The following is a 135,592-nucleotide window of genomic DNA, read 5'->3' on the forward strand; positions in this document are numbered from 1 at the left end:
AGAAAAAAACACTTGTTTGCATTCTTTTATTGGATTTGACGGTAAGAGAGGTCAGAAAATGGAATATAAAATGTAGTTTTTAACTTATTTGCTACATAGGATGAATTTATCTGCTTTAATTTCATTTTTTCATGAATGGAGCTTTTTGTTTTGCATTTTTATATTGTAATAGGATGCAACTGCATTTTTCTTTTGTATTTTGTAATTGTGCATTGAGATAATAAGGAGTAGTATTATAAATACGTTACATATGACCGTGTTGAAATTGTAAGTATACTTTGTGTCCACAGGAGGGCAGCATTGAGTAACTTTCATAATCCAGCCAATTTAGTTTGAAAATACGTATCTGAAATGTAGATTTTCTTAGGAGCAATTCTGTCAGACTTGTAATGTTTTCCTACATATTCTTTGAGTCAAAAACAGTCATAATTTGGACATTATTTTACGTGCAAACATGGATATAGAAGGAAGCTTTTACTTTCAACACAAAGTCAAGAATTGGACATGACGACAGAAATTGTTACATGGTCAATCTTTTGGTAGTTTCCCCTTTTTTGGCTATTTTTCAGATCAGGTTTCACTTCGGATGCATCTTTTTATGGGTTCATTTTCATCTTCTTTAATCCAATCCTTAAACTTTATGTCTTCTTAAAAATGCCATTTGAATGAGCACAATGAATTTGTGTATTTGTTTTTTAATGAATTGTATAACTTGTTCAATAATGACTTTTGAAAAGGAATAAAAGTTCATGTACAGCTCAAAATAGTCATTTTCCCTTATTTTTATTTCAAGAGTATATAATCTGAACGACTTAAAAAATACAAAATGAAGGTTTTCCAGACACCTAGTAAAAATACAAAGTCTAAAATAATTTAACATTTAAAAAAAAGCCTAATTATTTAATTACTGTTTAGGTGGCCCAACCTGTTGTGAGCATTTTCCACACAAGGAAAACTATCTTTGAATAATTCAAATCAGCATACTTGACCGCAGGGGGTGCTGGAGCCTATCCCAGCTGACACCCTACATTGAACATGTAAAAACTGTTTTATAAACAATAACAACTTACTTCCTGGTTCGCAAGGCGGATGGAGGCCGGTCCTCATCGGCCACGCCCCCTTTCCTCCCTGAGTCGGTCGACGCCTCATCGCTGGTCCGGTGGACTTGCTGAGTGGCTCGCATGCCTCCCGAGGATCGGACGTTTTGCGCCGTCTAGGAACTGCCGCTTCTTGTACTTTACGTGTCACTTTTTTTTTTTACGACAAGAGAGTCTAGTGAGGACGCCCCCTTTACAAAAAAACTACAAAAAACAACAACAGCAACAGAGAAGTCATTGTGTTGACATCAAAAATTGTTTTTTGGGTGTTTTTTTCTCTCAAGTGGCTGAAATAAAAGAGACTTTGAGACATCGCTTGAAAGGTAAAACGCTTTGACTGAGTTATTATGGAATGTTTATTTCAAAAATATGTATAAATACCAACAACATGTTATAAGCATTCTTCAATGCATTCTTATTTATGCCCAATTGCGACATTTATAAACGTTTCTAACTCCATAAACACTTTTAAATGTGCTATTTAATGCTCAATTTTTATAAACAATAACGCCATTGAGATATGTTCCTCAAAAAGTGGACTGATAATACCACACTGCATAGTTTAAAAATACCAAAATACTGCAAAATGTGCTCCAATTTTTTTTGTGTAAATAAAAAATGCTCGAATTTTGCATTTAATTTTTAATATCTGCCTAATCCCAATTTGAACAGCAGTCTTTATTATATATTGCTGTATAAAATAGTCAACAGATAAAAAAATATATAATAATACGAATCAATATTTGGACATCTAATTGAAAAAAAAGGTAAAATATTGATTTCCTGACAAATAACAAACCAGCATGAAAAATAATCCACTCCCTTCTGTGTTATTCAATTTCCATCCTCAACAATCATAGCCACAACTCACTTCCCCGGCGACCAATCCTGCAAGATATTCCCCCAAAATGGAGGGAGAAAAACCAGGTGTTTGTTCTCCCATCCCAGCGGAAGAACATCCCCAGACACTTTTTTTTTTGGCCGCGCATGACGAGAATGCCTGCAGGATTTAAATGAGGCTTTTCAAAAGCCTCTTCACATTTGTTCCCTAAAACGCCCAAATACTAACAAAAAGTCCTCTTTTGATAACAATTTTCAGAATAAATCTGCATGTAAATGTCACATTTGGATCTAAAAGAGCGTAGCAAACATCTTGGTTTCCTGGTCTTGTTATTTTTCCTTCCCGCCGCTAAGAACAATGCTATCTTTTATTTTCGGGCCGGAGACTCCGGGAATAATCTGGCCGCGTGACGCACTTGCCGTCGGACGGAAAGTCTTGACGTCGAGACGAAACGTTTTTCTTTTCCGCTGAATTGTTTGTCATTTTTTGTTAGCAGACCCGATTTCTACTTCTGAGACCTCCAGGAGTTTTAAGGGGATCTAGTCCCATGTCGACCCATCCTTTGGGGCCTCTGGCCCGGCTGCGGGGATGGCGGCATCTGCCCTGAAGTGGAACTCCCTCGACGTCATGAACGGGTAAATGCTAACATGCTAGTCATAAATAGACGCTAAAAAAAATGTTGTCATAAAGATATAAAACTCTCCTTTCAGTCCCGCCAGTCCTCAGGTACCGGCCCAGATGAGGCCCGCCAGAAGCACAAGTCCCCGGTTCATCCTCCCCCCTTCGCCCCTGGCACGCTCTCCGTCGCCCCGGAGGCGGGAGCTCCTCGGGGTCGACGTCGGCCGGAGGGTCCGGCGTCTCAGTTCGCCCGGCGAGGGAGAAGAGGAGGAGTCGCGGAAGGGTGGGGAGAAGGTAGAAGAGCGGAGACGACAAGCGCAGCTGATGCAGATTCACAAAGAGCTGCAGAACGTCGAGGTGAGCATTTCAGGGAAAATTGGAAATTGGAGCCCTTTGGTGACCTTTGACCTTTGACCATTGATTGTCATGCTATCGCCTACTAGCAAATTCAAATTCAATATGCTAATCTGTTGTCGAGCTAATGTGAAATTCTTCTTCTTGGCTGACCTCTGTGACCTTTGACCCCATGTGGCCTGTGTTTTCAGGTGAAGGGGAAAGTGGGCATTTTTGAGGCGCACATTTCGCAAAACGGCGAGCTCCGGCAAAGCCCCCGCTCTCCGAGACTGGCACGGGGCCAAGTCCCGCCCCCTCCCGGCCACGGCCCGGCGACCCTCCAATGCTCGATGACCCGGGCCCGTCAGAGTCAAGTTCCTCCCGTTGTCCAAAACGGGAGAAAAGAAGGCGGCGAGGATCCGACAAAGACTCCGTCCGTCCAAAACGGCCGGCACTCGGAAAGCGCGGGGGCCGGGCTCCCCGTCGGGGGTCCCTCGCAAGACGGGGGGACGGAAAGGGGCGGCGAGGTGAAGGAAAACAAACAAACGGCGGCGGGCGACAACGACTCAAGGGAGGGAGAGCAGAGCGCCGGGCGCCAGTCGTCCCTGCGTTCGTCGGACGGCGACATGTCGCGAGCTCCGTGTAACGGCCCCGCCGCCACAGCGCCGGCCATCCCCGCCGTGGTCATCACCGAGCACGGACTGGAGGAGCCCGCCGGGACCCCTAGCCCCGCCTCCAGCCCCAACGTGGCGGCGCGCGCCCTGAGGAAGCTGTCTTCGTCCTCCGCCTCGTCCGCCGGTTTCTCGTCGTCGTGGGAAGAGTCGGAAGAGGATATATCCGACACGGAGAGAGGGGGGCAACTTCTTACGCCGGCGCAGCTCAGCTCCAGGCAGAAAGCGGTGAGCGCCGAAAAAAAAATAAACGGAAAAAAATGTGGAAAAAAATGGTTGAAAATAAGATGACTTTATTTGTTGGACTATAAGGCGCATCATTTAAAGATTTTTTGGGGAGGGCAATTTTTCATTTGGAAAACCAAGAACATTTTTTACAGTATTTTTTGGGAGGGTAATTTTTTAATTCTTAAAACAAGAACATTTTTTACAGTACAAAATAATCCATTGGAGAACTAGTAAAATAGGATTTATACGCCGCAAAATATGGTACTTTTAAAGCCAATTAAGGATTTTTTTGTGATATATTTGTGTAAATAGTGATTTTTTTGGGGGCTGAAATAGAAATGAAAACCCATTTTTTTATAGTGATTCATTTCAAACTTTTCAGCCCTTTGTGTGTGTGTGTGTGTGTATCATGTGAGGCGCTCTCACGTTGGCAAGAACAAAGCTCGCTCTGTGCCCCCCGATGAACTCTACGTGTATGTTTAGCAGGCGGATTTTTCCACAAAATCCAAACCTAGGTTCGCGGGGGTGCTGGAGCCTATCCCAACATTTTGTGGAGACGGCTCATGTTCCTCAACAGATGTCCCGACAGGTGTCTTGGGTGGAATTTGTTTATTTGGGCGCATTTGAATGTCAGTGTTTGCATATTTCCACCGTCAGGCCGAGAAACGTTCCAGGAAAAGCATCCCAGAATTCATTTCTGCGGCCGCATTCCAACACGCTCGTGCTCACCTGTCACTTCTCGGCCCGACGTATTAGGCGTGCTCGATTGTGCGAGTGGAATGCGGCAAGAAAAAAAAATCCCCAAAAAAGCGCTTTTTAGCAGCTTCTCATGTTAGCCCGCTAATGCTAATTTGGCTTTTGGGATGACGCCGTCTTTTCCAAGCTGGAATTTGGAGCCCGGCCTTATTTAGACACATTCTGACTCCTCCGGGCTCGCTTCCAAGACGGAAAGAAAAAAAAAAAGTGCACGTGGGCTCGCCGTCGGAATCGCCTCACCTGAACGGCTTCATCCCCCAGCTTAGGTTTTTTCGCGGGGGCGTCGGAGCTATGCCTGAAGGCGCCGTGGAGTGTTTACACGAGTAAAAGAATGAACAAGTTTCCATTCACACGACAAAAATGGTGGTCACACACACATACCTGTGCGTCGCCATTTGTATGTTCTTAAATCAATGCCAGTTGATTTTTTTCCAGGCCAAGCCCCAAACAATTATATTCAATGATCAAAACAATTCATCCTTTTAATTGTTGATGACTTTGAACCAGTGGTGAAGTGGTTAGCGTGTTCGGTTCGCAGTGCTAGGGCCGAGGGTTCAATCCCAAATTTGGATTTTGCATGGTCTTTGGTGGTAAAGTGATTAGCACATTGGTCTCGCAGTACCAGGGCCGAAGGTTTGATCCCAAGTTGGGAGTTTGCATGCTCTCCCTGGATTTGTGTGGGTTTTCTCTGGGTACTCCCAAAATGAAGCAAGCTAGGCTATTCAGATGCTAACTTGCCCCTAGCGAGTGATTGGTTGTGCTTTGTCTCTTCGTGCCTTGTGATTGGCTGACCACCAATTTTGGGTTTTGGTGTCTGTACTTAGCTGGCATATGCTCCAGCACCCTCGTAGCAACAATTTAGTTCATGCTAAGTGTTGTAATTCTCATTTTCTAACCCGCTTACTACTATTGGTATGCAATCTTGCAAAGAGGGCCAAAGTAGAAGACACAAACACAACAAACGGTGCGCCGCAGTGGAAAATATTCACTACCACAGCGCCCCGTCGCTAGGCGACCGTATGACGTCAAAGCGAGTTTCCCTCTCGCGGCTACAACCGCCGCCGTGAGGGAAACACCGGCCACAAGACGCCAACCACTCGTAAATAAGACTATTTTCAATTTACCACCACTTGTTTGTTTTGACAAAAAAGGCCACAAAGTCACAAAATGCTGTAGTTTTGCCGACTGTACTCTTGCAGACATTGTTTGTCTCCTCTGTGTTTGTGCTAGCGCTCTTTCTGTGTGTGTTGTTTACACAGGGCAAGGCCTCTCTTGCTATTTTTTTTTTTTTGTAGTCATCGGCGGATGTGGAAAATACTGTCGCTGAGGCAAGTGGCATCCCCCTCTCCTCCTCCCTCCACTTCCTGTCTGCAAGAAGTTCCTCTCTCTCTAATGCTAATGCTAATCTTGGTGTTTTCTTGCCCGCCCCACATCGAGCAATAATCCATCTCTCTTTATAATAGCCACGTTGAAATATTCTTGGGAATTGTGCAATCCATCTTCTGAAGTTTTCTGTTTTATAATATTTAGCAAAATGTCCTCGTTAGTCAAAATAATGACATACTAGTTACAAATTTTAAAATACAAAGCGTCTCAGAGCAATGGCAAAGAGCCGGGATACCCTAATTTGACATTTTTAAGGACATAACTTGTGGTTAAAAGACACGCAAGAAAAGCCTGGCAGCCCACTAGGCTTATGAAAAACCCTGTTTTAGCTTTCAAATGACTTTAAAGTGAAGAAAATGAAAGCACTGTACGTATAGAATTGAAAGGCCGACCTCGTAAATTTTCATGGGCTTTTCCTTGTTGGGTCCTGCCGTCCTCGAATGGGTCTCTCAATCATTTGTTTAGGCACAAGTGTTTTGGCCGTCGCCAAGGGAAACCCGGGACACCCCGGCCAGGGTCGACGAGTCCTGGAAAGATAAAGTGGCCTTGCGAGAGAAGCGACTAGTTGGCTTTCCTCGGCCATTCCACAAAGATTAAAGTACTAATCCACTTTTCTTCTCTCATGTGTAGCACAAATCATGGAAGAAGATCAAGAATATGGTCCACTGGTCGCCATTCGTCATGTCATTCAAGAAAAAGTACCCGTGGATCCAACTGGCGGGACATGCAGGTATATGGGCCAACCAGGGCGACCAATCTTAAAAAAGATTCATTTGCAAGAAATGATCCGTTTTAAAGAATGACTCTTTTTTGTCCTTTGGACTCGATTCAAACTCGTTCGAACACGATTGGTCTAATTTTATTTAATGCACCGACGCTAAAGTCGTGTCAGAAACACGACCTTTTATAGCGTTTGTCCCGGAGGCCGGTTCCGCTCCCTAAAAGGGACAGACGGATGGCGACCTAGCTTGACCGCTAACGTCTCTCTCTCTTGACAGGGAGCTTCAAGGCTGGAGCCAACGGGCGCATCCTGAAAGTAAGTCACCCCGAACACGCCGCCGTTTGGCTCGGAGAGACGCCAACCGCGGGAAGGGGCGGGGCTTGTCGTCAATAGAAACACTGCGACTGCGAGCAGAGGTGCCTGTCGCTCCTGATGCGAGACGTACTGTGCCCCTACGTGCCCGGTTACCACGGTGACGTGGAGAAGGATGGACAGAAGTACAATCAGATGGAGGATCTGCTGGCTGAGTTTGACTGTCCATGTGTGATGGATTGCAAGATGGGAGTCAGGTGAGGAGACAAAAAAACACAAAAAAACTTTATTTAATTGACATTTGACATTGGAAAATCCAAGGGAATGAAGGGGCGTGGTTAAAATTTGCGTTCAAAAACTACTACTTCAAATACAGTCTTACTTCTACTTATGACCTCCACTAGGGGCCCACGTTTAAGGTTAAAAAAAAATGTAAAAACATTTTTTTATACATTTTTTTCATGCATTTGTATTTACAATGGGTCAAAATAACTTTATCAAAAAATGCAGTTTTCTGGCAAACTACCATCAATGGCAGCCAATGAGTTAACTTCAAAAATCAAAACAACATCATTTGACCTTCAAAAAACAACCCCCACTTTTCAACACAATTCCAAAGAATTTCCCAGAACAACCTCATGAGCAAAATTCTCCAAATTTGACCTTCACGCTTCACGGCCGATCCTCCCGACCGCCTCGTGATATCCACAACATTTTTTTTCCACCAGGACCTATCTGGAGGAGGAGCTAGCCAAGGCCCGCAAGAAGCCCACCCCACGACCGGACATGTACCAGAAGATGGTGGAGGTGGACCCCCAGGCGGCGTCGGCCGAGGAGAAGCGACAGGGGGCCGTCACCAAGCCCCGCTACATGCAGTGGCGGGAGACCATCAGCTCCACCGCCACGCTGGGCTTCCGCATCGAAGGAGTCAAGGTCAAAGGCAGTCCTCCCCGTTTCCTGTTTTCCCGCCCCCGCCGTACTTTGTCTGTCGGCGAGCCTGTCGGTGGCAGCTCGCTCGGATTTTACCATCTGGCCCTGACACGCGTGTGCGATTCTGGCTATATATGGACATGGGTGGCCTCCGGGTGGTCTGTTGCCATGACGTCCAGGGTCACCCCTAGAAACCTTGTGGAAAATAAGAAATGCGTTCTCGTTTGTTTCTTGGGCTGCCTCCCTTTCCTTCCTGACGCCGGCCGGTCTTCCTCGGCAAAATAGACTGGGGAAGTCGGGCTCCTCGTGTGGCGAACAATGCAAAGTGGTCGGAGGTTCGGGGGTTCCGCAGGGAAGGGTCTTAGAGCCTTTTGTTTCTATTGTTTTATGCTTTCCGGTGACGTCATGAATAAGCTTTTCAATTCAGTTTAGTTTTTTTTAAGAGTAAAAGATATTTTTTTTTCGACATAGGCAATTGTGAGCTTGTAGAATTTGGGTTTTTAAACTGACAGTTCCTTTCTGATTCAGTCTTCTGTCCCTTGCAGAAAGAAGACGGCACTGTTAACAGAGATTTTAAGAGGACAAAGACGCGAGAGCAAGTCGTGGCGGCCTTTGATGATTTTGTCAAAGGCGATAAAGACATTTTGGTGGGTTGTCTTTATACTTGTAATCTATTTTCGTCTCTATTTTCATTGGCTGTCTACCAATTGAGTCCCCCTTCGTCTATATTGTTATAAAAAGGCATTTTCCAATTTATTCTTTGCCAGACGGGCTACTTAAGCCGATTGAAGGAAATCCGAAGCACGCTGGAAACGTCACCATTCTTCAAAACTCACGAGGTACTTAAAAAAAAACCTGACAAATATTCTTTTCTCCAACTAATGGCTGCATTTGGGCGCTTTGTAGGTGATTGGCAGCTCCCTGCTGTTTGTCCACGACAGCAAAGGCAGGGCCAAAGTGTGGATGATCGACTTTGGCAAGACCACAGCGCTCCCGGAGGGCAAAGAGTTGGACCACAGGGCGACCTGGCAGGAGGGCAACAGGGAGGACGGCTACCTCTTTGGGCTAGACCGCCTGGTGGACATCCTTTCTGACGTTTTGGGCGCAGAGACATGAGCGCTTTTACTCCTTTGCTTATTTAATCCCGTTTGGAAACACACATGTGTACTCCACCTGTAGATTTTGGGACAGAAACACATTTTTAGGCTTTTCTGTGTGTAAAGCGGCCAGGAAAAGGAAAAAATATTATAAAAGAGTAAATACTACATTTTTTTAAGATCACATTGCTATTTTTTCTTCGTATGCCAGACTGTGTCTTGTAAAAAAATCTCCAGGCTTACCTTAAAATGTATGACTATCAGTTTAGAATGTGCAGTTTTAATGCCCTCCTGTGGACACAAATGGTATCACAAGTAATTCAGGTTAACTTGAAAAACAAAAGTCCCAATTTCCAAACCTTTTGCTACTATAGGTTAAGAATATTTTAATGAACATTATGAATCCACTACCTTATGCTGTAAAAACTATATTCCCACTTTTTGAAACATTGTTATGTGCAGTTGGTCTATTGTCTAAAACTTTGGGTTTGAAAAAAATGATAGTGCCTGCTGACCACTTTGGTGCCTTTTTTTGTCCAATCTGACTAGATTTGTACACGTTTTATTTCCCTCTCTAGTCGTGCATGTCAATTCGTTTTTCAAAGCTTCTTTGTCTTTATTTATAAAACAGTATATTTTGTTTTAGATGATGGCTTTGTGCCTTTTATGCCTCGATTTGTTTTTCCTTTGAATCGGATGGCTGCAATTACACAAATCTGCAGTTTTCCACAAAAGATGATGTCTAAACACATTTTTTATTTAAATGATCTCCATGTTAAAAAAAAGGGAGAACAATCGATCATCCAGAGCACCTAAAGATATGTATATTTATTATTTATGATTGTTGTTGCTATTATTTGGATGGATTCATTAACAAAATGTGTTTCCGTGCCTTTCCCCTTCAAAATGTATTGTATTTCCTTGAAAAATATATATTATCAGACAATATTTTACTACTGATAGAATACAATATATTAAGGAAACATTACGTACTGCTTTATTATCTTATTGACGTGAACAATGAATTTTAATTGCAACAAAGATGAGGAAAAAGGCAATTTTATTAAAAAGTAGGCCACGTGAAAAAAGTAAACAAACAACTTCCGTGTTTTGCTTCAGAACGGACCAATGAGAAACCTCATTAGGCCCTCCGCCTACTGAAGACAGCCAATAGCAAACGAATACAGGCGGCCCTAGGGTGGCCATAGGCGAGAAACTCCCCCAAAACAGCGCACTCTCCGAAAGAAATCTCTCCAACGGACGGGATCGCCCACCCACCAGGGTGCCACAGGGGGGCGTGCGTGGCCGTGGGTCGAGTTTGGACGTCAAAATGCGGGTTGCGGGGGTGCTGCAGGAGTTTTGACCTCATGGCGTTGACTGGATCGCAACTCCAAGCCACACAGCCTGCAAACGTCGCTCAACATGCACGCTTAGTATCCTTGATCTTCATAATTTAGCACTTCAAATCGTTCGGATCGTGTTTGACCTCGTGGGAGTCGAAAAAGAAGTGCGATCGCTGGTGAGTAAATGCAGATCATCACACAGATTATCGTAATCGGACGCGTTTAATCCTGCAGATTTGCAAATCTTCGTTTTAAAGTGCACGTGTTCGTTTCAAAGTGAATATTTTGCACCATTGGAATGTGCTAGGAAGCTAACATCAACGTGGCGCAGTTTGCTTCAATTGATCACATTGGACTCAGTTGCAAGGCCATAGATGTTTAATTACATATCATTTCATTAACTGTGTATACGTGAAGCGACTTGTTATTGTAGTTGAATGAAAGTGACGTCATCAAGTTCGCGTCCTCGCTAACCTTGTACTTGGACTTGATGTCAATAAAGTTTAAAGTTTTATACTTTTGTTTATTTTGTTAACTTTACTACTTTATAGTATAATATACAAATATAGTACACAGTATACATTTAAGAAACTGTTTTAAATTCGTAAAATTAATTCTCTTGCAACACAAGAGGTTTAAAGTTGAATACGTATTAATAATTGAATTCTTCTATTATTGAAAATATTTTTAGTTTGAAGCTAATATCCAATCTCAACAAGTCGTAATGTCATTAAAGTTAAATTCCTTGCCTTTTACCATGCCCCAACGCTCATTACTAGAAAACAAACAAAACAAACTCTTGCCTTCATTTTGTTGATGACCTACTTTTTTATTGATAAGACCGTTAACTTATCACTTCTGCGCTAATGTTTGATTTACCTTATCATATTGTATTGTTACATTCTACATAAACAACATACCACATCTATGGTAAATAATGACATAACCACATATTTTTAAAACAAGAAATGATACACACGAAAAAGGAATAATGCTATACTTGTTTCTTGTTTACAACAATAACACTTCCCATCCAAGCAGTTCACACACAAACATGGATTCTACGTCCTATTTTTATTGTGATGACTGAACCAATTGCATGTGTTTGTGTGTGAGTGGAAATTACGAAGCGCCCCGACCAGACAACAGCTGAGGCTTACCCGTGTGCCCGTGTGTTTTTGTTTGAAACACACACATACACGTGTAGTACAGTTAATCCAGTTTGGTCACTCGCCATAACTTGTTTTCCATTTTCTTCCCCTATCATTTGTTTAAAACGGGAAATTGGTTCACATTTTGCAAGAGTAGTTCCTCAATTGTGGTGTTTTTTTAGTTGTTCGGGTGGAAAACTGCCTTTAAATAGGTTTCTTAACTTTAAAAAAGTAAAAAAAGTGGACATAAAATGGCAAAAAAAGAACATTTTTAGCCCCAGAAATCTAATATGCATGCCAGGCCTGTAGGTGGCGATGTTTTAGAAAACTGCGAAAGAAAAACGATAATGCGGTCAAGCCGTCCTTCATTTCTGTTTTGATGTTGAGATGTGAACGTGTGTCAACACTTACTTGACACTCTTGCCCTCCATTTTGACAGTCCGGCATTGTATTTAGCGCGTAGCGTTTACTTACACGCCCATTTGTTGCCGTTGACTTAATTTCGCAATCTCAGCTGTTGCGCAATCACAACTCTCATGATTTGTAATCATAACACAACCTTGTACAAGCACGTTGTCATACTAGAAGCACAAAAAAATCAACAAAACACTGTGTTGTGGAGGAATGTGGGTGTGGAAAAAAAATCACCAAAACCAAAAAAATCGAGATACATGTTCTGGAAGCTATACAGAAAATTAAACATGGACAAAGTGGACGAGCTATTAAAAATATAAGGACACATATTTGCCGGTCAGTCCTTATCGGAAAGTTAATTTAGAACGTGTCGGGGGGAAGCGAGCGCTAAGTTTAGCGCTCCAACCTCAACGGCGACAACAATGTGGCCGTCCGACTTTCAACAGAATTCCTCCCGCCTCTTGTCCAAAGCGCGTGCGGGTATTTTAAGGCGTCCGGCGGTACTCCGGCCAGAACGCACGTGTCTTCGCGAAGCGCTTGGCCGTTGCTTTCCAACGCCGAAGCCGTGTCTGTTGTTTTTGCAGCGGATCATCCGTCATGGCGGGCGACCTGACCAAGTTGATGCGAGGCTTGACCAAGCTGGGCCAGGCCGTGGTGGAGACGCAAAGCCAAGTCCTACGTGGCGCCACAGGTGGGTGGACTCCTTTTACGGCAACAGTAATTAATCGTATTGGAACGTTGTTGTGTTTTGATGTCTAATTCATTTTAGATTGGGAAATAATGCATGTTAAAATGTTTAATAGGTCTTCCCGTTGTGGGTGACGTCGTGAAAAATTTGCAATCGGTCGCTGAGCAAGGCGTGGCGGCGCTGGCGGCGAAAGCTGAGGTAAGAATCTTGCTTAAAATAAATAAAAACGGACAAAATTTAATTTTTTTTCCTCATAAAAGGAGCTGAGTCAGCAACGAGTCACCCCAGAATCGGACTTCCCCCCCGATTCGTCCGCGTCAGAGTTCAAAGAATACGACGACTTTGTCGCCGATCGCCGGGCGGACGGCGAGGGCGCCAAGGCCTCGCCGTTCGCCGGCTACAGAGATCCCTCGCGAGAATTCGGCAAGCGCTGGTACCACAGTGACACCCGCCAGCGGCCCACTCTGACCTCCGGCTGGATCGGGGTGTCCGGTCGACGGTGCTACCACCAGGATTCGTCGTCATCCGTGGGCGGCTTGACGGCTCAAGATCTGGAGAAGGCCCGGCAGAGCAAGCGCGCCGACGTCAAGCCGCATAAGCAGACGGTGACCTTTCAACGCTATAAAAAGTTTCCCTTTTTTTCTTTTTTAATCTCATTTTTTAGTCATTTTTTACAGCGTACATATTGTTGACGGACTGTTCCATATTTTTGGATGTGTTGCAGCTGAGCGAGAGCGCCCGTGAGAGGAAAGTGCCCGTCACCCGCCTGAGCAGATTGGCCAACTTTGGAGGTAACATTTTCCAAAAAAAAAAAAAAAAAACATCAAAATTAACCTCCTTTCATTATTATTTTATTTTTTTACTGTGCTGTGCTAGCATGAAATTGTGCACTTTTCTCATTGAGCACATCTGAAATTAAAAAAAAAAAATGCCAATTGACACATGCAATACCTTTGTCCTCCACCAGGTTTGGCTGTGGGTTTGGGTCTGGGCGCCCTGGCTGAAGTGGCCAAGAAGACTATGCGACATAACGACACCACAGGTAACACATACTATTTTATTTTGTAATAGCCGACATTCCTTTGTTCTTGGTCTTGTTTAGCGACAAGCTAGCACACGCGGCAGGCGGCGCACACCAAATAAACAGACGCTCCCTCTTTACAGTGATCCGCTTAATCACACTCATACACACACACACATATACAAACTCCTGTTTTTTGTTTGTAATCCGGTCAGGCTACTTATGTCTGTCGCCTTTTGACCTACTGACACGTTAATAAGTTAACATTGAATGCTTTTATTGTCATTACAATACAAGTAGAGTACAATTTAATGCATCACCACCAAGTGCACAAATAACAACAACAAACTTTGTGTGTGTGTGTTGTAGGAGAAAACAAAAAAGCAGTGCTGAGCTCGAGTCCCTTTTTGTCCGAAGCCAACGCTGAACGCATCGTGAGGACTTTGTGCAAAGTGCGGGGTGCCGCACTCAAGCTTGGACAAATGCTCAGTATTCAAGGTCAGTCTTCATTTTTTATGCGCAATACTTAAGAATCCGATTTTCTGGCAGTGAAAGGGTTAAATGGCCATTTTACCCCATGTGGTCGTTTTGCACGTGCGCGGCGTCACATTACGCAACAGGTGTAGGCAGTTCACCCGCGCTGTAAACATGCCGTCAGTGAGATTGGATTCCGTCCTTGGTTTTATTTCCGTGGCGACCTCGGCCCGCTCGTCCTTTTCCTGTCGTCACGGAAACCGTGTCCAAGTTCATCGGATAAGATTTCAGCCTGTCTTAAATCAAAACCCAAACGTTCAAAGTTCGCCGTGAGCGCTCAACACGTTTAAATGTCAGGAGAAAAAAAACCTAAAGGGCGCCGGCCTATTTTCAAAGTGACAATAAGGTGTGCCTTCTGACCTACTTTTCAGCTTTTATTGATGTCCTACACCTGCCATGTTGTTTTTTTACAGTCTTAAATTTAGTTTGACAGATTTCCTATCATACATATTTTGTTTTCATCATTTAGACGACGCGTTCATCAACCCGCAGCTGGCCAAGATCTTCGAGCGCGTGCGTCAGAGCGCCGACTTCATGCCCATCAAACAAATGACGGTAAATCGGGCTTTCTAATTGGCCGATCCGAGTTTGAGAGATGAACCCGTTGACGCGTCTTCTCATACTCAGAAAGCGTTAAATAACGATTTGGGTCCAAACTGGAGAAACCAACTGGAGAGTTTCGAAGAACGTCCCTTTGCCGCCGCGTCCATCGGGCAAGTCCACTTGGCCAAACTCAAAGATGGCAGAGAGGTGGCCATGAAAATACAGGTGAGGACGGACGTCCCCGATCTGGGAGAGGCTGGAAATAGCCAATAAATGAGCCATTTTTTCCTCATTAGTATCCTGGTGTGGCGCAAAGCATCAACAGTGACGTCAACAATTTGATGACCGTGCTAAGTATGAGCAATGCGCTACCGGAAGGTATGATAACGTACAAAAACACTCCTATTTTTAATTACAGAAACTCATTTTCTGACCTCTGTGACCTTTTGACCTCTATACATTTTTCCTTGTTTTACTTATTCAATATTATTTTTTCCTCCTTTTTTTCAGGCTTGTTTCCCGAGCACTTGATCGACGTGATGAGAAGAGAACTGGCGCTGGAGTGCGACTACATCAGGGAGGCCCAATGTGCCAGAAAATTTCGGTAAAAAAATGGCACATAAGCATCCAAACGGACAATACAGAACAAACAAATGTTAATTTCTCCACCCAAGGGAGTTGCTGAAAGACCACCCATTCTTCTACGTGCCAGAGGTCATCGATGAGCTGAGCAGTGCTCACGTTTTGACCACCGAGCTGGTCCCAGGCTTCCCCTTGGACCAGGCCGAAGGTCTTCCCCAGGAGCTCAAGAACACGGTAGGTGGAAAACGATGCCCTCCTGTGGGAAAAAACGGAACTGACGGTGCCTCTTTTTTTTTTTTTTTTTTAGATCTGCGAGAACATCCTAAAACTGTGCCTTCGGGAGCTCTTCGAGTTCCGCTTCATGCAGACGGACCCCAACTGGTCCAACTTTTTGTACGACCCGCAGACACACAAGGTGAGCTCCGTTGGTGAGAAATATGAAGGAGAAAAGGTAAATACTAATGTGGGTCGGCAGGTTGCGCTGCTGGATTTTGGAGCTACCAGAGGATTTGATCAAAGTTTTACAGATGTGTACATCGAGGTAAGATTAATGCCAGTTGGATGTTCGTGGGTGGTGGTTTAGGAGTGGAAAAAATGATGTCTTTTGACGTCAGGTGATCCGCTCGGCTGCCGAGGGTGATAGAGAAGGAGTTCTGAAGAAGTCCATTGAGATGAAGTTCCTCACCGGTTACGAGTCCAAGGTATACTACGTGATTTTTAGGGTCTAAGCGTAGTATGAATGTATTTTATCGTGCCGTAAATCCGTATCATAACATAAGATACTTTCTCAGGCAATGGAAAACGCCCACGTGGACGCGGTGATGATCCTCGGCGAGGCCTTTGCCTCCCCCGACACTTTTGACTTTGGCGCCCAGTCAACCACAGAGCGCATCCACAACCTGATCCCGGTTATGCTTCGCCACCGTCTGACGCCGCCGCCCGAGGAGACGTACTCGCTTCACCGGAAAATGGGTGGATCCTTCCTCATCTGCTCGCGTCTCAACGCCAAACTGCGATGCAAGGACATGTTCAATGAAGGCTATCAACTATACTGGCGGGGCCGCACGCCGCCCGTTTGAAACCCGGGACCAATCGGAGAAGTTTCGGGATGAAAAACCAATGTGCCCGGGTTGCCATTTTTGTCTCTTTGGACTTTTCTACTAGATGATGGCCATGTACTTGTTTAAAGTCAGTTTGTGTGGACCAGGACCGCAAGTGTCTTTCCATGTCCTCCATCTTTATGCTTTTTGTTTGGAAATATAAAATGGAGGGTAAAAGAAGAGGCAATAGAATAATGCTGGAGAATATTATTATGATGTATTTTTTTCCAGTTTTTTTTCTCCTCGCTGCTGTTCAGTTGGGAGACTTGTTTTTGTTTTGGTGGTCAGTTTTAATGAAGCTCAGGGTGATTTTGCTGCATAACTGTTGACAAGAATTGACAAAATTATCTTTCCTTTTTTTGTGTATTGCTTGATTTTTGTCCATAAAAGTGGACTTGACTCTATAAAAAAAGAATAAGAATTTTGTTGTGAGGCTGTATTTCTTTTTGCTTGTTTGGCTTTAATACTAGGCCTACAGAATTAATAATACTACTTAAAATAAGGGAGAAAATACTCAAATATAAAACAATAATAGCAAAAACGTTAGCTATAGCTGATAAACTGGGAGGAGCCAATGGGCATGTTTAACAGTTAACTGGTCAAAATGAATTAATTTGACCAATTTAGAATTCCTATCTTATAATATTGACCGTGAGTAATTTTTTAATGGTTTCAATGATAACGTTGTCTTTTTAACGTCTTTTTAATTTTAAAATTATCACTAATTATTTGTTTCCCCTAATTTGTTTTACTTCCGTCTTTACTGAAAAAAATCCATACTTCCGGGTTAAACTACTAAAGGCGCGAATTGCAGGTAGGTATGTTTAAAACCTCGTCCTTTTAAAATGTTTATATATTTTAAAATGATATTTTAATGTATTTAGAATCATTTATGAAACCACCGGGTTGTTGCGTACTTACCAAGTAGTTAGTTTTGTCAATTACAAGACTTTAAAACGGGCTCTGAACGTCGAATAACGGACTTTGAACGTCGAATAATTCGTTGTTTTGTCGAAGGCAAAAGTCCTAGGTATTTCGATTAAACGTCTCAATTTCTCATATTAAACGCTTCCTTCATTTTCATAAATCATTCATTGTATTATATTACGCGCTTTTAAACTGGCGTGGCAGCACAAAAATACATTTAAATTGCTAACAAGTAATTTGTGATGGATACTGTTGATGGACACTGTTGACCCGCAGGGGGCAGTGTTGTCCTAGCCCATTTTGACTCCGTTTAAAAATTATTATTATTAAACCATTTTGGGTATAAAAATATACATTGGAAGCCATACAAATAATAATCACATTATAATAATAAAAATATCTGAATCGTTTAATCCTACTCCCTGCTTTTTTTTCTTCAAATTATGAATTTGTAATCTATAAAAAGAGAATAAAATGTGGGAATTTCCAGGGTGAGCTGCCCCATATGTTATGTTTTGACATTTCAGCCCTAACTCTCTCGTGTTTACTTTTGTGTTTCATGCAGCAAGTTGACGACGGTGTCCTTATTTGGTCACGAGAGGAAAGTCGGCAGTGTCTAATCGGGACCACCTTGTTTTGTTGCCTCTTCTTGGTTATCTGCTTTTTCTTCTACAAGTAAAGACAAATCTTTCATGTGTAATGTTTTAATGTCAATATTAAGTGCCACACAAGTCACATATACTCTTTTTTTTGCAGTACAAAAAAAAATAAAAACAACCAAAGTACATGCTAGAACATTATGGGATGTCTGTTCTCTAACCAGCAAAACAACAGCAACAGTAAGTACAACAGAATATTCTTTTTTTGGGTGTTAAAGTTAAACTTTGTCAAGTATTGTCCTGTGCCATGCTCAGCCTACGCGCCATGGCAACAACTCAAATTCTTCATAACTTAGCGTCAACCATCTGTGTAGTATTTTGTGGCATTTGGACCAGTTGGAGTATGTTTTTTTTTAAGGACTCGTGGGAAAAAAAATAAAAATGACACCCAAAGGAAAGTTTCAAGCTAAACTGGAAGACTTCAAGCCACTTATCATTGCTTTTTTGACACTTTTTGTCTGTTCTGCCATTGACTAACATGCTTAATTTAAAATGTCCGTCAAACCTAAAATGGCTGCTTGGAAACCAACTGTAAACAAATGACACAAAATGGCGGTCTTGCTGCTACCAATGTTCATGCTTCTAATTTGTATAATACTACACAGCTATTACTGTCAAACAATATTACAAAAACAATTCTTGAAATAAAAACACAAAAGAGCACATAAGTGAAGCAAAAACATGTGTAACACTGATGTAGTAGATATAATTTAACATCAAAAGAAACCCCGCCTTTCTTTGTCTCCTCTTTTTAGCCTGCTTTGCTAGCATGACACAGCAAGTTTGCTAACGTTTTAGCATACCATTCCTGTCTTTTCTTTTACTCCCTTTTTGGTAGAAGTTGTTTATTATCTTCTGTATAAAGGAAAAAAAGGTTGCCATCTTGTTGTATAATGTAGTATAATGACAATAAATGTCAATAACTTGACTTTTAGGATCAAAGTGCCTCCGTAATTCACCGCCTGGACTTCTTTCAAACGTCTTGTGGAATGTTCTGATCTCTGTATCCTGAATGTGGAAGGAAAATAGGTTGGAGGTATGAAATGTTTACTTTTTTGTGCTCATGATAATTCTTTTTAAAGTTATACAGAATATTTTTTTAGTTTTTTTCCTATATGGATCCTGTAATACTATTGCTAGCATCTGTTATTACCAGTTATCCTGTAGACATGTTCTTAAACAATAATATCATCTTTTTTTGTTTACATTGTTCTAAGTTTGCTCTGTATACTGCCAAATATTTTTAATTGTTGTACCTGTGTAATAAAACTGTTAACAGTTCCACCTCCATTTTATCCGAATAAAATACACGTTTAAAAATAAAATAAAATGGTTACATCGCTAACATGGCCTCGTGTTGCTTCAGCACACACAAAAAAAGCTACATTTGTTTCCGAAAGGCAGTTAGAGCACCAAATTAGACGTGAACTGTGATTTGTTTGCCATCCATCTCTTCAGGAAGTTTCCTTTGCAAATGACTGGAACCAGAAGGGAAGAAAAAAATCAACCTACCGTCAGAAACTTGGAGTCGGCAAGAAGATGTGGGAGAGAGAAAAGACACCGTTAGTACTTCAACATTTTCACAGTGACGCGCTGAAACATCACCTGAATGACACGAGCATTGGTCGGATCACCCCCGAAATAAAAAATAAAAAGCTGGATGAAAAGGGAACGTGGGTGGAATTAATGCGAAGGGGGGGGGGGGGTGGGGGGGGGAGAAATACGGTAAAAAGATGCGGGAGAGACGGCGTGTGGGAGGAGAAGGCTGCTCATTAGGCGGGTGGGAGTCAGAAAAAGAAGAATGGATTGATCACATGCCACGCCGAGGATCATTAAGGAAGGAAAAGAGGGAGGGAGATAAACTTGTTATCCCAGCGACATGAGAGTTTTAAAACAAATGTTTTCCCATATATTTCATTGTGTTGCTTTGAATAAAGCTAATCTTTTTACGTTTTTTTTTTTTACCAGATTGAATACTGACTTGCCAGGATGACCATATCCATCCCCCAGAAGATGCTCATGATCCATCCCACCATGATGACGGCCGTGGCGATCTGGATGAAGGCGGCCGCTACGTTGAGCCAGAAGACGCAGCAGGCGCCACGCTCGGCCAGCAGCTCGCTGCGGGCGCCGCACAGCACAGTGAAGGCCGAAATGAAGGTACCTGTGGGATGGGAGAACAAAGAAGCCATTCATTGTTTAGACCCCTCGTCGCCCAAAAATTGTCCAATTCCTCCTTTTTCACCTTCTCCATATTCCCCCCCCAATAAAACTTCAAAATAAAATCACCTTTTCACTTTCCCCTTACAAACACCCTACCATTTTTTTTATAGTTACCCCTTTATTCAATGCATAGATCATTCCCTTTGTGACCTCATTGCCCCAAAAGTTATTGCAAAATTTCTTTTTTGACCTTAGACCTCCCAAATTCAAAATATAATACCTGTTAGATATTTCAAACCCATGCCTCACATTTGATATCCCGTTGCCAATAAATTGTGGCTGATAAATCGTGGCTAATAAATCGTGGCTAATAAATCATAGCTATTAAATCGTAGCTAATAAATCGTACCTAATAATCCAATTAACCGAATAAAAAATCATAATAGAGAATAAAAACACCCTAACATAAAACAACTCGTTAAAAAAAAGCTTTTATTTCCAAAACGCTCCTTCCAGAAAGGAATCAAATAAAAAAAATCCACAGTCGTCCTTTAAATGCGAACATCGGCGCCAGCTCGTGGCTAACGCTACGAATAAATCTCAAATTGTAATAACGATCTTTTACGTGCCAGATACCAGTCCCACTAATGACTATAATTAAACAAAGAAGACTCCCAAGCACCAGCGCTCGTGTAGGAGGCTAATCATAGTGTTAAAAAAAATTCTACAAAAGAAACAGTAGTAAAAAGCACACAATAGAAAGTAATTTTTATTTTTTTTTTTTTATTTTGGCCTTCTAGTCTGACGACAGAACTAAAGTCAGCGCACGCTTGGGACCAAACAGCGTCGAGGCGCGCACGAGACCGAATTGTGTTCATTTTCAGGCAGTGTTGTCATGACAACTAGTGGCAGCCGTTCAATGAAATGTCAAGGCATTCAAGAAAACGCAGCGTGCAGGTGCCCCAGACAATTTAGTCAAGTCAACCTGGCCGTCTGGGACACTCTTCAATTTAAAAAAAATAAAAATAAAAATTTAAGCCGGGCATCTGTCGTTGGCATTTTCCACCAGGTGCCAAGATCATTGATTGAAGGAAATGGAAATTTAGAAGAAATAACACACGTGACTTATTCGTTCGATGACGTCAATGTTAACCAATTCAAACATAGTATTCACCATTACTATAATTTTTTTTAAAACACATGACATCATACTACAAAGTTAATAACATCCAAACAAATCAACATCAACTCAAAAGTAGTCATTTTTTACATTTAAAAGTACTCAACCTAATTCATGATTAAAAAATGACAATTTTTACCATTTACCAAAGCACTTAACATTTTAAACTACACAAAATAGTAGCCTGTAATATATAATTAATTTCAGCATAATAAAGTTATTTTACTCATCCCGCAAACCCCGCATTGAATCAATTGCGTCAAACACTCACCTAATCCCGGTATAAATGTGTTGAGAAAAAGGCATATAACCGCCATAGGGAAAGGCATGGTGGGTATAGCGGCCCTCAGGGGTCCCTTTTTCTCCCGAACCTGCACCACCACGCCACCACCCCCTGGCACCGGACCCCCGGACACTCCTTTGGCCCCCAAATTCTCCCCTCCAACACTCCCCTCCTTCTCTGCCATCTTATCTCCACTTCCAAATTCAAATTCCTAAAATCTTGCTATCCCACAAGTTTCTCATGAGTGATGCCTCTCATCCAGATACCCTTAAAAATATGAATAATATTAATAAAAAAAATCCTGAAAAGACCAGTATAGTTTGCTCAAATGTGTTCACAGACTGAGAGAAGGCGCTTACAAGGACCCCCCTTTTTTCCCAACTCCCCCCTTCCCAGCACGCTGACACCATTTAAAGCGACAGCGCGCTTTTTTTAAAGCGCTCATTGTCATCTGAGACAAGCGCACTAATAACCATTTTTTAACGCCACCATCTCATGACACATTCAATTCATATTTCCGTCCCACCCACGTCAAAACGCACGTCAACCTTCCCAGTTCAAACGGATTAGACGTCTATGGTCCCCTCTTTTTGAGTAATTAGTAGCTCAAGTCAATAAATTCAACTGTGGCATGCCAGCTTGTTCATTCCGTGTAATCGATTTAAAGCAGATCATAACAAACGTAAAGTGCGCTATAAATATTCCCGGCTAACAATTTAATGGTCTCGACTAACCCGCCTTGGGTTTTATCTCCTAGCAACCCGAGAAGCCTCGGGTAATTACTCGGGCCCGATATTGATCTCCCGCCTTTTTGGCTCCGTCTCCAATTTTAATTTCCTCGCGTAAAGAGACGTCTTTTTTTGGCACGTAAAATCAACCAGGGGCGAGTCGCGTTTTTGTCTTGGAGGTGGAACCCGGAACTATATCGCCATAGCAACGGGATGGGGTTGTCAGGGCAGGGAGGAGGTCAATATAAAGATTTTTATATTTTCTCTAATTATGGAAACTTGTTTGAAATGAGCAGCATTAGCCCGATGATAATCATATTTAGCGAATGCGAGCGTTAGCAAGATTTAATAATGTTCATTAAAATGCAACGTCCCCAAAGACCGTTTTATCTTAAACAATGCCTGAAAAGGTTGTCAAAAAAGTTGTTTTGTATTATGAATTTTATTATGCTCTTAAAATTCAGCCCCCAAACCAACAATTAATCAATTTGAAAGTTCTGAAGTCTTAAATTTCATCTATCTTAATTTTCCGTCCCAACAAAATATCTAATCAAAAGAAAGATAAAATAAAATATAAAAAATCAAACTTGAAAAAACTAGACATCAACATCTGACAAAGTGGAGAAGTAGCACCGCCTGCTGGCCATACACAAAACACATTGACGCTACAAACAAATAATTTTCTCTTTGCATGATCCAATTAGAACGGTGCTAAGATAATGAAATAACCTCTCCCAAAAATTTGTATCAAATGACTCAAAAATAATAACAGTAGTACTTCTACGTTTCTCTACTAGGTGGCAGCAAAGCTTTGTAAACACACTAAAAAACAGCACTCCGTAATAATTCGGCTTTACTGCATGCGTGCAAAAATATGATCCAAGTTCATCCTGTTTTCCTTCCCTCAAAAGAACAAAAAAAAATCCTAATATACTCATTAATCACTGCGATATGAACACCGACCCTCCCCTGACAATAAAAACAAAAAATCTCTACTAATTCCAAACTAAATACTTCCCAGTACTAACAAAAATAGACCACTAGCGATTACATATTTTATAAATCTCCCCCATCACTCAACATTCCTTTTTCTGTATTATACAAAAAAAACACAATGTACAGGATGACTTCACGACATATTTGTACATTAAATTCTACAATTAAAGTGCGGAACAGTTAATAATTGAACCTTCCAAAACATTTGTCACAGTTTTCCGGGTGACGGCTGCCGTTAATTAACATCTTTGTGTCGGCACTCCCTTTTTGGAACTTGTGACACCGCACCCTTGCGCACACACACACACACTAAGTGTAGTTTCCCCTTAGAGAATTAAACTAAGATATCTAAAAAATCCCAAGAATGGACTTTTTGTATTACAATACATTTTTGTAAAATTCAGCCCACAAGGTCAGTTTTAAATCACATTCTAAAATTCATTATGTATGTCAATCATGGGCAGAGTACCAAAAAAAAATGCATTTCAACACAGTGATGTATAGCTTCCTTACACACAAACATGTTCATTCATCATGTTTTCATGCGTCATTTTACAGATAGGAAGAAAAATATACATTTGGCTATTTTTTCTCATGGAACAGATACGCTATCATCTTGTCCAATCCGGGTTGTGCGTCTCCCTTTTCCGGGAAATTTTGGCGTCCTCAAAATAACCTGCTGCTTTCATTTGTCTGCTTGCTCATGGCTCCGCTGGGATGGCGTCGAATTGGACGGTGTCGGAGGTCAAGGTCAGACGGGAAGTGGCGAACAAGAGGAGGACTTCCCATGTTAAGTGTTGCCGTCTATTTTTTCTCAATTTGTATTTATGTGGGAAAAGATGACCATTTTAGACATAGCTCATGTCATAATGCAGTTTATTGTGCCAGAAAGCTTTATTGAAAGACTTTACATTCACATGAAATTAAATGCTAAAAAGACATTTGAAGTACTTTGAGTCAAGTGGAGTTATATATACTGGCATTTTGCAACAGTAATGTGACATTGACCATAAAGTCTACAGCTTGAATACATGTTGTGATGGTTAGCGTTAGCGAGTTAGCATGTTAGATAACAAACATAATGATTTCATACAATTTCATACACGCAATAAGTCACATTAGGGACATGGTAACATTTAAGACAACAATTTCCCTGCCATTATCTTTCTTTTTATATTCCAGTCGCGTTTTCTTATTTTTATGCACCACTCCCCCTCAAAAATTGTCCAAGATTGTTCACATTATCGACCATTCAAAATGTCTTCCAGTGTTTAATTTTTCTGGTGGCTTTAAACATGTCATTACTGTAACAGAGGTTCAACTAAATAATATTTGGGTCTGAGGATTTCCAACAGGAACCAGGCTTTCTCCGACCGCATTTAGTTCTGAACCTGGGCGCCATTTTGTCATCTAGTCGGCCATTTTCCTCTTGGAGGGAGGCAGCAGATGCGCCGGCAGATCGGCGGGCAGCTCGTGTCCCTCCAGCTTGACTTTAATGAGATGATTGGCCAGCGCAAACTCCTCGTCGTCCAGCATTCCGTCCTTGTCGATGTCGGCCAATTTCCAGATCTTCCCCAGCACCGTGTTGGGCAGCTTGGACTTGACCATCTCGCGCTTGGCGTTGGCGCCCGTCACCTTGCCGTTAACGGGCGACAGCGTGTAGAAGATCTCGTCGTAGGCCGGCTTGTCTCGGGACACCACCCACTCGGCCTCGTCGATGCCCTCGCCGGCGCCCTCGCCGTAGCCGTGGCCAAAAGGCCCGTCCAGGGTTCCGTCGAAGGCGCCGCCCTTGACCGTGGGCTTGGGCCGCTGCGTCTCCTCTTGGCGGACCAGCACCATCAGGCCGGCAATGTCGTGAGCTAGCATGTCGTCCACCGCCTCCAGGAGTTTGGATTTCAAGGGCTGGAACTTGGTCAGGTCTTGAGATTGGAGCTGGTCCTGCAATGGAAGCGTGTTAGCGAAAGACTTGGTCAAAAGTTTTTGTTTTGCTTACCTGCATCCTCTTTAGGTTGGGGAAATCTCCGGGTGATATCTGATGCTCCCTCTCTATGCGTTTATAGATGTCTCCCAGGCTGGCGATGAGCTCCTTCTTCTTGTTCTCCCTGCCGAACACCGCCGGCATCTCCTTCTTCAGCGAGCTGATGATGTACGCGTGGACCTGCAACGAGACGCCATCAGGAGATGCTAAGCCATCGCAAGTAAAGCGCAAGTTACCTGTTTCACTACTATTGACGACAATGTGAATGAGTGGGTTACCGTATTTTCTGGCATATACTCTCATATATCTGAAATACTGTATAAATCAGGGAAACGTGCGTCCAAATGCTTCCGACAAGTTGTTGAGCGCCAGTCCCTGAGACGGGAAAGGGGAAATTGTTGAAATGAAAAAAAACAATCTCTACTCACCTTGGCCAATCTGGCCCGCTTGATGAGATCATTGAGCTTCCTCAGGGCGGCGTTCCGAGGCAACGACTGGATGTCCTTGAACAAATCTTGCTCCTCTGCCTCAAACAGCTTCCTGTTGTCGGGGATCAGCAGCGGGTGCGACCAAAACGACCCGATGTAGACGCGGATGACCTGGCGGCGACCCGGCAAAGATTGGTCTCAAAGCTCGGCGGACAAACAGAACGAGGAATGGACGCTCACCTCTGGCGTGTTGACGATTTTGCCCAACGACCACATGAGCGCTCCGTACACTCGCATCAGTTGCTGAGTCTCTATCTGGTCGGCCTTGTTCAACACCACCCTGACGGACAAAGCAAATGTGGTATTTTTCGAAGGCGGGGGGTCTCCATATATTTGCCTTACCTGATCTTGTCCTCGTGGTTTTTCAGGGCCTTTATCACCTCGGAGAACTCGTCGGAAATGTCCAGCTTGTGAGCATCGAAGAGCAAGATGATCCGGTCCACGCGCTCGGCAAACCACTCCAGAACGGCCGCAAAATCGTAACCTGGTAAGAAATGAAAATTACAATTAAGATCTGGGAGGAAACATTTTGATGCCATTGGCTCAAATAAGAGTATTTGTAAACAAATCTAAAGATAGATAGTTATTTATTAATCACAATAGCCTGAATAATACCCATGCAAAATCCATTAGCGTGTTTAATACCCAAAAACTGCAACCAAAAGTTAGCTTATAGCGTTTTTATCCATTAGTAGCCTTGCGTTTCTTGCGAAAACACCCAAAAGCTACTCTGAGTTTTTACGCAAGCACCCGAATTTGGGGTAAATAAATATTACCCTTTTTATACAACTGAATTTTGACAACAAGATTCAGTCAAAAAGAGCAAGGAGCGAATGCTCAATTTCTTAACATGGGACAAAAAATACCTCCATAAGGACACCTATGAATGCTGCTATAGCCCGATACTGCCTCTTCTGGACACATATGGTATAAACATGCAGATCGGTGCATAGAGATAGAAAAGACAGGAGTGTAAATGTAAAAAAAATAAAATAGTGGACAGACTAGCATATGTTTGAAATAGTTGGGATGTTTGACTTTTATTGTGGCGTCAAACTGAAAGGGATTGTGGGTATTTTGGTTTGTGTTTGCGCATAAATTGGCCTTGAACATTGAGGATGCCAACAGCGTGCGCTGGCCCTTTTTTTTGGCTCCTCTTCCTGTTCTTTCAAAGCAAAAGGGACGTAATCCCTCCAAAACGCTGACACGGGACGATTGAATGGAAGCGGACAACGCTGCGTTTTACCTCGACTGATTCTCTGTTTCTCTCCTGACAGGATCCCCGGGGTGTCAATCACGCTGATGCTCTCCAAAACTGGGTTAGTCAGCTGGGCGCACACAAATCTACACAAACACACACAAAAATACACTTTGGCTTTAACAGGAAAATGTCAGATTTGATGGACAATGGAGGATAAGAGCAGTAAGAGGATCTTGTGTAAACAAAAGATCTGTAAGGAAAATAGTGACCTCTGTTCTCCACACTCACACAAATTTTGGCATCCCAGTGGGATACGCTTTCTTGGGAGGAGATGCTAACGGAGGGGTTTAAATTACCATTTGGCTCTGCGCTACTTTTGTGGAACGATTTTTTTCTAGCATTCTGGGCCCCAAAATGGCCGCTTGAGGGATGCAGTAGCTCTGCTTGATATGCAAAATTAAGATAGCTTTGGCGCAGGATTTAAATTTTTTAACTTGCACTTTTTCCATGTTTTTTTTTTTCAAATTATTTACTAGATAAATAATTGACTGACAATAGATTAGTCAATCAAATTCCTCCATTTAATTAAAACCATAACTGGAATGTCAGAATTGGCCCAAACCGTTTCCAAGCACGTTTCACATCCCAACACCAGAATTTCTCCAGTTTTTTTTTTTCGCCCTTAGTGTCATGACACACAGCAGCGACCCGACCCGCACGGGACGCCTGACTGTGGAGTGCGAGGAAACTCAATCTCAAAGGAATGTGACGCTTCCTTGCCGGTTTTCATTTTGTTTCTCTTTTCTCTCGTAGGCGTCCCGACCTGTTGAGGAAGGCGTTGCCGAAGGCGTTCAACTTCCTGAAGGGCTTCTTGGGGTCCACCACCAGGGCGTTGCCGGGGATCTGCCCCTCGCTGTCGCCGTGCATCACCGCGATGAAGGAATCCGTGGTGGGCTCGGGCCCGATGCGCATCCCGGGGAAGTCTTGCTCCAACAGGTAACTGTGGGACAAGTCAAGATGTTTAGTGATAACGAAAGTGCAATTTGTTGTCCCGGTTACCCAGTTAACAGATGGCGCCACATGGTTTTAGCACCAACATCCGATTAAACTCCGACAGATCCCCCCTCTAGCGTGAGCTAATGCTATTAATATACTTAGGAAAGCCTTCAAGTGGAAGCTAATAAACTAGTTTGGGGCTAAAATAGTTAAGTTTGATGCACAGTTGAAATAAGTGGTTGATTTTTGTTAGGGATTTAGCCTATGATGACTGTTTACAAGTGAATATCGGGTTAGAAATCAGTTATGGTTGCGTGTTGATGCATGAAGTGATCGTTTCAGGTGATAATCTCAATCTCGTTAACTCATCTGGAGGTGATAGACGTTTGAACTTGTCTGTCCATGCAGAGGATAAAGAATACGGGCCTCAACACCAATACATTTGTTAGCTACGCGGGTTGCGGCGCCATAATTTTTTATGGTATATTTTTGTAAATACAATTACATAGATGTTAAAAACTCCAAAAGATTTTTCCAGGTTGCGCGATTGATCTACAACCCCTGAAGGGCCCACAAATTTTGCTGACAATGTTTAAAGTGTTAACAGATGTAAAGATGACTCTCCTCACCCTTTCTTTTTAAAAAAGTAAATAAATTAACACACATGGATGTGTAAGCAGTGCCTGGTGGTGCCGTCTCTGCTGACAGGTTGTATAAAAACCCAACAGTCACTTGACGTAAACATGCGTCCTCCTTTTTTTGCAAAACGTATAGTGGTCGTTGATCTAGTTTGAACATTAAAAGTAATCATTCATCAAGCGTGCCTGCCGTTGCGCCCCGACCGAAGGTTGCCAAGCTTTTTGGACATTCCTCGCGGCCCTGTTAAAATGGTCATCGCCAGGGCGGGGGGAGGGCTTGGCGTGGTCGTTAGTGAAAGTTTAACGCAAGGGGAAAAGAGGAAGGGGATGGATGGGATGTATGTGTGGAAATAGCTGGAAAGGGAGTATTTTAGGAAAAATAACTGGAACATCTACAATGTTTTTAAAATCAATGTTTCTTGTGGTCAATTAATTATTCATAGTTTTTAATCTATTTTTTAATACAATCTTTACAACCAATGACTCTAAAAACTGTCCATAAATTCATGTATGCTATAATATAGTAAGTGTCAATTAAAACTCTTTTACAATGCCAGTTAACATGATTGTCCTTTGTCGTTTTTACCGGATGAAGCTGGTCTTCCCCGTGGAGTACTGTCCCACCAGCAACACCATGGGTTTGTTGTCAAAGTCGGCATCCTCCAGCGCCGGTGAGTGGAACTCGTGGAACTTGTACGTCTCCTCCAGGGGCAGCAATTTAGTTTTGTACAGTTTCTTTAGGCCGTCACTGACCGTCTGGAAGACCTCTGGTTCCTTCCTGCGGTCGTCCACTCCCAGCCAGCTGAACATGGCGACGGATGGCGGTCTTCTGAGGTAAGTCGTAAATCTTAAAGGGTGATCACAAGGTGAATGGCTTTAAAAAAATGTCACTTAACAAGCTCTACATTGTTCAACTCTGGCTAAAAAAAAATCCAATTCAATGTTGTTTAAATTACTAATATTGTGTTGATTAAAATGTCTATGTGGAAATGTTTTGAGTATTGGCTGTGGTTTTAGCATGCTAATTTAATTATACTGCAAGAGAGGAAAAAAAGGTAATATACCCGAGCTGTCAAAATGTTGTTGTCCCAATTACATACGATGCTCTAATTGCATTCTCTTCATCCGGGTTCTTCCGACGTCTTCCAAGCCCCTGACGTTCCAAAAAAAGAAAAATACAGCTTTGCCTGTCGATCCGATTCAATATATTGAAAAGATTTTAAAAAAAATATTAAAATAATAATAATACAGTTGTATGACTATTATACCGCTACGGGGCCGTGGGCGAGCAAAGGAATCCCATCAATGATGCGCTGTGATGCCGTTATCCTGTCAACCGTCGTTATCCTCCCATCTGACAAAAATACGGTCTTCTAAATTGGAATCTGCCCAGTTCAGAATTAGAAAAAAATGTCGGGGTGGGTTTAGCTGTTTTAGGAGCGATATGAGCGACTGCCGGTGTCTTTTTCCTCTCTCTCGCCTCCTCCTGGAGCACGTATTTAAATGCCGACTCGCAGGGAAACCCGAGCTAACCGGATGTGGGGCGCAAGCGGCCGAGTGCCCCGTCTATGGTGGCCCCGCCCAGCAAGGATGCGCCCTCCAGTGGCGAAAAGATATATTACATATTATAGTACATTTGCCTATACTATATTTGTTATATATAGATGAAATATATTCAGTGGGCTGCCAGTTTTAAGTGAATGTCATAAAATATATTTTTTTAAAAAAGATATCATACATGAATATAAGGTCAGTTTTAATAAAGAAAAAAACACTTTTAGACTTTAGACCAGTGTTTGTGTATATACTTTACATATAGGCATTTGACAATGGTAGTGGGTCAAAATGGTGACACATTTCATTTGAAATTTTGACCAATTTGACTGGGAATGGCAGCCAAGGAATTAATACTTAAAAAATAATCATAACCTGATCCTTTAATTTTTCTGGAAAGGTCCTTAAAAGAAAAAAAAGTTTACAGGCCCCTGTTTTAAACTTGGAAGTAACTCATATTAATGTTGGCTCTTTTCAAGTACAAAACCATTGATTGTTGCGTGGAATTTCAATCGCTTTACTAATCAAACGACTTGCTCCTCCCCAGACGGCATCCCGAAACAGACCATATCCAGCCTCAAATGTCCCTCCGTCTCTGGCACCCTCATCTGGGAGCCCCATTCCGCCAATAAAAGTCCCACCTGGTCTTGGTCCCCTTCACTCGACCTCACCACGGCATAGCTATCAGGTAAGGGCGCCACACACCTGACATCATCATCATGCTTCTTGTACGGGTTCCACGCCAAGTCCATTGTGGGCGATTTTAGGGGATTTGGAACTATGTTTGGCAAATATGATGTCATGCTCCCTGGGGGACGTTGACATTGCTTCTGGGGCATGGAGTCTCTGACTTCTTGGTGAACATCCTCCGCAGCCGCCACGCTGCTGTAATCGCAACGTTCTTCTGGCATGGAAGCTTCTGGCTTGGGTTCTTCCGGCTTGGGTGCTTCTGGTGGACGCTGCAAGACGTAGGAAAGTGCCATGAATGGCGCGCCGTTATCCTTGTCTACGTCATCTGTGGTGCTCTCCTTTCTCAAGGGAGCGATGAGATGGTGCAGGGGTACAGCCAAGGGTTGGATTTGGAGAACGGTGACGTTCTTGTGGGCAAAAGGGGTGAAATATTTGACTAGTTAGAACATAACTTTTTTTTGGAATCATTTTACATGCAAAATCCCATTAGAATTGATGTCATTTCATATAAAGGTCTTCCACTTACTAAGGATTTTGGTGTTTTCCAGCCGTCTCCAGTGAGGTAGTGGTACAGAATGTAGCCGACTACCAGAAAAACACAGACGGACACCAAGGGGACCAAGAAACCCAAGACTATCGCCTGCACCTGACCCGTGATGGGATCTAGACCAACCAATACCGTAAGCAAATACCATAGTTAGACACAGATTTTTCAAAACATGAAAACAACAACCAACGAAGCCCGTACCTTTGTCCGTAGTTATGCAGTGCTTTTCCGACTGTTTGCATTGGAACTGCGTGTCGAGGAATCGGACCTTTGCCGAGAAGCAGTAGTTGCTGTCAAAATTCCTCAGTTTGTATTTGTAATTATTTTTAGTGACCGCAAAATGATGCTGCAAACAGAAAAAAACTTTGATTAGGACTTTTTGGGTGACATCCTTTAAACGCTGCTCACCCCTTGGTCTTGGCATGCTTCCTGAACAGTCAGGTTGTAGGTCATCCGCGGATAGAGCTCCACCATGCTAACGGCCGGGGCGCGCTCATTGCTTTGATACCGGATGGGGCCGCTTAGGTTGATGATTGCGTCGTTTCCCTTCACCTCCACCGTCATCTCGGGAGGCCCGAAAACAACTGACGGAAAATTGACATTTTATAAGACCTGCCGTTTCAACTTTGGTAGTTTGACTTACCATCGTTTTTGGGATGAAACCGCTTGGTCTTGACCCACTCGGAATAACCAGAGGGTCTTACGGCTCGCACCCGCGCATAGTAGCCTTTGTATAAATCCTCAGTCTGGCTGCTTAGATCGCACCATGTCCATTCTATTTGATTGCACTCCCCCACTGGTCTCCAATTTAGGAGTTGGGTGTCCGGTACAGTATCTCCGTAGCTGAAAGTACACCAGCAGGTTATAGGGGGCTTTTTTTACAGGGAGTTTACCGCTAGTATAGACGTGGCTTGTTGCTTACATGGCAAATTCCACCGTGTAGCTCGTACCCTCCGGCGTTCCATCGCCAGGTAGCCAGTGAAGTCCATTTCTCAAATTCAAGGAGGTGAAATGGACATTTACAGGTTTCGGTGGACTAGATGAGCCTGTTATTGTGGAGGGGAAAAAATCAATGGCAATTAGGACGTAATTGGTCAACATCCGCATTACATTATGTCATTGCCAAGATTAGGTTGAGAGGTTGATTCCCATTATGTTTTGTTTTTTTGTATTTTCCAAGTTTTTGCTGAATTCTTTGCAGATATCGGAGGGAATAAAGGTCAAAATGTTGGCTAATTACAGCTCGCTTCCAATGCACCTAATTAGAGCCCGGCACACCTTGCTTTTACATTCCATACAAAATGTTTTGTGACACACGTGTCATAAGCCGTTGACAAATGTTGAATTATGGAAAAAAAATCTCTTTTGAATTTACTCTTTTGGCGTTTACATTTTTGGGAATTAATTTCAGACATAACCATTTAAATCAAAGTGTGTTGGAATTAAGGATCAGACTCGGTTAGGTTTTTAAAATGTAAATCTGACAAGAACCCACTTTAAAATATTCAACCTATGATAATTCTTGTATCCAATTTATAACAACTTCAGCAGACACATATTTGTTTAGTTTGTAGTCTTGTTGGTTGAAAAAACAAACAGCAAATGCTATAAATATATTTTTTTTTCAAGCAGGGAAAGCAGTCAGGACCAAACAAAACATCACCCATACCTGTGTAGGGCCACCGACTCCAAATAATGGTAATCAAAAGCACGTTCTTCATTATTGACAAAAGCTCTCATCTTGTACCTTCCGCAAGTACAGCGAAAGGAATATTGACAAAAAAATTGGAACATCACCAAACAGAAGGAGAATGTAACGTAACTTGTTACACTTGATTAAGTGTGCACATGCCCAAAACAAAAAGGCCCGCCCCTTTATCATTTTTAATTAAAAAAACTTTATTATTGTTATTTATTAATTATGTTTGTTGTTGTTGTTGTTATTTGTGCACTTTGCAGTGAAGCTTTAACTCTTATTGTATATTACTAGCATTAGATTATTTGTCCTTGTTACAATGACAAATAAAGTTATATTCAATGTAATTATTGTAGCAAAATTTCCGTACGTGAATTGACAAATGTGTCACTCAAGTCACACACACATTATTAGAATTATAAATTATGCTGTCAAATGGTGTAAAAATACACATTTTTTGTACAAGGTTAAAATGCGCGGAACCATTTACAGCTTCTACGTCATCCAACTGCGTGCGCTTTTGCTAGTTGCGCACGCCGGTTTTTGTTAGCATTCAAGCTAAGCGGAGGAGAAACAAAACATTGCTAATTTATGTGACTTTTAAACAACAAAGGCGGGCGCTTTGTGCTGCAAACATGGCCCTAGCAATGGAAACGCAGCTCCAGAGCATCTTTGAGGATCTTGTGGTAAAATGATTCATTTAGCATCTTTACATGGACTTGCACGACAGCCGTGTTGACTGTATACCATAAATATTCAATAAATAATGTTCCGTTTCATCAATAAGTTCCTTTATCATAAAATGCATTGATGACGGACGGTTATAATAAAATGGACTCTTGCTAATAATCGGATTTAATTTCTTCACTATAATAGCGATGCTTTATTATTTATCAATATTGTTGCCTGTGATTAGTGTAGTAGTACTGCATAACACATTGAATTGCGTTGTTTGCTAAACATGAGTGCTATAAGTCAAATATTATAAAAATGTCAATAGGTTCATATTTTGTTGTGATATTTGGCTCTTTCTCCCATTTGTTTACTCAGTCCTGTCAGAAAAGTGAGATGGTGGAAGAGGCTTTTGCTGGGTAAGTTTCAAATCAACCATAACACATTCAAATCATAAAAAAAATCATAGTATTTGTTTCAAAACATGACTCCGTTTGTGAACCTCTTTGATTCCAGGATGTGCATGGATAGTCCAGAGGATGAAAGGACAAAATTGGTCAGCTGTCTGGACGCCTTTCAGCAGTATTGGGGAACCCTGCCTCAAGTTTGTAAACACACAAAAACACACATATTCAGAGTAGACATAATGTGACAGAACCCATCTTTTCTCATAGGAGTCTCATGAGCAGTGCGTGCAGTGGATTGTGCGGTTCACACACAGCCAGCACAGTCCAAAAAGGATCGCCTTTCTCTACGAGTGTCTGGCCATGGGTGTCGAGACTAGTCTTTTGCCACCCAGGTACTGTGAATGCTAAAAGAACACCAGATTAATAAAATAGATCATATTTTGTGTTATCGTGAATAAGTGAACTGTAAAGGGATAAAGTGTGATTTTTTTTGTCAGGATGGTTTGCGCTGCTCTAATCAGTTCAGACAACTTGGAGTGGGAAAGGACGCAGTTGTGGGCGTTGACCTTCAAACTCATCCACAAGATCATCGGAGGAGTGGACTACAAGGTTATTCTAGACGGCCATAGACGTCCTATCCATTTCAATGGATTCCCTGCCACTTATTGTAATTTTTGTCTTCTTATCAGGGTGTTCGCGACCTGCTGAAAGCTGTGCTGGATAAAATCCAAACCATTCCCATCACAGTTAGCTCGGCCATTGTGCGGCAGCTCCTGACAGCCAGAGAGGTTTGCTCTTTACACTCCATCATTATTATTATTGTTATTAGTAGTAATAATGCCTCTTCTTACAAGTGAACACACATGATTGACACATTCCAGGTGGTGGAGTACATCTTGGACAGAAACGCTTGTCTCCTGCCTGCCTACTTTGCCGTCACCGAAATCCGAAAATTGTACCCCGAGGGACAACTTTCTCACTGGGTAAAGATCGAATGGCACCCATTTTGGCTTAGCTTGCATTATTTATGCTTAAATCAGTGCATTTTTTTCCTTTCTAAATCCGCAGCTCCTCGGCAGCTTAATATCCGACTTTGTGGACAGTTTTCGACCCACCGCTAGAATCAACTCCATTTGTGGTAAGAATGTTAACGACATATGTGCTAGTAGCGCCACCAAGCTAATGGGTTAGCTCCCCTGCAGGACGCTGTAGCCTTTTGCCAGTGGTGAACAACAGCGGCGCCATTTGCAACTCTTGGAAGTTGGACCCGACCACGCTGCGTTTTCCACTCAAAGGCATGCTGCCCTTTGATAAGGTAAGTACAAGTATGCATCAATATGGAATTGTACTCATTAATGTTTTTTTTTTGGGCATACGCAGGACCTGTTTGAGCCACAGACGGGCTTGCTGCGCTACGTTTTGGAGCAACCTTATTCCAGAGAAATGGTCTGCAACATGTTAGGACTCAGCAAACAGGTATTGTGGATGAAAAGCACAATTAGCCTCGTCTAAATCTTTCTGCCCAAAAGCTTTGGTCTGTTTTAGTGTCCTGTTTGAAGGCTAAAAAAAAAAAAAAAAGTGCATGTGCTCATTCTTAACAAGTCATCTTGGGCTGTCAATATAGAACATAGATCCCCAACCACACACAAACCTCCCCCCCCTGAGCCGCCTGCATGCCGTTTTATTGGCGACAAACGACCCCCTCGCTCGTGAGTCACCACTTTTCTCTTTCTCTGTGTCTCCCTCTTTTCTTTTGTTTCCTCCCTCTTTCTCTTTCTCTCCTGCGCTGGTCTGGGTAAGACTCTGAACATTGCCCAGGTATGTCGTCCGACTCCTTCCATCCACTCACTCCAAATGGGATGTCATGGCGTTTTTCCCCCGTTTTAAAATGAAACCTATTTAGTATAATGCTAAGATTTCCAAATTTAGCATAATTACACTGTACATTTTCCCACGACTTATCAGCCAAAAAATACGGTCATAATATGGCTTTCTCTTTCTCCGACAGCAAAAGCAGCGCTGTCCCGTGTTGGAAGAGCAGCTGGTGGACTTGGTGGTGTACGCCATGGAGCGCTCGGAGACCGAAGAGCACTTTGACGCCGACGTGGGCGGCACCAGCCAGCTCTTGTGGCAGCACCTGTCATCGCAGCTCATCTTTTTCGTCCTCTTCCAATTTGCCAGCTTCCCGCACATGGTGCTGTCTTTACATCAGAAGGTGGGGGCCCCTGACACAGCCAGAAATGGATCCATTAGAATATCCCAAATTTACCTTATTAGTTGAATGGTGGACTCGCATCAACATTTTTGTTGTCTTCCAGCTAGCAGGAATGGGTCTTATCAAAGGAAGGGACCACCTCATGTGGGTCCTCCTGCAATTCATATCAGGAAGCATCCAAAAGAACGCCTTGGCCGACTTCCTGCCCGTCATGAAGCTCTTTGACCTGCTGTATCCTGAGAAAGAGGTCCGTCGGTCACGTAACAGACACCATCAATCAATCGATTCCCAGGAAAAAAATGTTGTCTCCCCCTTGCGTTTCCTAGTGCATCCCCGTTCCGGACATTACCAAGCCGCAGTCCACCCATGCCTTCGCCATGACCTGCATCTGGATCCACCTCAACCGAAAGGCTCAAAGCAACAACTCCAATCTGCAGATTCCCATCCCTCATTCTCTCAAACTGCACCACGAGTAAGGCCCAAATTTGTATTTCTAAGGAAAAATAGCACCACTCACATCATTTTGTTTCAGGTTCTTGCAGCAGTCTTTGCGCAACAAGTCTCTGGGCATGTCCGACTACAAGATCGCCCTTCTGTGCAACGCCTACAGCACCAACCCGGACTGTTTCGGGCTGCCCATGGGCGTCCTGGTGGAGACCATCTACGGGACTCAGTCCATGAGGATCAATCTGCCGGGCACCAACTGCATGGCGCTGGGCTCCTTCACGCCGCTACCCATGAACCTGTTGGACTCGGTCACTGTCCACGCCAAGATGAGGTAGTTCCCTTGAAGGTACCAAAAATGAAGTCCAATGACGAAGGGGGAATCATCCGCCATGTGTCTGGACAGTCTCATCCACAGCATCGCCACCCGGGTTATCAAGTTGGCCCACGCCAACTCCAGCGTGGCCTTGGCGCCCGCACTGGTGGAGACGTACTGCAGGTTGTTGGTCTACATGGAGATCGAGTCCTTGGGCATCAAAGGCTTCATTGGTGAGTCTCAGAATTTTCAAATGGACCACCATTATCTACTAATATGAGATATTTATGAACAATACTGACTAGAAAAGCTACATTCTTGTAATGTTATTCAAATACTATTTTTTTTTGGTCCAGCATGGTTTGTACAGTTGATGTCAGTTTGAGTTGTTTGTGCATACAGGCCAGCTGCTGCCCAGCGTCTTCAAGTCTCACGCTTGGGGAATCCTTCACACTTTGTTGGAGATGTTCAGCTACCGCATGCATCACATCCAGCCGCACTACCGCATCCAATTGCTCAGCCACCTGCACAGCTTGGCGGCCGTGCCCCAGACCAACCAGAACCAGCTGCACCTCTGGTAAGCATCACCATACACGGACGCCAGAATCTCTGACTCATCCTCTTTTCCACCTAGTATGGAAAGCACAGCTCTGCGCGTGATCACGGCGCTGGGCAGCTCGGAGGTCCAGCCGCAGTTCACCCGCTTCCTCAACGACCCCAAGACCACGGTCCTCTCGGTGGAGTCGGAGGAGCTGAATCGAGCGCTTATCCTCACCCTGGCCAGAGCCACGCATGTCACAGGTACCCCCGCGCACGCCATAGCATCTAAAAGCTCCTCCCCTATTTTTATTGATTGTTTTTTTCCACACAGATTTTTTCACTGGCTCCGAGTCCATCCACGGCACCTGGTGCAAAGACATTTTGCAGACCATCATGAACTTCACGCCTCACAATTGGGCGGCGCACACGCTGTCATGCTTCCCGGCGCCACTGCAGGTGACCACTTCAAACAGCACGTCGCTGTGTCCCACGGCCGGCGCTAACGCTAATGACGCTAACGGCGCTAACGCTAACGGCGCTAACGCTAACGGCGCTAACGCTAACGCCACTGTCTCTCTCGCCCGCTAGGCCTTCTTCAAGCAGAACAACGTTCCTCAAGAGCCACGCTTCAACCTGAAGAGGAACGTGGAGGAAGAATACCGCAAGTGGAAGTCTATGACCAATAAGGAGGACATCATCACGCACTTCTCCATGCAAGGCTCTCCACCATTCTTCCTCTGTCTGCTTTGGAAAATGCTGCTGGAGACCGACTACATTAACCAGATTGGCTACAAGTCAGTATTTTTTTAAACTTTTTTTCTTTCATTTCTTGATGCTATTTAAATCTAATCTAATTTTCAGCGTCCTGGAGCGAATCGGAGCCCGCGCTCTGGTGGCCCACATGCGCACATTCGCCGATTTCCTGGTCTACGAGTTCTCCACGTCGCCCGGCGGTCCTCAACTCAACAAATGCATTGAGATCCTCAACGACATGGTGTGGAAATACAACATCGTCACGCTGGACCGAGTCATCCTCTGCCTGGTGAGTCGAATCGGTGGCTTTTATCGACGGCGCTCTACTTTCGCTAACACGCTCTCCCTCCGCCCCCTCCAGGCCATGCGTAGCCACGAGCGCAACGAAGCTCAGGTGTGCTACTTCATCATCCAGCTCCTACTGCTCAAATCCGACGACTTCCGCAACCGAGTCAATGACTTTGTCAAGGAAAATGCGCCAGAGCACTGGCTTCAGAGCGACTGGCATAACAAGCACATGAGCTACCACAAGGTACGCTGCCCTCTGGTGGCAAGGAGTAATATTACATGAGTCTCATGTACTACCGTGGCCACATATTGAATGATGGCAAAAAAAATGTCCTCCCTTACCAGAAATACCCTGAGAAGCTGTACTTTGAGGGCGTGGCCGAGCAGCTGAACCCACCCATGCAAGTCCAGCACCAATACATGCCCATTTACTTTGGCAATGTGTGCCTGCGCTTCTTGCCCGTCTTTGACATTGTTATCCATCGCTTCCTGGAGCTTACCCCCGTCTCCAAGTCCCTGGAGACCCTGCTGGACCACCTAGGCGGCCTCTACAAGTTCCACGGTGGGTAATGTGCTCCAAAGTGATGAATATCAGCCCAAAACAGGGCTTTGGAGTGAATTTTGGAACACATTTGTTGACAGACCGACCCGTGACGTACCTTTACAACACACTGCATTACTATGAACGACACCTGAGGGATAGAACCAGCCTTAAGAGGAAGTTGGTGCACGCCATTATGTTGTCACTTAAGGTATAAATTCACTACTTTGTGATTTTTTTTAATCATATATTTTTTTAAAGATCATAAAAATGTGAAAATACACACTGAAACTTATCCTACTAGGACACAGCACTGAAAGAATATATATAATAGTGTCCTTACTTTTCCAGGCCTTACTGTATGTTGATGTAAAAATGCCACCTAGTGGTGGCTTGGTGTATTTTTCCCCAATAAAAAGTCCAACTTTTTTTGATGTAACAGGACAACCGGACACCTGGTTGGTGCCTGAGCGAAACCTACCTGAAGTTTGGCATGAACCAAAGGGATGACAACGTTTGGGCGCCGGATGACACTTACTACTGCAAGCTGATTGGACGCCTGGTGGACAATATCCTTTTTTCCCCCTCACTTTGATTCCCTTATAAAGAATGGTTGTTGGTCATTAATGACGGCTCACCAATGGCGGGCAAGTCGCCGGGCCCGTTCCCCAACTGCGACTGGAGGTTCAACGAGTTCCCCAACCCGGCGGCTCACGCCCTGCACGTCACCTGCGTGGAGTTGATGGCGCTCGCCGTCCCTGGGAAGGATGTGGGGAACGCTCTGCTCAATGTGGTTCTCAAAAGGTGAGGGTGCCCTTCTTTTTCTTTAAAAAAAAAAAATAATAATAATTCATTGTTTGTTTTCAGCCAACCTCTGGTCCCTCGAGAGAACATCACCGCCTGGATGAACGCCATCGGTCTCGTCATCACCGCCTTGCCGGTAACGCCCATATTTATTTTGATGTAGGACAATGATACCAAAATAGTAGTGATAAATAGCGACAATATTTCAAGTTTTTCCCTTAAAGAATGTTTTGAACAAATCCACTTTGAGTTTTGTGTCTATGCGCCCGCCAGGAGCCGTACTGGATCGTTCTGCACGACCGCATCGTGACGGTGATGGGCTCGGCGGCGCTGACGTCCGAAACGGGTTGGTCACGTGACCCCTTCGCCCTGCTGGACTTCACGGCGTGCCACCAGAGCTACAGCGAGATCGGCTGCAGCTACGTGCTAGCACTAGCGCACGCCGTCTGGCACCACTCGTCCATCGGACAGCTGTCACTCATCCCCAAGTAGGCCTGACCGTCAGTGCGCCCCGTTTGGGCCATCCTTAACCCTCACCCTCCATTTTCAGGTTCCTCTCCGAGACTCTGAAGCCAGTGGTGGTGACAGAGTTCCAACTTTTGTACGTTTACCATCTGGTGGGACCCTTTTTGCAACGCTTCCAGCAGGAGAGGACACGGTGCATGCTGGAGGTAAAGTGCCCTTTGATTGGTCGCCTGAACCCGACATGGGATATAACCGACTGGTCTTGTTTCAGATCGGCGTGGCTTTTTACAAGATGCTGCAAGTGGTGGACCAACATTGCCAGCATCTCAACTACATGGATCCCATTTGCGACTTTCTCTATCACATCAAGTACATGTACACGGGAGACAGCGTCAAGGAACAGGTAGGAACTGCTTTTTTATGTCCCTAACGTCTAGTGTAGTCGTCGTGTAGTTTAAGCGGGGGAGAAAAATAATAGTAATAACAACAATAATAGTAGTGTTGCGTTGGCAGAAATTCATTCTCAGGTTATCTTTAACAAAGGCATTTCTGAGCCTCAATTTAGATCACTTCTTTCAAATAATGCTATGATTGAGTTATTTTAAACTCATGGTGACCTTTGACCGCATGACCCTGAACTTCTTCCCCTTGACAAAAATCCCATCTGACTTTTAACCTCACGACCCAAAAATCATCTCTGCCGTCTTATTCGTCAAATCTAGCAAATTTCTTAATAATCTCCTTATTCAATCTCACGTTATCTCAAAGCCAGACATTCTAAATTTAATAAGCTCTGCCTCCTATAGGTTTAGCCTATAGACAGATGGACCAAAAATTTCAAAAATTAAATAAAAACGAAAGAAGCTCGACAATCCATGGCGCAAATCGGTCACGCTCCTACGTGCTTTCACGCAGGTGGAGGAAATCATCATGACGCTCCGCCCCGCCATGAAGCTCCGCCTCCGCTTCATCACGCACAGCAGCAAAACCGACAGCGCGTCGGCGTCCACGTTGCCGCCCACCACCGTCGCCGCCGCCGCCACCCTCCCCGTTCCCACGCCGGCCGCGACCTCTGCACCCCAACCCGTACCTTCCTCCTCTTCGTCTTCCTCCATGGCGGTGAGCACCGCTGCTGCGGTCGCCTCTGTCTCCTCCCCTTCTTCGTCTTCCGCCATGTAGACTTATTATTATTATTCTTTTTTAAATATGACGAAAAATGTAATCATGGACTCTGGCTCACAAGCCAAACGCTGTTTATTTTTTATGAATCGTGATAATGTTAGTCAGTATTTTTCAATAAAATAAGGAGCACCAAGCATGAAATCGTCGCTCACTTTGACATCCGACGACACTGAAATACACGCACGCTGTCGCTATGGCAACCGATGAGGGAACGGCGTGTTTTATGGCGTTCTCAATGATAGGTTAACCCTTTCCCTAGTGCACTTTGGCGACATATGTAAATGAGGTAGACGTGAGGTCGTGATTGCGGTAAAAGGGGCGTGTCTTTGCTATCGACAAGGGAAGGTTGATGGCGGGTGAATATTAATCAAGCAAGGACGCAAAAGGTCCGCCAGGAACGCTAATTAAGGACGAAAGCGCTTTAATTTGATTGATTAGGCTTTGGGGAGGGATGGCAAGACACAAGGAGACATTTCCCATTGGTTTTTAAAGAGGAAGAAAATAACCCCAAAAAATGTTTATTTTTGTTTTTTGGATAGGAAATCTAATTTTCTAACAACCCAATGCGTTCAAATGAAAAGTTCTCCTTCTTTTTTAATCACAATTCCAAAGGCGGAAGGCCACAAAAACAACATTGACGACTTTTGGCAAAAAACTCGGTGACTGGACTCAAATTTTTAGGAAAAAATAAATGGACATTGACAGTTATAAACGTCCAATCCATTGGAACTGGATTACAATGACAAAAAAAGTAAATCGTACAATTTTTTTTAAAGATAGTCGTCAACAAAAAATCGAATTTTCCTTAATTAATAATATTAGGAAGAGAAACTGGGTTTTCCTGGAAGCCATTTTGGAGGAAGCACTTTAGTGCGGGTATGTTTATATTGTTAGAAAAATGATGCTAGTCTTGTAATATTAAAAAGAAAAATTGTGTCACAATAGTATGGAAAGACAAAAAAATGTCATATCGCTACGCCTTTTTTTCGTTTAATCGTTTTCTAATATTTTCCAAAAATGAGAGAAAATGGCTTCTCTTAGAAAAATAAAGCCTTGTACAGTTAAGCTTCTTTATTTTTTATAGCGAAAATGTATTTTTAGCAAAAGAAATTACCAAAAATTCTAAACCCTGACTTTGTCCTTAACTGCAGTATTTTTCAAGCAATATTTCCAAATTTCTTTAAATTATTGGCGTGAATCGGATCAGATCCCGCAATATAAACTTTCTTCATAATTAAAAAAGAAAAGTCATCTGTGCTAGTGTTTTAAGACTTGGGATTGTCGTCTCAGCGCTGCCCCCACAGGCCAAAGGCGGAATGTGTTAAACACCAGTCCAAATGGGAGCGCCACGACGACCACGTAACGCATCGCGCTGGAGATACCCGTCAAGTTTTTGGCCAGTCCGCGTCCAGATTGACGGCTAGCTTCGCCCATACGGCGGTGTCACTTAGCGGCGTCCCCGGGCGGTTGCCCGGCACCCCCGTTTTGCAGCGTTTCTTGTTTGTATTGCTGCACGGCGCGGTAGATGGCATCCTCCACCAACCGCTTGCTGACCTTCTTAAGCTCCGCCTCGTCGGGTTCGGACCCCCGGCGACCGCCTGAAAACACAGAAAAAAATTTAATGTAAAATAACCTAAACACAATAATTGCTATTATTTTTAACATGCGATAAATAGTGCCATAGTTACAGTCAAGCCGTCACAGGGTTGTCTTATGGAACTTTATCACGTCTTAAGAAACAAAAGGGTTATTTGTTAAAGGAAATTTTTAGATAAACTGTGATACGCCAATGGTAGGGTGTTAAAAGAGTCTCGTGGTTAGCCGTGATGAATCGCTTCTTTGTTGTTTTTGTTTATTTTTATGCTTGTCGTCGTTACAACTAAATTTCCCAGCTTTACATGGAACGATTTAAAATTGGTTAAAACCGATTAAACGGGGATTTAGTTTGATATGTGGAAAATATTAGTAGCTTAGTCAAGAACATTTGATATAAAATACACTTTATAGATCAAAATGTGCATTTTAGCAGGATTAAAATGGGATTACAATCATGGTAACTTCAAGTATCTCGAGGTACCACTGTATTCCACAAAATGTAAGTTTTCCTAAAGAGGAAATCTTTCCGCAATACTAATGTCGCACGCGCGCAATCAGTGGATCGCCATCAGGTGCTTCTTGGAGACCAACCCCCGCTGGTTCAAGTTTGTCAGTCAGCTCGGTCAGTACCTGCCGGATAGCTTGGGGGAAAAAGCTCCCCTCCCCTCCCCTCTCCCATCCTCCTCACACACAGCAGCCCAACCCAACTTGATTCAACATTGTCACCAATGTCACCTATGTCTGTCTTGACTGTATGGATTACAATATGTAAACTAACAAAGCCAGTTCAATCTTTTTTTTTTTCTTATTTCAAAAGTGGGCCATCGCAGTGTAGACCATTGTTTAACCATTTAGACTCATTTAAGAGCACCTTTTTTGAATGATATTTCACCTATTTTGTTACACACAGCTGTGTATGATGACAATATAGTCTTTTGATTTGATATAAAGGCATAGCATCCCATAAAACTAGGCTTTCATTTCAAACTATGTAGGCTTTCATGAAGAGGAATCTTTCCTGCAATACTAATGTCCTACGCGTGCAATCAGTGGATCGCCATCAGCTGCCTCTTGCAGCCCAACCCCCGTTGGTTCAAGTTTGTAAGTCAGCTCGGTCAGGACCGGCCGGATAGTTTGTCCAAAAAGCTCCCCCCTCCCCACCCACAGTGGCCCAACCCCCGTCCATTCAACTTTTTCACCTATGTCTCTCTTTGCTGTATGACCTGCAAAACCAAAGGCTGCCTGATGTAAACAGTCAAGGCCAGTTCAATACTTTTTTGGACCTATTTCAAACGTAGCCCATCAAAGTGCAGACTTTTGACCATTGATGAGCAAATGAGTGCCTCAGAGAAATTGAAGTATTGGACATATGAAGGAAAACATAGCATCTTGTAAGACTAGGCATTTTTTTAACAGGGCTGGGCAAACTAAAATAAGGGTAAAAGTAAGTGTGGGGGTGCTTTGGTTTCAACCTTGCAAATCTTTCCACAATACTAATGTCCTACGTATGCAATTAGTGGATCGCCATCAGGTGCTTCTTGCAGCACAACCCCCGCTGGTTCAACTTTGCCAGTCAGCTCGGTCTTTGCTTGCAAAACCGAAAGCTGCCCCACACCCTCCACCCCCACCGAACCCAACCCCCGTTGATTCAACATTGTCACCTTTGCAAAATGAAAAGCTGCCTGGTGTAAACTGTCTAAGTCAGTTCAAGACTTTCTTTGGACCTATTTCAAAAGTGGGCCATCAAAGTGCATAATGTTTAACCATTTGGACTCATTTAAGAGCACCTTTGTTAAATAATATTTCACCTATTTTGTTATACTCAGCTGTGTATGATGACAATATAGGCTTTTTATTTGATATAAGGCATAGCATCCCTTAAAAATAGCCTTTTGTTTCAAACTATTCCACAAAATGTAGGTTTTCCTTAAGAGGAATCTTATCTGCAATACTAGTGTGCCACAAATGCAATCAGTGGATGGACATCAGCTGCTTCTTGCAGCCCAACCCCCGTTGGCTCAAGTTTGGAAGTCAGCTCGGTCAAGACCGGCCGGATAGTTTGAGCGATAGCCTCCCTCCTCTCCTCCCCTCCTCTCCCCTCTCCTCTCCTCCTCACCCACAGCAGCCCAACCCCACTTGATTCAACATTGTCACCTATGTCTGTACTCTATAAGTTAAAAAATGTAAACTAACAGAGCCAGTTCAATACATTTTTTCTGACCTATTTCAAAAGTGGGCCATCAAAGTGCAGACTTTTGAACATTTTGACTCATTTAAGAACACCTTTTTTAAATAATATTTCACCTATTTTGTTATATGCAGCTGTGTATGATGACAATATAGGCTTTTATTTGATATTTTGCATAGCATCCCTTCAAACTAGGCTTTTGTTTCAAACTATTCCACAAAATGTAAGTTTTCCTTGAGAGGAAAGCTTGTCTCAATACTAGTGTGACACAAGTGCAATCAGTGGATTGCCATCAGGTGGTTCTCTATCCCAACCCCCGCTGGTTCAAGTCTATCAGTCAGCTCGGTCAAGACCGGCCGGATAGTTTGAGCAAAATCCTCCCCCCACCCCTCCACTACCATCACCCCCACCCCACCCACTGCAGCCCAACCCCACTTGATTCAACATTGTCACCTATGTCTGTACTCTATAAGTTAAATCATGTAAACTAACAGAGCCAGTTCAATACTTTTTTTATGGACCTATTTCAAAAGTGGGCCATCAAAGTGCAGATTTTTGAACATTTTGACTCATTTAAGAGCACCTTTTTTAAATAGTATTTCACCTATTTTGTTATATGCAGCTGTGTATGATGACAATATAGGCTTTTGATTTGATATAAAGGCCTAGCATCCCTTCAAACTAGGCTTTTGTTTCAAACTATTCCACAAAATGCAGGTTTTCATAGAGGGCAAAGCTTTCCTCAATACTAGTGTGCTCCGTGTGCAATCAGTGCATTGCCATCAGCTGCTTCTTGCATCCCAACCCCCACTGGTTCAAGTTTGTAAGTCAGCTCGGTCACTGCTGGATGACTTGAGCAAAAAGCTTCCCCCTACCCCACCCCACCCACAGTGCCCCAACCCCCATCCATTCACCTGAGTCCAAGTCTGTCAGTTCTGCCTGTCTTAGCATAGCATCCCATAAGACTTAGATGAAAATAATCCAAATTAATTCCAATGTCTTTTTGTTATATAGTGTTTTTTTTTTCGACATCCCTTCAGGCTCAGCGCCACATTATCCGCTCGCGTGCAAACATCTGCGCGTCACGTCGCGCTGGCCAGGTCGCTTGTCATCACATCATAGACCCCCCAGCATTACTTGGCTTCTTTCCCCCCTTTTTTCCCCCTGCCTCTCTCGGAAGTAGGCCACAGTGGCTCGACTGTTTATAGCCATGCAGCTGCGAGGAGCGCGGCGAGGTCGTCGGGAAGAAAAAGCGGGGGTTGTTGCGTTGTTTTAGCCCAAGAGCACTTCACGCTGCAAAGTCCGCCTTTATGGCTTACGACGAGGCTTTAAACCGCTTTAAATTGCAGTTCAATCATCAACCGGGCAGTAGCGATAACGCTAGCGCTAACAACGCGGATTTGCAGTATCAGGGCTTAGGGTGGATCCATGTCCGATTTGTTTGAACAGGGAGGTGCGGTCACTGGTTGACAGTAGAGGGTATTTTTTTTTACATTTAGGGTTGTAGTTCGTTTGTACTTTGAGATTTTGGCTTGATGGTTAGAAAAATGTTGGCTAATTTGGATAAGCAAGATATTTGGATAAGAGATGCGATTTGTTTTATTTTGGAGGAACTTTATTGGTGGATTTGATCCACTTTTTATTCGTTTCCAGACTATTTAGGGGAATTTAACAGTGTACTTGAAAGCGGTCCAACATTTCAAAAGAATCTCAATAAATCTAGGCGGATTATCTTTGCTATTCATCAAAATAAACGACTTGCTAATGTCTGGTTCGAAAAATATTTGAATAGAGTTACATAGTAATTAATCATTTGGAGTTTTTGGTTCCAATGCAAATTTAGAGCTAAAACATTAGTGATCATAATTCATCACAAAAAAATATTTATTCAATTTATTTAAAGACTCCTCACGTATATATTCTGCTACTCCCTCATTTTGTATTAACTCTCATTGGCTGCCATGGACAGCAACAGACGTCCAATCCAGTTTGGACAGAGATAGGCCCCGCCTTCCATGGTCAATGGCGACTAAAGTCACCCAAACTACCATTCTTAAAAAATAATAATAATTCAAATAAGTTGAATCTCATGCTCACTGATCTTCCATCCATTTTTTGGGGGGGCGTGGCACTAGCCTACTATCAGACCAATCGGGGATGCTAACAACAAGCATGACAGTATCACTTTTCCCATTAAAACAATTCCATTTACAAGCCGACCATTGTGATGCTCGCTCACGTGCCCGCGCAGGCGATCCGGCCGACCTCCGGCACCCCCCATCCCCTGGCCAACGCTCCCCTAAATCCGCCATATGTACCCGCTCGCCACACTTACTGATTTTGCTGTCTGTATTTGAGAAAGAGAAGCAGCAGAGTTGACCCATGGCGCCTCCTCCCGACACCCCCCCACCCAAAAAAAGAATATAAAAAAAGACAGATTTAAACCCGAGCGTTGCGTCCGACTCCTTTTGGGTCATCCATACGCCGGTCGGCGAAGGGGGTGGGCTTTAAAAAGAGAAAAAAATCCGACAGGCAGACGACCCAAAAAAAAAAAAATGACTGAGCCGATCCTGGCTCGCACTGACACACACTGAGGAGGAGGAGGAAGATGGGAGGAGAGAGGGAGGGCGGTAGATAGCTAGTGCGCATGCAGGAGACATGACTGTCATTTAAATTTCATTTTAGTGTATGTAAAGGGCACTTTTGTGTATAAGACCATGGCTAATGTTTGTTATTGTGTATGAGAAGTGGTTAGAAGGAGTGTATGTGTGTGTGTGTGGGTGGGTGGGGGGATTTTGGTGGGGGTGGGATGTCCAGAAGGATGGCGGACCAAGAGGATGAGGGGGTCAGAAGAGTGTTGTTAGGCCCCGCCCCCCGTCTCCTCATCCTAGCTTGAATAATGCTGTTTTGAATGGCTGGCAGCTGCAATGTGGAATATTTTGCCAATGGGAGAATGTGTGTGTGTGCTTATGTCCTTGTGTGTGTGTGTGAGTGAGGTGTTCAGGAAAAAAAGGAAAAGAATGATTTAGAGGGGAGAGGACACAATTTTGCAGGATAAGCAGATTTTGCCTTTGGAAAATCTATTAGGGTGCCGTGACTTGGGCGTTTAACCCCTTAATGTCAGATTTTGTATTTCCCTACAGTTGTTTTAAAATACTATACTTATTTTTTATATATAATAGAAATACATTTACAAACCAATGTCCCTCTACGCATTTCTATTTGAGTAGTTTGTCTTTTAAAGAGTTACAAAACCCCCTAAAAGGCATTACCTTAGGCCCATCCATAAATAGCACTGTGACTACTAGCCAAATATTTATCAAAAGCCACCTCATAAACATGCTGTCAATGATGACAACAATGGCTAACGCTAGCTCTTTGCACTTAAGTAATAGGGCGCACCTTAGCTAAAACCCCTCGGCTCTGCGGGATTAATTGAGCTTTACAGACAAGGCGTAAAGTGATGGATGGAGTACTCACACACACGTATACTAAATACACACACACACACACACACACACATACAAAAGGGAATGCTATTTGCAAAGCTTAAATGTTTTATTGACTCAAGCATGAGTGAAGCTACAGAATCCTCCTCCACATGCTAACCTCCATTTAGCCGCAAAGTGCTTGCATGAACAATTGGCCGCTGTGTGTGTGTGTGTGTGTGTGTGTGTGTGTGTGTGTGTGTGTGTCTGTGTGTGTGTGCACGCCACTTTAGGCTTTAGATAATACCCATCGTCACAAGCTATGCGTATCATAGTCCAACAATAATTAACCTGAGTTGACTACCGCTAGCTAATGTAAACATACTTGTCATTGCGTAGCTAATTGTCTTATGAAAAGCATTAAAAATGTTTGTTAGTGTTTTAGAGTCCCTCATAAAATTCTGTCATAGTCAGTCAGTGGAAGCCAATCAGTTAATATAACGTGAATGGAATTATTGGTATTATTTAATTAATTTAGCTAATAAAATAATTTTCACCACTGCCACCTACTGTAATGAACATGCAATTACATTTTTTCTAATGCCATGTTTTAGCCTATCTATGGTATTTGCGTTAACTGTTAGCGTTATGGCCGTTTATCCCACTTTGGTATTGTTGAAACAAAAACTTTAGTATTTTTTACATATATTGAGCGTGCATTTGTCTACTAACCAAGTTGCAGCGACGCCTCGGTGTGGTAGTAGCCGTCCCGCTGCTTCTTTTTCAGCATGGAGCAAAGATCCAGGCGCTCCACCACTTGCTCGCCGAAAAACCTGCACGACCAATCATTTAGTTAACTGGCGTAACGTGAAAAACTTGATTTTAAATAGTTTGCGGAAGTATTTCAGGGGAGGGAACCCAGATGAGGTTAGCCACCTATTTATTTCCACTAAAAAGTGTACAAATCGATTGACATGAGTTTTAAATTTATCAAGAGTGTAATATAAAGACATCTTTATTATAAAGATACACATTTTGTACCTGCTAGCGTAATTGGAGTAAAGTGAAGAGTCCACGCGCTTGATTCCCTTTTAAAGACAGACAAATACAAAATTAATATTCATAAATAACTTCCATTAGACATTTTTTCCCCAAAACTACCTGCGAACGTAGCTTTGGCGCTCTGGACAGCTTCATAATTGTGAGGTGAGGTTCGAAGCCACGAGCGTGGCCATCCAAAAGTCCTCGTTCTTCAAAACAGGCGTGCACGGAATCTGGAAAATAAAAGAGTGGATGCTCAAATGTGAAAATTCGGAATTCCAGGATGTCTGATAAGGAGACAACAGAATCCCGCGCTGTTATTTTAAGAAAAGTCTTCCGTGGGGGAACGAAAGGTTAGAATGTAATCAATAGGAACCATGGAGGAGGCGGCAGACAAGGACGGACGCTTTGACTTCCTGGCGTGTCAGGTTTAAAAACAACATGCCGCCTTTCTCTTTCTTGCCAATGAGTTGATAAGAAGGAGAAAAAAATTGGACATTACAATTTGTACTTGTGGGTGGGTGTGTGCCCAGAAACGGGGGACGAATCCTCTTAAAAAAAATTAATTCCGGATTAATAACGTGGGCCAAAAAAGGCACGAATGCGGAAAACAGATTGAAATAATCTAATCCTAATAACGATGACGTATGTGGTAAGCAATTTCATCAAGTGTAGGAAACTGAAAATATTTAAAATTAAAGAAAAAAAATTAATTATATTGAGGCAGAACATTTTTATCTGATAAAATGTGGATCCAAATTTGTGCAATTTCCACCTTATTCCTCAATAAACACTAAAATATGCCCAAAAATCTTGCTTTGCCCTTATTAATTGAATTTCTGCAATCCAAAAATAGCCAATAGTAAACAACTGACCTGCCAGTTTTCGTAGCACCCCCGCGTGCGCTCCTTCCCGCAGGGCGACGAACACCACCTCGTTTCTGAAGTGAGCGATGCCCGATAGGGGAAGCACTAGCTCCGCCCCTTCCAGCAGTCGGGCCAAAGACGGCCCCACCTGGGCCAGCGCCGCCGCCGCCCTGAGCCGGAAAAAATGGCACAAAAAGCGCCAAAGCGCCCGCTAATCCACTGGCTCGTGTTACATCATGACAGAATGTAGTGATTACCACTCGTGTCACCATATTCGACTTAGCGCGCACTTACAGGTCCACTTGTTCTTGGTCGGCTAAATATGCGACGAGAAGCGTGAGGTGTAGCGTGGGGATGGGGATCATGGCCTTGGACAGGCGGGGTTCTCGTTCCAATACCGATTCTTGGACCTCGGCCACCACTGAACTGATCTGTAACAGAAAAAGTGTCATGGGGCCAAAATCATTTAGGTAATTAATCACTCCATCATAAAGATATTTAAGAGATATGTCGAAATTTTACGCTACAAGATTTTCGTATCGATTAATAATCCATCCTAAACGATAGTTATGTTTGTTTTTGATGGAGATGAACTACAGGTAGTTGCGTTTCCTCTCCAGTCCACTAGTCGGCAGCCCTCACACCGTGTTCAATCAAAAAATCACAAAATTGTCTTAAAATATAGTATCGGGATTAAATTAAATCTTGTTACAAATCCTATCGCCACATATGAGGTAATATATGACCGTAATATCTCATGTATCTAACTGACAAACCTGTCAAGGCTTTGTCATTAGTATTTTTTTTAATTTAGATATTGCTAACCAATGATGAACATTTTTAAATAAATAAATAAACGTGACTAAATTAAAACCTCTTGGATTCCGTTATGTATTTTATTTTTTGTTTGTTTATTATTTAGTTTAGTTTTTTTTCTCCTCCCACAACCGGAACCAGAAGTTCGAAATCAAACTAACCAATGACGCATTTCCGGAAGCGCCATTCTTCGAATTTCAGTCTAGGGCTGACATGTCAACACGGTCCCGGTATAACTTAATTTTGTGTTTTAATGATGAAAATAAGGCAAAATAAGGCAGCGTAGTGGACACGCACCCCCACAAACGCATGTTTTGATGAAAAACTGACAGAGCGGACGATGGACGACGCCAGGTAGACGGCACCAAACAATTTGGAACATCGGCGTGTCAGGCCAGACTTAACTTTTGAAACTTTTTGCCCAAAACGTAGCACTTAGAAGCCGATTAGGACGTTTACTTTTCAGTTATTGAGTTTAGTTGCAGTTAAAATGTGAATAGAACGTTTTCGAGCACCATGAAAACCACCGGCGTTGAGGCCGTCGTGCTAGCAAATTGTAGCCGACCGAAGCGCACCATATTCGGGCTCAAGAATACCCAATGGTAGCCCCGTTTCAGCCATCCTGGCATGGATGAACCCCATAAAGAACCCTTTTCATCGTTTTGGTGAGTACAATTATTTCATCTCATTTTTCACCTTAAATGTTTTTTCATTGTCACTCATTTGATTGCCAGCTAATCGTAATGTAATTGCATTTTAGAAATGTTTCACCAATGATACCAAATGATATATTTGCTCTATACATATGTGCAACACGACGTGGAAAGGTAAGTACAATTTTATTTTTCGGTAATTTAATGTAAAAATGTATTGAGCCATTACATGCACTCCTTAAAGGGCCCTTAGATATTATTATTGCTTGACTATCAAAACAGTTATCTTTTAAGTTGAAAATCGTTTAGTTATGAATTAGATAGAGATAAAATACGGTAACTACCTGTGCGTTGGTGATGGGAATGGAAACAAAGTAGTTGGGTCTTTGAACCTGCTTCTTCTTTTTGGACTTGTCTCCATCTTGATCTGCATCCACTCGACGTCCCCTCTTCCTGTTCTTTTTGCCTGACTCTTGCTTAGGGACTAAATAAAAACAAAATAGTTTGAGCATTTAAAGGCTGTCAGGTCTTCATTCAGAAATAAACTCACCTGTCTTATCAGAGGCTCCAATTTTCTGGCCTTGAAGCTCCTTCATTTTCTCCTGTTCCACAACTTGTTCAAGATTAACCATCACTTGAGAAGGTCCTTTATCTTTTTCTTCATGAGTCACCTGATCAAAACTATCGCCAGGATAAGCGGCGTCGCCTGCGGTAATGTTGTCGAGCTCCATATTGACCTGATGCGGAGCCGATGCCTGGAAAAAAAGCTGAAGAAAACATCAGGAATGAACTTTCTCTAAAAATAGATCCCCCCCTTGCTATGTGCCAACTATCTGCTTCTTATTATTCCCACTCAAGAGCTTACCTGCTGTTTTTATCCTTGTTTGCTCATTAAAAAGCAATTTTTTGGTGGTTCTTGAGTAAGTGGAAGTCAACCTCAACATTAAACGACTCAGGTGCATGTTATAAAATAAAACTACACGGTAAACTTGCGCTTAAATTATGCCAGTTAGCTCATGTTTAACAAGGATTTTTTTTAAACTAACTGAGTCGGGCATCATTATTGGTGACGTCATATATGTTGGCCGATATATCGCTCAGCTGTCTGAATGAATCAAGTCCGCCATCTTGGCTCAACTCGTGTCTAGCTGGCAGGCGACGCTGCAATTTTAATCGAGCCAAATGCTAAAGTCACTCACTTCGCGACGCGCGTTGATTGATCGAGATTTTTATATCGTGTTGCGATCGGGTATTGTTTACGAAAAAGAACTTAAAAAAGACTCAGAAAAAGGAGTTCCGACAGCGTTACTACGCTGGACGGAAGCAAAATGTTTGTAAACAAACCCTCCTTTCCGGTCGAGAGTAAGCTTCAGAATAAGAGCTGGTTTTGGGGTTGCGATTTTTGCTTAATTATATATTGATATTCGAAGCCTTTATGAAATTTGAAAAAGTATAAATCCTTGCGTCTATAAATAGTTATTCAATAAATATACACACTACGGTAAATGCAGCAATGTATAATGTAATATATATTTTCATTCAATTTAGCTTTTGAGTGCGATTTCACTTTTTGACCAGCAGGTGGGAATGTGGCATTAAAATTTAAAAATCTGAAAAAGCACAATTATTGTTTGAGGATTCATCTCACGAAATGCAATAATGACATAATTATTTTAAAAAAACGCTTTTATTTATAAAATATCAATTAAAATAAAAATATTGCATGTTGGTAAAAAGTTTTCCTCAATAATTTATGATCCAAGTGTTTTGAGGTAAGGGCATAAGGCAGAGACTGACGTCCACACATCTCAAAGCACCACGAGCTCCAATTATTCAAATTGAATACAGATTGTTATCTCTTTGAAACAATAGCATTACTGTGAAAGCAACATTTACACAATAACAAGCATACAAACACAGCAGCGTTGGCCTGACTAGTAACAAGGACGCCTTCAAGCATTCTGTATTGCACCTGATAACAAATGGCTGCGCCCCCACCCTCCTTTTCCCCCTAAGAGAAGATTTGAAACTTCAGGCTTGTGTGCATCTTAAAGGTCAGAAAAATAAAACGCAAGCAGACCACGATGAAGATCAGTGACATTCCAAAGCATGGCCGCCGAGCAAGTGCAGACGAGGAGAACGGCGGAGTTGACTTGACTACGAATGAACAAGGTCGCCACCATTTTTGAAATGTATGCAAGCCATTTAGTCCAAATCAGCCCTGATCGGAATGAAGCCGTATCCCAAAGTCAAATAATAATAAAGATGAACTCATTGATGATGGATGTCCAGGCCAGTTCAACTGCGAGGGATGTCAGCGACCATTCCACAGAAGAGTATTTCATCAGGAAAGTGCCGTTATTTTGTTTTACAGCCACCTGGAACTCAATTCCGACTCCCCAAAGAAATATTACTGCGCAAATATTTGTCACCTGCTCTTTGTTATCTCTTGCGCAAACACGCCGCTACTGTATGTACACAAAAGCTCACAACGAGACCTCCGGAGATGTTTGCAAACACCGCCGCCGCCGTCGGTTGGAATCTCGACTCAACTCTACCCATAATCCTCTTCAGACATCATCTTCATCATCTTCGTCATATCATTTTTGATTTTATGGTTCATTGCAAATAGCGCGCCTAGCTTCATAGAATGCTAATAGTTGTGCATTTTTTTAAAAATATTGGGGAAAAAATAAATGAAATTTAAGAAAATAATGTGTTGCTTATTCTTCTAGGCAATTTTTGAGACATGTAAAAACTCAAACACAGGGAGCAGATAAACAAAATGAATGAATGAAAAGGGCTGTTGAAAAATCTGTCTTTCCTGCTTATGTAAAATAGGAGTGTGTTATTCAACCTTTTAGAGAGGAGGAGTAGGAGAGATAAGCAGTCTGCCACAGGGAGGGTGGGAAATAAGTAGCTCGTAACGAGAGAATGCAGATGACGACGTACGGGAGGGCCGCCCGAGCCAATATGCACGCCGGTGAATAATGTTAATTCTCGAGCCCGGGTTCAAACGATCGTACGTCGAAAAAAAAAAAAAATAAAAGTGGAAGAAATGGGAATCAAAAGGGACTTTGCGGCGCAGATCTTGCGCCATGCAATTCAAATGCGGCATCCCATGTGTCAAAGCGCTAATCTTCAATGATGTCGCCGCTTTGCGTACGCGTGTTTGTTTCTGCGCGTACATTGGTCGACTCGGCAGCCCGGCAGGAGGCAAGCCTCTTAAAGGGAAAGGCCAGCCGCTACGTTTGCTTTGTGGATCACTCGCCATGTGTCGGCTCAACATTTGCATACCCCAAGCTGGGTTTTATACTCTGCCAATATCCTGTTATTCTGGTCACCACGTGTCATGCTATCCTGCGCTTTTCGATTTAGGAGTGCACCACTGCATTCTTGTCTCTTTCCAATTTTCTCTTTCATAGCCATGCTGTTTTCCTGCCTTACTTTTACAATAAAGTTTCAAAAATTCAAAAAGTACTCTATTTTGTTGCCTTAAAATTGCTATGAAACAGTTGAATTTTACAATTGATCTCTTATAAGACGACCCCCTGGTTCACAATTTAGGTACTTCTGAAATATTGTATAAATTGATTGCTGGATTGCCTGCACAAAGGTAAGCGCAGGTAAGTTTTTGTTCTTGAATTTCATTCATAGTCAAAATAAAAGTTCATTAGGGTTTTCAGTCATCATTCTTTAGCATGAAATCCTCCTTATATGCGAGAAAATATGGTATGACATGGAGACATCCCTAGTTTGACAAAACTATAACCTGCCACTGTCAATCCTTAAGAAAATTCTCACTGCCGCAATTAACACACGGTCCCAGCTAGTAGCAAATTAGCCGCTCTGCAAAATGTCAAACCGCGCCGCTAATGACTGCAACAGATGGCGCTACCTTTGAATAAACCCACGACCTTTCACTCGCCCGTCGCCAATTAGCCGTCGTCGCTCATCAAAGCACAGATGACCAACACGCCAAGTCACGGGCGTTTTCCACTGGGAATATAACCATTGTTTTATACTTTGCCGTTTGACCCCCCCAACGCACCTCGCCCGGAGGCGGCTTTGGCCCGGTTGTGTAAATAAATGAAAGTAACAAATTACGGTGAAAAGCCGGCCCCTCGGGCCATGGGGGAGCTCCTTTCCATTATTCATGGTGTTTAGCTTTCGGGAGCCCAGAGGTTAGCGGCCGCCGTTGCGCGGGGGGCGCCTTAGCACCTCCATTCCCGCCCGCGAGAATCCGTTTAGAATTGTGATTGAAGAATAAATAGGCCTTATGACAGCGGACCTCTACTCAAAGTCATGCAGTTTTTGCTTGTAATATGTACTTTTGATGTATTTTGATGGGGATTTTGAATAGGAATGAATAAACTCGCACTCCAGATACTTTCACTCAAAGGTTCACAAGCTAAACATGTGTTTGTTTTGTTAAATGCATTTTAAAGGCAATAACTGTTTTGTTAAAATGTGAAAATATTGCTACTAGCAATGCTAATGCTTCCGCCATGAATACATTGTAGGTCGTATAGAGAAGAGAACATTTCCTTAAAGTATGGATGAGGTGAGTCATGGTTGAAATTACATCCCGTTTATTAAAAACACCATTTAGAAGTTTGAAGCTCTTTTACCCATTTATGAATTATTAATTCTTCCCCGCTGCATAATTTCAGGACCATTTGGGCCTATTGCGCGCAGTCCCCTTAGCCATGATGTCATATCATTTCCCATAATAACGTTATGCCGCTGCTAACAAATTCCCAGAAGCGCCTGACGTTCATTTTAATTAAACCATAGCTAATTCTTTATCTTTTTTTTATTTTTTAAACAGCACAACAATCTGGGGAAATATGGAAACACGGGATCCCGGCTAATGATGTCATCCATTGCAGCTAATAGGTATTTGGTTATTATTTTTAATATTCCCCAGACACTATGCATAATTATGTGCTATTAAATTACTAAAAACTACCCCAAGACAAAAGCAACATTTTTGAAGACCTAAAAATAATTTGAAAACAAATATGCTAACAAAAATAATAGTTTGGTACGCTTCAATTTTATTCTGTCATTTTTCTGAAAACAGACAAAATTAAATATGGCGTCCATCCTTATGTTGACATCCTTCAAGGTACAATTTTTCCAGTTTTAAAACTCCTCCGATTGCAAAGCTGAAAGGCCCCAAAAAAATGAAGCTCAATTCCAGTAAGTGTTAAACACGCCATGTTAGCCAATGTCAAATGAGGGTTTTAAAATGGTTAATAGTGGAGATTGGCTCTTACATGTGAAAGTTTGGGTTATCTGATGAATACCTTCCGATTCCTCTTCTTCTTCGTCAGGCGCCACCAGGCTTGCGGCCAACGTCCACATCAGTTCTAGCCAGTCGGTGCTTTCTTGCGATGGCGGCGGTGGGAGGGACGACTTGATTGGACGGACGCCACCTGAAAAGCCAAGGTAAGATGCATACTTTATTATTTTTCTGATTAAATCAATGCTATGTTAGCCCTGTTTCATTACAACATTTTCAAGTCATTTGACTGGGGACCGCCCATTCTGGTTGTGACATCACAAGTAGGCTCAGCGAGTTGGATAGCATGCTACTAGACTGCTAATAATAATATAATATGTAGCTAGACTAATTCTCATTCATTATTTAGACTTTTCTGGTAGTATGGAAGTATTTGTGTCCAAAATATGACCCGCTATTACTCGAGCTAGCTTTTCTAAGCTAAGCAAGAGTGCTTTAACTTCTATTGATTTCAACTGGAAGGCACTGACAGCGATTGTTCTTCTTTTGTTTCCTCAAGGAGTGTCTAGATGTAACAAAACCACAGATAAAAGAAACCTTGTTTTTGTCTACTTGCCTCTGCCGGCCCGAAAACCTCGCTTGGCGATGGCGGCGGGAGGCGGAAGACCTGAGGGCCAGAAGGGAAATAAGAACAAAGAAGAAGAAGAAAAAGGTAGGCCTCCCTTCACACAACGTATTCAGGATGAAAGCGCAATCACTGGAGGAGAGCCCAGAGACGCTTTTATTCCACCACGCGTCAAAACCTTTTAGTAGACGGTTTAGTGAGGTGAAATATCAATAGGATGCAAAATTCATGCGTTCACAGGGAGGAGGAAAAGTAGAAGTTGATGACTTGGACGTGCTAGCAAGCAAAGGTAGTCAAAATGAGGGTGTCTTTATTTACCAGGTGATAAACACACGGGATCGTCACAGTATGATGTGTACTCTTTGCAGGTGGATGGCGGGCGATGGATGGATGGATGGATGGCGAAGGGTGGCAAGGAAGAGGAGGAGAGGACATGTGAGTTTAGGGAGTGGACAATGGCAAGTGATGGAAATGTTCTGATGAAATATCATTATCAAAATGACATGAAAACAAACAAAATGGGATTGACGCATTCTAAACCTTTTTCAGAAGCACAAAGAAGGATTTCCATACCCGCCAGCGTCTTGTAGTCCAGCAGATCGAAGAGGACGACTGCCACCGCCGTCCAGGTGATGACCAACGCCGCCACCAGAAGCCACGCCATGGGCGAACTGAAGGTCAGTATCACGTCATCCCAAATTGTTTTGCCGCTGAGCCTCGGAGGGGAAGGCGGCTGAGATACGAGTTGAGTCGGCTTTAACAGAATGACAAAATGGCGCCTTGATTTGGTCAAAAGTAATCTTAATATTGAGATTTTTGTATTTTATAAATGGATTAAAAGCCCTGAATATTCCGTTTTTTATAGATCTAAAACAATGTTTGTTTAAGCTTTTTAATGTATTTTTAGATTTTACATAAATATTTTTGAACTAAAAACACAAAAAATGGCTTTAAAAAAAGGACAATTATTGATTTAAAAGGAGGAAAATCAGGAAATTTAATATAGATCTATACTCTTCATTTTAATTTTATCCTAAAACAGAAAGTCAGCACTCCTGATTTACTTTGCCGGGCCGCACAAAATGATACTGCGGGCCACATTTGGCCCCCGGACCGCCACTTTGACATCTGTGCCCCAAAGTTCCGCACACAAAAAAAAATAGCTTGAGGTTGAGCATCAAAAAAAGGAGTATTTAGCCATCAAGTTGACCTTTCATGTTGCTGCATTGATACCAAACCTCCACATCAATTTAACATGTTTGCACAGCGATGTGGCTTGTCTATGCGTAGGAGTGTGTTTGCTATAAAAGCAGCACATTGATTTAACGGCACTGCGACAGGCCAACCTTATCGAGCGGCCGCAGGTGAGGGAGTCGCGGCGTCATGACGGATTGGAACCAAAAAGGCTATCCGCCGTGCTAACGTTGCTGTCAAACTACATTTAACCCTCTTTTTGTATTGCAAATGACGCTAACCAATCAGCTGCTCTGTTGGATGAGCTATTTCTAACCATTAGCATGTGTTTGCTATGTCTGAAATTAGCATTTATTTTTGTTGATGGTGTTTATTGTCAATGTCAATTAACTCTGATTAATTCATGTTTATTTCTTTCTGTGTTTAACAGGCTTAAATTCCGTCAAGTTGGCGTTCAAAACTTCAGAAGCACGACCCAAGATAGCCAAGGTCAGTTCACCATCAAATTTCCTGGTCATTATTTAAGCTTACCTTAGATTTGGAGCTCACTTGGCGTTCGGCGATAACCATCGCTGGCTTGAAAGGCTCCGTCGGCGCGCGCTGTTACTATAGAAACCAGCATGTAAGTCAAGTCATTAAATCCGGAAGGAAAGAAAAGACTGCGGCAGATAAAAACCCCGAGAAAAGCCGCTTTCAAGCTCCAACACCGTCGCCACCGTGGTTTTTTACAAAAACTTTTTCCAGGCCCAGAAAGTTGCCAGTCCGAAGTAGTTAGCTCCACTTTGCAGCGGGACACCGAGCAAGTCAAAAAGAAGGGTCACCCTTTCAGTCAACTCACCCCCTCCCTCCCCTTTTGACTCCCCCTTCTCTGAGGTCCAAAATAGAGATTAAAAAGAAGACGGCAGCCAAGCAAAAAGAGGGCAAAGATAAAGTTGGGAAGGACAAAGATAAGAAAAGTGCTTTAAAAAAAGGGACATTTTTTTAAACATTTTTGACTATCTACCTGCGCCAATTCATATGGACTGAATCAAGCTCCTCCTTCATCAATCAAGCTCCTCCCCATTGACACAGATCTCTACTATCACCATCAAGAGTTTTATGCAAGAAAGTTTATGGCCCTTTTTGCACTTCAAGTCCATAACCTGACCTCCATTTTTTTTTTTTTGCCCCGAGAGGCCTAGAACCCTATTGGCTATATTTAGCAGGTCCGGACAGCTGCCAGAGTTAGCGCCGCCGGACTGGGCTCGGAATGTAGGGTGCTCCGAAAGAGGCGGGGCTACGAGTATAGAGATTTTCAAGTGCGTATTTAGTTGGTCAGAAAAGTTTCAGGAGTCTTTGTGTTTTTGCTTTTTCAAATATGCTTCAAAAATCAACAAAAATGCCCCAAAAATGTTTAGGTTCGCTTGTCATAACATTGTTGACCACTAGACTACTAGTCCTCCATGCTGACAAATCTATTCAAACTCACTATGTCTATCTCTTCCCTCCTATTGGTCCATTCCTTATTAGCGTAGCGGCCATTAATGGTGAAGGTTTGAAGGATGATCTCATTCAGCAATGTAGAAATCAATGGCATTCTACAGCATTGTGTCTCTTTTCTTTGCTAGCATATTGAACGCTGTAAAAAATATCAAGATTCCTTCAAAAAATAACAATTCAACCTTGTAAAAAATATGCCAGTGGAATTTTTATCTCAGTATTTTCTTTAGTCAATACCCCAAACTACCTGTTAAGTGACTAGTGATCACCCAGTGCAGTAATCAAGGTCAGCACAAGTCCACTCCCACGCTATTTCGGAGTGTTCTCGCCGGTCTATTTCATTCCCAGCGACCAATCCGAAGAAGAAGAAGAAAAAAAACGATTTGACCTATCATCCCCCACAAAGTGCAAACGCTTGAGGACACGTTTGCCTCAATCAAACGGCTCCAACGTTTTTTTGATGATTGTCTCGGCGCAAAATAGAGGCGCGCTCGGGGGTGGCGTCTCCGGATGAAATTCAGCTGATGAAATCAAGAGCAATCAACGCGCCCGCTGGCGAATGGAGGTTTTCATCTGTGGGACGCCTACAAAAAAGTACTTGGGATAAAGGGAGTTAATAGTAGTTCGTTAGTAGTTAATACACAGATGTCAAGTGATGGCATATCATGTATTAAGGGGAATTATTGTTCATAAAAGAGCAGTTTAACTTGGATTTTAGGGAATAATGGTTCAAAAATGGAAGTAGTTTTTCAGGTGGGTAAAAAATAGTGCTCTACATATCATAATTTGACTAAATATATGAATGTCTTGTAATAAAATTTCAAATCAATTTCAAAAAACTGAATGTAACTCTAATTTTCCTCCATTTAAACACAACTGACCCAACATTGGACAGTTTATTGATTTTATTTTTTGCAACATTTACTTGGGTGACTACATTTTTGACCAAATTATTGACAGCCACATTATAGTGTTCACCTTATATTTATTTTTATCACTTTTTCCACAGGCAAGGCTCAATAATGTTCTCCATCCGAGTGGATTGGCGGCTGGCTAAAGGTCGCCTCCCACACTGGAGGATGCTGGGAAACTCTGGCTTTTGAAGATGATCTCCTCATTGAGTGCACTGGCTTCAAGGACAACCTACCTACGTCCAGTCGGTCGGGTAAGTCATTCAAAGGGTAGATTGTGTTTGGGTTTTTTTTTGCAGGTCATCTAGACCTTAAAAGAGTCAATCCCTCAAATTCAATACATTTCTCAATGAGATTAAATTCGATTAATATGTAAATCTAACCAACCAAAAGCCCTAACCCAAAAACACTGACTTTATTTGGCATTATTTCCGATCAGTGCAGTATTTAACGCCCACTTTTTTTTTAGCTTGACTCGACTGTCAATATGACTTGACTTAATCCCCCTCCTTACTTATTCATATTTTAACGACTGACACCAAAAAATAAAAATAAATAAACCGTCGCAAAAGCCTTCTCTTGAAGACAGTCCAATAAGCAAGAAATCTGAGGTTTGGCTGTCTCTAATCCTTATTTAGTTGGAAGGTTGGCCATTTTATGGGAGCCAGAAAATGACGGTTTGCCAAAACATGCTGCGTGTTGATGCAAGCTAGTACAAGACACACACACACACACAAAATCTTGGCATAGGCAAACTAGGACAGATGGAAGGACAGCATGTGATTGGAAATTAACCTGACGAACTGGTTAGCCTTAACGATGACCCGTAGCGCTTTTGTGGGAGCCTTCTCTGATTGATGATCATTTTGGGGAACATTTTTACACCACAAGGTTGACCTCATTAATGAAAGATCTTTATCTTGATAGGACTGGAAAATAGGCATATTAGGGCTTTAGTTTTAGCCTGTTTACTCATTGTGATAAACGGGTGTGGATAGATGAGGAAAATAAACTGTAAATTGTTATATTTGTTGACTTGTAGTTGCAGAAAAATGCAGTTTTGTAGTTTTGGGGTCAAAAATGACATTTGTATTGGCAGTTGTGAACATATTTAATATGTATTAGTAACAAAAAATTTAGTTTTCTGTCCTTTGCACAATTAGACAGGAAGACCTACCTGCTTGAAGCCAATGGCGCCTGGTGAAATTGCCTCTTGATTTGAATTCCATTTTGACTGGCCTCTTGATAAAAATGACAAATGGAGTGAACGCCACCAAGCCGCCCGCCGTGAGCGACTGCGCCAATATCCCGCTCTAATGGCACTCGTGACTCCGCCTCCGGGCACCATCACGCACAGGCGCTCGCTGGCAAGCCATTTATTACCATAAAAGGCTTTTGTCAAACCAAAGACCATTAATAAAAGTGAATTAGGTTTGAAAGGGATAATTGTTTTAGCCAAAGAAAGCATGTTGAAACGGTTACTCTGACTTTTCATGCTGTTGTTGTCTGTGTTTTGTGACATTAGGAAATGGCAGAAAATGGCAGAAAATGACTTTATGCCCATCCATCATCACATTTCCCTCCGGAACAAAGCTTTACGCCAAAGGCGGCTTCATTCTTCTCTGATTGGTAAGTACAAAGTTTCATTTATTTTTTGACGCGAAAGATAAATCTTACCTGTCAATTAGAGACTAGCAGGATAAAAATATTGTCGTCAATGGAAGATAAAATCTTAAAGTTAGCTTAAGTCAAACTTGCAGTTCATTACTAAACAAGGCACCCGAAAAAACATCCCGTTTTTTGACATTGACGGCGAAGGAAAGTGACAAAGAAGCACCGTTCGGTTTAAATCTCCCAGATAGCGGGCGCTACTTTACGACTTTATCAGCCTAGAGCAGATGTCAGCCCTCGGCAGCCCACCACCACCACGCGTTTTCAGACCCTCTGCTGCCACTCTGACGGGTTTCACGACACTTTGTTGTCCTATCTTGACAGCGATCCAGCCTAGGAAATAGCCTGCCGTGAATTTGCAATATGCGCGCGAGGTGCTCAAGTGGAAGATCTAGTGTTTACACCTGCTGAAATTGAGGACGGAATTTAGATAAGGCGCCCAGAGAGCCATGGGAAGATGCCAAAGCACGTCTTGTTCGCTTCTTGAATACAAAAAAAAGGGCCGTAATTGAAAGACATGACTCCACTGATCAATGTTGTGCTTAAAATGTGGTGAGTCGACACAAAATGTATTTGTAGATTTATTTTGGATCTTTTTTTTGGAGAATGGCCAATTTTGGGGCCTTTTAAGGGGGATAGGCGTCTAATCCATTTAGAATATTACAGAGTAGAAGTAGTTTTTGGGGGGGACAGAAATGGCAATATGTCTATAAATAGCTTAGTTTGGGAAGGCGGTCTCTTTGACACATAGCCTGTGGGAATCCGCCTTTATGTACGCCGCTGTCAATCAAGATTAGCGGCATAATTAAACTCCCCTTGCACCCTGTGCGGCGAGTGTGTCTCTTTGTGCGTGAGCGCGAGGGGTGGACGCCGACAAAGATTGATGGCGGCGGGGGGGAAAGCGCCGATAGCCTCGTCGACGACGACGACATTTATTAACCGTGCCAGTTAGTAAGGCTAAATACGGACACCATTACAAAGCTAAATGATGCTTAATAAGACAAAAATACAAGTGTAATGAGCGAAAACCTCCAGGGTTAGCATCACATTTGCGTTATTTACCGTTAAATGTTGTTTTTGAGTTTCGATTGACCGCCATCCAGAAATTTGAACGCGGCAGAAGCGAGATAATCTCTCTCTCTCACTTTCCAGAGTGGCATAATTGATGGCTGTTGAGCAATTTGAGTATAGGATATGAAATTCATTAAGCACCCTCCATTAAGGATTCAACATCAATAGCTAGTTAGCAGAAAAGCCACGTTAATGAAGCAAATGAGAAATTAGGGCCAATTGATGATGGGCGAGGGTTCCCGCTGATAGGGAGGGGGGCCAGGGGGGGGACGTGGGGTGGTTCAGCGAATGGTGGAAGGCCAATTTCAGCAGCAGCTGCGCACCCAACATGGCCAAAAATCCAATCCCGGCCAATGAAAAGAGTCCCGCTGAGGAGAATCAGCCACTTCAAGCAGGGAAGGAATCAAGTGCCCTTGCCTTCAAAATAAGACTAAATGATGAAATAATATAGCACTTGAAAGGTAAAAAAAAAATGAACGTTTCTCAATTATGCTTCTCAAAATGGTAGTTGTCACTTCAAATAGATTCATAATTTTATGACATTTAAGCATTATTAATCTATCAAATCTTAAATTGTAAGTATTGTTAATAATAGCACACTTCCATTAAAATGCATTGCGTTTTTGAATTGCCATATTTGAAACACATTTATCATTATTGTTAAAACACCCCTTTTATAATAGACCCATTAACATCACACATTATCATTTTAATATCCAAACATCCCTTTTTTAATCAATTTTTATAATAACCCCACCATAGTAACCAATGTAAAGGGACTAATCATAGTGATGACTTCTCTGTCTTTTACTTTGAAAGCTCCAGCTGGAAGTGTCCTGCCACACAGGCGCCAACTTGACAACGAGCAGGCGAGCGACTCTCCTCGCGGTGCTCTTCCCGCTCGGCTGGTCCATCTTGGTCCTCATTGTCTGCAAGGTCCGTCCGTGGAGGGCCGCTCGCTCACATCAAGACGTCTTTTTTTTTTGTCCGGGGACTGAAACATCACCTTTGTGGACATTTTGTAAAACACTGTGTCTTTTTCTATTAAGCACTCTGGACCCATCGTCACTGCCGAGGAGCACCTGTGCGGCGGCGACAACGCGCGGAGGCGGCGGCGAATCCCAGGCGAAATGATCCCCCCGAAGAGGCGAGGCTGCCAGGGGAGGAGGACGAGGACGTCAAGCGGACGCTGACTCGGGTTTGGAAACAACATCGCCTTTGGGAAGGATCCCCACTTCCCAGTGAGCGGACACTTTTATAACCATATTTTACACTAGTGTGGGATTATTAACCAGATTATTGGAGCACATTTTACAAACTTTTTTGAAATTTTTCCTCCAAGATGACCCCCTACATTGTCAACTCTGGAACATAACGTTTGACTTCTTAAAAAACCCCAAAAAATGAATCAATGATGAAAATGGCACGTTCTTAATCTTCTTTCTCGGACTAGATTCGCACCCGAGACCTGGACTCCCCCGGCCATACCCGAAGAACACCCGCATTCAACCCGACGACCCCAAAAGAGGCGGACTTTCGAATGAGAGGCTGACAATCCGGGAACGCCATGGGGTGCTGCAGCGGCAGGTGTACCTTGGCCTTCGTCTGTGGAATGCAGCTGGTAAGTCTTATGATTACTATTGATTTCTCAAAAAGGGCCCCTTAGATGACTCGGATCAATACGGAGACCTAAAAAAGGCTTTTTTGTCAAAAGGCGAACAGGCAGTCATTTGTCACTGGGCGTGGACGGTCATGTGACCAAGGGGGTCGCGTCCCCGAGGTTAATAGGTGTGTAAACAAGCGGGAAATAAGGGGAAGATACGCTTTAAGGGTCGCTGCGTGCGGACGGGGGTGACGGATGGCCGCCATTTGAGAGACGATAGAGACGCGGATCGGTGGACGGGGAAGATGGGACGCCACGTTTGGTCACGGGAGACCACTCCCGCCGCCGCCTTCTGTTTTGCGTCTGAGTTTCGTCGCCATCTGTGGCGGCGGCGGTGGGCGGGAAGCCATGCCAGGCGAGACGGTGGGAGGGAGGAGGGGGAGACGAGGGGGGCGATGGAAGGATGGAGGTGAGTTTGTGTGCAAACACGAGGGGATGTTTGAGAACACCAGTCATTCTCGTTGGGTTATTGGAATGGAGAAAACGTTAGAAGAAATGTCAACAAGGGATTTAGTTTAAAGATGCTGCCTATGCGCTTAAAAAAAAAAAATAGTAGTATTTTGTGGACAGTGCTAAATCAATTGCTTCAAAGCTAGATGTCGGATTTATTAGTGTTACCTTTTAAAATTGGTCTCATTATGGACATTTTAGGGGCTTTTATCTATTGATGTTGAATTGTATCTTCTTTAAGCGATTATCAGCCGCGTTTTTTCATTTTTGTCGTTAAACCTGGTGTGGGCTCGCAATGCAATCTATCCAAATTCTTTTAGTTCAGCGAACTTGACCATTAAACCCGGCCTTTTACCTTTTTAAAATCCGTCTTGAATCTGACTTAATTCACCGTAACGTAGTATTCTCCCAACGCCATACCTGATGTTTTGAAGTAGTACATCAGAAGAAGCCGTAAAACCTTTGAGCTTTTGCTTCGGGCTAGTCTGCGGGAAAGAAAAATTTAGAATAAAATAAAAAAGCTGCAGCTCCAGGCAAATCCTAAGCTTGCAATCCCATATTCCCCGTTATAAAACGGAATAAACCCCAGTGTGGGAACTTGGGCGACGACATTGTCTACCATTTTAAACGCATGGGGATCACGTGTGGGCGTCTTAGCATGATTAGCACAAATACTACTCAAATGTCAAATGGAGACTTAACAGAAATCCCATTGTCTCGTCAGTCACTATGAAAATGTGTTGTATTCATTTTTTTCAGCGTTAAACAGTAGCACGCTAGCCGACTGCGTACGCAAATGTGGGCGGAGACTGCAGCAGCGAGAGAAACGCAACGCTTATTTGCGTCTAATGCGCCGGAACTAATGCGCCGGCGCCGTCAACAACATGTTTTGCTCTGTTAACCGTGGTAATAGCCAAGCCCGCTGATAAGTCCATTAGCGTCGCCGCCAGTTTAGAAACACTTAAGCACCGCGGGCGCCGCAGTTAGCCGTTAGCTCGCTTCACTTGCGAGCGTTTAAGACCACGCAATCCCGCCGGCTTTTTAAAAAAAAAAAATCTGGGCCCCCTGAAATACTCAAGTGGTAAAATCCCACCCGCTGTTTGACATCCTCTTAACGTAATTGAGCGGAAATATGGATTTGTATAGGTTCTGGCTTTGAGAACGTCTTGAGGGAGTTTAGTAAAGTAGCTAAGAGTTATACGAGTAGCTTTCATTAGGTTGTCTAGCTAATGCTAATGCTAATTGAGACGTGTCACAGTGGAAGTGGATGGAGAAATTCTAGTGACATTTTCAATGCGTAGGGAGCAAATGAATTATTTAACAGTTGTAGGCATTGGAGGGAATACGCGTATGGAAAATGGCAGGCACATTTGGATTTATGAGAAATAGTCCTTTTGCAGATTTTCTTTGTCAACTAAAATGTATTGTCACTGTTGTCATATTTTTAATAACTAGGTGTAGAAGGTGAAGATGAGCATTTTGATGACTATTGGATGGAAATCGGTAAATGTATTTTTCTAAAATTACTTCATTTAGCTGAAGGGAATTGAATTTGATTAATTAATGACAGATCATAATATTTCTTTCCCTTGACAGCACTACCACCGTCATATATATTAAATTAACAGACGCCATTGACCTCCAATCCATGACGTTTAAGGGCCTTTTTTAAGGTAAGATAACTTAAGATGAATTCATTCCAGGTTACAATTATTAGCATTTTTTTGCTTTCTTTAACAGCGCTACCATCCTATCTATATATATTTATAAAATAATCAGCTTGTCCCAGTCAAAACCAGTTTAATGTCATGTCAAACAGACCCAAGAACAAAAAAATGTAACAAACGTCATCTTCAAAAAGGGATTTTTTAAAAAAAGACTTAGCTTTATCTTTTATGTCCAAATTCCAATGCCTATTTCCAATCTTCCTTTCCAATGGGAACTAATGCAAAAGTAAAAATGTCGACTAAACGTCACCTGTCCAAGCAATCCCGCTCTATCTGCCGTCCAAACGGCCCGTAATTCCTTCTTTACTACTTCCAGTCAATACATTAAGATCTGGAAGGCGGCCAATGGGGGGAAATGGAAAACGTGTTGCCAACAGTTGGAACGCGTCCAAAGGGGCCTAGCGGAAAAAGCCTTTAGCGCTGACTGATGATGCTTCCCCGTCACGCGGGCGAGGCTCGCTCAATCGGCCTAGATGGCGTCCGCCTAGGATGAACCTTCACGTATTGATCTCGGGACTACTTAGAAAGCCTAACGTAGATTGCGCAATAGGCGGAATAGTACTAGCTAGTCTTTGGGTTTTGTTAAATGGATAGGTGGGTTTGCTATTGCCAGATTTGGACACTTTTAGTGCCTTGCTTAAGAAATTATTAAAGTAAATAAATAGATTTATGATGGTAGTGCTGTCAAGGAACAAAAAAAATAGTTTTTTTTAGCTGGTTAATCAAAATTTTTGTCTAATATGGTTTAAATGGGCCCTAAATTTGTGGATTGGATAGATTAACTTGTAAATGTCGTAACAATTATGAGCGCTAGTTAACACATCCAAGTCGTTAATGTGTTCATCTCAAGTAAAATTGCTTAAAATTGTCCTAACCACACTCCATTTTCTCCGACCAATCATCATCGAGAGTCAAATCTAGCTCTTCCTACCAGTCTTTGGTGTCACATTAGCGCCGCCTTGATGTTTCTTAACCCGCTGGGCGTCCATCTGTGATCTTGTCTGGTGTCGTTTACACTCTAAATAACCCATACTCTTACTTTTCAGAATCCTACCCAAATAATACGCCACGCCATTACATCGTTTCTGTATCGTAGAGCCCCCGGGTACGCCGCTAGTATCTCCTAATACCCGCTATTCATCACAAAGTAGTTAACCCTCCTCTTCCGAGTATGACACACACAAACAATTCCCTCATAAAAGCAACCGCGGCTTAGATTGTCCATTAAGATACATAAGAGTCAATGAAGGGAGAGAAAAAAAAAAAAGAAGCTATGATTCATTTACGGGGCCCGGCTTGTTTGCGTAGATACGCATTTTTTATTTATTTATTTTTTTGCCGGGCGGGCGATGCCGCATAGTGCCGCGTAAACCGATTAGGAGGAGAGAAGCGAGGAGGGAGAGATAATGGCGGCCAGGAGAGAGAAAGAGAGAGAGAGGGAATAAAAAAAGATATAAATAGAAAGTGGAAGAGACAAAATGATGGAAGGCGAATGGAAAATCAAAGAAAAGGGAAAAGATGGCAGAGAAAATGAAGAGAGATGCTCGGTGGTGATAAAAGGGAGGCTGGAGGGGGGGGGGGGGGAGAAATCTCTGTTGGATACGCACGGCCATGAAATATTCGCAGGTTTGATCGTGTAAGCCGCGGGGTGCCGGAGATAAATGGTTAGGCGACGTAGTCCGAAACTCGGGTGGGTTGGCTTACTTGTGAGCTCATTGACTGTCTTTGAAAGGGATGTTTTAATAGGAATTGACAAAATTCCTAGTGTACTTGAACGCACCACTCGGAAATGTTTAGATCTTGTGGCCTTCTTGTTGAAAAATTGAAGTATTTTATTGTAAATATAGAGTAGGAATGAATAGGAAGTTTTTCTCTTTGATTATTAGTCAAATTTTAAGTTTTGGTTGCCATCAATTGATAGTTGTTGTTTTTTAAAGCAGAAATCATTCAACCGGAACCTTGACTGACATCTCGCCATTCGCCGTGTCAAGGATGTATGCCGGGGCGCCGATGCTTGTCCCGCGGCTGACATCCGTTGACACTAATACTCCCCGCAAAATGGACATTTTTAATAACCTCGGCTTTGTTCGGAAATACTTCAAACTCTTCCGACTGGTACTTTTTGCCTTTCTACTTTTAATTATTAGCGGAATGTCCAGAATACCTTTTTTTTTTTTTTATAACAAGCCCATTTTCATCGTCTCTCGACGCAAACTCCACTTAAAAAAATAAATAAATGACAGCAGCCTCGTCTGTAAAAATTAAAAGCGAAATACCCAAAAAATATTAAATAAAGACAGCAGTGGACAACGGTCACAGTCTGAAAAAAAGTCGCGTTGAAATACCAAGCTGATTATCCCAGGCCATTCTGACATTTAAATGTCACGTTTACATAAAGAAATGTTTCGGGCGGAATATTAATCACTTGTTAATTCGTGGGAAGATATTAAATTGATCCTTAGTCAGTTGATGAGAAAGCGAGAAGGGATTACTTAACCACTTATATTGGTTACAAATATGTATATTTTTTAACCAGAATAGATTTTTTTGGTGATAATGGATCAATAAATGGGTTTATTGTTGACTAGATCATTGTAGAAATGCTGATTTTTAAATAGTAAATAATCTTGTGAATAGTTTGAGTGGAATATTAATTATTCATGGTCTGGTCTGGCCAATGTCAGACCAAAACATTCCATTTGGAATTTGTTTTGATCAACTTTGTAGAAAGACGTCAACAGCTAGCAGATCTCCAGAGCTTCTCTGATTCAAGATTTGGAACTTGCTTTGCCTTTTCAAGCCTTAACTTTAAAAAAAAAAAAGCCTCTTTTGATTGCTTTCCAGATTTGTGGACATTTTTAAAACATCCCTCCAGACCTATCTTCCTAAAATGTGGACCAAATTTGACATTATTTTTTTCCAAGGTACCCATATTGAACTGAAGTAACTGACAGTTGGATGTCGAGTCTTTAAACTGCTGCTTATTCTTATTCAATGGCATTTTTTTCCTAGGACTTCTTCACGTGTTGTTTCCTCTCCACCTTAACTAGCCACAAATGCTTCCTAATAGCTAGCAATAGAGATGAATTGATTGTTGCGCTAAGCCCAATCGATAGGAAGATGGTCTTTGCCGCATGCAGCCAGGCACCGCGGGCAAAATGGCAGGCGGCCGCCCTTAATTAACTTAACAGTAAGCCGCCTGTGTTTTATGAAGCCACTAAACTTTACCACCATCGAACGGACGGGCCAACGACGTTTTGGACACGAAAAATGTCCATTTTTTTTTGCTTATTGTCCTCTTCACCACCATTTTTTATGCTTTTACTTGCAACTTGATTGGCATTTTTTTTGAAAGGTCGCAGAAACCAGTGTTTTTGTTGTTGTGCAGCACAAAGTAAATTTTTTAATCTTTTTTACATTAAGAATTTTTTTTCACTGTCCATGGTGCTGAAAGTGTCATTATTCCATGTTAACCTTCCCAATTGTCACAGATTTGTAGTCAGTAACCAAGTTACTTTTGCGACCAGTCTTAGGAGTAAGATGCACGCAGGAGGGTGCCGTGACAGCAGCTGATAGTTAAGAACAAAGGGAAATGGGTGCGTATTAAATATGCAGTAGTGATAGTTGGAAAAAAATGACAGACGTGAAAGAGCAAGTGTTCACACTCCTCTCTTTTTGTACATCGTCTTCTTCTAATAGTCGCGTCAAAATGCGCAGATGCTTTGCCGGATGAGCTGATATGAATTTTTCTTTGATATTTTGCTGTGTTTGGCCGTGAAAGGTACGGAAATGGCGTTTTGGGAGCCGCGTTTTGGTTCTTCTTGTTTCCTCTCTTAACTGCCCCTTTCATCAGATGCTTCTTTTGTGCTGTCAATCTCTCAGCACGCTCTTCTCCAAAGTGGGTTTTTTTCCACATAAAAACACACATTTCTGCACAAGGAGGAATGGAGAGGGAAAAAAAATCATGTTCCATGGAGTACACTGCCTTCAATTGTATGTACTGTTCATTGGGATTTAACTACTATAGTAGCATTGGCTAGCAATAGCCATTTTAGATCTAATATTTATATTGTTTTTGTGCTCTAAGCTAATGTAGGCTAAAAATGAACACTCATTGCTAGCATACAAGCTAACTCACTATTATCACACAGCATTGTTTCCATTTAACAACCTATTTTTTTCCTCCATCTCAAGTAAAGCAAGATTTTCCACTAGAACTGATTGATTACGTCTGAATTGCGTATTAGTTGCGCTTTCGCTTCACAGCTGGCCCCTTTTATTATTGCTGGGATACATCCCCCGTCTCTGGGGGGGTCCTGACTTCATGTTTGTGAGGGAAACTGAACCATTGCACCACTAAATAACTGTCAATGGGAAGACTGACTTTTTTTGTCTCTCTTTTGCATAATGATATGGAGCTGATGCACAAAGAAAGCCAGCTGAGCCCAGTGTGTATATGTGTGTAATTGTGTGTGTGTGACTAGAGGAGGCGCCGTCAAGCGCAAGTAACGCCAAGCGATTCTGACGTACACACACACACCAAATGTTATGTTGTGCATTAAAGTCATTAGTGCGCCTCTCTGCATTTGTTCATGTGGTGTGAGTGTTAGTTAGGCCGCCATGATTTTGGATTCTGGCGCCGCCAGAAAATGAAAATGCAAGCAGACCGTAAAATGACGATTCAATTTTGTAATTCAATGGCACTAATAATGTTTTTTCTCATTTGTTTTTTTTTTTTGTTAGGTGAGCGTTTTAGAGCGGCAGATCGTCGATTTCCTGGGCTACCAATGGGCGCCAATTCTGACCAACTTCTTGCACATTATTGTGGTCATTTTGGGATTGTTTGGAACTGTTCAATTTAGACCACGCTATGTTACCGGGGTAGGTTTTTGTAACATTTGTACACAACCAGTTCAATTTGAGTCTAACACTATTCTTCTTGTTTACAGTATGCAGCTTGGTTGGTCATCTGGATGACTTGGAATGTTTTCATCATCTGTTTTTATCTGGAGGTCGGCGAGCTGTCCAAGGTAAGCTTTCATGTCCTTTTTTTAATGTAAAAATACGGTATTGCGATATAGTCGATGGAGATTAATTTACTTTATTTTAACTGGGATAGAGAGGCCTCAATAAGAGATGGTTTAGTACAATTGCGGGTCCTTTTCAGAAGGTAAGTGAGATTAAAATAGATTAATTAGACCGTATTAATTCTTAATAAGATATATATATTATTTTTTCAATTCATATCAACTGGATTGGACATCTATCGCTATTAAAAGCCGGCAATGAGTTCATTGAAAACATGTTATTTAGCCATTTTAGGTGGGGTTTAAAAATTAGAGATTAAAAATTTGGTTAATTAGACAATCATAACTCTTTTTTTTTTTAATTCATGTCAAATGGATTGGACGTCCATCGCCATTAATAGCCGCCAATGAGTTCATTAGAAATGTGTTATTCCGTCATTTTAGGTGGGGTTAAAAAAAATAATGAGGGAATTTGTTTTGAAAGCAGACAATAAGACCGGTTATGGGATGGCGGCGCTTGACTCTGACTTTCCGGCCTTTGTGAGCGTTGACAATATTTACAATTCATCTGCGGTAAAATGAGCCGATTGGAATCAAAGATGATCTACTGGGGCAATTAATTAGGCCCAATCAGCGCTTGCGTAAACACAAGAAATCAGCCTTGATTGAACTTGATTGCAGGAATGAATAGACGCCATCTTTCAATGGAAATGATTGTTATTGAGCCGAGAGGGCCACAACCTGCTTTTGCAATCAAGTAGCATCGGATTGATATTCCACTTGGAATAGCTTCAGGAATACAAATGTCTCCCATTTTTTTTGTAAAATATATTTATTTACAATCTATTTTGAAGCAGGCAAAAATAACACTAGCATTTTTGTGGCCCTCTTTGAAAATTCTCCAGCTAAAACCAGTCAATCAATATCTTCTAACTACCACTATTTTATACAACGTCTATTTTTTTTCTACTTGTAAAAATAGCCGCCTGTGATTGGCCATTTTTCTTCGGCACCCCCGAGGCACATTTGGAGAGGAGCCTGTGGAGCAAGTAGCATATGCACATTATCACACACACACACACACACACATATACACACACTCACAAAGTGTCACTCGTCCGTGGCGGGGTGATATAATAGATGCGGCCACCTCCTGGGTGACACATGCTGTACTCAGCTGTCACTCATTTTCTGGGCTGTGTCGGAGGGTTGCTTTTTCTCGCATATAAGACAAATTTGTAACTAAAAAAATATTTTTATTCTGTTTTGCAGTAAGAAAATAACCATTATGACCCTTAAAGTACACTAAAATGATAGTAGGGGGGCAAAAAAAGAACTCATTGCTAGCTAATGATAACAATAGCCGTCCAATTCATTTGATATGCTAGTTTTTCCGAGCTAACTTTTTCAGCTTTAAAAATAAAATAACCCATCCCACACGAGTCGGAGTTGACATTAATTTGGCCCGCCAACCGACGCGAGTTTGACACCCGTGCTAGCCGGCAAGCGTGAAAACGTGCGTGGGCGTAGGTGGCGCCGATGAGTCTTCAGTCGTGAGTCACAAAAGGAAAAAAAAATAAAACGAGAGGAGCTTGAGATGTGGTGAGAAGACAAAGGCAAGAAAGAGAAGGTTGGAAGAAAATGGGCCTTCGCTATTGGTTGTGTAACGTTTATATCGCCGCCGCTCGCATTATGCAAGCGGCTGATTTAATTAAGCGGGTAAAACGTAAATAAAGGCGTCGGTGGAAAAGCGCAGAATCCCACGGCGTTTTTACGCTGTCAACTCGTTCTGGTGGCAGCCGAGCCATTTAAGATATTATGCATGCTTACTGTACAATTTCAGGCGCCGCCGTGAATTAGCGTTTTTCATGTTGACGTGCCGGTACTGATTGACTGGGGGCATTTTTTATAGTGGAAAATCGTTTAGAATGGCTTTTTGTGTAAGGGGTGGTGGGGAACACTGTAAAAAGTAGACGATTTAACCTCTGATTTTTTCAAAAATTTAATATGAGCTTAATGTTTGGGCTTTTTTAAATGTTAGATTTATAAAGTTAGAAGATAGGACTTTTATATGATTAAATAGTGGGATTTTTATGTTAATTGTTTTGTAGTGTTTAAGGAATTCACATTTTTTAGGTTGTTTTTAGCATGTTATCATTTCTTATTCTAGTTATGTTTGGGAATGTTAAATATTTCTGTTTACATTTTATAGTGTTTAAGATAATTGTGGATCTTGTAATACTATAATATACAATATAGTCTGGGATATATTTTTTGAATTTTATTAAGACACTTAAACCAGTTAATAAGAAATTCAAGTTATTTTGTCATAACCTATTTTTTCATGCTGTTTAATAGCTCCCTCCATCTTTCAGTCTATTTAACAAAGTATTTCCATCTGCGCTTGTGCTATTTTGCGGCAAATATCATCAGTCACGCCGCATCTCCCTACGTTGTTTGGGCTCTGATTTCCCCGGGGAGCGTCGCCCGGATGAGACCTTAACCCGTGATGCCTCCAGCACCTCTCTTCCATCAAATTGCGAGAGAGGAGGGGGCGGGGCTTTTCTTTTGTTTGTGTGTGAGTGGGCGTCCAAGCGGAGATGAAGTCAATAAGGTGACCGTGACCGTCACGTGGCAAATTGCGGCCCCTTTTCAAACATCCCAGGTGGGCTGGCGACGGACAAGGCGTCAAACTAATTGAGTCTGCGGGAAGTCGGTGTATAGCTCACCAAAAAAAAATGTCAGTTTTTCAATTTTTGTTAAAAAAAATATCACTTAAAACTCATAGTTAAATAAATAAATAAATTTTAGTATTTATTTTTTAGTAAATAGACATTCTGGAATTCCCCAATATTGAATTGGATGCTTTTAAATAATAAAATATAATCGATTAATAATAGTAAATGATGGAGTTAGAGATCTCCATGTTGCGTTTAGGGACGCTGGGAAATAGGCGGAATTTCACGGAGATTTTTTTTTACAAAGACGAACACAACAAGGGGCGACACTATTAATCAGAGCTTGCCGCTAATGAGGCATTAACTCATTACACCAGAATAGAAAGAGACCCAAAAAGGAGCCAAAGAAAGCGCCGTATAAATTAATTAGGTTTGAACATTAGCGGTGTAAATCAGCATTTTGGCAAGGATGGGGCGCCACCCTCCACTCAAACTCCTCACTTGTGTCATCTCAGGTTTTAATCAAGGAATCCCAGCCACCTTCCAGTAGACTCTTTCAAATCTACTATTTGTATGCCATCCGTTTTGCTTTAAAAAAGCATCATTATTGCATTTGTGTATATTCTGGTTGTAGATTTTGAAGCCAGCTGTTGTCTTATCTCAACATCCCACGCGTGTACTCCCACTGGAATTCTCCATCTTGCCATTTATTCCTTTATTTTTACCCACAGCCTCACTTTCTTTGGATTTTTTTCGTTCTACTTTAACAGAAACGCATCAAAACCTTACTTTCTTTTTTTTCTGTGTCTTTTCCCAGGACTCGGACCTGGTCCTCACCTTCAACCTCTCCATGCATCGCTCCTGGTGGATGGAGAACGGACCCGGGTGTAGGGTGACCCCCGTTAGTCCTCCTCCGTCTTGGGCCCCCGAGGACCACCGATACATTTCCATAGCTGGATGCCTGATGGATTTTCAGTTTGTGGAAGTGGCTCACTCTTCACTCCAGATACTTTTGGCTGTAAGCAACACACACACACACACACACACATACACAAAATGTCTGTTAATAGTATGTAAAGTTGTTAGGCTAAATAAAATTACACAGTGGCTAGGATTTGTCAATTAAAATATTCAAAGTTTATCATGTAGGAACTATAATACAATCATGAAGTGAGAGGAAAAAGGTAAGTCACAATTGGGGATGTTTTTGTTTTGTTTTAGGAGAACTGAAACTAGCTTAATGTATTATATAGCAATGGAATGACTGGCTATAGTTAGCGGTGCTAAATGTCCCATTCATTTGAACTGGGAGAGTTTAGTCTTTTATTTAATTGTATTCACTTTCAGCCAAGGTCAAAAGAGCAGATTTTTGTCTTGTTATTCCGAGATCAAGGAAGGCGAAAGAACAGTGTCACTCCGCCGCCGCTCTGCTCTACTGCGCTAATCCTAGATTTGATGAATAAGTAATAACCTGTTTCTCTTTTGTTAGCTTTGTCTAGGAACAAAAAAAAACTGTCAGAATTTATTAAAAGACATTTTCCATTTTTGCTATGTCGAAGAACATTAACAAGAAGACGTTAGAGTGTAACAATCCATCTCACTTGGGTCTCCTTCAATATAAACAAAGCGGCCATTTGTTGTTTTTTTCAACCACAGGATATTGTGTTTACATGCGGCAACATCCGAATGGAATACTTGAGTGGTCAGAATATTAACAGGATATTAATGTGCTTGTTTTTTTCTTGGTTTTTCCGTCCCTGGACGCTTCAACGTGCAGTTGGCGGGCTTCATTTATGCCTGCTATGTGGTCAAACTCATCTCGGAGGAGGAGGACAGCTGTGAGTACCCGCTAATATACACACTAACACATTTTAAAGTGATTTTGTAGAATGAAAAAAATACATTAAGATGGGCTAGTTTTTGGGGATGCTTCTGTTTTAGGATCAAATTAATATGAAGAGTATAGATGTATATTACATGTAATGATTTTCCCCCCTTTTAATCAAAAATTGTAATTTTTTTATCAATTTTTTCTGTTTTTAGTTCAAAAATCATTTAGTAAAATCTAAAAATAGATTTAAAAAAAGTTAAAATAAACATTGTTTTAGATCTATAAAAAACTGAATATTCAGGGATTTTAATCCAGTTCTTTTAATCCATTTATTAAAATAAAAATCTAAATATTAGATCTAAAATGTGAAATCAAGTTGACATTAAAGCGGCCTCCCAACCAATCCAAGTCTGACACCCCTGTTATAGATACTTTATTTACTTTTTTAAACCTCCCTTCATAAAATATGAAAAGTCTAATGTCAACATAAATAAAAAAATAACATTAAGAAAGCTGGTCTAATGTTTGGGGTTGCTTTGCTCCTACTGGGCTTTTTTCATATTGAACAAAACTCCAAATTCCTATTTTAATTTCAATGTAATACTATTTAAAACAATGAAATTTTGTACAGGCGTTATTAACTGCCCTAAAGTTTCTGTGGGTTATAAACAAACTTTGCCAAACTTTACAAACCCAAAGAAAAAGCACTTCATTCCACGCGTGTGAATAATTGATGTCCTGCGGTGTTGCCCTTTACTTGAATGGGAGATTTTTTGTGGCCCCCGGCGAAGGGAAAGTAAAGAGATAGCCCAAACTAGCGCGACGGATTAGCAAAACAAGCTTCCTTATCTGGCCTCGTAGCGCCGCGGCAGCTCAAGTTAAAATCTTTAGCAATTAATTTTGTGTTCACGGGCCATGAAATTCATCCGCAGTCCCAACATGGAAAGTTACAAGAAAGTCGTCAAAGCGCTTTATACGCGACGACATCCCCGCTTGGCTACGTTGTTCTGGTGAAACAAAAAAAAAAGGAATTTAAAGTGATTTCTGTCAAGGAATTGGAGTGTTAAAAGTCCTTTTTCACCATGTTACAGTAATTTGCTCTGTGATAAGCCTTCAAGCTAATAGATGTGTCAATCAAACTTGCTCGGGGGGATTACGTTGTGTGCGACTGACTCGCTTGTGCCTCAAACAAAATGGATTCACTCATTTGGATTTTATTTGGAGGAGAAAGGGTGTCAAACTGTTGGTTTGCGGGCCGCAATAATATCAACTTGATTTCATGTGGGCCGGACCATTTTAGATATAATATTTAGATTTTTTTTATAAATGGATTAAAAGAACTGGATTAAAAGCCTTAAATATTCATCTTTTAATAGATAAAAACTGTTTATTTGAATCTTTTTAGTAAGGGAACACATCTAATATTTGTTTTTTTTTTATTTCAAAAGGAAACATTTTTTTAGATTATGTTCAATATTTAGTAGAGAACCAAAAATCTTTTTATATGTATGATAAGCTTTTACAAAATTATTTTTGACCTTAAAAATTGATTAAAAAATGACTATTTATTTAAAAAGGGAAAAATCAGGGAATGTAATATACATCTATACTCTTCCTTTTAATTTGATCCTAAAACAAAAATATTTTACTTTTTCGGGCCGCATAAAATGATGCGGCGGGCCAGATTTGGCCCCCCAACCGCCACTTTAACACCAGTTGTCTATCACACCAAATTGAGATTATTTACATAAAGATCATAATTATTTAGATGCGTTTCCCCCTTCTTTGCACTACCACAGTTTATATTAATGTGACCAATCCGAGTGAATAATAAAGAAGAATTATAATTCCTCAGATCACAAATCCCGCCCCCTCCCGGATCGTTATTCCCGCTGACTCACGCCCCAGTCAAGCGCTCCCCAACGGCGCTCCCGTGGCGGACTTGATTAGAAAGTGTCGGAGCAAAGCCAAGGCGAGCGCCCAATCATCATCATCATCGGGCTAATTAGCTTTCTCAGCAACTGCCAATGTTAGCCAAGGCCCCGGGCGAGCATTAGCTCCCCTCGCCCGGGGGCCCCTTTCCGGCGAATTGCCCGCCATTACCGTCGGCCCGCGCGTTATCGAGCCGACGCGTCGGGAGATTAGCATCGATCCGGATCATTTGGGGCGGGGAGAAAAAAATGGCGACGGGAAGACGCAAATTGTTGACGTTTGAATCGTGGCGGAAATGCAGATTGGGCCAATTTGCGGAGAGGAGAATGCCCAAGATAGCGTTAGCGTGTTAGCGCTCACAGTCTGACACCCTTGTAATAGACCTTGATAGCCACTAGTAGCTGCTCATGAGTGATATGTTATTAAATTATGATTAACGGACATATTTGTTTTCTTTTGCAGTTGATTTTATAGGCGGATTTGACTCGTACGGCTACCAAGGACCCCAGAAGGCATCCCACCTTCAACTACAGCCCATGTACATGTAAGTACCATGTGTACAATAACGTAAGGTCATAGGTCATTTCCAAAGGTAGGCTCTTGTTTTTTCAATTCCATTCATTAAAAGTCACATTTTCCATTCATAATGATATTCAGTTTAGTTAAAAAAATGGCATCTGCTCTTAAAAATTAAATATTCCAATCTATCTGGGTCATCTTGACAAATAACATCGTTCAAAAACACATTTAACCATGACTCATCTTTCAAAACAGTCTTTTCATTTGATCATTCCTTTAATTATTAGACCTACTTCTTTTACACAACCTTACTCCATCTTCAAACTCAAATTAACCATTTAAAAAAAAACTCAATTAAAATCAGCACATCAAATAAAGAACATCAAAAAAACAGACAAAAAAGCGCAGGACAGAACGTAAAAGAAAGGCAATAACGAGCCATGGCGTGCTTTTACGTTCCCCGGTGGAGGCCATAACACGCTTTATAAATCATCAAGCCCCTTCCCCATAATGGCTGCAACTCACTAATAACACTTACAGTGGCACACACACACACTCCCACAAAAACACACACACACTTACACAAACATCATCAATATGCTATCATTGTTCCCCCAGCTGTTTGTCCTTTCACTTTAGTCTTTATTGGCTTTGGCCAGAGGGACCAATAAATTCTTGTGCTCCCACAGGAAATATATTCCACAAACACACACACACACACACACACACACACACACATATACACACATTTTACTACAATTACTACCGGGAGAAATGTATGGCATCCTAAGCAAATATAGACAAAATCTTAGCAAAATCTCCTAAAAATTGCAAGTACTGCACTAAGGCAAACAAATATTACTAATTTTTGGTCATGTTTTCCGCTAGAATTCCTATTTTATATTTATTAGTTAATAGTACACATTATGGGATTGTAAAATGTTTTTTCAGCTACCATAGCTCTATGTTAACTTTATTTAAATATAGAATTTGTAACTATAGTCATCTTTTACCCCCTATTTATATTTAGGGTATTTATAAAATCCATAAACATTAATAAAACCTCCCAAAATACAGACCCCATCCATATATATCATTCCTATCAAGGTAAGTATACTAATTTTACTTCAATAGTGCAACCTTGCCAATAATGTTCATTAATATGTACTGTCCCTTTAATAAATTACTCAAACTTAAGTTTCTCCCATCTATTATCGTCAATGACAATATATATTCTGCACAACCGATTTAAATCTGATCTTTTTATATAATTGCAGGTCAAAATAAAGGGAGAATCTGCCTTAGTGCTTAATTGACATCCACGTCTCATCACTGACTTCTGGCGGTAGGAGTCGGTAACTACAAGGCACGGAAACGACTGGCCTCCAATTGGGATTTTTAACCGTCTTGTGTTTTTGTGAGTTGGCCCAAGAACCGCTTGACTTTTTGGGGAACTTTTTTCCAGTGCCTGACAGACTTTTTAACAACAAGATGACGACCAACTAAGGAATGTCAGACCTCCATTTTTTTCTCCCCCCTTCAATTTTGGCAATCCTTTGGAATCTGACTGTAGAAAAATGTGACTTTTTAATGTTTACATTCCCAGCAAAGAACTTTTTGCGTGCGTGCGGAGGAAGAGTCTTGACGGAGAATGAATTAGTCTTCCATCAACGAGTTGCGCCAAAGTAGCCAAGATGGACGCCAGCGTTCATCCATCCGGAATTGTGACATCTTCCAAAGGTCCGACAAATGAATGACAATCACGCTGCCTGGAAAATGAGCTCATTTAAAACGGTGACAAATTGGCTATCCACAGTTTTTTTATTTATTAACTTTTTTAAACCAAATTGCCCTACTCTAATGTTTTTTTTAACTTCACTGGTTTTGCAGATAATATTGGCAGAATAATTTGAATATAATTTAATCTACAAATGCCCACTGCAATCACACACGCCCCCAAAAAATGTAAACATGTCCTTATTTTGCTTAAAAATTGGAAAAAGTCAAATTTCCCCTCCTTGTCGGACATTTTGGCTCAAACTTTCCTTGTTTACCACTCACGACTCTTCTAGGCGAAGGCTTTAAAGACTGCTCTCCTCTCCAAAGGACTCGAGAACATAGATGTGTTTGCATGAGCCGTTAGCGTGTTAGCCACACGTTAGCATCCACCATTAGCTACTCCGCCACGAGGCCAACCGTCCCCAATGTGAACTTTCTTGTTTTTCTACCAGTAGTTGGGGAGTGAGGGGGAAAAAATATAAAATGTGACTTGAACTTGTAGATGTTTTTTAAATAACGTGTATGTTTTTTTTCTAGTTGACTAATAATGTATGATGTCGTGGACAAGTGGCCCTCGTGTCTTAATGGGTGAAAGTGGAAGGCGATGCACATCAATAATGGAGGTGAATTTGTCTATTTTGACTAGTTTTAAAAGAAAATGAAGATGAATTGGAATCACTCAAAATTTGACTAAGCTGCAGATGACTTTTTTTGGACTTTGAAAGAGTAAATAGAACTTTTATGGACGTAAACAAGCACATTCATGGAGTTTGGGGTCACAAATTGCAGAATCAACTTGAGTTTTGTCTTTCAAAGAAGAGTCAGTTGATGTTTTTGTACCAAGAGCAAAGTAATATTGTTGTTTTTTTAATCATAGGCAAGTTCTGCTGACAAAGACAAAACATAGAAGAAAAACATAGTTCTGTGTTTACAAAATATTTGTTTAATGCCAGCTAAATCCTTTGTTTTTTTAAGTGATACTATTAAAGACAATTGTGCAGCGCTTTAAAACTTAAGTTTGCCACTAAAACCATTTTTATTAGCCAAGTTACCCATCACTCATGTCACATTTTTTGCAGAGAGGCGCACTTGGCTACGACTATGACTCTTGAGTAGGCTTTTAAACATTGTTGACATTTTCAGGATATTAAAAGTGGGGCCCTCGCCCCCTTTTAAGAGCATCACTTCAAAGGTCAAGCGTTTGAGGAGCCAAAAGAACATCGTCATTGCATCAGAAGGTAAGAAGTCATCCATAAATTTGATGTATAGCTTCATTTTCCTATATAGTAGTGCTTGCTTTCACCTTCTGGTGGACTGTTTAGAGTACTACATGTACGTCATTGCTGCGTGAGGTCCAGCGTGCTGACGTCAACCAGGAAGTGCCGGTAGCCTCTTGTTTTGTTTTTGTGTGCCCGAGTTAGTTTGGACTGTAACCTTTGACAATGCAGCGGGGTTGACGCCTCGCACAAGAAATGGGCCAGGACTGCCCGGCGATGGATCATGGCGGCCACGCATCCAGTACCTATAAAATCCCCACATTTATGGATGCTTTGGAAGCGGAAGAGAAGGTGAAATCTCTCTTTGGGAGCGCTAAATTCAATAGAGAGAAGCTACCGCTGGAAGAACAACAACAAACACTGCAGGTAGATGAAGAAGAAGAGGAAAGCCAGGATGCGGAGGACAACAACAATAACAACTGCACTCGAGGTGATGGGGAAGATGCTGTCCAATCCCCGGGAGGAGAGTTGCAGCCTCCACCCTCTCCCTTGCACCGCACGAGTCCGGATAGTCCAATAAAGGATAAGGAAAGTGACCACGAACCGGGAGACGCTGACGAAGAAAACGAACCTTCACCCAGGGACTCAACACCCCCTTTGGATTCTGGCCGAGTTAATATAGTTTCTTTTTTGGAAATTAATGGACAAGACTGTGCCCCCAGTGTAAGCCAGGACTTGACTTCGAGCGTTAATGATCATATTTATTGCACTGTTTACTGTATCGCCAACGATCGACATCATAACTTTGTTCCACCCCAAGTTGTTGAAGACGATACGTCCAGTTTAGGTGGAGCGCTCGTTTTGCACACCGAGGAGGACCTGGTGGACCCACTACGCGGAGCTTCATTACAAGCTGGGGGCGATGTCGAGTCACAAATGTGTCGGGTGTGCCTGGAAGAGAAATTCATCGTACCCTTGCCATGCTGCCGGAAAACGGTGTGTGACGAATGTCTCACGCTGTACGTCGCTTCTCTGGTGCGTACCATGGTAATTAGTACTGAAATGTTTGAAACTGAAGTAAAGTGTTTAAATGGAAATCGCTGTTAAAATTGAATTAACCTTAATATTAATAACCTTCGAATGAAAAGTTAAGAAGAAATCGATAGGTTTTGGTGACGTTTTTATTAACAAACCCGCACAAATCACCGTCTGATTAAATGCTATGAAGACCGAGTGGTAAGTATCGCCATGTGTTCTTAAGGAAAAGTTATAAGATCAACAGTATTGAAATCATGTTTGGATGTAATTTGGTAAAATAATTTATTCCCCGTCGATTTTAACATTGCACAGTCGGAAATAGTTGAACTTGTTTAACCTGTTTGGTCAAATTTAACTGGGCTTTGTGTTGCCTGTTTTGGGTCAATAGAAAATCCCCACGATTGGCAGAGTTAGTAAACGCAGCATTGCATTTGGAAAAATACATTGAATATATATTAGATGGTGCAAGTGTATCAAAATGTGTGTATTTTATCCATTGAGGTTCACTCTAATGACTTGCTTCCAGGAAATAATAGTTGACTACATTATATTGTCAACTATTAAGCATTTTCCATGAGTGATTGTGTCCAATCCTAAATGATAACATGCTGAAATATCCATTCAATTGTTAACTGATTTTTTTTGTTGCAGGTGCAAGAAGCCAAAGTGTCCATCCGCTGTCCAATCTCAGAATGCAGCGGGATGCTGGAAAACGTCACCGTGGAGTCTCGCCTGGCCGACGAAGACCTGCAGCGCTACCGCTACTTTTCCGAGCTGAGTCAGCTGGACGCCGATACCAAGCCGTGCCCCCGTTGCGGACGTTTCACCTCGCTGGGTCAAACCAGTCCTGCACGCTCGGAGCACAAGTACAAGGTAAATAGGGGTCACACTAACCCCCAAAAATAGCACTGTTCTAAATGTCCTATCAGTTCCCTGCAGAAAAACAAAAGCGTCTGGCTACCAAATATCCGGCCACGTCCATTTAATCATCTCGAACCCAAAAAAAAAACTCCTGTCTATTTTTGTTTCTCTCCACAGATCCGGTGCGAGGACTGCCAATTGGTGTGGTGCTTGAAATGCCAGGCGCCGTGGCACCACGGCATCAAATGCCGCGACTACCGCAGGGGCGACAAACAGTTGCGGACTTGGGCCTGCGTCATCGAGCGGGGTCAACGCAATGCGCAAAAGTGTCCCCAGTGCAAGGTAGCCAAAACGGCGCTAACTTGGCTATAATTCGTCGTTAACCGTGCTTTTTTTGCAGATCCACATTCAGCGTACCGAAGGATGCGATCACATGGTGTGCACGCAGTGTAACACTAATTTTTGCTACCGTTGTGGTGAGCGCTACCGTCAACTCAGGTGATTTTTTTTGTTTTTATTCATTATAACATGGTTTCATTTTTTTATGATGGATAAATGTGTTTAAATGCAATCCCATTTTTTTGTGCTTTAGGTATTTTGGCGATCATACATCTAATTTGAGCGTGTTTGGTTGCAAGTACCGCTATCTGCCGGATAAGCCGCATCTCAGGCGCTTTATTCGAGGCTCCGTCTGTGGTGAGTTTTATTTTGGGTCTTTTTTAAATGTTGGTGAAGTTGTGGCGATGCTCATTTTTGAGAGTCAGGAAGTAATGATTGCAAAAAAATTGTCATTTGCAGTTTTGAGACTAGTGCAAAGTTGTTTTCAGTGCACAACAAAAAATAAGTTGCATTGTCTTAGGTGGAGAATATACGCTTTGAAATGTTTTAATTCAGACTGAGTAGTATTTTCTGAAAGGAAAATTAAACCACGATGTTGGTGCGAATATTGTACATAATGGTATTGTTTTGTGTCACGTTTCAGGCGCTAAAGTGCTGCTCACTCCACTGGTGTTGTCGCTAGTGCTGGTCTTGGGAGCTGTGGCGCTAGTCATAGGTAACTCATATACTTCTATTCCCTTTTCACTTGTACTTCAATGCTTTATTCATTTATTTTCATTTTACTCTGCCCTAAAACTAACAACATCCTTATCTTTGCACTTAGGTTTAATTGGCTTCCCCTTCTACTATGTGTGCAAAAAGAGAAAGCAGCGTTCTGCTTCTTCTTTGGGCTCCTGGCGTTTTTAGATGTTGGAAAGCCAAACCAAAGCTCTTCAGGGACTCCTCCGTGAGACGTCATGCCAAGTAGGTACTATTGGTTTTATGTTCTTCGCACTTTTTACCAAGTTGGACACTTAGCGCGTACCACAATATGTCCCAAACACTTTCTTTTCAGGACATCGAGGCGCTGGCCATCGCCCTGTGGATGATCGGGAAGTTCTCCATCGCTTTCGGACTCGTCTACCTGTACACGTGTGAGCTCTACCCCACCGTCATCAGGTACGTTGAGCCGTTTTACCTTCGTCTATTTGGCACCGACGCTCAAGTCTGTTTTTGCCGGCTTTTTCAGGTCTCTGGCGGTGGGAACCGGCAGCATGATGTGCCGCGTGGGCAGCGTGGTGGCGTCGTTCTGCGTCTACTTGGCGGATGTCTGGGTCTACTTGCCTCAGGTGGGTTCACCTTCAAATTTCAAGTGTAGCTGGCTTCTGTTGGACACTGGTAACCCCGTTTTCTTTTGTTCATCAGCTGATCGTGGGGGTGCTGGCTTTCGTCATCGGAATCCTGACCTTTCTTCAAAATCTACCTTTTTCAGGCTACTTTTTTTGTTTGTTGCTTAACCCATATGACCCTTTTCTCCCCCAGACACTAAAGTTGATGAATAAAATCTAATACAACAATAATAAACTCCCATAACCTTTATTTTTACTCCATTTTTGCTTCTGTACCTCAGGGTTAGGTTATTTTTTATTTTAAAGATACAAAATAAAGGTCTTACAAAAGTAAAAATGGCTTTTAATTTCCATAAGTGCATTAAAACGGGCCAATTTGGACCAACTTGCAGCAATTCACCAAATGTAATCAGGGTAGGAAACCAAATGAAAGTAGTTTTTCTTGACATTTTATCAGTCAGTCAGTAATACGTCGTCATTTTGTTGTTAAAAGTCACTTTATTTAAGAAAATAGCCTGACGTGGCCGTTAATGTCGCTAAAAATTCAGCCTTACTATATAAATGGTTGCAGTTGTCTGTCAAAATTTGCCCCAATGAGTCAATAATACGTGGTGGTTTTGTTAAAAGTGACTTTATTTCAGAAAATAACCTTACAATACATGGTTGTTAATGACGTTAAAAATTCATCCTTAGTATAAAAATGGTTGCAGTTTGCCCTATTCAACATGATCACTTTTTAAAAATAAAAAATCCTTACACCAACCTTATACATGGTTGTTTAATGTTACTATACTGTCATTTTTAAAGAAACATGCAGTTGTATTTGTGAAAATCAAGCCCTATTTTAATATACTACGTCAAAATTTTAGGGGAAAACAAGCCTTACTTTAATATACAAGGTTGTAATTTTAGGAAAATAGCTTTACTTTAATATAAGAGGTCGTGTTTTTATGAAAGAAACACTTTACTATGCTGTTGTATTTTTAAGAATAAAGCCTTACTATAGTTGTATTTTTAAGAATAAAGCCTTACTATAGTTTTATTTTTAAGAATAAAGTCTTACTTTATTATACTATGTGGTATTTTTAAGTATAGTCTTTAATATACTGTGGTATTTTAAAGAATAGAGTCTTAATTTACTATATTGTTGTATTTTTAAGAATAAAAGCTTACTTTAATATACTATGTTGTATTTTTAGGAATAGTTATTTATATTATGTCGTATTTTTAAGAATAAAATCTTACTTTAATATACTATGTTGTATTTTTAAGTAGTCTTAGCTTAATAGACTGTTGTATTTTTAAGAAAAAGATTTACTTTAATATATTATATTGTATTTTAAGGACTATAGTTTTATTTTAATATACTATGTCGTATTTATAAGAAAAGTTTTACTTTAATGTACTGTTATATTTTTAAGAATTAAGTTTTACTTTATTTACTATATCGTATTTTTAAGATTAAAATTTTACTTTACTGTTATATTTTTAAGAATAGTTTAATACTAAGTTATAATTTTAAAAATAAAGTATTACTTGAGTATATTATGTCTATTACTTTAGTATATTTTTAAAAAGTCTTACTTTATTTACTATGACGTATTTTTAGGAATAAAATCTAACTTTATTATGTTATATTTTTAAGAATAGGTTTCTACTGTTATAATTTTAAAAATAAAGTATTACTTTTATATACTATGTCGTATTTTTAAGAATAAAGCTTTATTTTAGTATACTATGTCATACCTTTAAGTATAAAGTATTACTTTTATATACTATGTCGTAATTTTAAGAATAAAGCTTTATTTTAATATACTATGTCATACCTTTAAGTATAAAGTATTACTTTTATATACTATGTCGTAATTTTAAGAATAAAGCTTTATTTTAATATACTATGTCATACCTTTAAGTATAAAGTTTTACTTTAAGATACTATGTCGTATTTTTAAGTATAAAACTTTATTTTAATATACTATGTCATACCTTTAAGTATAAAGTTTTACTTTAATATACTATGTTGTATTTTTAAGAAAAAGATTTACTTTAATATATTATATTGTATTTTAAGGAATATAGTTTTACTTTAATATACTATGTTTTATTTTAAAGAAAAATGTTTTACTTTACTATACTATCATCTTTTTAACAAAAGGTTTATAGTAATGTCAGAACAAACCCCCAAGATCCCCCCTTTTATTATTCAAATTCAAATAGTTGGTGGAAATCCGTCGTCTTGATGTGGACTCGAAATTCACCTGCGTTGCATGTCTGGTCTGAAAATAGAACAACAAAATCATATTTAATATCAAATTTTCATAACTTGCGATGGTCAAATGCTATTGCTAAGGGGGGAGCGGAACTTCCCTGTATAGCGTGTCTTTCTCCGCGTCTTGTTGAGATGTCTTCTGATCCACAATTATATTTTTCCTAACAACTCTCTTTTTCTCTTTTAGGGATGGGATCAATTCCCTCAAAATCCAGAGGAAATGGCGCAAAGCAACAGAAACTGTTCAGACATAGGCTTGATTGTCATCATCCTCATCCAATCATTAAAAGCTTAATTGTCATCATACACAGTAACGTATTCCCATATTTCAGTTTTCGTCGGCCATTTGCTGTGATGGATACATCGCATCACTTGTGCCAGTGCCTGCCCTAACATGGCCGCCAGTCAATAACACCATCGACAGGGCCTCAAGACACTGAAAGAGAGGAGAAACAGGTGGAATGATCTCTGCTTGCGATTGGACGACGGCACGGGCCGGCGGGCGAGGCCGACTTACCGCAGTTGTCTCTGTCCATGCCGTCCATCCATCCCGAAAAGTCCATGGTAGGAAAAAAAATGTTAAATCTTTGAAAATGTTCCAAAAAATTCAGTTTTTTTAGGAAAATGTGCAGAAGTTTGCTCTCACCTTGATCCTGCCGTCTGTCCCTGCCAGCCGTCCATCCATGTCGTCCATCCATGCCAAAAAGTCCATGGTAGGAAAAAAATGTTAAATCTTTGAAAATGTTCCAAAAAATTCTGTTTTTTTAGCAAAATGTGCAGAATTTTGCACTCACCTTGATCCTGCCGTCTGTCCCTGCCAGCGGTCCATCCATGCCAAAAAGTCCATGCCAAAAAGTCCATGGAAGAAAACAAATGTTAAATCATTGAAAATGTTCCAAAAAAATCAGATTTTTTTTTAGCAAAATGTGCTGAATTTTGCACTCACCTTGATCCTGCCGTCTGTCCCTGCCATCCGTCCATCCATGCCAAAAAGTCCATGGAAGAAAACCAATGTTAAATCTTTGAAAATGTTCCAAAAAAATCAGATTTTTTAGCAAAATGTGCAGTATTTTGCACTCACCTTGATCCTGCCGTATGTCCCTGCCTACTGTCCATCCATGCCCAAAAGTCCATGAAAGAAAAAAAAATGTTAAATCTTTGAAAATGTTCCAAAAAATCAGTTTTTTTAGCAAAATGTGCTGAATTTTGCGCTCACCTTGATCCTGCCGTCTGTCCCTGCCTGCCGTCAGTCCATGCCGTCCATCCATGCCAAAAAGTCCATGGAAGAAGAAATAATGGTAAGTCTTTGAAAAATGTCCAAAAAATTCAGATTTTTTTTAGCAAAGTGTCCTGAATTTGCACTCACCTTGTTCCCTCCGTCTGTCCATGCCGTCTGTCCCCAACTGCCGTTCGTCCATGCCGTCCATTCATGCCCAAAAGTCCATGGAAGAAGAAAAAATGGTAAGTCTTTGAAAAATTTCTAATAAATAGATTACATTTTTTTAAGCAAAGTGTGCTGAATTTTGCACTCACCTTGATGCCTCTGTCCAACCCTGCCGTCTGTCCCTGCCGTCCATCCACACCGTCCATCTGTGCCGTCCATCCATGCCCAAAAGTCCGGAGGAAAGAAAAAGTTAAGTCTTTTAAAATTTTTCAATAAATTAATTAAGATTTTTTTTAGCAAAATGTGCTGAATTTTGCACTCACCTTGATCCCTCTGTCTGTCCCTGCTGTCCGTCCCTGCTGTCCATCCATGCCGTCCATCCATGCCCAAAAGTCCAGAAGTAAAAAAGTTAAGTCTTTGAAAATGTTCAAATAATATTTTTAGCAAAGTGTGCAGAAATTTGCAATCACCTTGATCCTTCTGTCCACCCCTGCCGTCCGTCTCTGCCGTCCCAGCCATCTGTCCATGCCCAAAAGTCCACGGGGGGGGGGGGTTAAGTCATTGAACGTTTTCCAAAAAAATATATTCAATTTTTTAGCAAAGTGCTAAATTTTGCACTCACCTTGATCCCTCTGTCCGACCCTGGTGTCCATCCGACTGTCTGAGCCGTCCATCTCGGCCGTCTGTCCCTGGTGTCCATCCATCTTTCCGAGCTGTACATCCATCTTTCCGAGCTGTACATCCATCTTTCCGAGCTGTACATCCATCTTTCCGAGCTGTACATCCATCTTTCCGAGCTGTACATCCATCTTTCCGAGCTGTACATCCATGCCGCCCGTCCATGCCGTCCGTCCACGCCGTCCGTCCACGCCGTCCGTCCACGCCGTCCGTCCACGCCGCCCGTCGACGCCGCCCGTCGACGCCGCCCGTCGACGCCGTCCGTCGATGCCGTCCGTCGATGCCGTCCGTCGATGCCGTCCGTCGATGCCGTCCGTCGATGCCGTCCGTCGATGCCGTCCGTCGATGCCGTCCGTCGATGCCGTCCGTCGATGCCGTCCGTCGATGCCGTCCGTCGATGCCGTCTGTCGATGCCGTCCGTCCATGCCGTCCGTCCAGGCCGTCCATCCATACCGACCTTGCCTACCTGTTCGTACCTACCTGTCCATCGATGCCTAAAACGACGAGGAAAAGTGTACAAAACTCCACTGGGGAGGTGTCCAATACTCCACTGGGGAGGTGTCCAATACTCCACTAGGGAGGTGTCCAATACTCCACTAGGGAGAAGTGTCCAATAGTCCACGTGAATGTCCAAAAGTTCACGTAAGTGTCCAAAACTCCACTAGGGAGGTGTCCAAAACTCCACTAGGGAGAAGTGTCCAATAGTCCACGTGAATGTCCAAAAGTTCACGTAAGTGTCCAAAACTCCACTAGGGAGGTGTCCAAAACTCCACTTGGGAGGTGTCCAAAACTCCACTAGGGAGGTGTCCAATACTCCACTAGGGAGAAGTGTCCAATAGTCCACGTGAATGTCCAAAAGTTCACGTAAGTGTCCAAAACTCCACTAGGGAGGTGTCCAATACTCCACTAGGGAGGTGTCCAATACTCCACTAGGGAGAAGTGTCCAATAGTCCACGTGAATGTCCAAAAGTTCACGTAAGTGTCCAAAACTCCACTAGGGAGGTGTCCAAAACTCCACTTGGGAGGTGTCCAAAACTCCACTAGGGAGGTGTCCAATACTCCACTAGGGAGAAGTGTCCAATAGTCCACGTGAATGTCCAAAAGTTCACGTAAGTGTCCAAAACTCCACTAGGGAGGTGTCCAAAACTCCACTCGGGAGGTGTCCAAAACTCCACTAGGGAGGTGTCCAATACTCCACTAGGGAGAAGTGTCCAATAGTCCACGTGAATGTCCAAAAGTTCACGTAAGTGTCCAAAACTCCACTCGGGAGGTGTCCAAAACTCCACTCGGGAGGTGTCCAATACTCCACTAGGGAGAAGTGTCCAATAGTCCACGTGAATGTCCAAAAGTTCACGTAAGTGTCCAAAATTCCACGTGAGTGTCCAAAAGTGTCCAAAAATCCACGTGAGTGTCCAAAAGTGTCCAAAATTCCACGTGTCCAAAAGTGTCCATAAATCCACGTGAGTGTCCAAAAGTGTCCAAAAATCCACGTGAGTGTCCAAAAGTGTCCAAAAATCCACGTGAGTGTCCAAAAGTGTCCAAAATTCCACGTGTCCAAAAGTGTCCATAAATCCACGTGAGTGTCCAAAAGTGTCCAAAAATCCACGTGAGTGTCCAAAAGTGTCCAAAATTCCACGTGAGTGTCCAAAAGTGTCCAAAATTCCACGTGTCCAAAAGTGTCCATAAATCCACGTGAGTGTCCAAAAGTGTCCAAAAATCCACGTGAGTGTCCAAAAGTGTCCAAAAATCCACGTGAGTGTCCAAAAGTGTCCAAAATTCCACGTGAGTGTCCAAAAGTGTCCAAAAATCCACGTGTGTCCAAAAGTGTCCAAAAATCCACGTGAGTGTCCAAAAGTGTCCAAAAATCCACGTGTGTCCAAAAGTGTCCAAAAATCCACGTGAGTGTCCAAAAGTGTCCAAAAATCCACGTGAGTGTCCAAAAGTGTCCAAAAATCCACGTGTGTCCAAAAGTGTCCAAAAATCCACGTGAGTGTCCAAAAGTGTCCAAAAATCCACGTGAGTATCCAAAAGTGTCCAAAAATCCACGTGTGTCCAAAAGTGTCCAAAAATCCACGTGTGTCCAAAAGTGTCCAAAAATCCACGTGAGTGTCCAAAAGTGTCCAAAAATCCACGTGTGTCCAAAAGTGTCCAAAAATCCACGTGAGTGTCCAAAAGTGTCCAAAAATCCACGTGAGTGTCCAAAAGTGTCCAAAAATCCACGTGAGTGTCCAAAAGTGTCCAAAATTCCACGTGAGTGTCCAAAAGTGTCCACAATTCCACGTGAGTGTCCAAAACTCCACTGCCTTGCGCGTCCATCCATGCCGGGCGTCCGTGATGTCCATACCTACTTACCTGTTTGTCCATACCTACTTACCTGTTTGTCCATACCAAAAACGACGGAGGAGAAAACTGTCCAAAAATCCACGTGAGTGTCCAAAAGTGTCCAAAAATCCACGTGAGTGTCCAAAAGTGTCCAAAAATCCACGTGTGTCCAAAAGTGTCCAAAATTCCACGTGTGTCCAAAAGTGTCCAAAAATCCACGTGAGTGTCCAAAAGTGTCCAAAAATCCACGTGAGTGTCCAAAAGTGTCCAAAAATCCACGTGAGTGTCCAAAAGTGTCCAAAAATCCACGTGAGTGTCCAAAAGTGTCCAAAAATCCACGTGAGTGTCCAAAAGTGTCCAAAAATCCACGTGAGTGTCCAAAAGTGTCCAAAAATCCACGTGAGTGTCCAAAAGTGTCCAAAAATCCACGTGAGTGTCCAAAAGTGTCCAAAAATCCACGTGTGTCCAAAAGTGTCCAAAAATCCACGTGAGTGTCCAAAAGTGTCCAAAAATCCACGTGTGTCCAAAAGTGTCCAAAATTCCACGTGAGTGTCCAAAAGTGTCCAAAAATCCACGTGAGTGTCCAAAAGTGTCCAAAAATCCACGTGTCCAAAAGTGTCCAAAAATCCACGTGTCCAAAAGTGTCCAAAAATCCACGTGTGTCCAAAAGTGTCCAAAAATCCACGTGTCCAAAAGTGTCCAAAAATCCACGTGAGTGTCCAAAAGTGTCCAAAATTCCACGTGTGTCCAAAAGTGTCCAAAATTCCACGTGTGTCCAAAAGTGTCCAAAAATCCACGTGAGTGTCCAAAAGTGTCCAAAAATCCACGTGTGTCCAAAAGTGTCCAAAAATCCACGTGTGTCCAAAAGTGTCCAAAAATCCACGTGTGTCCAAAAGTGTCCAAAAATCCACGTGTCCAAAAGTGTCCAAAAATCCACGTGAGTGTCCAAAAGTGTCCAAAAATCCACGTGAGTGTCCAAAAGTGTCCAAAAATCCACGTGAGTGTCCAAAAGTGTCCAAAAATCCACGTGAGTGTCCAAAAGTGTCCAAAAATCCACGTGAGTGTCCAAAAGTGTCCAAAAATCCACGTGAGTGTCCAAAAGTGTCCAAAAATCCACGTGAGTGTCCAAAAGTGTCCAAAAATCCACGTGTGTCCAAAAGTGTCCAAAAATCCACGTGAGTGTCCAAAAGTGTCCAAAAATCCACGTGAGTGTCCAAAAGTGTCCAAAAATCCACGTGAGTGTCCAAAAGTGTCCAAAATTCCACGTGAGTGTCCAAAAGTGTCCAAAAATCCACGTGTGTCCAAAAGTGTCCAAAAATCCACGTGAGTGTCCAAAAGTGTCCAAAAATCCACGTGTGTCCAAAAGTGTCCAAAAATCCACGTGAGTGTCCAAAAGTGTCCAAAAATCCACGTGAGTGTCCAAAAGTGTCCAAAATTCCACGTGAGTGTCCAAAAGTGTCCAAAATTCCACGTGAGTGTCCAAAACTCCACTGCCTTGCGCGTCCATCCATGCCTGGCGTCCACACGAGTGTCCAAAAATCCACGTGAGTGTCCAAATAGTCCACATGACTGTCCAAAACTCCACTAGGGAGAAAAGTGTCCAAAATTCCACGCGAGTGTCCATACCTACTTACCTGTCCGTCCATACCTACTTACCTGTCCGTCCATACCTACTTACCTGTCCGTCCATACCTGAAAAGCCACATAAACAGAGTTAAGTTTGCTTATTTTTACAAACAAATTCATAGGAGTAAGAACATTAGCTTAAATAACGCACATTTAGCATCCACAAAGTATAGCTACAGTAAGAAACACTAGTGGACTCCCTGCTAGTGTAGGGATTAGCCACTCGCGGCTTCCGTAGCGATTAGCCACTCGCAGCTAGCGCTAGCCTTATGCGAATTGCTCATTAGAATAATATTTCCATAAAAAAGACATTTGGAATCCCGTAACTATAACCACCGCGTTAGGAACACCATTCGGTTCTTATGAATACTTTCACAACTCATAATTAAAAAAAATAACATTAAAATTTAAGATTGAGCTCTCCATGGCGATTTTCAGCTTAAAATAAACGCACACTTGTTCACTATAACAAGTAAGCAACTCGTAAGACATAAAAATAAACGCATACTTGTTCATTATAATAATTAACTAACTCGCAAGACATTAAAATTATTGTTATAACTACTATACTATACCTGATTGGCGTCCAACAGGTCTGAGATACAGTGTGCATATGGCCCACCAGATGAAGTTCATAGAAGTTAATCAGAGTTTTCTTTTCTCCGTGCCCTGCGATTGGCTGCCAAGCATAGTTAGTTGGCCGTCGTTATAGGTTCCAGCATCCTTGCAACCCCTGCAAAATAAAGCGGTACGAATAATTATTGAATCAGTGAAGGATTTATTTTGAAAAGCGAAATTATATTGGCACCGTAAGATAGACCCGAGCTTTTTATATAGCTACCAAAGAGATGTGTACGTATCTTAAACCAATAAACGGAATACAGTTTATAAATAATCTATTAGTACACATATATATGCATTATTACCATTACACACACACATATTTATATGTAATGTAATAATGTAATAATGGCAGTTTTAGCAAGCATATTTATATTACATTTTAGCTCCTGGATGCCACACATTAGTCATAATGGTTGGTCTCTAGTCATTTTCTATTCATAAAAATCAAAAAGTCAATATGTACTATATTGAATTTTTGATTTTTAGGAAACGAAAATGACTCGAGCCCAACCATTATGACTAATGTTTGGCATTCAGGAGCTAAAATATGTTATCATTATCGCTTTCTAAAACTGCCAGCTGGATTTACAAACAGTGGAAACTTCCAGAAAACAAGCACACAGTTTATTAAGGCTTTTTCCCCCCAAATATTTCTGTGTCATCATACATTTTCCCTGACGATTTATTTAACCATATGTCTGCAATATATATGGATTGGAGATCTGTCAGGTTAAAGTTCAATTGAAAAAGGTCCTTGATGGAGGCGATTGTTTATTTTTGTTAGAGGTCACTCTAAATGCATCCATATTTTCGTTTAACAATTCATTTTTTCTCCTGAACAGCAACACGGACACAATCAGTCGATCAGCGTGGGCACCCACGCAGAAGCCAACCAGTCCGCCCGTGTCGGGCCACGGCACACAGGGGTGAGTAAGCATATCATGTGTATATGTATGTATTTAATAACTATTTATGCTGAAATATGCCATTTTTTTTTTTTTGCTCAAGCTATCTGACCGGTACCGACCGAGCTGACTGACAAACTTGAACCAGTGGGGGTAGGGCTGCGAGAAGCAGCTGATGGCAATTCATTGATTGCATTTGTGGCACACTAGTATTGAGGAAAGATTCCTCTCAAGGAAAACTTACATTTTGTGGAATAGTTTTAAGGGAAAATCGAGTATTATGGGATGTTATGCCTTTATATCAAATCTAATGCCTTTATTGTCATCATACACAGCAGTGATTAATGAAATGGGTGAAATATCATTCAAAAAAGGCGCTCTTAAATGAGTCAAAATGGTTAAAAGTATGTGCTTTGATAACCCACTTTTGAAATAGGTCAAAAAAATATAGAACTGGCTTTGTTAGTTTACATTTTTTAACTTATAGAGTACAGACATTGGTGACAATGTTGAATCAAGTGGGGTTGGGCCGCTGTAAGTGAGGAGGATAGGAGAGGAGAGGGGAGGGGAGGGGAGGGAGGGAGGTTTTCGCTCAAGCTATCTGACCGGTACTGACCGAGCTGACTGACAAACTTGAACCAGTGGGGGTTGGGATAGAGAACCACCTGATGGCAATCCACTGATTGCACACGGAGCACACTAGTATTGAGGAAAGCTTTGCCCTTTATGAAAACCTGCATTTTGTGGAATAGTTTGAAGTGAAAGCCTAGTATTAGGGGATGTTATGCCTTTATATCAAATATAATGCCTTTATCGTCATCATACAGAGCTGTGTTTAATGAAATAGGTGAAATATCATTCCTAAAAGGTGCTCTTAAATGAGTCAAAATGGTCAAAAGTATGTGCTTTGAAAGCCCTCTTTGGAAATAGGTCCAAAAAACATATATAGAACTGACTTTGTTAGTTTACATTTTGCAAACCAGACAGTACAGACAGACATAGGTGACAATGTTGAATCAAGTTGGGTTGGGCTGCTGTGTGTGGAGAGGGATGGGGAGGAGAGGGATGGGGAGGAGAGGGGAGGGGAGGGGAGCTTTTCCCCCAAGCTATCCGGCAGGTACTGACCGAGCTGACTGACAAACTTGAACCATTGGGGGTTGGGCTGCAAGAAGCAGCTGATGGCAATCCACTGATTGCACGCGTAGGACTTTAGTATTGCAGGAAAGATTCTTCTTCATGAAAGCCTACATAGTTTGAAATGAAAGCCTAGTTTTATAGAATGCTACGCCTTTAGATAAAATCAAACACCTTTATGTTCATCATATACAGCTGCATATACTGAAATAGGTGAAATATAATTCAACAAAGTTAAAAAATTAAATGAGCCAAAATGGTTAAAAGACTGCATTTTTATAGCCGCCTTTTGAAATAGGTCCATAAAAAAGTATTGAACTGACTTTGTTAGTTCACATTTTGCAACCCAGACAGTACAGACAGACATAGGTGACATTGGTGACAATGTTGAATCAAGTTGGGTTGGGCTGCTGTGAGTGGGGAGGGATGGGGAGGAGAGGGGAGGGGAGGGGGGAGATTTTCGCTCAAGCTATCTGACCGGTACCGACCTAGCTGACTGACAAACTTGAACCAGCGGGGGTTGGTCTCCCAGAAGCACCTGACGGCGATCCACTAATTGCACGCGTAGGACATTAGTATTGCAGGAAAGATTCCTCTTCATGAAAGCCTATACATAGTTTGAAATGAATGCCTATTTTTATAGAATGCTATGCCTTTATATCAAATCAAACACTCTATGTTCATCATATACAGCTGCATATACTAAAATAGGTGAAATATAATTCAACAAAGTTAAAAAATTAAATGTCCCAAAATGGTTAAAAGACTGCATTTTGATAGCCCACTTTTGAAATAGGTCCAAAAAATATATAGAACTGTCTTTGTTAGTTTACATTTTTAACTCATAGAGTACAGACATAGGTGACAATGTTGAATCAAGTGGGGTTGGGCTGCAGTGGATGGGGTAGGGGTGAGGGTAGTGGAGGGGTGGGGGGAGGATTTTGCTCAAACTATCCGGCCGGTCTTGACCGAGCTGACTTCCAAACTTGAACCAACGGGGGTTGGGCTGCAAGAGGCAGCTGACGGCGATCCACTGATTGCACACGGAGCACACTAGTATTGAGGAAAGCTTTGCCCTTTATGAAAACCTGCATTTTGTGGAATAGCTTGAAATTAAAGACTATTTTTAAGGGATGTTATGCCTTTATATCAAATATAATGCCTTTATCGTCATCATACACAGCTGTGTTTAATGAAATAGGTGAAATATCATTCCTAAAAGGTGCTCTTAAATGAGTCAAGATGGACAAAAGTATGTACTTTGATAGCCCACTTTTGAAATAGGTCCAAAAAAATGTATATAGAACTGACTTTGTTAGTTTACATTTTGCAACCCAGACAGTACAGACAGACATAGGTGACAATGTTGCATCAAGTTGGGTTGGGCTGCTGTGTGTGAGGAGGATGGGGAGGAGAGGGATGGGGAGGAGAAGGGAGGGGAGCTTTTCCCCCAAGCTATCCGGCAGGTACTGACCGAGCTGACTGACAAACTTGAACCATTGGGGGTTGGGCTGCAAGAAGCAGCTGATGTCCATCCACTGATTGCATTTGTGTCACACTAGTATTGCAGATAAGATTCCTCTTTAGGAAAACTTACATTTTGTGGAATAGCTTGAAATTAAAGACTATTTTTAAGGGATGCTATGCCTTTATATCAAATGAAAAGCCTCTATTGTCATCCTATGCAGCTGTGTATAATGAAATATGTGAAAAATATATTATTTAAAAAAGGTGCTCTTAAATGAGTCAAAATAGTCAAAAGCCTGCACTTTGATGGTCCACTTTCAAAATAGGTCTAAAGAAGTCTTGAACTGTCTTTGACAGTTTACTACACCAGGTAGGATAATACATGGTTGAATGGAGGGAGGTTGGGCCAGTGAGGATGGGAGAGTGGAGGGGAGGGGGGAGGTTTTGGTTTTACCCCAACTATCCAGAAGAGACCGACCGACCGAGCTGACTGACAAACTTGAACCAACGGGGGTTGGGCTGCAAGAGGCAGCTGATGGCAATCCACTAATTGCACGCGTAGGACATTAGTATTGCAGAAAGATTCCTCTTCATGAAAGCCTATACATAGTTTGAAATGAATGCCTATTTTTAAGGGATGCTACGCCTTTATATCAAATCAAACACCTTTATGTTCATCATATACAGCTGCATATACTAAAATAGGTGAAATATAATTCAACAAAGTTAAAAAAATTAAATGAGTCAAAATGTTCAAAAGTCTGCACTTTGATGGCCCCCTTTTGAAATAGGTCCATAAAAAAAAGATTGAAATGGCTTTGTTGGTTTACTTTTTACGACCCATACAGTCAAGACAGACATAGGTGACATTGGTGACAATGTTGAATCAAGTTGGGTTGGGCCGTTGTGGGTGAGGAGGAGAGGAGAGGGGAGGGGAGGAGAGGGGGGAGGAGGAGAGAGGGGGAGGATTTTGCTCAAGCTATCTGACCGGTACTGACCGAGCTGACTGACAAACTTGAAACATCGGGGGTTGGGCTGCAAGAGGCAGCTGATGGCGATCCACTGATTGCACGCGTAGGACATTAGTATTGAGGAAAGATTCCTCTTTATGAAAGCCTACATTTTTTGGAAATTTGAAATGATAGCCTAGTATAATGGGATGTTATGCCTTTATATCAAATCAAACGCTTTTATTTTCATCATATATAGCTGCGTTTAATGAAATATGTGAAAAATATATTATTTAAAAAAGGTGCTCTTAAATGAGTCAAAATGGTCAAAAGCCTGCACTTTGATGGTCCACTTTCAAAATAGGTCTAAAAAAAGTCTTGAACTGTCTTTGACAGTTTACTACACCAGGTAGGATAATACATAGTTGAATGGAGGGAGGTTGGGCCAGTGAGGGTGGGAGGGTGGGGGCAGCTTTTGGTTTTGCCCCAACTATCCAGAAGAGACCGACCGACCGAGCTGACCGACAAACTTGAACCATTGGGGGTTGGGCTGCAAGAGGCAGCTGATGGCAATCCACTAATTGCACGCGTAGGACATTAGTATTGCAGGAAAGATTCCTCTTCATGAAAGCCTATACATAGTTTGAAATGAATGCCTATTTTTAAGGGATGCTATGCCTTTATATCAAATGAAAAGTCTCTATTGTCATCCTATGCAGCTGTGTTTAATGAAATAGGTGAAATGTCATTCCAAAAGGTGCTCTTAAATGAGTCAAAATGGTTAAAAGTGGTCAAATGGTCACATTTACTCTATTTAAAAATATAAAAGGAAACATTATACAGATTAAAGTTAAACTAAGATGGATTGAACATTGGTTTTCAATAGATTGGATATCATTCAATGCCAGTGAAGTAGATTTGACGTGTATAACTAACAATATCTTTTGAAGTGATGTTTAATCAACACACATTGACACTAAGTAAGAAAAAACAACTTTTTAGGTGTTTATTGAGCAGTGGTTGCAGAGATTAAGGCCGTAACAAGTGACAAAAAAAATCCATGTTTTTTTTACAGTACATGACAGGCTCAGTGCTTGGCCTTTTTAATTTTTTTAAAATTTCTTCTTCTTCTTCTCCATTTGCCGCAGAATAAATAACCGGAGGTAGAGAGAGAGAGAGAGAGATGGCATCGCAGGAGCGGATCACTTGTCCCGGGCGAGTATCGTGTAAGCAAGAGCCACCAGGGCGTCCTTCTCGGGCGAGGGGCGTAGACCGCCTATGTGGCGGACCGCCTCCTGGCAGTAGCGGTGGGCGAGGAACTTGGTTTGTTGCACCCCGTCACTCTGCCAAAAAACAACAACAATATTTTAGGAAAAATTTTGGGCCAGTGGGCCATATTGACTTTAAAAATACATTAACAAAGTGCATCTGTTAGCAGTACATATGAAACCCAAACAGAAAAAAGGACTCAAGTATTAACATACTTATCACTTATAATTAAAAAGTATAAAAGTATGAAGGAATGTATTAAGAAATATTAAAATGTCATTTATAAAAAGATAGAGCCTGTAAAACACGAAAAAGAGTGGACAGAAGTAATGCCACTGGCTTCCACAAGATGGCGACATCCGGCCGCAGTTTGCCTATCTGTTTGATCAATTAATCTTTTTTTTTCTCATTCACCTGTAGGACAAAGTTCCACGCTCGTTCCACGTCGCCTTTACGGCTGAAGCGTCTCATGATCATGACGTGGAGCTCCGGAAACTGCAAAGGTAAGCGGCCATTTTGGAGCAATTGTAACTTGAAAATACATACATGGTTCAGGGATGGCGTCCCACCTGCTGACAAGCTAACAAGACAGGTCCAGTGGCTAGTCCTAATTTGAGGTCGGCGGCCGCCGGTTTGCCCAGCTGTCTAGCGCCCGCCGTGAAGTCCAGGACGTCGTCCACCAGCTGCCATGACAAAAACGGATTGGACGCTGTTGACGTTTTTTCCCGAAGATGGGTGATGCGCTCACCTGAAAGGCGATGCCGACGTTCCTGCCATACTGGAAGGCCATTTCATGGACGTCTGGGTCTGCGCTGACCAAGAGGGAAACCTAGTGGTCGGAGAGGGGAGGTGAACGGGGACTTGAAGATGGAAATGGCAGCGCGACCCAACGTACATACTGCTTTGCAACTGTTAGCCATCAGGCTAGCCGTCTTCTTGAAGGTTTTATCCAAGTAATGCTTGAAGCGCTCATTTTCATTCTCCTTGGAGCCCAGCTGCATGAACTCGCCTCTCACCAGATCCTCCATGACCTGCGCCAACACTTTGACCACGGCGATGTCGCCCACCCGGGCCAGCGCCGCCGAGGCGGCCGATAAAATGAAGTCTCCTGCCAGGATGGCCTTGGTGGAAAAAGCCGGCCGGCTGGTCAAACACGGATTACCGCCGAATGTGGCCAGGAGGGGGAGCGCACCTTTTTTTCACCCCACAGGTCGTGGATGGTCCTCTTGCCCCGCCTCTCATCCGAACCGTCGATGACGTCATCATGGACCAGGCTGGCCGTGTGGATCATCTCGGAAATCATGGCTACGGCGCGCTGGCCGGGGAGTAGGTCGCTGAAAGACAAATGTGGTGAGTTGGATGTTTTGTTGACATTTTTATTTGTATTTTTTGTTATTATTATTTTACCCTCGCCGGTCGCTGTGAACGTTGAGGGCACGCGCCATCAGGACCACGATAGTGGGACGGATGGCTTTGCCTTTTCCGTCAAAGTAGTAATCGCATAGAGACTTGAGCTCCTTTTTGGATACAAATAGTTCCTGAGGCACAGAGCAGGGGGTGAAAGGTCAATTGGCGAGGGCAGTGTCACCCGAATAGAGGTCACGGCGAACGCCGTACCTTTTTAATGTCGTCGTACAAGCCGCTCAAGTCGTTATGGGCCAATGCGAAGGGATCTTTGGTTTGGACGTCGCTGTGCGTCTTTCTCCATCGTAACGCCTGCCTGTAGCAAGTAGTTATTACACACGAGAAAAATCCAACAAATATTGGTGGCGGCTGACCTCTGGTGTTGGAAAGGTGGAATTGCCTGAAAAGCAAAGATTTAGTGTTGGAAAATGATTAGATGTTATAAAATGGTCAGTAAAAAGTTAGAGACGTGTACTATTGTGGAATTATTTGTCCACTGTGATTTTCAGCTTTTAGTCAATGTCATTTAATATTTTTTTAAATTAAAATAACTATTGGCAGGGCGGAAGTGAAATATTTTGGTATTAAATGACCTTCTGTTGTCAAATTAGAGTTATGTGAGAGAGCATATGTTAGAATTTTTTTGTTTACAAAATTGTTTTTCACTAATTGACAGGAAAGCAGACAGTTCACGCACGGAGGTGACAACATGACCTTCCTTTCCTTCGCTCACCTCGTTTGCTCGCCGCGACTTCCAGGCCGTCGGCACCCCAAGCCCGGCGGATCCGGACACGGGCCGGATTCCTGAGAAGTCTCGCCGGCCTGCTTGTCCAGCTTTGGCAGCAGCACGGCCGACTGCCCACCTTTGGCATTGCCGCCACACCGGGGCCGCCATGATTGCCGTGGCTCGTCAAAGGGAGGGACGGAGGGAGGAGGCCGTGGAGGAGTAGCCCACGCAGGCGCAGTTTACCCACTTGAATTATTGACCGATCGCCATTTTATGACAGACATGCCACATAGCAAATGACTGACTTGGGCCCGTAAGGGGACACACAAAAGATGGCTGACAGTGACGAACTTCCGAAAAAACTCGACGTCATTGACAATCGACGGAAACCACGAGTGGAGCGACTACGAACGCCGGCAACACGTGGTCTTATTTTGCCGACGAAGACCGTTTTTAGGTCACAGATTAAGCATAATTTATAGAAAAAACAATCAACAAGTCGATCGGAGAGGAAGCCAAAAAAGGAAACAAGCGACCGAACTATAACAAAGTGGACTTTTTGTGACAAGTAGTCACTCGAGGTAACAAACGAAGGGACTTCTGTCCCATCCGCTATTGACTTTTAAACGTTTGGACGAGAGCTAGAATACGTTATTTGTCTACTGACGGTGTTGCCTATCCTAAAAAAAGATGAACGACGGACGTGCTATTTTGACATGAAATCTTATTCATTATATTTTGAAATGCCGATTTCAACAGCTGGTGTATTTCACTGAACCTAATACCTAGTACCAAACACGCCACCTAACTTGATTGCCCGATGAAATGAGTCCGATTTTGATTGTTCATTTGTCCTCACCAGGGTCGCAGAGGGTGCCTAAGCTATCCCAGCTGACTTCGGGACACGTTGACCCGGTGGCTTAGGAGACGGACAACCAGGAGGAAACAGGAGTACCTGGGGAAAACTAATGCAGACCTGGATTCGAACGTATAGTAAACAACCGTATAGTCGCAGCCGCTTACCAGGCCGCAGACGCGTTGCTTAGCTTACTTATTTATTAACATACTTACGTTTAAAGAAGATGAACGCTACCAACGAGGTGAGGGGTAACACTTGGGGGAGACGATTCTTTGTTTGCTGTATTGTTAAAGTAATGTTTTTCCTTTTCATTTCTTAGCCTTACCTGAATTGAACGGGACAACGCTTGACTCTCCACGTCTTTTTGAATGGAAACGAAGGATTGAAGTGGAACAAGTTCCGAGTCTACATCACATGTGAACAGGTAAAACTGATTCCTTTATTCATTTTTTGGGGGATGTTTAGGAACGAAACACACTTGGACTTACCCGATGACGCCGCCAAAGCCTGTACTGTAAGTACCCGACCAGACTTGACCCTACCGTACCTGACCAGACTTGACCCTACCGTACCTGACCCTACCGTACCTGACCCTACCGTACCCGACACTACCGTCCCCGACACTACCGTACCCGACCCTCCCGTCCCAGACACTACCGTCCCCGACACTACCGTCCCCGACACTACCGTCCCCGACACTACCGTCCCCGACACTACCGTACCCGACACTACCGTACCCGACACAACCGTACCCGACACTACCGTACCCGACACTACCGTACCCGACACTACCGTACCCGACACTACCGTACCCGACACTACCGTACCCGACACTACCGTACCCGACACTACCGTACCCGACACTACCGTACCCGACACTACCGTACCCGACACTACCGTACCCGACACTACCGTACCCGACACTACCGTACCCGACACTACCGTACCCGACACTACCGTACCCGACACTACCGTACCCGACACTACCGTACCCGACACTACCGTACCCGACACTACCGTACCCGACACTACCGTACCCGACACTACCGTACCCGACACTACCGTACCCGACACTACCGTACCCGACACTACCGTACCCGACACTACCGTACCCGACACTACCGTACCCGACACTACCGTACCCGACACTACCGTACCCGACACTACCGTACCCGACACTACCGTACCCGACACTACCGTACCCGACACTACCGTACCCGACACTACCGTACCCGACACTACCGTACCCGACACTACCGTACCCGACACTACCGTACCCGACACTACCGTACCCGACACTACCGTACCCGACACTACCGTACCCGACACTACCGTACCCGACACTACCGTACCCGACACTACCGTACCCGACACTACCGTACCCGACACTACCGTACCCGACACTACCGTACCCGACACTACCGTACCCGACACTACCGTACCCGACACTACCGTACCCGACACTACCGTACCCGACACTACCGTACCCGACACTACCGTACCCGACCCAACCGTACCCGACCCTACCGTACCCGACCCTACCGTACCCGACCCTACCGTACCCGACCCTACCGTACCCGACCCTACCGTACCCGACCCTACCGTACCCGACCCTACCGTACCCGACCCTACCGTACCCGACCCTACCGTACCCGACCCTACCGTACCCGACCCTACCGTACCCGACCCTACCGTACCCGACCCTACCGTACCCGACCCTACCGTACCCGACCCTACCGTACCCGACCCTACCGTACCCGACCCTACCGTACCCGACCCTACCGTACCCGACCCTACCGTACCCGACCCTACCGTACCCGACCCTACCGTACCCGACCCTACCGTACCCGACCCTACCGTACCCGACCCTACCGTACCCGACCCTACCGTACCCGACCCTACCGTACCCGACCCTACCGTACCCGACCCTACCGTACCCGACACTACCGTACCCGACCCTTCACGACCCTACCCTACACAACCCTACATGATCTTACCTGATCCTACCCGACCCTACCCGACCCTACATGACCCTACCGTACCCGACACTACTGTACCCGACCCGACCGTACCCGACCCGACCGTACCCGACCCTACCGTACCCGACCCTACCCTACCGTACCCGACCCTACCCTACCGTAACCGACCCTACCGTAACCGACCCTACCGTAACCGACCCTACCGTAACCGACCCTACCGTAACCGACCCTACCGTAACCGGCCCTACCGTAACCGGCCCTACCGTAACCGGCCCTACCGTACCCGGCCCTACCGTACCCGGCCCTACCGTACCCGACCGTACCCGACCCGACTGTACCTGACCGTACCCGGCCCGTCCGTACCGTCGGGGACCTTCCGGGTGCCGTCCGGGGGCCTTCCGGGTACCTTCTGGGGGTACTATACTATGTCGTTTTTGGCCATAAAAAGCCTTACTATACTATGTTGTTTTTTAACGAGAAAAAAACCTTACTATACCATGTCGTTTTTTAACGAAAAAAAAGCCTTACTATACTGTCGTTTTTGGTGATAAAAAGCCTTACTATACTATGTCGTTTTTAACGAAAAAAGCCTTACTATACTATGTCGTTTTTTAACGAAAAAAAGCCTTACTATACCATGTCGTTTTTGGTGATAAAAAGCCTTACTATACTATGTCGTTTTTTAACGAAAAAAAGCCTACTATACTATGTCGTTTTTTAACGAAAAAAAGCCTTACTATACTGTCGTTTTTAACGAAAAAAAAGCCTTACTATACTATGTCGTTTTTTTAAGGAAAAAAAGCGTTACTATACTGTCGTTTTTTAACGAAAAAAAGGCTTACTATACTATGTTGTTTTTGGTGATAAAAAGCCTTACTATACTATGTCGTTTTTTAACGAAAAAAAAGCCTTACTATACTATGTCGTTTTTGGTGATAAAAAGCCTTACTATACTATGTCGTTTTTGGTGATAAAAAGCCTTACTATACGATGTCGTTTTTAACGAAAAAAAGCCTTACTATATGTCGTTTTTGGTGATAAAAAGCCTTACTATACTATGTCGTTTTTTTAACGAAAAAAGCCTTACTATACTATGTCGTTTTTTTAACGAAAAAAAGCCTTACTATACTATGTCGTTTTTTAACGAAAAAAAGCCTTACTATACTATGTCGTTTTTTAACGAAAAAAAGCCTTACTATACTATGTCGTTTTTTAACGAAAAAAAGCCTTACTATACTATGTCGTTTTTTAACGAAAAAAAGCCTTACTATACTATGTCGTTTTTTAACGAAAAAAAGCCTTACTATACTATGTCGTTTTTGGTGATAGAAAGCCTTACTATACTATGTCGTTTTTGGTAATAAAAAGCCTTACTATACGATGTCGTTTTTTAACGAAAAAAAGCCTTACTATACTATGTCAGTTTTGGTGATAAAAAGCCTTACTATACTATGTCGTTTTTTAACGAAAAAAAGCCTGACTATACTATGTCGTTTTTTAACGAAAAAAAGCCTTACTATACTATGTCGTTTTTTAACAAAAAAAAGCCTGACTATACTATGTCGTTTTTTAACGAAAAAAAGCCTTACTATACCATGTTGTTTTTGGTGATAAAAAGCCTTACTATACTATGTCGTTTTTTCAAGAAAAAAAGCCTTACTATACTATGTCGTTTTTTCAAGAAAAAAAGCCTTACTATACTTTGTCGTTTTTAGGGAAAAAAAGCCTTCTATACAATGTCGTTTTTGGTAATAAAAAGCCTTACTATACTATGTAGTTTTTTCAAGAAAAAAAGCCTTACTATACTTAATCGGTTTTAGGGAAAAAAAAGCCTTCTATACAATGTCGTTTTTGGTAATAAAAAGCCTAACTATACTATGTCCTTTTTTAACGAAAAAAAGCCTTACTATACTATGTCGTTTTTTAACGAAAAAAAGCCTTACTATACTATGTCGTTTTTTAACGAAAAAAAGCCTTACTATACTATGTCGTTTTTTAACGAAAAAAAGCCTTACTATACTATGTCGTTTTTTAACGAAAAAAGCCTTACTATACTACGTTGTTTTTTAACGAAAAAAAGCCTTACTATACTATGTCGTTTTTGGTGATAAAAAGCCTTACTATACCATGTCGTTTTTTAACGAAAAAAAGCCTTACTATACTATGTCGTTTTTGGTGATAAAAAGCCTTTCTATACTATGTCGTTTTTTAACGAAAAAAAGCCTTACTATACTTTGTCGTTTTTGGTGATAAAAAGCCTTACTATACTATGTCGTTTTTTAACGAAAAAAAGCCTTACTATACTACGTCGTTTTTTAACGAAAAAAGCCTTACTATACTATGTCGTTTTTTGAGATAAAAAGCCTTACTATACTACGTCGTTTTTTAACGAAAAAAAAGCCTTACTATACTATGTCGTTTTTTGAGATAAAAAGCCTTACTATACTGTCGTTTTTTTGAGAAAAAAAGCCTTACTATACTGTCATTTTTTGAGAAAAAAATGCATACTATACTATGTCGTTTTTTGAGATAAAAAGCCTTACTATACTATGTCGTTTTTTGATATAAAAAGCCTTACTATACTATGTTGTTTTTTAACGAAATAAAGCCTTCCTATACTATGTCGTTTTTTGGTGATAAAAAGCCTTACTATACTATGTCGTTTTTTAACGAAAAAAAGCCTTACTATACTATGTCGTTTTTTCGTCAAAAAACGACATAGTATAGTATGGCTTTTTTCTTCAAAAAAACGACATACTATAGTAAGGCTTTTTTCATCAAAAAACGACATAGTATAGTATGGCTTTTTTCTTCAAAAAAACAACATAGTATAGTAAGGCTTTTTTCATCAAAAAACGACATAGTATAGTATGGCTTTTTTCTTCGAAAAAATGACATACTATAGTAAGGCTTTTTTCATCAAAAAACGACATAGTATAGTATGGCTTTTTTCTTCAAAAAAACGACATACTATAGTAAGGCTTTTTTCTTCAAAAAAATGACATACTATAGTAAGGCTTTTTTCATCAAAAAACGACATAGTATAGTATGGCTTTTTTCTTCAAAAAAACGACATACTATAGTAAGGCTTTTTTCATCAAAAAACGACATAGTATAGTATGGCTTTTTTCTTCAAAAAAACGACATACTATAGTAAGGCTTTTTTCATCAAAAAACGACATACTATAGTAAGGCTTTTTTCTTCAAAAAAACGACATACTATAGTAAGGCTTTTTTCATCAAAAAACGACATACTATAGTAAGGCTTTTTTCTTCAAAAAAACGACATACTATAGTAAGGCTTTTTTCATCAAAAAACGACATAGTATAGTATGGCTTTTTTCTTCAAAAAAACGACATACTATAGTAAGGCTTTTTTCATCAAAAAACGACATAGTATAGTATGGCTTTTTTCTTCAAAAAAACGACATACTATAATAAGGCTTTTTTCATCAAAAAACGACATAGTATAGTATGGCTTTTTTCTTCAAAAAAACGACATACTATAGTAAGGCTTTTTTCATCAAAAAACGACATAGTATAGTATGGCTTTTTTCTTCAAAAAAACGACATACTATAGTAAGGCTTTTTTCTTCAAAAAAAACGACATACTATAGCAAGGCTTTTTTCATCAAAAAACGACATAGTATAGTATGGCTTTTTTCCTTCAAAAAAACAACATAGTATAGTAAGGCTTTTTTCATCAAAAAACGACATATTATAGTATGGCTTTTTTCTTCAAAAAAACGACATACTATAATAAGGCTTTTTTCATCAAAAAACGACATAGTATAGTATGGCTTTTTTCTTCAAAAAAACGACATACTATAGTAAGGCTTTTTCATCAAAAAACGACATAGTATAGTAAGGCTTTTTTCATCAAAAAACGACATAGTATAGTATGGCTTTTTTCTTCAAAAAAAAACGACATACTATAGTAAGGCTTTTTTCTTCAAAAAAACGACATAGTATAGTATGGCTTTTTTCTTAAAAAAAACGACATACTATAGTAAGGCTTTTTTCACCAAAAAAAACGACATAGTATAGTATGGCTTTTTTCTTCAAAAAACGACATACTATAGTAAGGCTTTTTTCATCAAAAAATGACATAGTATAGTAAGGCTTTTTTCTTCAAAAAAATGACATACTATAGTAAGGCTTTTTTCATCAAAAAACGACATAGTATAGTATGGCTTTTTTTTTCAAAAAAACGACATAGTATAGTAAGCCTTTTTTCATCAAAAAACGACATAGTATAGTAAGGCTTTTTTCTTCAAAAAAACGACATACTATAGTAAGGCTTTTTTCATCAAAAAACGACATAGTATAGTATGGCTTTTTTCTTCAAAAAAACGACATACTATAGTAAGGCTTTTTTCTTCAAAAAAACCACATACTATAGTAAGGCTTTTTTCTTCAAAAAAAACGACATACTATAGTAAGGCTTTTTTCTTCAAAAAAACGACATACTATAGTAAGGCTTTTTTCATCAAAAAAGGACATAGTATAGTATGGCTTTTTTCTTCAAAAAAACGACATACTATAGTAAGGCTTTTTTTCTTCAAAAAAATGACATACTATAGTAAGGCTTTTTTCATCAAAAAACGACATAGTATAGTATGGGTTTTTTCTTCAAAAAAACGACATAGTATAGTAAGGCTTTTTTCATCAAAAAACGACATAGTATAGTATGGCTTTTTTCTTCGAAAAAATGACATACTATAGTAAGGCTTTTTTCATCAAAAAACGACATAGTATAGTATGGCTTTTTTCTTCAAAAAAACGACATACTATAGTAAGGCTTTTTTCTTCAAAAAAACGACATACTATAGTAAGGCTTTTTTCATCAAAAAACGACATAGTATAGTATGGCTTTTTTCTTCAAAAAAACGACATACTATAGTAAGGCTTTTTTCATCAAAAAACGACATAGTATAGTATGGCTTTTTTCTTCAAAAAAACGACATACTATAATAAGGCTTTTTTCATCAAAAAACGACATAGTATAGTATGGCTTTTTTCTTCAAAAAAAACGACATACTATAGTAAGGCTTTTTTCATCAAAAAACGACATAGTATAGTATGGCTTTTTTCTTCTAAAAAACGACATACTATAGTAAGGCTTTTTTCTTCAAAAAAACGACATACTATAGTAAGGCTTTTTTCATCAAAAAACGACATAGTATAGTAAGGCTTTTTTCTTCAAAAAAACGACATACTATAGTAAGGCTTTTTTCATCAAAAAACGACATAGTATAGTATGGCTTTTTTCTTCAAAAAAACGACATACTATAGTAAGGCTTTTTTCATCAAAAAACGACATAGTATAGTATGGCTTTTTTCTTCAAAAAAACGACATACTATAGTAAGGCTTTTTTCATCAAAAAACGACATACTATAGTAAGGCTTTTTTCTTCAAAAAAACGACATACTATAGTAAGGCTTTTTTCATCAAAAAACGACATAGTATAGTATGGCTTTTTTCCTTCAAAAAAACAACATAGTATAGTAAGGCTTTTTTCATCAAAAAACGACATAGTATAGTATGGCTTTTTTCTTCAAAAAAACGACATACTATAGTAAGGCTTTTTTCATCAAAAAACGACATACTATAGTAAGGCTTTTTTCTTCAAAAAAAACGACATACTATAGTAAGGCTTTTTTCATCAAAAAACGACATAGTATAGTATGGCTTTTTTCCTTCAAAAAAACAACATAGTATAGTAAGGCTTTTTTCATCAAAAAACGACATAGTATAGTATGGCTTTTTTCCTTCAAAAAAACAACATAGTATAGTAAGGCTTTTTTCATCAAAAAACGACATAGTATAGTATGGCTTTTTTCTTCAAAAAAACGACATACTATAATAAGGCTTTTTTCATCAAAAAACGACATAGTATAGTATGGCTTTTTTCTTCAAAAAAACGACATACTATAGTAAGGCTTTTTCATCAAAAAACCACATACTATAGTAAGGCTTTTTTCTTCAAAAAACGACATAGTATAGTAAGGCTTTTTTCATCAAAAAACGACATAGTATAGTAGCTTTTTTCTTCAAAAAAAACGACATACTATAGTAAGGCTTTTTTCATCAAAAAACGACATAGTATAGTATGGCTTTTTTCTTCAAAAAAACGACATACTATAGTAAGGCTTTTTTCTTCAAAAAAAACGACATACTATAGCAAGGCTTTTTTCATCAAAAAACGACATAGTATAGTATGGCTTTTTTCCTTCAAAAAAACAACATAGTATAGTAAGGCTTTTTTCATCAAAAAACGACATATTATAGTATGGCTTTTTTCTTCAAAAAAACGACATACTATAATAAGGCTTTTTTCATCAAAAAACGACATAGTATAGTATGGCTTTTTTCTTCAAAAAAACGACATACTATAGTAAGGCTTTTTCATCAAAAAACGACATACTATAGTAAGGCTTTTTTCTTCAAAAAACGACATAGTATAGTAAGGCTTTTTTCATCAAAAAACGACATAGTATAGTATGGCTTTTTTCTTCAAAAAAAAACGACATACTATAGTAAGGCTTTTTTCTTCAAAAAAACGACACAGTATAGTATGGCTTTTTTCTTAAAAAAAACGACATACTATAGTAAGGCTTTTTTCACCAAAAAAAACGACATAGTATAGTATGGCTTTTTTCTTCAAAAAACGACATACTATAGTAAGGCTTTTTTCATCAAAAAATGACATAGTATAGTAAGGCTTTTTTCTTCAAAAAAATGACATACTATAGTAAGGCTTTTTTCATCAAAAAACGACATAGTATAGTATGGCTTTTTTCTTCAAAAAAACGACATACTATAGTAAGGCTTTTTTCATCAAAAAACGACATAGTATAGTATGGCTTTTTTCTTCAAAAAAACAACATAGTATAGTAAGCCTTTTTTCATCAAAAAACGACATAGTATAGTAAGGCTTTTTTCTTCAAAAAAACGACATACTATAGTAAGGCTTTTTTCATCAAAAAACGACATAGTATAGTATGGCTTTTTTCTTCAAAAAAACGACATACTATAGTAAGGCTTTTTTCTTCAAAAAAACGACATACTATAGTAAGGCTTTTTTCTTCAAAAAAAACGACATACTATAGTAAGGCTTTTTTCTTCAAAAAAACGACATACTATAGTAAGGCTTTTTTCATCAAAAAAGGACATAGTATAGTATGGCTTTTTTCTTCAAAAAAACGACATACTATAGTAAGGCTTTTTTTCTTCAAAAAAATGACATACTATAGTAAGGCTTTTTTCATCAAAAAACGACATAGTATAGTATGGGTTTTTTCTTCAAAAAAACGACATAGTATAGTAAGGCTTTTTTCATCAAAAAACGACATAGTATAGTATGGCTTTTTTCTTCGAAAAAATGACATACTATAGTAAGGCTTTTTTCATCAAAAAACGACATAGTATAGTATGGCTTTTTTCTTCAAAAAAACGACATACTATAGTAAGGCTTTTTTCTTCAAAAAAACGACATACTATAGTAAGGCTTTTTTCATCAAAAAACGACATAGTATAGTATGGCTTTTTTCTTCAAAAAAACGACATACTATAGTAAGGCTTTTTTCATCAAAAAACGACATAGTATAGTATGGCTTTTTTCTTCAAAAAAACGACATACTATAATAAGGCTTTTTTCATCAAAAAACGACATAGTATAGTATGGCTTTTTTCTTCAAAAAAAACGACATACTATAGTAAGGCTTTTTTCATCAAAAAACGACATAGTATAGTATGGCTTTTTTCTTCTAAAAAACGACATACTATAGTAAGGCTTTTTTCTTCAAAAAAACGACATACTATAGTAAGGCTTTTTTCATCAAAAAACGACATAGTATAGTAAGGCTTTTTTCTTCAAAAAAACGACATACTATAGTAAGGCTTTTTTCATCAAAAAACGACATAGTATAGTAAGGCTTTTTTTCTTCAAAAAATGACATACTATAGTAAGGCTTTTTTCATCAAAAAACGACATAGTATAGTATGGGTTTTTTCTTCAAAAAAACGACATACTATAGTAAGGCTTTTTTCCTTTAAAAAAACAACATAGTATAGTATGGCTTTTTTCTTCAAAAAAACGACATACTATAGTAAGGCTTTTTTCATCAAAAAACGACATAGTATAGTATGGCTTTTTTCTTCAAAAAAAACAACATAGTATAGTAAGGCTTTTTTCATCAAAAAACGACATAGTATAGTATGGCTTTTTTCTTCAAAAAAACGACATACTATAGTAAGGCTTTTTTCATCAAAAAACGACATAGTATAGTATGGCTTTTTTCTTCAAAAAACGACATACTATAGTAAGGCTTTTTTCATCAAAAAACGACATAGTATAGTATGGCTTTTTTTTCAAAAAAACGACATACTATAGTAAGGCTTTTTTCATCAAAAAACGACATAGTATAGTATGGCTTTTTTCTTCAAAAAAACGACATACTATAGTAAGGCTTTTTTCATCAAAAAACGACATAGTATAGTATGGCTTTTTTCTTAAAAAAAACGACATACTATAGTAAGGCTTTTTTCTTCAAAAAAACGACATACTATAGTAAGGCTTTTTTCATCAAAAAACGACATAGTATAGTAAGGCTTTTTTCATCAAAAAACGACATAGTATAGTATGGCTTTTTTCTTAAAAAAACGACATACTATAGTAAGGCTTTTTTCATCAAAAAACGACATAGTATAGTAAGGCTTTTTTTCTTCAAAAAAATGACATACTATAGTAAGGCTTTTTTCATCAAAAAACGACATAGTATAGTATGGCTTTTTTCTTCAAAAAAACAACATAGTATAGTAAGGCTTTTTTCATCAAAAAACGACATAGTATAGTATGGCTTTTTTCTTAAAAAAAACGACATACTATAGTCAGGCTTTTTTCATCAAAAAACGACAGTATAGTAAGGCTTTTTTCTTAAAAAAAACGACATACTATAGTAAGGCTTTTTTCATCAAAAAACGACATAGTATAGTATGGCTTTTTTCTTCAAAAAACGACATACTATAGTAAGGCTTTTTTCATCAAAAAACGACATAGTATAGTATGGCTTTTTTTTCAAAAAAACGACATACTATAGTAAGGCTTTTTTCATCAAAAAACGACATACTATAGTAAGGCTTTTTTCTTCAAAAAAACGACATACTATAGTAAGGCTTTTTTCATCAAAAAACGACATAGTATAGTATGGCTTTTTTCTTCAAAAAAACGACATACTATAGTAAGGCTTTTTTCATCAAAAAACGACATAGTATAGTATGGCTTTTTTCTTAAAAAAAACGACATACTATAGTAAGGCTTTTTTCTTCAAAAAAACGACATACTATAGTAAGGCTTTTTTCATCAAAAAACGACATAGTATAGTAAGGCTTTTTTCATCAAAAAACGACATAGTATAGTATGGCTTTTTTCTTCAAAAAACGACATACTATAGCAAGGCTTTTTTCATCAAAAAACGACATAGTATAGTATGGCTTTTTTCCTTCAAAAAAACAACATAGTATAGTAAGGCTTTTTTCATCAAAAAACGACATATTATAGTATGGCTTTTTTCTTCAAAAAAACGACATACTATAATAAGGCTTTTTTCATCAAAAAACGACATAGTATAGTATGGCTTTTTTCTTCAAAAAAACGACATACTATAGTAAGGCTTTTTCATCAAAAAACGACATACTATAGTAAGGCTTTTTTCTTCAAAAAACGACATAGTATAGTAAGGCTTTTTTCATCAAAAAACGACATAGTATAGTATGGCTTTTTTCTTCAAAAAAAAACGACATACTATAGTAAGGCTTTTTTCTTCAAAAAAACGACACAGTATAGTATGGCTTTTTTCTTAAAAAAAACGACATGCTATAGTAAGGCTTTTTTCACCAAAAAAAACGACATAGTATAGTATGGCTTTTTTCTTCAAAAAACGACATACTATAGTAAGGCTTTTTTCATCAAAAAATGACATAGTATAGTAAGGCTTTTTTCTTCAAAAAAATGACATACTATAGTAAGGCTTTTTTCATCAAAAAACGACATAGTATAGTATGGCTTTTTTTTTCAAAAAAACGACATACTATAGTAAGGCTTTTTTCATCAAAAAACGACATAGTATAGTATGGCTTTTTTCTTCAAAAAAACAACATAGTATAGTAAGCCTTTTTTCATCAAAAAACGACATAGTATAGTAAGGCTTTTTTCTTCAAAAAAACGACATACTATAGTAAGGCTTTTTTCATCAAAAAACGACATAGTATAGTATGGCTTTTTTCTTCAAAAAAACGACATACTATAGTAAGGCTTTTTTCTTCAAAAAAACGACATACTATAGTAAGGCTTTTTTCTTCAAAAAAAACGACATACTATAGTAAGGCTTTTTTCTTCAAAAAAACGACATACTATAGTAAGGCTTTTTTCATCAAAAAAGGACATAGTATAGTATGGCTTTTTTCTTCAAAAAAACGACATACTATAGTAAGGCTTTTTTTCTTCAAAAAAATGACATACTATAGTAAGGCTTTTTTCATCAAAAAACGACATAGTATAGTATGGGTTTTTTCTTCAAAAAAACGACATAGTATAGTAAGGCTTTTTTCATCAAAAAACGACATAGTATAGTATGGCTTTTTTCTTCGAAAAAATGACATACTATAGTAAGGCTTTTTTCATCAAAAAACGACATAGTATAGTATGGCTTTTTTCTTCAAAAAAACGACATACTATAGTAAGGCTTTTTTCTTCAAAAAAACGACATACTATAGTAAGGCTTTTTTCATCAAAAAACGACATAGTATAGTATGGCTTTTTTCTTCAAAAAAACGACATACTATAGTAAGGCTTTTTTCATCAAAAAACGACATAGTATAGTATGGCTTTTTTCTTCAAAAAAACGACATACTATAATAAGGCTTTTTTCATCAAAAAACGACATAGTATAGTATGGCTTTTTTCTTCAAAAAAAACGACATACTATAGTAAGGCTTTTTTCATCAAAAAACGACATAGTATAGTATGGCTTTTTTCTTCTAAAAAACGACATACTATAGTAAGGCTTTTTTCTTCAAAAAAAACGACATACTATAGTAAGGCTTTTTTCATCAAAAAACGACATAGTATAGTAAGGCTTTTTTCTTCAAAAAAACGACATACTATAGTAAGGCTTTTTTCATCAAAAAACGACATAGTATAGTATGGCTTTTTTCTTCAAAAAAACGACATACTATAGTAAGGCTTTTTTCATCAAAAAACGACATAGTATAGTATGGCTTTTTTCTTCAAAAAAACGACATACTATAGTAAGGCTTTTTTCATCAAAAAACGACATACTATAGTAAGGCTTTTTTCTTCAAAAAAACGACATACTATAGTAAGGCTTTTTTCATCAAAAAACGACATAGTATAGTATGGCTTTTTTCCTTCAAAAAAACAACATAGTATAGTAAGGCTTTTTTCATCAAAAAACGACATAGTATAGTATGGCTTTTTTCTTCAAAAAAACGACATACTATAGTAAGGCTTTTTTCATCAAAAAACGACATACTATAGTAAGGCTTTTTTCTTCAAAAAAACGACATACTATAGTAAGGCTTTTTTCATCAAAAAACGACATAGTATAGTATGGCTTTTTTCCTTCAAAAAAACGACATAGTATAGTAAGGCTTTTTTCATCAAAAAACGACATAGTATAGTATGGCTTTTTTCCTTCAAAAAAACAACATAGTATAGTAAGGCTTTTTTCATCAAAAAACGACATAGTATAGTATGGCTTTTTTCTTCAAAAAAACGACATACTATAATAAGGCTTTTTTCATCAAAAAACGACATAGTATAGTATGGCTTTTTTCTTCAAAAAAACGACATACTATAGTAAGGCTTTTTCATCAAAAAACGACATACTATAGTAAGGCTTTTTTCTTCAAAAAACGACATAGTATAGTAAGGCTTTTTTCATCAAAAAACGACATAGTATAGTAGCTTTTTTCTTCAAAAAAACGACATACTATAGTAAGGCTTTTTTCTTCAAAAAAACGACATAGTATAGTATGGCTTTTTTCTTAAAAAAAAACGACATACTATAGTAAGGCTTTTTTCACCAAAAAAAACAACATAGTATAGTATGGCTTTTTTCTTCAAAAAACGACATACTATAGTAAGGCTTTTTTCTTCAAAAAAACAACATAGTATAGTAAAGCTTTTTTCATCAAAAAACGACATAGTATAGTATGGCTTTTTTCTTAAAAAAAATGACATACTATAGTAAGGCTTTTTTCTTCAAAAAAACGACATACTATAGTAAGGCTTTTTTCATCAAAAAACGACATAGTATAGTATGGCTTTTTTCATCAAAAAACGACATAGTATAGTATGGCTTTTTTCTTAAAAAAACGACATACTATAGTAAGGCTTTTTTCATCAAAAAACGACAGTATAGTAAGGCTTTTTTCTTCAAAAAAATGACATACTATAGTAAGGCTTTTTTCATCAAAAAACGACATAGTATAGTATGGCTTTTTTCTTCAAAAAAATGACATACTATAGTAAGGCTTTTTTCATCAAAAAACAACATAGTATAGTATGGCTTTTTTCTTCAAAAAAACAACATAGTATAGTACGGCTTTTTTCATCAAAAAACGACATAGTATAGTATGGCTTTTTTCTTCAAAAAAACGACATACTATAGTAAGGCTTTTTTCTTCAAAAAAACAACATACTATAGTAAGGCTTTTTTCATCAAAAAACGACATAGTATAGTAAGGCTTTTTTTCTTCAAAAAATGACATACTATAGTAAGGCTTTTTTCATCAAAAAACGACATAGTATAGTATGGGTTTTTTCTTCAAAAAAACGACATACTATAGTAAGGCTTTTTTCCTTTAAAAAAACAACATAGTATAGTATGGCTTTTTTCTTCAAAAAAACGACATACTATAGTAAGGCTTTTTTCATCAAAAAACGACATAGTATAGTATGGCTTTTTTCTTCAAAAAAAACAACATAGTATAGTAAGGCTTTTTTCATCAAAAAACGACATAGTATAGTATGGCTTTTTTCTTCAAAAAAACGACATACTATAGTAAGGCTTTTTTCATCAAAAAACGACATAGTATAGTATGGCTTTTTTCTTCAAAAAACGACATACTATAGTAAGGCTTTTTTCATCAAAAAACGACATAGTATAGTATGGCTTTTTTTTCAAAAAAACGACATACTATAGTAAGGCTTTTTTCATCAAAAAACGACATAGTATAGTATGGCTTTTTTCTTCAAAAAAACGACATACTATAGTAAGGCTTTTTTCATCAAAAAACGACATAGTATAGTATGGCTTTTTTCTTAAAAAAAACGACATACTATAGTAAGGCTTTTTTCTTCAAAAAAACGACATACTATAGTAAGGCTTTTTTCATCAAAAAACGACATAGTATAGTAAGGCTTTTTTCATCAAAAAACGACATAGTATAGTATGGCTTTTTTCTTAAAAAAACGACATACTATAGTAAGGCTTTTTTCATCAAAAAACGACATAGTATAGTAAGGCTTTTTTTCTTCAAAAAAATGACATACTATAGTAAGGCTTTTTTCATCAAAAAACGACATAGTATAGTATGGCTTTTTTCTTCAAAAAAACAACATAGTATAGTAAGGCTTTTTTCATCAAAAAACGACATAGTATAGTATGGCTTTTTTCTTAAAAAAAACGACATACTATAGTCAGGCTTTTTTCATCAAAAAACGACATAGTATAGTAAGGCTTTTTTCTTAAAAAAAACGACATACTATAGTAAGGCTTTTTTCATCAAAAAACGACATAGTATAGTATGGCTTTTTTCTTCAAAAAACGACATACTATAGTAAGGCTTTTTTCATCAAAAAACGACATAGTATAGTATGGCTTTTTTTTCAAAAAAACGACATACTATAGTAAGGCTTTTTTCATCAAAAAACGACATACTATAGTAAGGCTTTTTTCTTCAAAAAAACGACATACTATAGTAAGGCTTTTTTCATCAAAAAACGACATAGTATAGTATGGCTTTTTTCTTCAAAAAAACGACATACTATAGTAAGGCTTTTTTCATCAAAAAACGACATAGTATAGTATGGCTTTTTTCTTAAAAAAAACGACATACTATAGTAAGGCTTTTTTCTTCAAAAAAACGACATACTATAGTAAGGCTTTTTTCATCAAAAAACGACATAGTATAGTAAGGCTTTTTTCATCAAAAAACGACATAGTATAGTATGGCTTTTTTCTTCAAAAAACGACATACTATAGTAAGGCTTTTTTCATCAAAAAACGACATAGTATAGTATGGCTTTTTTCTTCAAAAAAACGACATACTATAGTAAGGCTTTTTTCATCAAAAAACGACATAGTATAGTATTGCTTTTTTCTTAAAAAAAACGACATACTATAGTAAGGCTTTTTTCTTCAAAAAAACGACATACTATAGTAAGGCTTTTTTCATCAAAAAACGACATAGTATAGTATGGCTTTTTCCATCAAAAAACGACATAGTATAGTATGGCTTTTTTCTTAAAAAAACGACATACTATAGTAAGGCTTTTTTCTTTAAAAAAATGACATACTATAGTAAGGCTTTTTTCCTTTAAAAAAACGACATAGTATAGTATGGCTTTTTTCATCAAAAAACGACATAGTATAGTATGGCTTTTTTCTTCAAAAAAACAACATAGTATAGTAAGGCTTTTTTCATCAAAAAACGACATAGTATAGTATGGCTTTTTTCTTCAAAAAAACGACACTATAGTAAGCCTTTTTTCATCAAAAAACGACATAGTATAGAATGGCTTTTTTCTTCAAAAAAACGACATACTATAGTAAGGCTTTTTTCATCAAAAAATGACATGGTATAGTATGGCTTTTTTCTTCAAAAAAAACGACATACTATAGTAAGGCTTTTTTCATCAAAAAACGACATAGTATAGTATGTCTTTTTTCTTCAAAAAAACGACATACTATAGTAAGGCTTTTTTCATCAAAAAACGACATAGTATAGTATGTCTTTTTTCTTCAAAAAAACGACATACTATAGTAAGGCTTTTTTCATCAAAAAACTACATACTATAGTAAGGCTTTTTTTCATCAAAAAACGACATACTATAGTAAGGCTTTTTTCATCAAAAAACGACATAGTATAGTAAGGCTTTTTTCTGAAAAAAAACGACATAGTATAGTAAGGCTTTTTTCTGAAAAAAACGACATAGTATAGTAACGCTTTTTTCATCAAAAAACGACATAGTATAGTATGGCTTTTTTCTTCAAAAAAACGACATACTATAGTAAGGCTTTTTTCATCAAAAAACTACATACTATAGTAAGGCTTTTTTTCATCAAAAAACGACATACTATAGTAAGGCTTTTTTCATCAAAAAACGACATAGTATAGTAAGGCTTTTTTCTGAAAAAAACGACATAGTATAGTAACGCTTTTTTCATCAAAAAACGACATAGTATAGTATGGCTTTTTTCTTCAAAAAAAACAACATACTATAGTAAGGCTTTTTTCATCAAAAAATGACATAGTATAGTAAGGCTTTTTTCTGAAAAAAAACGACATAGTATAGTAAGGCTTTTTCATAGTATAGTTAGGTGATTTTCTTTTTGAATAGAAAATTGTTCATTCATATTCCATATTGCGCATCTTTGCTTGAGGGTAAAGTGGTGCAGAGGTTAACTCTCCCGTCTCCCATGTGGGCAGCCTGGGTTTGAATCCCAGTCAGGAAACATTTTCACTTAGTTGTTTCTGTGGACTTTCTGTCAAAACACTTAAATGATTACAAAGGAAACTGTGGTCACTTGGTGGCATAGTGGGTAACTCACCTGTCTCTCGTCGGGGAGACCTGGGTTCGAATCCCGGTTGTGTCTTTTTCACCTTAGTTGTTTCTGTGGACTTCTTTTCAAGAAACTCAAATGATTCCAAAGAAAAGTGGAGTCACTTGGCTGGCGCAGAGGTTAGATCACTGGACTCCCGTCTGGGAGACCTGGGTTCGATTTCCGGGTGAGACTCTTTTTCACTTAGTTGTTTCTGTGGACAACTTCTAAAGAAACTAAAATGATTACAATGAGAACTGGTGTCACTTGGTGGGGTAGTGGTTAACTCACCTGTCTCCTGTCTGGGAGACATGGGTTCGATTCCAGGTCGTGACACTTTTTCACTTAGTTGTTTCTGTGGACATGTACTCAACAAAACTCAAATGATTACAAATAAAAGTGTAGTCACCTGGATGGCGCAGAGGTTAGATCACAGGACTCCCGTCTGGGAGACCTTGGTTCGATTCCCGGTTGAGACACTTTTTCACTTAGTTGTTTCTGTGGACATGTACTCAACAAAACTCAAATGATTACAAATAAAAGTGTAGTCACTTGGTTGGCGCAGAGGTTAGTTCACAGGACTCCCGTCTGGGAGACCTGAGTTTGATTCCCACTGTCGTCCTTTGGCTGATCGGGACACCATGTGGTCTGGAAAATGGAACAAGAAGAAAAAAAAAAGAAAAACTTTTTAATTTATATTAAACACTTAGTCATACTTTTCAGCAAAAGGTTGTATTCCGAACTGCCTTCGGCAGTTCGGAAGACACTTGAAGGGACCTGTATGTGCGAAAGGCGTTCTCGGGTCGGCCTTCGGCCGACCCTCGACCGCTTGCTTGGTCAGTGAACCGCCGACACCGGGAAGCGAACTCACGTTCTCTCGGTGCAAAGGCGAGTGTGCAACCCACAACACCAACTCGTGCCCCACTTATACAAGGGTGTTGAAACGTTACATCCAAGGAAATGGGATGAAACACTTAGTCATTTTTTGGACAAAATGCTTCATCCACCACTGAATACTTATACACATAAACACTTAGACATTAATACTTATACTTTTACCTGAACAATTGTGGGAAAATCTTTGCCTGCACTGGGAATTGAACCAGGGACCAAAGAGTTGGCAAACTGATGACTTAACCACTGGGCCACCACCCTGTGGGAGAAAGCAGTAGTACTTGTCATTTTGTCCCTTTTCACTCCCAGATCATACTTAGTACTTTATACTTACCTTCAAATGGGTTTTGAACCCTGTAGTCACTTGGTGGAGAAGAGGTTAGTTCACTGGACTTTCGTCGGGGAGACCTTGGTTCGAATCCCGGTTCAGACACTTTTTCACTTAGTCATTTCTGTGGACTACTTCTGAAGAAACTCAAATGATTCCAAAGAAAAGTGTAGTCACTTGGCTGGCGCAGAGGTTAGAGCACTGGACTCTGGTCTGGGAGACCTTGGTTTGATTCCCGGTCGAGACGCTTTTTCACTTAGTCATTTCTGTGGACTTCTCCTCCAGATACTCAAATGATTGCTAAGGAAACTGTGGACACTTGGTGGCGCAGAGGTTAGTTCACTGGACTTTCGTCGGGGAGACCTTGGTTCAAATCCCGGTTCGGACACTTTTTCACTTAGTCATTTCTGTGGACTTCTCCTGCAGATACTCAAATGACGACTAAGGGAAGTGTAGTCACTTGGCTGGCGCAGAGGTTAGATCACTGGACTCCGGTCTGGGAGACCTTGGTTCAATTCCCGGTTGAGACACTTTTTCACTTAGTTGTTTCTGTGGACTTATACTCAACAAATCTCAAAAGTTTACAAAGAAAAGCGTACTCACTTGGCTGGCGCAGAGGTTAGATCACTGGACTCCGGTCTGGGAGACCTTGGTTCGATTCCCGGTTGAGACACTTTTTCACTTAGTTGTTTCTGTGGACTTATACTCAACAAATCTCAAAAGTTTACAAAGAAAAGTGTACTCACTTGGCTGGCGTAGAGGTTAGATCACTGGACTCCGGTCTGGGAGACCTTGGTTCGATTCCCGGTTGAGACACTTTTTCACTTAGTTGTTTCTGTGGACTTGTACTCAACAAAACTCAAAAGTTTACAAAGAAAAGTGTACTCACTTGGCTAGCGCAGAGGTTAGATCACTGGACTCCGGTCTGGGAGACCTTTGTTCGATTCCCGGTTGAGACACTTTTTCACTTAGTTGTTTCTGTGGACTTGTACTCAACAAAACTCAAAAGTTTACAAAGAAAAGTGTACTCACTTGGCTGGCGCAGAGGTTAGATCACTGGACTCCGGTCTGGGAGACCTTGGTTCGATTCCCGGTCGAGACACTTATTCACTTAGTTGTTTCTGTGGACTTGTACTCAACAAAACTCAAATGATTACAAAGAAAAGTGTAGTCACTTGGCTGGCGCAGAGGTTAGAACACAGGACTCCCGTCTGGGAGACCTTGGTTCAATTCCCGGTCGAGACACTTTTTCACTTAGTTGTTTCTGTGGACTTGTACTCAACAAAACTCAAATGATTACAAAGAAAAGTGTAGTCACTTGGTTGGCGCAGAGGTTAGAACACTGGACTCCCGTGTGGGAGACCTGGGTTCGATTCCCGCTGCCGTCGTTTGGCTGAAAATACTTGGAAAGAAGAATTGGTCAATGGAATAAGGAGAAGGGAAAAAAAAAAAGAAAAAACTTTTTAATTTATATTAAACACTTAGTCATACTTTTCAGCAAAAGGTTATATTCCGAACTGCCTTCGGCAGTTCGGAAGACACTTGATAGACCTGTATGTGCGAAAGGCGTTCTCGGGTCGGCCTTCGGCCGACCCTCGACCGCTTGCTTGGTCAGTGAACCGCCGACACCGGGAAGCGAACTCACGTTCTCTCGGTGCAAAGGCGAGTGTGCAACCCACAACACCAACTCGTGCCCCACTTATACAAGGGTGTTGAAACGTTACATCCAAGGAAATGGGGGTGAAACACTTAGTCATTTTTTGACAAAATGTTTCATCCACCACTGAATACTTATTCAGTTAAGCACTTAGACATTAATACTTATACTTTTACCTGAACAATTGTGGGAAAATCTTTGCCTGACATGGGGATTGAACCAGGGACCAAAGAGTTGGCAAACTGATGACTTAGCCACTGGGCCACCACCCTGTGGGAGAAAGCAGTAGTACTTGTACTTTTACCTTTTTCATTTACCTGATGACTTAGTGAAAAAAACATTAGAAACACTAGGATTTGAACCCAGGACCAAAGAGAAAGGAGACTTTTGACTTACCCACTGGGCCACCACTCTTCAACATTCATCTTTAGTACTTGTTGTTTTGTCTACTTTCTTTACCTGAATAATAGTGGGAAAATCAAGCATTAGGATTTGAACCCACGACCTAAGAGTTAGCAGACTGATGACTTAGCCACTGGGCCACCACTCAGGCAGTAGAATGTGTTGTCTGGTCTCTTTTCACTCCAACATCATACTTAGTTCTTTATGGTACAATGACTTATTCACTTGACCACAAGCTCAAAGGCTTAAAAACGACGTAGTATATATAGTAAGGCTTTTTTTCGTAAAAAAATGACAGTATAGTAAGGCTTTTTTTGTAAAAAAAAAACAACATAGTATAGTAAGGCTTTTTTTCGTTAAAAAACGACATAGTATAGTAAGGCTTTTTTTCGTAAAAAAAAACGATATAGTAAAGTAAGGCTTTTTTTCGTTAAAAAACGACATAGTATAGTAAGGCTTTTTTTCGTAAAAAAACGACATAGTATAGTAAGGCTTTTTTTGTAAAAAAACGACAGTATAGTAAGGCTTTTTTTTCGTAAAAAAACGACATAGTATAGTAAGGCTTTTTTTCGTAAAAAAACAACATAGTATAGTAAGGCTTCTTTTGTAAAAAAAAAACGACATAGTATAGTAAGACTTTTTTTCGTAAAAAATTGACATAGTATATATAGTAAGGCTTTTTTTGTAAAATAACGACATAGTATAGTAAGACTTTTTTTCGTAAAAAAACGACATAGTATAGTAAGGCTTTTTTTCGTTAAAAAACGACATAGTATAGTAAGGCTTTTTTTCGTAAAAAAAAACGACATAGTATAGTAAGCCTTTTTTTCATTAAAAAACGACATAGTATAGTAAGGCTTTTTTCGTAAAAAAACGACAGTATAGTAAGGCCTTTTTTCGTAAAAAAAACGACAGTATAGTAAGGCTTTTTTTCGTAAAAAAATGACATAGTATAGTAAGGCTTTTTTTGTAAAAAAACAACATAGTATAGTAAGGCTTTTTTTGTAAAAAAAAACGACATAGTATAGTAAGACTTTTTTTCGTAACAAATTGACATAGTATATATAGTAAGGCTTTTTTTGTAAAATAACAACATAGTATAGTAAGACTTTTTTTCGTAAAAAAACGACATAGTATAGTAAGGCTTTTTTTCGTAAAAAAACGACAGTATAGTAAGGCTTTTTTTTCATTAAAAAACGACATAGTATAGTAAGGCTTTTTTTCGTAAAAAAACGACAGTATTGTAAGGCTTTTTTTCGTAAAAAAACGACATAGTATAGTAAGGCTTTTTTTCGTAAAAAAATGACATAGTATAGTAAGGCTTTTTTTGTAAAAAAACAACATAGTATAGTAAGGCTTTTTTTGTAAAAAAAACGACATAGTATAGTAAGACTTTTTTTCGTAAAAAAATGACATAGTATAGTAAGGCTTTTTTTGTAAAAAAAAACGACATAGTATAGTATGGCTTTTTTTGTAAAAAAAACGACATAGTATAGTAAGACTTTTTTTCGTAAAAAAACGACATAGTATAGTAAGGCTTTTTATCACCAAAAACGACATAGTATAGTAAGGCTTTTTATCACCAAAAACGACATAGTATAGTAAGGCTTTTTTTCGTTAAAAAACGACATAGTATAGTAAGGCTTTTTTTGTAAAAAAAACGACATAGTATAGTAAGACTTTTTTTCGTAAAAAAATGACATAGTATAGTAAGGCTTTTTTTGTAAAAAAAAACGACATAGTATAGTATGGCTTTTTTTTGTAAAAAAAACGACATAGTATAGTAAGGCTTTTTTTCGTTAAAAAACGACAGTATAGTAAGGGCTTTTTTTTTCGTTAAAAAACGACATAGTATAGTAAGGCTTTTTATCACCAAAAACGACATAGTATAGTAAGGCTTTTTATCACCAAAAACGACATAGTATAGTAAGGCTTTTTTTCGTTAAAAAACGACATAGTATAGTAAGGCTTTTCATCACCAAAAACGACAGTATAGTAAGGCTTTTTTTTCGTTAAAAAACGACATAGTATAGTAAGGCTTTTTATCACCAAAAACGACATAGTATAGTAAGGCTTTTTATCACCAAAAACGACATAGTATAGTAAGGCTTTTTTTCGTTAAAAAACGACATAGTATAGTAAGGCTTTTTATCACCAAAAACGACAGTATAGTAAGGCTTTTTTTTCGTTAAAAAACGACATAGTATAGTAAGGCTTAGTATAGTAAGGCACCCGGTAGGCAGTCGGTAGGCAGCCGGTAGGCACTCAGTAGGTACCCACAACCTACCCAGAAGGCACCCGGAAAAGGCACCCAGCAGGTACCCAGTAAGGCAAGTACAGTACCAGTAAGCAAGGCGCCCACAAAGCGCACACTAGAAACAGTAGGCACAGTATTTACAGAATTCAAAGTACTTACGGTACGATAGGTAGGGTCGGGTGTGGTCGGGTTTGGTAGGGTTGGGTACGGTAGCGTCAGGTACGTTACGATCGGGTAGGGTAGGGTCATGTTGTGTAGGGTCGATACGGTAGGGTCGGGTACGGTTGGGGTGAGTACAGTAGGGTCGGGTGGTGTAGGGTAGGGTCATTTAGGGTCGGGTCAAGCACGGTTGGGTAATGTCGGGTATGGTAGGGTCGGCTACGGTAGGTTCGGGTAGGGTCATGTAGGGTATGGTTGGGTAGGGTCGTGTAGTCATGTAGGGTTGGGTAGTATCGGGTACAGTAGTGTCGGTTAGGGTAGTGTTAGGTACGGTAGGGCCTGGTATGGTAGGGTCGGGTACGGTAGGGACGGGTATGGTAGAGTTGGGTATGGTAGAGTTGGGTAGGGTCATGTCGGGTAAGGTCGGGTACGGTAGTGTCGGGTATGGTTGGTTCGAGTACAGTATGGTCGGGTATGGTAGGGTCAGTTACAATAGGGTCGAGTAGGGTGGTGTAGGGTAGGGTCATGTAGGGTCGGGCAGCGTCGGGTACGGTAGTTTTGAGTACGGTAGGGTATGCTACGGTAGGATCGGGTAGGGTACGTTTGGGTAGAGTCATGTAGGGTCGGGTAGTGTCGGGTACGGTAGTGTCGGGTCGTGTAGGGTCGGGTACGGTAGTGTCAGGTAAGGTAGGGTCGGGTACGGTAGGGTCGGGTACGGTAGGGTCGGGTACGGTAGTGTCGGGTAAGGTAGGGTCGGGTACGGTAGGGTCGGGGACGGTAGTGTCGGGGACGGTAGTGTCGGGTCGGGTACGGTAGTGTCGGGTAAGGTAGGGTCGGGTACGGTAGTGTCGGGGACGGTAGTGGCGGGGACGGGGGCCGACGCCATCTACCTCATCCTCTCCTCTGGTGTGGGCGTTCTGGGCGGGGCGTCGGCCTCGTCCCACTTGTCGCTGGGCTTGATATTAAATATGATTTTGTTGTTCTATTTTCAGACCAGAGATGCAACGCAGGTGAATTTCGAGTCCACATCAAGACGACGGATTTCCACCAACTATTTGAATTTGAATAATAAAAGGGGGGATCTTGGGGGTTTGTTTTGACATTACTATAAACCTTTTGTTAAAGAGATGATAGTATAGTAAAGTAAAACATTTTTCTTTAAAATAAAACATAGTATATTAAAGTTAAACTATATTCCTTAAAATACAATATAATATATTAAAGTAAATCTTTTTCTTAAAAATACAACATAGTATATTAAAGTAAAACTTTATACTTAAAGGTATGACATAGTATATTAAAATAAAGTTTTATACTTAAAAATACGACATAGTATACTAAAGTAAAACTTTATACTTAAAGGTATGACATAGTATATTAAAATAAAGCTTTATTCTTAAAAATATGATATAGTATATTAAAGTAAAACTAAATTCCTTAAAATACAATATAATATATTAAAGTAAATCTTTTTCTTAAAAATACAACATAGAATATTAAAGTAAAACCTTATAATTAAAGGTATGACATAGTATATTAAAATAAAGCTTTATTCTTAAAAATATGACATAGTATATAAAAGTAATACTTTATTTTTAAAATTATAAGAACTATTCTTAAAATATAACATAGTAAAGTTAGATTTTATTCTTAAAAATACGACATAGTAAATAAAGTAAGACTTTTTAAAAATACGACATAATATACTAAAGTAATACTTTATTTTTAAAATTATAACTTAGTATTAAACTATTCTTAAAAATATAACAGTACATTAAAGTAAAACTTTTCTTAAAAATACGACATAGTATATTAAAATAAAACTATAGTCCTTAAAATACAATATAATATATTAAAGAACCTTTTTCTTAAAAATACAACATAGTCTATTAAGCTAAGACTACTTAAAAATACAACATAGTATATTAAAGTAAGATTTTATTCTTAAAAATACGACATAATATAAATAACTATTCCTAAAAATACGACATAGTATATTAAGGTAAGGATTTATTCTTAAAAATACAACAATATAGTAAATTAAGACTATTCTTTAAAATACGACAGTATATTAAAGACTATACTTAAAAATACCACATAGTATATTAAAGTAAGGCTTTATTCTTAAAAATAAAACTATAGTAAGGCTTTATTCTTAAAAATTAAACATGATATAGTAAGGCTTTATTCTTAAAAATACGACAGCATAGTGAAGTGTTTCTTTCATTAAAACACGACCTTTTATATTAAAGTAAGGCTATTTTCCTAAAATTACAACCTTGTATATAAAAGTAAGGCTTGTTTTCCCCTAAAATTTTGACGTAGTATATTAAAATAGGGCTTGATTTTCAAAAATACAACAGCATTTTTCTTTAAAAACGACAGTATAGTAACATTAAACAACCATGTATAAGGTTGGTGTAAGGCTTTTTTATTTTAAAAATGTGATCATGTTGATTAGGGCAAACTGCAACCATTTTTATAGTAAGGATCTATTTTTAACGTCATTACCAACCATGTATTGTAAGGTTATTTTCTGAAATAAAGTCACTTTTAACAAAACCACCACGTATTACTGACTCATTGGGGCAAATTTTGACAGACAACTGCAACCATTTATATAGTAAGGCTGAATTTTTAGCGACATTAAGGGCCACGTCAGGCTATTTTCTTAAATAAAGTGACTTTTAACAACAAAATGACGACGTATTACTGACTGACTGATAAAATGTCAAGAAAAACTACTTTTATTTGGTTTCCTACCCTGATTACATTTGATGAATTGCTGCAAGTTGGCCCAAATTGGCCGTTTTAATGCACTTATGGAAATTAAAAGTCATTTTTACTTTTGCAAGACCTTTATTTTGTATCTTTCAAATAAAAAATAACCTAACCCTGAGGTGCAGAAGCAAAAAGGGAGTAAAAATAAAGGGTATGGGACTGTAATATTGTTGTATTAAATTTTATTCATCAACTTTAGTGTCTGGGGGAGAAAAGGGTCAGATGGGTTAAGCACCAAACAAAAAAAGTAGCTTAAAAAAAGGAGATTTTGAAGAAATGCTCCTGTTTTAGACACAAACCTTCATTTTCATTCCACGTTGCTTTTCCTGCTGGCTTTCCTCCTTCTCGTCACTTGTTCCCAGCGCCTCGGCCTCCTCTAGGGTGGACGTCAGAGGCTTTCCAAGCGTCTCGGGCAACATCAAGGTCAGGATGCCTATGACGAAGGCCAGCACCCCCACGATCAGCTGATAAACAAAAAAAAAAAACGGGGTTACTAGTGTCCAACAGAAGCCAGCTACACTTGGAATTTGAAGGGGAACCCACCTGAGGCAAGTAGACCCAGACATCCGCCAGGTAGACGCAGAACGGCGCCACCACGCTGCCCACGCGGCACATCATGCTGCCGGTTCCCACCGCCAGAGACCTGAAAAAGCCGGTAAAAACAGACTTGAGCGTCGGTGGCAAATGGACGAGGGTAAAACGGCTCAACGTACCTGATGACGGTGGGGTAGAGCTCACACGTGTACAGGTAGACCAGTCCGAAAGCGATGGCGATGGCGAACTTCCCAATCATCCCCAAGGCGATGGCCAGCGCCTCGATATCCTGAAAAGAAAGGTGACACTGCCAAAAACGGGATTGGACTTCTGTGGCGCCACTTGATAGCTATCGGATGTGTTTGATTGAGTGTGAAGAGGTCAGGGGGTGCCGGGGAGAAATAGACAGCGACACCTGGGCCTTCCACCCTCTCTCTGGTCAGCCTTTCCACTAAAAATACACTTGCCAGAGCTGACCCTGGATTTTTGGTGGTGTCGTAGCGAGTACTCACGGAAGGGAGAACCATGGTGAGAATGCAAGCCAAGCCGGCCAGCAGCAGGGCGGGGGCGCACGTCTTCTTGCGTCCAATGCGGTCCATGCCAAAGCAGCCCACCAGATAGGAGGGAAGCTCCACCGCACCTGCGAGCCAGCAAGCAAGCAACTTTATTTTAACCTGAGGCCACAAATAACCAACCGCGTGACACACACACTGAGGGGGAGTAGTAGTAGTGTGGGATTACTGTACTAAAGACGTTGGCTTTTTTAATTTAACACTGATTGTTGAGGTAAGATGTACAAAAAATAATTTTATTTGGTGGAATGCAATCACATTTTAATTACATGTATATGTGTATGTGTATATAAGTAAATGTATATGTATACATGTAAATGTGTATGTATATGTATATGTAAATGTGTATGTATATGTATATATGTAAATGTGTATGTATGTATATATGTAAATGTGTACGTATATGTATATATGTAAATGTGTATGTATATGTATATATGTAAATGTGTATGTATATGTATATATGTAAATGTGTATGTATATGTATATATGTAAATGTGTATATATGTAAATGTGTATGTATATGTATATATGTAAATGTGTATGTATATGTATAGATGTAAATGATATGTATATATGTAAATGTGTATGTATATATGTAAATGTGTATGAATATGCATATGTAAATGATATGTATATATGTAAATGTGTATGTATATATGTAAATGTGTATGAATATGTATATGTAAATGATATGTATATATGTGAATGTGTATGTATATATGTGAATGTGTATGTATATGTATATATGTAAATGATATGTATATATGTAAATGTGTATGTATATATGTATATATGTAAATGTGTATGTATATATGTAAATGTGTATGTATACATGTATATATGTAAATGTGTATGTATATATGTATATAAGTATATGTAAATGTATGGGTGTATATGTAGATAGGTATATGTATATAAGTATATATGTGTATGTGTGTGTATGTATGTGTGTGTATGTATGTGTATGTATGTATGTGTATGTATGTGTATGTATGTATGTGTATGTATGTATGTGTATGTATGTATGTGTATGTATGTATGTGTATGTATGTATGTGTATGTATGTATGTGTATGTATGTATGTGTATGTATGTATGTATGTGTATGTATACATGTGTATGTATACATGTGTATGTATACATGTGTATGTATATATGTGTATGTATATGTGTTTGTATATGTGTTTGTATATGTATATTTTTAAATGTGTACAGGTTAGAGTTAGGGGGGGTGTATCAAAAATAAAAATGTTTAAAAAGGTGAATGAGGAGAGTACTTACCGACCAGGAAGAGGTTGACGTACTGGTTCCCTCCCAGGTTGACGGACCCCAGCGAGAAGACGTAGTAGCCCAGACTGCCGATGAACCAGATGGCCCAGACCGTGCAGGTGCGTCCCGCCATCCTCCAGCTCCCAAACAGATCCAGAATGGACAGCTTCCTGGCTTCCTCCCGGTCCTCCTTGTCCAACAGCGCCTGGCCATCGGGCTCCTCCTTGTCCAGCAACTGCTCCACCTTCAGCCGGGGCTCCAGTCCGTTGACCAGGGCCATGCGGTCTAGCAACTTCTGCGCTTCCAAGTGCTTGCCCTTGGCCACCAGGTAGAAGGGCGTCTCGGGAAGCTTCCAGCAGAAGAGTAGGAACGGCGAAGTGCAGAGCGAAAGAACCAACTGGTAGATCCACCACACCCGGATCAGGTAGCCCGTCAGGGCCACCACCATGACACCCACGGCGAAGGCGGCGTGGACGTGCATGGAGGTCCACGTTCGTACTTTGGGGCCCGTGAATTCGGTCACGTAGACAAAGGCCACTACTAGGTAGCCGCTGGATGCCTGAAGAAAATACAATAAAAATTATTTGAGGTGATTTGCATTGTTTTAAGGTCATTTATTTCAAATCTTTTGATTATGTGTATTTTTTATTTATGTTATGATTATGTTCCAGTTTTTTTTAGCTAGGTCTACAATGTCTACTGTGTCTGTATTGCTACTGCAACTAAGACATTTCCTGATTATAGGATGAAATAAAATTAATTTCTAATCTAATGTATATATAAATAAAAATACAATTCTGGTGGGGCATTTGTGTAATTTCTTAAAATTATTGAGAGCCATGGACTAGATTAAGGGTGTCAAACTCAGGGTTGGTTGTAATATTTAGATGTTTTTAAATTGGATTAAAAGCCATAAATAGTCAATTTTTATAGATCTAAAGCAATATTTGAGCTTTTTTTTCTTTGTAAAGGAAATTTTATTTTAATTTATTTTTTAATTGTATTCAATATTCAAGTGGAAAACGAAAAAGTATCTATATATTATTTTTTTTAGATTTTCCAAAATGCTTTTTGCACTGAAAACAAAGAAAAAATATTGGATTAAAAACATAATTAAATTACTATGTCGTTTTTAATGAAAAAAAGCTTTACTATACTATGTCGTTTTTGGTGATAAAAAGCCTTACTATACTATGTCGTTTTTTTGAAAAAAAAAAGCCTTACTATACTAAGTCGTTTTTTAACGAAAAAAAGCCTTACTATACTATGTCGTTTTTTGATGAAAAAATTTGATCCTAAAACAGCAACTCCTGTGTACTAGATAGGTCACTCTAGTGTATTTTCCTGCTTTTGTCGCATTTTACTTTAAAATTAATCATCAGCCAGACTTTGCCACTCTAAATCTAGGTTTTGTGTGAAAAACAACAGCTGGATAGACCTCCAAAATCTCCATTCCAATGCAAAAAAATGGACTCACCATAGCCAGGACGAAGCGGAAAGCCATAAAGTAGTAGTAGTTGGCGGAGAATGCCACACAGACGCCCAGTCCAAATTGACAAACGCTGGTAAACATGAGAATCCTCACTCTACCCACTCTGAAAAACATTTTAAAACAAACAATTAACCTCCATAAGTCAACGAAAGGCTTTCGATGGTCCACTCACCTATCGGCAATGTCCCCAAAGACCAGGGCGCCTACCAGCACCCCCAACATAAAAGTGGGCTGACACAATTTAGCCAACCAGGCTCGGTCGCACACCAAATCCCAGTCGGTCACCACACTCTGATACACTTGGCTTCGATCGTAAAGAAAAGGTCCCTGGCAGTTTTCCAGCGTCTTATTGGCGGTGGAGTGGTAGAGGAAGTTTTCGGGGACGATCCGCAGCGCCCGCTGACAGCGGCTCAATTCCCATTGCTGCCCGCCGGCCGTACGCACCACTAAGGGACCCGCGTCGGAGGTCAAGTGGGGTAAGAAGGCTTCTGGGAGGACGCCACTGAGGTTGCCTAAGAGGACGTCGGTGATGTTGGCGGGGACGCCGCATACAAAGTTGGGGGTTTCTACCAGGAAGACGGATGCCAGGTAGTGGATGCCGCAGGCGGCCGCTTGGAAAACGGCTGCAAAATATACGCATGCTTGGAATCTGCCAAAAAAAAACAAGAAAAATTGATTTTGAGTTTGTAGCAAAACAAAAAAATATATAATAATAAATACATCCAAAAAAATCTCTCTCTATATATAATAATAATTACAAAAAAAATATTTGAGGTGATTTGCATTGTTTTAAGGTCATTTATTTCAAATCTTTGGATTCTGTGTATTTTTTAAATTTACTTGTGTGTGGCTCCAGTTTTTTTAGCTAGGTCTACAATGTGTACTGTGTCTGTATTGCTACTG

General features: G+C 40.4%; 13 protein-coding genes and 6 long non-coding RNA genes across 37 annotated transcripts in view; 9 read left to right on the forward strand and 10 right to left on the reverse strand.

The window, feature by feature from the left end:
• Positions 1-1,147: 1,147 nt before the first annotated feature.
• Positions 1,148-9,938, forward strand: itpkb (inositol-trisphosphate 3-kinase B). Of its 2 annotated transcripts, none has more exons than XM_077742742.1 (11): positions 1,148-1,420; positions 2,432-2,573; positions 2,649-2,913; positions 3,102-3,788; positions 6,561-6,660; positions 6,929-6,966; positions 7,045-7,220; positions 7,692-7,896; positions 8,439-8,540; positions 8,661-8,732; positions 8,800-9,938. In XM_077742742.1, exons 2-11 carry the CDS (start codon positions 2,527-2,529, stop codon positions 9,007-9,009), a joined length of 1,902 nt encoding a protein of 633 aa, XP_077598868.1. In that variant the 5' UTR covers positions 1,148-1,420; positions 2,432-2,526; the 3' UTR covers positions 9,010-9,938. The 2 variants fall into 2 exon arrangements, with proteins under 2 accessions (XP_077598868.1, XP_077598869.1); XM_077742743.1 differs by having other exon boundaries at positions 2,435-2,573.
• A 258-nt stretch (positions 9,939-10,196) lies between these two features.
• Positions 10,197-16,787, forward strand: LOC144214432 (atypical kinase COQ8A, mitochondrial-like). Its single transcript, XM_077742754.1, has 16 exons — positions 10,197-10,509; positions 12,483-12,589; positions 12,702-12,784; positions 12,847-13,191; positions 13,311-13,377; positions 13,554-13,628; positions 13,977-14,105; positions 14,611-14,696; positions 14,769-14,909; positions 14,981-15,062; positions 15,195-15,288; positions 15,359-15,500; positions 15,574-15,681; positions 15,742-15,807; positions 15,881-15,967; positions 16,058-16,787. Exons 2-16 carry the CDS (start codon positions 12,496-12,498, stop codon positions 16,343-16,345), a joined length of 1,887 nt encoding a protein of 628 aa, XP_077598880.1. The 5' UTR covers positions 10,197-10,509; positions 12,483-12,495; the 3' UTR covers positions 16,346-16,787.
• Positions 16,788-17,042: 255 nt separating this feature from the next.
• On the forward strand, positions 17,043-23,747 carry LOC144215142 (uncharacterized). 3 transcript variants are annotated; one of them, XR_013330353.1, is made up of 6 exons: positions 17,043-17,180; positions 17,859-17,968; positions 18,050-18,132; positions 18,888-18,988; positions 19,411-19,514; positions 19,921-23,745. It is a non-coding gene; the product is annotated as an uncharacterized LOC144215142 (long non-coding RNA). The 3 variants fall into 3 exon arrangements; XR_013330355.1 differs by lacking the exon at positions 17,043-17,180 and adding an exon at positions 17,233-17,396 and having other exon boundaries at positions 19,921-23,747; XR_013330354.1 differs by lacking the exon at positions 19,411-19,514 and having other exon boundaries at positions 19,921-23,746.
• On the reverse strand, positions 17,982-21,964 carry stum (stum, mechanosensory transduction mediator homolog). Its single transcript, XM_077743950.1, has 3 exons — positions 21,567-21,964; positions 19,934-20,116; positions 17,982-18,960 (listed from the first exon to the last, which is right to left on the reverse strand). The coding sequence occupies exons 1-3, from the start codon at positions 21,760-21,762 to the stop codon at positions 18,926-18,928; spliced, it is 414 nt and encodes a 137-aa protein (XP_077600076.1). The 5' UTR covers positions 21,763-21,964; the 3' UTR covers positions 17,982-18,925.
• Positions 23,748-24,550: 803 nt separating the features above from the next.
• Positions 24,551-30,159, reverse strand: ehd3 (EH-domain containing 3). Of its 3 annotated transcripts, none has more exons than XM_077743921.1 (10): positions 29,872-30,159; positions 29,668-29,756; positions 29,190-29,450; positions 27,793-27,969; positions 27,015-27,112; positions 26,111-26,252; positions 25,949-26,048; positions 25,709-25,879; positions 25,296-25,460; positions 24,551-25,240 (listed from the first exon to the last, which is right to left on the reverse strand). In XM_077743921.1, the coding sequence occupies exons 3-10, from the start codon at positions 29,411-29,413 to the stop codon at positions 24,713-24,715; spliced, it is 1,605 nt and encodes a 534-aa protein (XP_077600047.1). In that variant the 5' UTR covers positions 29,414-29,450; positions 29,668-29,756; positions 29,872-30,159; the 3' UTR covers positions 24,551-24,712. The 3 variants fall into 3 exon arrangements, with proteins under 3 accessions (XP_077600047.1, XP_077600064.1, XP_077600056.1); XM_077743938.1 differs by having other exon boundaries at positions 29,853-30,159; XM_077743930.1 differs by lacking the exon at positions 29,872-30,159 and having other exon boundaries at positions 29,668-29,836.
• A 183-nt stretch (positions 30,160-30,342) lies between these two features.
• On the reverse strand, positions 30,343-33,236 carry il20ra (interleukin 20 receptor, alpha). The gene is made up of 7 exons (XM_077738726.1): positions 33,064-33,236; positions 32,317-32,440; positions 32,038-32,237; positions 31,803-31,978; positions 31,596-31,740; positions 31,374-31,510; positions 30,343-31,254 (listed from the first exon to the last, which is right to left on the reverse strand). The coding sequence occupies exons 1-7, from the start codon at positions 33,113-33,115 to the stop codon at positions 30,682-30,684; spliced, it is 1,407 nt and encodes a 468-aa protein (XP_077594852.1). The 5' UTR covers positions 33,116-33,236; the 3' UTR covers positions 30,343-30,681.
• Positions 30,725-42,658, forward strand: med23 (mediator complex subunit 23). 4 transcript variants are annotated; one of them, XM_077738681.1, is made up of 33 exons: positions 30,725-30,845; positions 31,396-31,527; positions 33,024-33,092; positions 34,141-34,181; positions 34,279-34,366; positions 34,437-34,561; positions 34,667-34,778; positions 34,859-34,957; positions 35,051-35,152; positions 35,238-35,307; positions 35,372-35,484; positions 35,550-35,645; positions 35,970-35,987; positions 36,178-36,384; positions 36,488-36,631; positions 36,711-36,856; positions 36,917-37,162; positions 37,235-37,377; positions 37,547-37,721; positions 37,779-37,945; positions 38,016-38,140; positions 38,273-38,478; positions 38,546-38,726; positions 38,799-38,969; positions 39,071-39,287; positions 39,368-39,477; positions 39,709-39,835; positions 39,905-40,070; positions 40,134-40,206; positions 40,344-40,558; positions 40,621-40,741; positions 40,807-40,938; positions 41,451-42,658. In XM_077738681.1, the coding sequence occupies exons 3-33, from the start codon at positions 33,090-33,092 to the stop codon at positions 41,712-41,714; spliced, it is 4,203 nt and encodes a 1,400-aa protein (XP_077594807.1). In that variant the 5' UTR covers positions 30,725-30,845; positions 31,396-31,527; positions 33,024-33,089; the 3' UTR covers positions 41,715-42,658. The 4 variants fall into 4 exon arrangements, with proteins under 4 accessions (XP_077594807.1, XP_077594798.1, XP_077594781.1 ...); XM_077738672.1 differs by having other exon boundaries at positions 33,027-33,092; XM_077738655.1 differs by lacking the exons at positions 30,725-30,845; positions 31,396-31,527; positions 33,024-33,092 and adding an exon at positions 33,494-33,776.
• akap7 (A kinase (PRKA) anchor protein 7) lies at positions 41,772-53,664 on the reverse strand. Of its 3 annotated transcripts, XM_077738712.1 has the most exons (10): positions 53,171-53,664; positions 52,977-53,072; positions 52,856-52,907; positions 52,650-52,789; positions 51,131-51,267; positions 50,846-51,006; positions 50,091-50,203; positions 49,971-50,017; positions 49,662-49,762; positions 41,772-43,315 (listed from the first exon to the last, which is right to left on the reverse strand). In XM_077738712.1, the coding sequence occupies exons 2-10, from the start codon at positions 53,034-53,036 to the stop codon at positions 43,161-43,163; spliced, it is 966 nt and encodes a 321-aa protein (XP_077594838.1). In that variant the 5' UTR covers positions 53,037-53,072; positions 53,171-53,664; the 3' UTR covers positions 41,772-43,160. The 3 variants fall into 3 exon arrangements, with proteins under 3 accessions (XP_077594838.1, XP_077594820.1, XP_077594829.1); XM_077738694.1 differs by having other exon boundaries at positions 52,856-53,072; positions 53,171-53,663; XM_077738703.1 differs by lacking the exon at positions 53,171-53,664 and having other exon boundaries at positions 52,856-53,086.
• On the forward strand, positions 51,826-53,574 carry LOC144211453 (uncharacterized). The gene is made up of 3 exons (XR_013329601.1): positions 51,826-52,317; positions 52,413-52,479; positions 52,868-53,574. It is a non-coding gene; the product is annotated as an uncharacterized LOC144211453 (long non-coding RNA).
• A 2,377-nt stretch (positions 53,665-56,041) lies between the features above and the next one.
• LOC144215728 (uncharacterized) lies at positions 56,042-58,875 on the forward strand. Of its 2 annotated transcripts, XR_013330485.1 has the most exons (7): positions 56,042-56,869; positions 57,137-57,204; positions 57,645-57,759; positions 58,113-58,265; positions 58,419-58,467; positions 58,547-58,613; positions 58,728-58,875. It is a non-coding gene; the product is annotated as an uncharacterized LOC144215728 (long non-coding RNA). The 2 variants fall into 2 exon arrangements; XR_013330486.1 differs by lacking the exons at positions 56,042-56,869; positions 57,137-57,204 and adding an exon at positions 57,376-57,510.
• On the reverse strand, positions 57,346-63,227 carry LOC144215703 (triadin-like). 5 transcript variants are annotated; one of them, XM_077744816.1, is made up of 6 exons: positions 62,940-63,227; positions 59,904-59,978; positions 58,752-58,911; positions 58,170-58,220; positions 57,588-57,746; positions 57,346-57,476 (listed from the first exon to the last, which is right to left on the reverse strand). In XM_077744816.1, the coding sequence occupies exons 2-6, from the start codon at positions 59,940-59,942 to the stop codon at positions 57,454-57,456; spliced, it is 432 nt and encodes a 143-aa protein (XP_077600942.1). In that variant the 5' UTR covers positions 59,943-59,978; positions 62,940-63,227; the 3' UTR covers positions 57,346-57,453. The 5 variants fall into 5 exon arrangements, with proteins under 5 accessions (XP_077600942.1, XP_077600926.1, XP_077600934.1 ...); XM_077744800.1 differs by having other exon boundaries at positions 58,752-58,932; positions 62,940-63,225; XM_077744808.1 differs by lacking the exon at positions 62,940-63,227 and adding an exon at positions 60,049-60,214.
• On the forward strand, positions 59,811-82,677 carry nkain2 (sodium/potassium transporting ATPase interacting 2). The gene is made up of 12 exons (XM_077744782.1): positions 59,811-59,861; positions 61,861-62,016; positions 63,288-63,391; positions 65,324-65,440; positions 65,554-65,745; positions 65,958-66,125; positions 73,088-73,225; positions 73,294-73,374; positions 76,867-77,067; positions 77,827-77,887; positions 80,275-80,356; positions 81,609-82,677. The coding sequence occupies exons 6-12, from the start codon at positions 66,072-66,074 to the stop codon at positions 81,616-81,618; spliced, it is 627 nt and encodes a 208-aa protein (XP_077600908.1). The 5' UTR covers positions 59,811-59,861; positions 61,861-62,016; positions 63,288-63,391; positions 65,324-65,440; positions 65,554-65,745; positions 65,958-66,071; the 3' UTR covers positions 81,619-82,677.
• A 677-nt stretch (positions 82,678-83,354) lies between these two features.
• On the forward strand, positions 83,355-86,816 carry rnf217 (ring finger protein 217). 2 transcript variants are annotated; one of them, XM_077744771.1, is made up of 9 exons: positions 83,355-84,362; positions 85,017-85,238; positions 85,404-85,568; positions 85,627-85,724; positions 85,819-85,922; positions 86,209-86,280; positions 86,389-86,532; positions 86,620-86,723; positions 86,794-86,816. In XM_077744771.1, exons 1-7 carry the CDS (start codon positions 83,583-83,585, stop codon positions 86,469-86,471), a joined length of 1,524 nt encoding a protein of 507 aa, XP_077600897.1. In that variant the 5' UTR covers positions 83,355-83,582; the 3' UTR covers positions 86,472-86,532; positions 86,620-86,723; positions 86,794-86,816. The 2 variants fall into 2 exon arrangements, with proteins under 2 accessions (XP_077600897.1, XP_077600889.1); XM_077744763.1 differs by lacking the exon at positions 86,794-86,816 and having other exon boundaries at positions 86,389-86,528.
• A 1,957-nt stretch (positions 86,817-88,773) lies between these two features.
• LOC144193442 (uncharacterized) lies at positions 88,774-93,298 on the reverse strand. Of its 2 annotated transcripts, XM_077712353.1 has the most exons (12): positions 91,234-93,298; positions 91,169-91,186; positions 91,017-91,065; positions 90,870-90,905; positions 90,696-90,752; positions 90,529-90,565; positions 90,379-90,402; positions 90,109-90,128; positions 89,957-89,976; positions 89,809-89,828; positions 89,680-89,690; positions 88,774-89,598 (listed from the first exon to the last, which is right to left on the reverse strand). In XM_077712353.1, exons 1-12 carry the CDS (start codon positions 91,673-91,675, stop codon positions 89,568-89,570), a joined length of 765 nt encoding a protein of 254 aa, XP_077568479.1. In that variant the 5' UTR covers positions 91,676-93,298; the 3' UTR covers positions 88,774-89,567. The 2 variants fall into 2 exon arrangements, with proteins under 2 accessions (XP_077568479.1, XP_077568480.1); XM_077712354.1 differs by lacking the exon at positions 91,017-91,065.
• Positions 93,299-101,243: 7,945 nt separating this feature from the next.
• Positions 101,244-103,984, reverse strand: LOC144186358 (all trans-polyprenyl-diphosphate synthase PDSS1-like). The gene is made up of 10 exons (XM_077710544.1): positions 103,659-103,984; positions 103,300-103,325; positions 103,139-103,241; positions 102,929-103,059; positions 102,714-102,855; positions 102,421-102,642; positions 102,270-102,350; positions 102,091-102,204; positions 101,936-102,016; positions 101,244-101,595 (listed from the first exon to the last, which is right to left on the reverse strand). Exons 1-10 carry the CDS (start codon positions 103,818-103,820, stop codon positions 101,455-101,457), a joined length of 1,203 nt encoding a protein of 400 aa, XP_077566670.1. The 5' UTR covers positions 103,821-103,984; the 3' UTR covers positions 101,244-101,454.
• On the forward strand, positions 102,687-130,604 carry LOC144186374 (uncharacterized). Its single transcript, XR_013324821.1, has 5 exons — positions 102,687-102,871; positions 103,602-104,233; positions 104,515-104,752; positions 104,831-104,935; positions 129,032-130,604. It is a non-coding gene; the product is annotated as an uncharacterized LOC144186374 (long non-coding RNA).
• Positions 122,016-122,713, reverse strand: LOC144192002 (uncharacterized). Its single transcript, XR_013325024.1, has 3 exons — positions 122,634-122,713; positions 122,352-122,569; positions 122,016-122,285 (listed from the first exon to the last, which is right to left on the reverse strand). It is a non-coding gene; the product is annotated as an uncharacterized LOC144192002 (long non-coding RNA).
• Positions 122,750-123,890, reverse strand: LOC144186387 (uncharacterized). The gene is made up of 3 exons (XR_013324822.1): positions 123,571-123,890; positions 123,402-123,495; positions 122,750-122,990 (listed from the first exon to the last, which is right to left on the reverse strand). It is a non-coding gene; the product is annotated as an uncharacterized LOC144186387 (long non-coding RNA).
• Positions 125,621-135,592, reverse strand: part of slc22a16 (solute carrier family 22 member 16) — a 10,760-nt gene continuing 788 nt past the window's right edge. The window contains exons 2-9 of one of the 2 annotated variants that reach the window (XM_077710542.1): positions 134,862-135,338; positions 134,675-134,792; positions 133,210-133,756; positions 131,867-131,994; positions 131,534-131,643; positions 131,364-131,463; positions 131,120-131,284; positions 125,621-125,680 (exon numbers count right to left, since the gene is read on the reverse strand). In XM_077710542.1, the coding sequence (XP_077566668.1) occupies positions 125,636-125,680; positions 131,120-131,284; positions 131,364-131,463; positions 131,534-131,643; positions 131,867-131,994; positions 133,210-133,756; positions 134,675-134,792; positions 134,862-135,338 (1,690 nt within the window). In that variant the 3' untranslated portion in view covers positions 125,621-125,635. Of the gene's footprint in view, positions 125,681-130,985; positions 131,023-131,119; positions 131,285-131,363; positions 131,464-131,533; positions 131,644-131,866; positions 131,995-133,209; positions 133,757-134,674; positions 134,793-134,861; positions 135,339-135,592 lie in introns of those variants that run through there. The other variant, XM_077710543.1, reaches the window with a different exon arrangement.

Source organism: Stigmatopora nigra, chromosome 2 (assembly GCF_051989575.1).
Source record: "Stigmatopora nigra isolate UIUO_SnigA chromosome 2, RoL_Snig_1.1, whole genome shotgun sequence".
NCBI classification, from domain to species: Eukaryota; Metazoa; Chordata; class Actinopteri; order Syngnathiformes; family Syngnathidae; genus Stigmatopora; species Stigmatopora nigra.

What these genes read in the sequence shown, in the direction of transcription:
- rnf217 (XM_077744771.1), top strand. Translation starts at nt 83,583, where the DNA reads ATGGGCCAGGACTGCCCGGCGATGGATCATGGCGGCCACGCATCCAGT. An exon ending in GAGCGCTACCGTCAACTCAG is followed by an intron (nt 85,725 to 85,818) that starts GTGATTTTTTTT and finishes TTTGTGCTTTAG; the next exon opens with GTATTTTGGCGATCATACAT. An exon ending in TATTCGAGGCTCCGTCTGTG is followed by an intron (nt 85,923 to 86,208) that starts GTGAGTTTTATT and finishes GTCACGTTTCAG; the next exon opens with GCGCTAAAGTGCTGCTCACT.
- il20ra (XM_077738726.1), bottom strand. Translation starts at nt 33,115, where the DNA reads ATGAAGAACGTGCTTTTGATTACCATTATTTGGAGTCGGTGGCCCTAC. An exon ending in GAGTCGGTGGCCCTACACAG is followed by an intron (nt 32,441 to 33,063) that starts GTATGGGTGATG and finishes CCACAATAACAG; the next exon opens with GCTCATCTAGTCCACCGAAA. An exon ending in GGAAAACACCAAAATCCTTA is followed by an intron (nt 31,255 to 31,373) that starts GTAAGTGGAAGA and finishes TTTGCCCACAAG; the next exon opens with AACGTCACCGTTCTCCAAAT.
- LOC144186358 (XM_077710544.1), bottom strand. Translation starts at nt 103,820, where the DNA reads ATGGCGGCCCCGGTGTGGCGGCAATGCCAAAGGTGGGCAGTCGGCCGT. An exon ending in AGTCGCGGCGAGCAAACGAG is followed by an intron (nt 103,326 to 103,658) that starts GTGAGCGAAGGA and finishes TTTGCTTTTCAG; the next exon opens with GCAATTCCACCTTTCCAACA. An exon ending in TGGCTAACAGTTGCAAAGCA is followed by an intron (nt 102,351 to 102,420) that starts GTATGTACGTTG and finishes TCCGACCACTAG; the next exon opens with GTTTCCCTCTTGGTCAGCGC.
- LOC144193442 (XM_077712353.1), bottom strand. Translation starts at nt 91,675, where the DNA reads ATGGATGGACGGCCTGGACGGACGGCATGGACGGACGGCATCGACAGA. An exon ending in GGTTGGACAGAGGCATCAAG is followed by an intron (nt 90,566 to 90,695) that starts GTGAGTGCAAAA and finishes GACGAACGGCAG; the next exon opens with TTGGGGACAGACGGCATGGA. An exon ending in GGACAGACGGCAGGATCAAG is followed by an intron (nt 90,129 to 90,378) that starts GTGAGCGCAAAA and finishes GACGGATGGCAG; the next exon opens with GGACAGACGGCAGGATCAAG.
- stum (XM_077743950.1), bottom strand. Translation starts at nt 21,762, where the DNA reads ATGGCAGAGAAGGAGGGGAGTGTTGGAGGGGAGAATTTGGGGGCCAAA. An exon ending in CACATTTATACCGGGATTAG is followed by an intron (nt 20,117 to 21,566) that starts GTGAGTGTTTGA and finishes CCCATCCCACAG; the next exon opens with GTACCTTCATTTCGGCCTTC. An exon ending in GGATATGGTCATCCTGGCAA is followed by an intron (nt 18,961 to 19,933) that starts GTCAGTATTCAA and finishes TTCCACATTCAG; the next exon opens with GATACAGAGATCAGAACATT.
- LOC144215703 (XM_077744800.1), bottom strand. Translation starts at nt 59,942, where the DNA reads ATGGTTATCGCCGAACGCCAAGTGAGCTCCAAATCTAAG. An exon ending in GGACTACAAGACGCTGGCGG is followed by an intron (nt 58,221 to 58,751) that starts GTATGGAAATCC and finishes TCTGGCCCTCAG; the next exon opens with GTCTTCCGCCTCCCGCCGCC. An exon ending in AGGTTTTCGGGCCGGCAGAG is followed by an intron (nt 57,747 to 58,169) that starts GCAAGTAGACAA and finishes TTGGCTTTTCAG; the next exon opens with GTGGCGTCCGTCCAATCAAG.
- nkain2 (XM_077744782.1), top strand. Translation starts at nt 66,072, where the DNA reads ATGGGGTGCTGCAGCGGCAGGTGTACCTTGGCCTTCGTCTGTGGAATG. An exon ending in GACCACGCTATGTTACCGGG is followed by an intron (nt 73,226 to 73,293) that starts GTAGGTTTTTGT and finishes TCTTGTTTACAG; the next exon opens with TATGCAGCTTGGTTGGTCAT. An exon ending in AGGTCGGCGAGCTGTCCAAG is followed by an intron (nt 73,375 to 76,866) that starts GTAAGCTTTCAT and finishes GTCTTTTCCCAG; the next exon opens with GACTCGGACCTGGTCCTCAC.
- med23 (XM_077738655.1), top strand. Translation starts at nt 33,726, where the DNA reads ATGGCCCTAGCAATGGAAACGCAGCTCCAGAGCATCTTTGAGGATCTT. An exon ending in TAGAATCAACTCCATTTGTG is followed by an intron (nt 35,308 to 35,371) that starts GTAAGAATGTTA and finishes GCTCCCCTGCAG; the next exon opens with GACGCTGTAGCCTTTTGCCA. An exon ending in GGGCATCAAAGGCTTCATTG is followed by an intron (nt 37,378 to 37,546) that starts GTGAGTCTCAGA and finishes TTGTGCATACAG; the next exon opens with GCCAGCTGCTGCCCAGCGTC.
- ehd3 (XM_077743921.1), bottom strand. Translation starts at nt 29,413, where the DNA reads ATGTTCAGCTGGCTGGGAGTGGACGACCGCAGGAAGGAACCAGAGGTC. An exon ending in GGGAAGACCAGCTTCATCCG is followed by an intron (nt 27,970 to 29,189) that starts GTAAAAACGACA and finishes CTTGTCCCACAG; the next exon opens with TTACCTGTTGGAGCAAGACT. An exon ending in GAAACAGAGAATCAGTCGAG is followed by an intron (nt 26,253 to 27,014) that starts GTAAAACGCAGC and finishes ATTTCTTACCAG; the next exon opens with GTTACGATTTTGCGGCCGTT.
- akap7 (XM_077738694.1), bottom strand. Translation starts at nt 53,036, where the DNA reads ATGGAGCTCGACAACATTACCGCAGGCGACGCCGCTTATCCTGGCGAT. An exon ending in TTCCCATCACCAACGCACAG is followed by an intron (nt 51,268 to 52,649) that starts GTAGTTACCGTA and finishes TTTCTGTTACAG; the next exon opens with ATCAGTTCAGTGGTGGCCGA. An exon ending in TACTCCAATTACGCTAGCAG is followed by an intron (nt 49,763 to 49,970) that starts GTACAAAATGTG and finishes TTGGTCGTGCAG; the next exon opens with GTTTTTCGGCGAGCAAGTGG.
- itpkb (XM_077742742.1), top strand. Translation starts at nt 2,527, where the DNA reads ATGGCGGCATCTGCCCTGAAGTGGAACTCCCTCGACGTCATGAACGG. An exon ending in GATTGCAAGATGGGAGTCAG is followed by an intron (nt 7,221 to 7,691) that starts GTGAGGAGACAA and finishes TTTTTCCACCAG; the next exon opens with GACCTATCTGGAGGAGGAGC. An exon ending in TCCGCATCGAAGGAGTCAAG is followed by an intron (nt 7,897 to 8,438) that starts GTCAAAGGCAGT and finishes TGTCCCTTGCAG; the next exon opens with AAAGAAGACGGCACTGTTAA.
- LOC144214432 (XM_077742754.1), top strand. Translation starts at nt 12,496, where the DNA reads ATGGCGGGCGACCTGACCAAGTTGATGCGAGGCTTGACCAAGCTGGGC. An exon ending in TGCCCATCAAACAAATGACG is followed by an intron (nt 14,697 to 14,768) that starts GTAAATCGGGCT and finishes TCTCATACTCAG; the next exon opens with AAAGCGTTAAATAACGATTT. An exon ending in ACGACCCGCAGACACACAAG is followed by an intron (nt 15,682 to 15,741) that starts GTGAGCTCCGTT and finishes GTGGGTCGGCAG; the next exon opens with GTTGCGCTGCTGGATTTTGG.